General features: G+C 38.3%; 1 protein-coding gene across 2 annotated transcripts; it reads left to right on the top strand.

Annotated features, from left to right (window-relative positions):
* Positions 1-30,763: 30,763 nt before the first annotated feature.
* On the top strand, positions 30,764-138,366 carry LOC124153969 (spore wall protein 2). Of its 2 annotated transcripts, none has more exons than XM_046527408.1 (6): positions 30,764-31,077; positions 118,261-118,478; positions 122,024-124,073; positions 125,770-125,986; positions 131,436-131,566; positions 136,691-138,366. In XM_046527408.1, the coding sequence occupies exons 2-6, from the start codon at positions 118,261-118,263 to the stop codon at positions 136,928-136,930; spliced, it is 2,856 nt and encodes a 951-aa protein (XP_046383364.1). In that variant the 5' UTR covers positions 30,764-31,077; the 3' UTR covers positions 136,931-138,366. The 2 variants fall into 2 exon arrangements, with proteins under 2 accessions (XP_046383364.1, XP_046383365.1); XM_046527409.1 differs by having other exon boundaries at positions 30,766-31,077; positions 125,788-125,986.
* The last annotated feature ends 3,680 nt before the right edge of the window (positions 138,367-142,046 follow it).

Below are 142,046 nucleotides of genomic sequence, written 5' to 3'. Positions count from 1 at the left end.
GAAGAGAGGTAGATGTGTAGATGGGAGTGGAGCGATGCTTCTTGAGGAAAAAATATTCTGGTGCCATAAATGGAATCAGAAACCGTGAAAAACTTGTTGGCCAAAAAAGTTTGAGCAAAAGTTAAGTTTGAGGAAAAATTCGAAAGTCTTCCAAAATGTTTCTCACAATTGGATGAGGTTTGAAAATACTTTATATTCATAATAGGAAATATGTTTTTTATGGGTGTATTTATACTTATCGTGGAAACTTATTTGCGCGAAATGAAAGCAAGAATAGTGGCGAAAGCTTTCGAAGAGGTGTAATCTAATCATTTGTGTAATCCACAAGTTACAGATTTGTTTATCGTGTTACATGATGCTGGAGTGAGACGGAACTCTCTGAAGTCGGGGGTACATATTCCATGAAACTAAAGAGAGAGTAAAATTGATGTTGATTTTATCCTCTTGTTTTATACGAAAGCAATAATCAGGGTCATCCCTGTTATCGCTACCATCATATACAGTATGTAATGAAACAGAAAGACATTATTCCATTTTTAGTTGGAATTTTTGCATTTCACGGGTATAAGCCAGTCATTACCAGTCGTTATAGATGACATGTTTGATATGAGGGCCAGAATTTCTTATTTACTGTCATGCAAACAAAATCCAAAATCTCCGAAGCTTGAATTTAGAATTACTTAAAAGTGATTGCTAGTAAAAGAACAGCAAACTTCTATTCGACAAGATTGACACAAAAACGTATGTTTTCACCCTACTTCGATCAGTTTATTAGGTAAATTTCTATTCAATTTATCTGATATTTGATCATATAGCCATGAAAACAAAAGAAAACACTAGTAGGATAATGAATAGGGTAGTTTCCTTCATCAAAGAAAACGAAAGGCATTGATTGCGATTCATTACCCACCATTACTGTATTCATAATATACAAATTATTTTGTTTTAGAAATACCGGTTTAGACGAATGGCAATAGTCTATTTTTATCCTCAGTTGAACAGGGCCAGATTGGCGCCCATGCGATGCCACTCCACGTGACGTCACAGGGACATAGTTTCTATACGAGAAGATAGGAGTTATACATCGTCTGAGATTACCAATGCATGCATGAGGCGCAGAGCTCAGGAAAACATGTCTTAATAATCACTTATTAAAACTGGCTAAGGTCGGAAAGTTTTCTTCGTTTGATAAGGTATTAATAATCCTTATTTAAGCCAAGCGCTACCAGCCAGCAGGGTACTCAGCTACCCGCTAGCAGCCTGCGTCGTATCAGCGCTAAGCCTCGCCTCAAGGTCACCTCACAGATGGGCAGCAGGAACCAGAAATAAGTCTCACGGAGAGATTTCCCGGCATTCATACCTACGCGTCGCGTTTTCGCGCGCTATAAAATTTTCACTTTTCATTTAATCGCGAAAAATAGATATCGTCATTTAAAAATCTAAATGCGTCAAATACGTACTCCAGGAGTAATAATCTTTCGATTTAGGCACTAAAAAAATAATAGGAAACCACCCTATTATTACACCTTTTTGCATAGGAAAATGTTAAAATCCTCGGACAATTCACGAAAGCGAATTAAAGACTGAGGTGTTAGAACCCATCATGAAATTGCTAAATTGACAAAATTGGCCCAAATGTGGAAAAATTTTTACTCAATCAGGGTCCGATGCAAAAAATAATATATAATGATTGATTGAAAGAATTTACATAGTTGCGTTGTAACGCGCTATATAACGTGGTCGTATTTGAATGTCAATTTAAAAGTCAAGCCTTTTGAGTCCTCTGAATCTGAGTAGAGTTAAGGGATTTTGTTAATCCATTTATTCGGTTGATAGCTCATGTAATGTTGTTGATAATCCGAGGCCACGAAAATCAATGCTTCTAATATGATTTGGGGTCGTTAATTTGTTCTTTGCGTCATAGAATGATTTCGAACAAGTAAATCATTCGTAAGCCCATTTAGGTATAAAGTAATGTACGTGGTATTTTGAATGAATTCGGAAACCATCTTCGGAATGAATGGTTGCCAATTTTTCTTTTCCTTACCTTCCAGCAAAGTTTAAAATGTAAATGAATAAATTTAATAAATATAAGAGCGCTCAACATTGCTGCTCAATGAGCAAAAGCTTAGATCAATAATAAAATCCTAAATTTATTATTACTGCGCGAAATGGAAAAATTAAGAGAATAAAAATACTTATAAATAAATGTCATCAAAACCAGGACCTTCCTATTTCTTTGAGAAGATTACATTTTATGGGAGTTTATTTTCCTCCAACTTTGGAGAGGATGGTTGCCTTAAAAAAAAGAAAAACCTGTGCTGAAGATTTTATTTGCCACGTTAATTGAGGGGTAGAGAAACCCAGAGGTACTCGTGGTTATTTCTTAAAACACAGGTAGGCACGGAAATTACGTAAATAAAACGAATGAAATGAATTATATATTTAGATATGCATTTAATTTTCCACTCTGCATCAGTACAAAACAGAGAATCACTCGTATCCCTTGGCCACCACCTTTTGTTATGTTCCTTCTATCATTTTCTGCACCAAACTATGTTTTGAAAAAACTCACTTGTACCGCTTATCTTCACATTCCCTTATTTAGCTTTGCAGGTTCCGATTCGATTGCTACCGAAAAATAGCTTTATTTAAACCAATTCACTGCTTCATTCATCGAAGTAGAGATGTTAAACTTTGCCCTCTGCGCACATTTTCACGCGAAAGTCTGAAGAAAGCGAAGCAAATGTCGTGGGCGTCAAGAATTGAGTCACGCATAGATGGCTGTCGCTGCAGGAGTTCCGTGGCTGGAAATATCGCGGGTTAAAAATGCGCCCTCGATCGCGGAAAAGCTTTTATGAGTTTCTCTCTCTTAAAGTATTTGCGCCGCACTGGAATTCTGTACAAACGGGTGGGGGGGAGGGGTTGGAGAAATGGCGATGGAGAGGCGTTTCCTCCGAGTTTGTCATTCTACGAATTCGCACGTGGAAAGTAAGCAACCGAGGCAGAAGGCTGGTTCGTAAAAAATAAGCATCCGTGCAGGGTCAAGAGGGAAATAAATGAATGAAAAATCCACGTGAATTAACGAGACGAAATGTTCGAGTGCGCATCTTTTGTACTGAGGGACAGAGGGACGTTTTATTGTGACTTTTTACAGGAATTAAAGAGAATATGTCACTATCACAATTATCAGGAAACAATCTGAGAATAGAAAAATGACTCCCAGTGTATAATTTCATGTAGTTATTATCAAATATTTCTACCGATTATGGTGTCTTTACATGAAGTATTTTGCGATTTATTGAGTCACCCCAGATTGGACTTATCTACTTACACCCTTACATTCAAGCTAAAAATCCTATTCTCTTTCATCTCCTTCCTCCTATGCTCGAATGATGCGTTACCTTAACCCTTTAAAGCCCGAGATAACCTCTCAACTGATTTTTATTATTTTTTCCACTTCCTATTAATATTACAACTAATTAAGAGATATTTTGAAATAAAACCCGAACAAAAATTTTAAACAGTGTTTTCAAGCATGTTCCCAAAACGGGACACGCCACAAAATTTTGCTATTGCTTGAAAAATAAATATACTACGGACCAAAAAAACTATGTTTAACAATGAAATATATATTGATCTTTTGAATAATGGGCATTTGTTACTGGAGAGCGAGTGTGGGGGAAAATATCGAATAAACCGCATACTCACTACAGAGATGATGGAAATAACCAATTTTGAAAAGGTATAATTAACGACCAGTGTACACGCAAGTCATGCAATTCACTTAAAAAAATACTTCTATTCTTTATTTACATAAAAAGCTATTAAAGTAATCACAGATATGAAATATACTTTTCATGAATTTTTTAAAATCTGTTTCCAAACAGGAGCATTGAGCTGTAAACCATTAATCAGATTTAGGTAGTATTTTTGCAAGAAGCCGCACACTTACTGTTGTAGACGAGAGTAGCTAATTCGTGAAAACCGATTTTTTGGTACATTTCTTGCGGGTTTTCCACCATGTCGGTACTTGTGTGCCAACGTTTCGATGATCAACTTCGCCATCTACCTCAGGAATTCGATGCCGGCTTAAAACCACAATATAAAACCGGGTAAAACTTCAACGCCGGGGGATGATGACGAAGAAACGTCGGCAGCAGAAGACCCGATCCGATTTGAATCCCGCAAAAAAATGACCGCATTTGTCTTCCGGGAAGAAAGGAATCTTATTTTAAAAAAAACTTGTTCCTATTCCTTCAAATCTGCAGAGGGAGACTGAACTTATAGTTCACTCTTTGAGAATAGAGGGTCATCCCTTGTCTGCATCGTCTGGAAAACATTTTGCTAGTGTTTCTTCTTCTTTGTTTCTTTGTTTTAAAATATAGTTACCTATTTATATAAGTGCGATCGCTAGAAGCGTTTTCTTCGTCTTATTCCAATAGTCGTGGGAGGGGAAGGATCAGAAGGAATAATGGGGGAATATGTGAGGAAGGGGAGGGAGGAAGCACAGTATCATTTTTAAGAAGAATTACTTCATACACACCAATAAAACAAAATTCCGGACTTGCCTCATGTCACAAGTTAAAAAGTTTTTTTGGGGAAGGGAGTGTGCTCATAAAGCAGTTAGGGGATTACATCGTAGATAGGGGACTGACGAACATACTTATTTTCGTTCAGTCAACGTCAAAAAGGTGAAAAATTCAACATTTTCATGAGCGTTTCGCCTCGCTCTTCAATCACAGTTAATCAATCCTTATTGATGTCGATAACTTCTGAGAATATCCCTTCGTCAACCTATTCCAAGAGTGGCAGACAACTTGCTGCTCCTCATCTTTCAACGGGGTGATTTTGACTGAAATATCACGTCACAAAATCCCAACTCTGTACGAGTATCTCACTCGCTCTAATTCATTTTCCTCATTTTCCTAATTTCTCTGAGTGGAACTAATCATCGCGACGACCGACTTTCCGAGAAGAAGGTCAACTTCCCACGCTCAATCGTAATTGAATTAGAGCTTGCTCCCGCTTTGGTTATCATCTTGGCTGAGGGTTTTGCGATATCGCGTCACTGAGGAATGGTATTTAATTTGAGCGCGACGAAGTATCTCGTTATGCTCAATACTAGGATGTCTGCCGACACAAAAAAACAGAAAAGTTCTGGAATTTTCTTCGCAACGGAAAGTCTAGGGAGTATCGTTGAGACTCTAGGAAAAGTCAATGATTATAAGGATATTGCTCGACGACACGAAATCATACAGTCTGCTCTTCATTCAATTGGATATTTAAAATTTATACTTTTATACAATTTTAAAATCTATATAATATGAGTGGATTGGAAGCCAAGGGATACAAGTGATTTCTTTTTTTTTGTACACAGCTAGGTACAGAAATTAGGTATAGAAAACAAACGAGATGTATTAGACATTTGATATTAGTGCATTTGATTTTTCACTCGATGTCAGCAAAGAACTGAGACTCACTCGTATCCCTTGGCAACCAATTTTTGTGTGTTTTATCTAAAAATTAACTTTACCTTACTCTGTTTAGAAAAAAATCACTTGTACCCCTTGGCTTCTCACCATCTTATACATAAAATTCTCGTATCACAGTTTTTTTGTAGCCAAACTCCTCCGAAATGGCTGGACCGATTCCTATGAAATTGTGTGTGTATATTCAGTACTTATGCCTGAGAACAGAATGTGCACTATTTTTCATTATTCTACTGGACCCATGAAACCCTGGATTGGACGCTGAATCATTTCCATAAGAAATACATGTAAAGTTCGTTATTAATGCCTCCAGACCTTTTTTAATTTCCATATTTAAATTAGTGGTAATGGTCACATATAGTTGAAACATATACCATTTCAAAGAAAAATAAATTCACAATCTTATGCATTCAAATTTCGTTTTCCTTGCATATTTATGGTGAATTTTGATAAAATCTATCATATATATGCTGAAATTTCAGTATTTTTGGCTTACTGTCCCCTTGATGATCGTCGATATTGTTTGCGTTGTATGACATCTCTTTAGCACCCGATTAATCACTTATAAAATGATGAAAAACGTTGTCGAAGGCATTTTGAATGGCAAGTTCCAATGAGAAGATATATTACTACCACGGTCCCTATTATTCCGAAAGATGTGCCAATTGAATTCAAACAGGTTCAATTTCCAATTACATTGACATTCAAAATGACAGTCAAAAGGTCTCAAGGAAAACGATGTCTGGCTTAGATTTGAGCACGCCGTATTTTTCACTTGGACTCATCATATAATCTAATCATGTCTTGCTCATATATTTTAAGGGGATAGTTTTATAATCCACGAGGCTTACCAGAATTATTAGCTGGATAGGGAAAACATAATACAAGTAAAAACAGAGTAAATAATAAGATGAGAAAAAACAAGCTTTCATGATACGTTCTAGCGTCGGTAAACCGTCCACTATGTTTGTGTTTGCTAAAGATGGACCCACCAAAAATATCGTACACTCCATTGCACTAGGAGACTGATAATTTTTCTCTTTTCATGTTCATAATTTGTGATAGAGATGCATTGGAAATTATTGGATTAAGATAATAAAAGTGCAATGAATTCAAAAAATGAATGTTTGGTGTTTTGTTATTTTTATAGGTCGTCTCCGTTCGCAGCGCGCCATTCCTCTTAAAGTCATATACTACATCCCCACACTCTAACAACAAGTTAGTTATTTTTACTTAACTACCAAAATATTCTCTATAAATAATTTATTTATATGGCAAAAAAATTGGCTGGGTCAGCTAGTAAATTATAAAATACTATAATTTCATAAAGCGCAAAATTATACCATGAGCTACGTATATACTATTGGACCCCCTAAATTTATACCCATCCGTACAAATAACTTCTTCTGCCCATCTATACCAATAAATGGGTGGCACATAGGTTCTGATAACTAATACGGTAAAACCACCCATGTTAATTGATACATCGAGGCAAATTAGATAAGTATTCAATCCTTACAATTTTCAGGAAATCCGTATAAAATTGTCACTTGCACGAAGCATATGAAGTAAGCCTATTTAAATGCGATGTATTTAGTATTTTTTTGCCTGGAAAATATGTAAACTCTGTGGACTTCTCTACGATATACAAAATTAAGGGAATATATTTCAAACTACTGGAAAGGGCTAAGAGTATGAAATTATACTGCCTAGTACACACGGTGTTGAGGGTGCTGAAATTACACCCGAACGTAACTTGCAGAGAGATAAATTAAATGAACTCATGGCCATATCTCATTTTAACTGCGCTATTGGAGCAAATACCTTACCACTGTCTTTTTTGATTTTCGACGCTGGTGATAGCAGTAGTCACTTATTTTGTTTGATCAGTTATGATTAGCCAAGAGTTAGAAATCTATACTATACCTATAATCCAGAACTAATATTTGCGTGCGTGTCATTCTGAGTAGATCCTAAGAGTAGCCTTCCTATTCAAGATATTTTTTGTCTGCTTATACTCCGTTTTTAACAGTCTTTAAGTCCAACTTTTAGGCCAGGCCGTTGTTTTTGCATGTAAATAAATTTAGTAATTAATTATCAAATTAAATTAATTTATATTAATTTATTCAAATTAATTTCATTGAATAATGAGGCACTAAAATTAAAACAAAATAGAATGTTAATTAAGTTGCATAAATAAAATTAATTTTAATTTGTATACATTTATGTAAATTAAAATAATTATTAATTTTATTTTTTTAACTATTCATACTCAGTGAGTGGATCAAATGTTAAAGTTTGCAAAACATATAGCGTGGTGGGAGCAGTAGTTACCATTAAAAATGTTCTGTTTAATTCATAGCTTCGCCACTCGTAATCGTTTAATTCAGGCCCCTGCTGGGCCGCTGGGACACCGCGGCGAATCCCGGTGCGCCCTCCGGCCTGGAAATCTTTGGCGCCCTCCTGTTCCGAAGCTGATAAAAAATTTTCCAGTCAGAATACGACATTGAGCAGTCAACTTGATTTCAATGATGTCTCATTTAGCAGCATAATAAACACCGTCTTGAGTAAACAAAATAACAATTTAATTAATATAATTCAATCTGGTGAGATTCAATTCAATCTCATGAGGGCAAGGATAAAAATGTCAAAATGTATTTATTATACTCCACACCTAAACATCCGAGGTGGTCTTCCCCCTACACAGTGCTGGCGCCCTCTGGCCATGGACGTGCATTGTCCTAAAGGCCGTTTTACACGAGGCACGGAATTGCGCAGGTTAGAGCTGCATTTATTTCTAAAATGGCGTGGATTTGCGCGAATGCATGAACGAAATTAGAACAGGAGCTATTACGCCGTCTCGCATCCACGCATTCTCGCATGTGTTCTAGCAATTCACCGCTTTACGCGACGCAATTTTGATTGCGCCCTCGCACGTGCGTCAGATTCCACAATTCTGTGTACCGTGTAATACGGCCTTAAGAAGGGGTCCAGCGCGGGCCTGATCGTTATAAATACTACTTGTACTCTTACAGAACTGCCTTCAATTATTTAGTTTTAACACTCCCTTACCGTACGGATAGTGTTTTTGCGTATACCATCAATCATCATCATAATCGGTGATTCTGTCCGTAGACAGACTTCAACAGTAATGTTGTCTCCACATCACTCTTTCCCGTGCCTCTCTATTTATTTATTTATTTTATTCTCAAACCACCGAATGCAGCTCATATTGGCCATTTTATATAGGGGTTTTCTACAAATTTACCAATTGAACGTACACAAACAACCATGCCCTGGAAAGGGGAAATTTACTCAGGCGAGACTCGAACACTCGACCTCTTGTTTGGCAGTCGAGGACGTTACCCCGCCACCAAGGCCGGCAAAGGCGGCAATGCAGGCATTCATCTGTATATAGTGTTTCTCTTCTTTGATATCCGTCAGCATTACGTGCCAACTCCTCCCTCTTCCTCTTTTCCCTTCAACTTTTTCTTCTATTATTAACTTCTGTGCGAAGTCACTCCTTAAAGCATGTCCTACCTCTCTCTTTTGCCTCTTTATTAATTTCTCTCAGCATAGTACTTCTTTCTTCTCCTATTCTCCTCAGTACTTCTTCAGTCTCGTAAAGAGGCGTAGATAAATTGGCGGAATCCTCCATTCATTTGTTTCGAAAAGAAAGCCTTTCAACCTCTTTAAAAAGGTTACGCACAGCGGCGCATATGTTTTCCCTCACGCATTCAGAGAGCCAAAGAGACGGGAACAATCGCGACCCTTAAAAAAATATATATATGATCCCTCTCCTTTCCCGCACAGACCGTTCGTGCCGTCACCATGAGGAGGAGAGAGATGAATATCATCTCTACGGTTCCACTTTTCTTTCGGTCCCCATTAGATCCCATCTCGCGAGGCGGTAAATCATTCTTGGTTCTGGAATAAGTGAGAGGAAGGAGGAGAGCGAAGGCGAAAGAGAAAGAGGAGAAGAATAGAATAGACGCGCGAGAAGAATGTGGAGTTGAAGATTTACATCTTTAAAAAAATGAACGGGAGAAGGCGCTTGACTCTGAGCCTGCGATGTCCAGACTTTTTTCCGGACTATTTTCTTTCTTTGACTATTTATCCATTCCTCCCTTTTCTAGAAGAATCCTCCAGAACTTCACACTTGACCTCTGAATTTGTCATACAAACGCTTAAATTTCTTCGAGAGGACAAATCACTATTCTCCTTAGTTCATAACCATCATTATATTTACATATATTTTATTTCTCCGAGTTGAAAAACCACTACTGTCCTTAGTATATAAATTGATTTTTTTACATGAGTTTTACGTATAGCCTATATTTTGGAGGAACTTTTGAATTTTTCAGGCGCGAAAATGCATTGGGCAGAGAGATGCATACTGTTATGTGAAAAATGACAACCAAAGTTACATCTTACTTTGGAAGATTTTCCTACCATTTTCAAGTTCTTTTCAAGCTCAACCTTGAAATCAAACAATGGTTTTGTAACGTAATTCATCCAAAGTCGACATTTGCTGCAGAGGCTCGTATGTAGCGTCTACAGCAGCGTTGTAGAGGAAGTAATATAGGGTATAGTATACTAAATATGCTAATGCAACGTGGAAAATCGTTTCAGGCTTACGTGATGGAAATGCAATGTATCCATAGTAAAATATAAACTACAAATGGTAACTTCCACATTTTAATTTATAACTTCACTACCGACCATGATTTCGACATTATCAAAATCACGGTCGGTAGTGTAGAAACTATGGTCGGTGGTGCAGTTCATAGGGTGGATGGTACATAAACAGGTATTGAGAAAGATTAATAAATTCTATATTAACAGCACTAATTTATTGAAAGGAATATCATGCATACAGTTTTTTTACACACGAATCTTAATGCATTCTTTAAAAATTCAATGTCAGCTATCGCCTATGGCATCGGCCATTCCTCTCCAGCAGCTACTTATCGTATCGTAGGTATATATCGATGGCAAATTTCTAACAACACCTATCTCAAAATTTGGCCAGTTTGAGACAGTTATCTTAAACAAAGCGTAATGACATTCAAAAATAATAATATTCAAGAAAAAACAATACTTTGTTTGCAAATGCATGCTTCTTTTTCAGTTTTACGAATGTTTGGAATTTGATTTCAGTGTACAGTTAAAAATATAAATCGTTCCTTTTGCTCTTCTTAAAAGTTGCTATTTTTGAGATATGTGTCGTTAGAACTTAGCCATCGATATTTTATAATGCCTAGTTAAATACCAGCCACCCTGTATTTTAAAGTGTGGAAATTACCACTTGTTTAATATATATTTTATCATGGATTCAATATATCGATCGCTAAGTTCTAACAACACGTATCTAAAAAATAGCAACGTTTCAGGAGAGCATAAAACGATTAAAGTTTTTTCATTGTTAATAATTTCAATTGAAATGAAAAACCAAAAATACTAAAAACTGAAAAAGAAGCATAAATTTGCAAACAAAGATTTGTTTTTTGCTTGAATTTTATTTTTAGTTGAAAGTATTAGCAATATTAACTCAGATCCGCTAAATTTTGAGATAAGTGTTTTTAGAACTTTGCCATCGATCTATATATTTGCGTGAGCATTTAAAATATAGGTAAAATCTCACGGTATATAGTCCGTGTTCACGAATCTATGCATGAAAAGAGTGGGGAGCGTGGTTGTGGAAGGATGGGGTCGAGACGAGTGAATAGGGCGATATGGGATGAAAGGCCCGTCAGTCTGTCTGCTCCCTGGAGTCGGGGTGGGATGCGTGGTAGGGCAGGGTAGCGAGAGTGGAATATCCCGTGGTGGGTGGCGAAGGCGGAGGAAGAAGTGAGCGCGATCCAGGATCGAGAGAGCATGCTTTTAAAAGTGTGGGGGGAAGGGGGGCTATGAGGAGAAAGGAGAGAGTGTGGGGGAAGGGAGGTTGGGAGGATGGAGAGTGGGATCGCGCACAGTCTTTGCATCGCGTGGCAGTAACGAGAGGCAAGGGGATCGCGTTGGTGTGGTGCAGGGATGCCGACTTAACAAAAAATATCGGGGGGCCCAAACCGGGGATCTTGCCGCGGGAAATTTTATAAGCAGTAAGTCTTAAGTTTTTTAAGCATTTTAGAAGAGTCATATGATCAACATTAAAACCCTGATAACTCGAATCTTGGTATATGGACACACCGGGGAAAATCGAAAAGCCTGACACATTTTCTTCTCACTCCCATAACGAATTTTTGAGGGGGCTCGGGCCCCCTCTGGCCCCATGGAGTCGGAGCCACTAGTGTGGTGGCTAGAATTTTGGCTTCCCACCCCGTCGGCTCGGGCTCAAATCCCGGAGGTGGCAAAGAATTTTCAGAGACCCGATCCCTCTTTATTAATTAATAATGAAAGGCACTCTTTTTCTTCCACAAGTTTATAAAAATTTCTATTTTATTACCGGCTTCGGGTATTGCACCATTATCAAAAATACTTGATCAAGTCTTTGATGATTAGATTTTCTTTTTTCTCTTGTCTTGACCTCTTTTAAGTAATGATCAAAAATTCCTGGAGTATAGGTCATATAATGCAAACAAATATGTGTAAAACTAAGCCCTGAGGAAGGTTTTAAAATAAACCGAAACGTCGGCAAAAAGCTTTTTGCATTATATGACTTATACTCCAGGAGTCTTTGATAATGGTGTAACAGCCGAAACAGGTAATAAAATAGAAATTTTTATAAACTTGTGGAAGAAACAAAGTGTCATTCATTATTAATATGGAGCCCTTCCACCACGTACGTGCTTCAAGTTTCGATTTAACCCCATCCCTCCTTGAATGCTATATGCAGGACACGCAACACTCCGTCCGTCGGATGGGACGTGATTGGACCCTTTGTCGCCTTTCCTTAATAACAGGCTAATGCCGACGCCGGGTTTCTCTCCACCCTTCCTTCCATACCCTTCCCTCATGGCGCAAATGACCTCAGCTGTCGGTCGCCTCCTCCAAATACCATACCATCCAAAGAGAGGCACAATCTTCAGACGAAGGGATGGAATGCCTGAATGCATTTTTAGGTGTATCTATTAACCCTTCCTAACCCAGAGCTGCTTTTGGGATAAATTAAATTTCAACACTACTCTATTGAATTCCATTTTTCGAGTGTACGTCTTCGTGCTTAATATTTAACTCGGCATTTCGTTCCTCCTGCTGGATCGCTAATCGTGCATCTAATCGCTGCGGAAACCTTAAGACTTCTCATTTTAAAAACGAGAAAAATTTCCTCTCAATCGTAATTGAAGGGGTGAGAATCCAAGGGTTACAAGTGATTTTGTTTCCTGAACAGATTGAGATACAGAAATGTGGCAAGGAAAACAAACGAGATCAACTAAATTTTCAGCAGAGTTTCCACTTAATGTCAGCCCAGAACAGAGAATCACAACTATCTCTTGGCAACCAAGTTTTTGTATATTTTTTTTATCAATTTCTGTACCTAACTCTGATTAGAAAGAAAATCACTGGTTAAGATGCGTTTGGTGGGGCCATGGAGCAGGTAGTCCCTAGATGGGCGTGGTGCACCCTCCGAAGGGTTCCTAATCCTCAACCCTTTCCCCATTGTATGTCACACCATCAAATACGCTTAGGCATGATAACATTATTTTCCTTAGAGCAGGGCTTCTTATTACTTTTGCAGTAATCGTTACTAACTCATAATTGTAACCACAGACCCTGGGACAGTACTCCCATTTCTGAATGACATTGTTATGCGGAGCTAAAATAAATTTTTTTCGGCCCACATTGAGCATAGATGGCAGTGCACTTGTTGAGCACGAAAGGTCGATCCATAAGGGGGAATTGTTCCTCACTGTGAAATGAGTTGCCTCCATACAGCCCACCATGGCAGGAGCAAAGTTTATTGTGTCTCCAACATCACCAAAAAATACATTTATGGTGTTAATCACTGCAATCAGGTTCATTTGTGTCTTATTAATCACAATCTCATTTAATGCAACATTCCAACGTCTGATGTAGGTCCCTCCTTGGTTCGGAGTAAGATGAAAGTGAGTGTCTTGGTTTATGCCAGAAAAGCCATCCATCGATAGTTGCAGACACAGCCATATCACCAATATCACCATACAGCTCCTGTTGAGGACCAACTTCTTGATAGCTGTTGAATGCGGTAATATTATTGCAGCTTTCCATAAACAGCAACATTTTTGATTGCCTTGAATTTGACGGTCTCTTTAGGGTATAGGTAACAAGCCCTTGGGCTGATACTGAATATTCGTTGAGCATCTTCCGACCACATTAGAGTGAAAGAGTCATATTTTTTTATTAAAAAAACTTGGCTTATGTGAAAATTCTGTTGAAGGAGAGGGAAAGTCCTGCCAATCATATCCCAGATTCTCAGCGCACTCAATCGTCGAGTCAGTGGAATAACTCGAATGGGCCAGTCTGCCCCTGATTCCAAAGTGCCCTGGTCTTCCCTGTATATCCCACTTTCTAAATTTTGCCATTTCGCATAATTCATGTCTTCACGATGCATTTACCCGCGCTGATAGGTGCGCGCATATATGCATTCACCATCAGAATTACTCCGTGTACACACCAAAAATTGCGCAAATGCACGAAATCATGTATCATACACTGTACAGGAAATAGCCCATGAATTCAATTTTGTGAATATATCCGAGCATTTATCCCCTGCGTACTTTCGCGGGTAAATGTATTATGTAAAAACGGCTTTAATGGGTGTTCTACCATTTCTCTAGGAATAGGAAATTCTATTTCACTGGTGGTAGCTCGCGTCGTCCAAGTGACGGCGGGGTATGTATGTTCATGATCAAAACAATCATAAAGCAGCGTGCGGAGAGAGCTTAAACCATAATATCAAGAGCTAATAAATAGAAATTTTATTTTCAAACCCCCGTACGGTGTATATCTCGGCTTCCTCGTCCGTAAGATCTAGAACTGAAGAATACTGCTTGACGACGTAACTTAAGGTGTTCATAATGTACCTAAGTATTACGAGTCAGGTTTGATTCTCGACTTTCATTCAGCGGACTCGTATTGCGTCACTTCCAAGCCATTTTCTATCGAATATGCTACAAGAGAACTGAATATTATTTTATACACAATGTGCCGCTTCAGTACATGGACCCAAAAACCATTTCAGGCAGTTTTCGTGTTGTGTTTGTGCGCCACAGCCGTCTGCTTCACTGATATAGATTGCTGTGTTCACTTACATTATTATCTTATTTCCGGATATGAAATGAACTAAATAGTTATGTGATGTGATTTACCATGGGGAAATGAAATTCTTTAGTATGATTTAAAAATTTAGGGACGACTTAAGGATCTTTACTGTATTGTTGATTAATTTTACTGTTCTTTTGTAAAATCATGGAGACGATAGTTCTTAATCCTTTATCCCCCATGATGAAGTACATACTAGTTACCGAACAGCAAGGTTTCGGATAAATAATGTCTAATACTACTAATTTAGCCATATTTAACAATTTTATAAAAAATTGCTGAGATGAAAATATGCAAGCTGGTGAAATTTATGGGGACTTTGCAAAAGGCTCTGAAACTTTTGATTTGTTGCTTAATAAGTTGCGCCTCATTGGCATACGTGGTCCAATATTGCATCGGATACAAAGCTATATTAATTGCTATGGCATGAAAAGCCAACGTATCTCCATTAACATCGTCCTAAACAAGAGCTTTCTGCTCTTACCTACGTACGGGAAACGACAGCCATCGCCTCGTTTTGAAACGATTCCATTTGTGCTGCAGTTATTACCATAGGGTAGTAGAATAAAAAAAATATTTAACCTCAAGTAATGTAAATAATTGCTTTGAAACCAATAAGTAGGTATCCCCCATAACTAGTCAAAAAGGGTCTCAAACACACTATTCCTCATAGCACTGCCGCGCAATGACCATCGTTCCTCTGTTTCGAGCGTTCTCCGCCAGGTGGTGTCTCCCTTGGCTGGAATCGCGAATAATAAAAAGATAAATACATAGATTTGCTTCTTAAACATAATAGAGGTATAAAAAGTGTAATCTACTCCGATTTATTCTAATTTTCCCTGATAAGCAAGATTAATCTTTGATTGAAATTTGAAGAAAAGAAGTTAACTATTGCGTGCCGAACTCAGTCAAAAATTTTACCACATTTGACGTCATCGGAGTCGCAGGATAACACGGAGGCTCGTTATTGTTTGAACTTATTCTTCAAGGCAGTATTATTAGGGAGTGTATTGCATTCACCTTTGTGATTAACTTCAAAGGCTTCGGACATTTAACATTCAGTCTCTGCGCGGCCTTCTTACGCAACGAGGAAATCTGGGCGAATCCTTGAGTGAAATCATTGATCAGACAAGACCAACCCTTTCCCAAACTCCACCCTAGAAGGCTGTGTCCCACAGGCGAATTCAAGATTGCTTTTGCGCATCATTTTCAGAAATTTCTTCGTGAAAAGTACAATCACGTACTCACTCACTGCTTCAACTCGGGGTTTGTTTAGATGTTCTATTGCAGCCAGTTTTAATGGGTAGGAGCGTGAATTCTTTTTTATTTAAGCCCCCCGTTTTTTAAGGAAGAAGAAGTCTTTTCAACACTATATTCTACGAATTCTGTTCTCTTATGGTTACTTTTTCTCGAAAAATCTGAAATTTTCAATTAATTTTAGGATTAAAGAGGCGATTTATAGAATGAAGTCCTGTCGTATTTTGCATGGGGTTAGAGACTTCGTCTAGCGACTTTTTTATCACTGAATTAGGAGAAATTTTGTCCATAAAGGGTAATAAATAGAGATATTAATGACGAAATTAATAAAAAGAGAATGCCTTAGGTATTTATTTGCATGTTACTTGAAAAAATTATCAGTAATTGAATATGTTTCTGATATAGAATTTATATGTGTGTTTTTGAGGAATATATACGTATTCAGTCTGTTAACCAGGGAACAGGTAAAACAAATTCTGCTCTATGCGGTCCTACAGAGATGAGAAGCGTGAATTGTCTTCATCATTATTCATCAGTTGTGTAACCATCGATTACACGAAGGAACTCTTTCCGGGATATCACTACGCGTTGGTATTCACGAATCCGCTTACGCGGTAGGTAATCCAAGATATATTCATTCAACTGACACACTGAGAAGCCATAAAATCATTCAATAGGTGTTCCGTAAATAGTGATCTTATTCTGCTGCCGCACTTAAGCGGGTTGTCAAGGAAATAGATTTCGTTTCCGAGGCACTACATGTGCAGTGAAGCGGAAGAAAGCGATACTCCCGGGAACATTTGGATTGATAATGCAGGAGGAGAGTTTAAGTCTGGTGAACGACCTGTGATTTGACAACCACACCGCCTGGAAGTCAACGATCTCTACCGAGAACGTTTTGACGTCATAATTGACACCTTTCCTTACCACCCTCCACCTCCCGTGTTGAAAGAGGAAAACCGAGGGGACTACAGGAAAGTAGCAGGAAGGTGAACGAGGCGTCTATGAAAAACACGTTGGGTTGGCGAATGACGAAGACGTGGCAATTGAATATATATCGGGGCGTCTATTAATTACGTAAGGCGATTTTGGACATTTGTGGACCCCCCTTAGTGAGATATCGTGAGATTTGGCTCGACCATCTACCACCTCCCTCTAAACTCACATGAGATGATTCAAAATGCGTATTTTCAGTGTAAATACGTTAATCCATGCTTCATTGCAGGGGATTTATAATTAAAAAACAATGTTTTAATTATTTTTCTTTAATATTAGTTAGGGAGCACTACTTTTTAAGATTGCTAATATCGCAATTTTACACTGTTTCTTTCGGAAGAAAACTTACATGATACTTGCCTTGACTCCCTCTCACCCCTACGTGAGATTGGGTGAGAATGGGCTTAACCCCCTCCCCCGCTCTTATCTCCTCACGTAATTCATTGATCAATTAATCAATTCTTATTCACTATATAGATACTCCTCCTCCCTCATTTACCTGAACTCTCGTCGTGATATCACTGTTGATGCAAATGAATAATATATATTTAAAGTCCCAATTCACATTGAAAACACGCCATTCACTTTCTAGTGTCCTTCCAAGGGAGGACCAACTAGTTTTGCGTGGTAATCAACAATGGATGTACAAGGGTACCATGTTAAGTGCCGGGAATAGAACGTTTCTTATCACCTAGCAACTCTAAATGATGTTTATAAACAACTTTTTGAGTTGATTAATGCTCAGGCAAAGTTTCATTAAAATCGGCCTGATAGTTTTAAAACGGTGGCTTGTCAAAGTTCCCAAGTCGTTAAACGTTAAAAAAATTGCCTCATTGTACCTCTTATAGTTTTATTAATTCCCGAAACTTAGAAGGCTACCCTCGCAAATCTCTGGATCTGCAAGCCGGAGAATAGGGCCGACGTTTAGTTATGCATAGCTTATAACAAGTCCTTACGTTAATTTTGGGTGAGTTTTACCTGAACCCATCCAAACTATCAAACTCCCCAAAATTTATTTTCCCTTTGGAGCAAACCTTCCCCGAAAAAGTTTCCCAACTGCGGACATCGTAATGACATGGGCGACAACTATAGGGATCGCTGACAAATTCATTGGAGGGATGCTGCAAAGTGATCTTATGATTGCTGACTATAGAGACTGAAGTATAAAGTAAAATATATTTGTAATTTATTTACTTAATCCTTGCTGAATATCTAGAGGGTTAAAAGGTGGAATCGGGAGCACCCTTGAGGATATGGATGAAATGGATTTCCGTTATAGCGAAAGATAGATAGGGACGTGACGATGGATGGGGAATAGCATCAGGTATAAGGTTCAAGGTTGAGGAGAAAGGAGGTTGGAGTTGGAGCTGCCGTGGGCGAATGGTGGATGAGGGACGGAAATAAACCTCTTAATGGTCCGCCCCCGGACTTGAATCCTGCCTTTATTCTACCTCCTCCCCTCCACTCCTCTGCACTCCCTTTATCCTTAAACTCACACCACCCCTCTAAGCTGTAGAGAGGGTTGCCGACCATTAGGAGCTTCATTATGGCAACACGACGAAATCCGATACAGAGGGTTAAAACGACCAGAAAGCTCGGGTTGATGCGGCGGCACCACCCTCTTTCTTTCCTCCAGACGCTTCTTCTTCTTCTTATTCTTCCTCTTCCTCCCTCGGAATGGGCTCAACTGCTTCCCAAGAACATCTTCCGTTCACGGGGGGAAAGAAACCAGGGCGACCATAAAGGTGGTTGAGGCGAAAATTTACTTACGCTTGCTCAGACCCTTTTCTGCGAAGCAGTGTTAAGAAGTGGTCTCTCTCCCTATAGGCCTGTCATGCTTTGTCTTTAATCAATGAGGCATTACCCCTTTAAGAGTTGCGTCATCATCTTGAAATTTTCGGTGCAAATAGTGAGAACTTTGTTTGCATTTTCCCGGATCTCAAGTACGGGAAAATGCAAAATAGTGCTCATATTCTGGACATGTTTCTAGTTAACCATCTTGATGGTCATCTTGGTTACACCCCGTGAATGGAAGATGTTTTTGAGCTGCATTTTCTCGTACTTGAGAACGGCATAATGCAGCCCAAGAACATCTTTCATGGAGTGTAACTAAGGTGACCATCAAAGTTGTTTATAAGATACCAAACTAGAATTTGTTTCGAAGGGAGCTTGGGTGGCATGTACGTTGACTGTCTTGATATTTTGTTCCCAATTTTCGCGTATCGGAAAAGCATCCATTTCATTGAATCAAAAACATGTTTCTTTTTTATAATGCTGAAAGTTAAATTCATCGTTGTCTATTGGCGGACACAATGAAATGTAACTTCAACGAAAAATAGTGTGAGATTATAGGTGCCCCTAGGTTGGTGGTCTCTTCAGCAGATGTATCGCGGATAGTCGCGGGCAAAAGCCCCCCCTAAACCTCCCCTGGCTATGTGCCTGGTTGAGGGGAATATTTTCTCTTTTCTCACGGTTTTCGAACCAACCAGGTGGTGTTAAGAAGAAGCGTCACTCCCTTTATATCCGTTGTATTTTGCCTTTTATTCATTAATGCCGCCTTCGTTTAACTCACTTCAAAAATTTCATTGCATTGTTATCAGACCTATGTAAGGTTATTGCCGTATCTCGAATATGGAAAAATCACATTATGTTCATCACTGTTCAACTCTTCTTATATATGTTTGACGCAGCTCTCTGATAAATAACCCAATCAGATAATCACTTTATGCCTACGTATTTCTTTCTCTCACATCCTTCTTTACCTGCTCCATATATTTTATTCGAGGTCTTCCTTCCCATTTTTACCATCCAATTGTCCCTCAACGATTGTCTTCATTACGCCATTATGTCTGAAGACATTGCCGATTAAGTCGTTCCACCTTTTCATGAAGGCTTCTCTTCTCACCAACTCTTCTTAGGACATTTTAAATGCTTATGGTTACTATGAAATGTGGGCAGGTTGGCCCACATGACCAGCGTGCCCCGATTATCATTTTGAATGATATTAATTACTATTTCAACATTTGCTATACATTGAAAATCCCAATTATAAACCCTGTTCATCGATTTATAATTGTTTTTACACATCATACCATTTATATGTCCAATTCATACCACAAATTGCTTTGTAGGCCAATCCTTGGGCCAATATAACCCGGAGATGGGGAATATTGGCCCAAGTTAGATTTATATTTAAAGAACTGTCGTTGACATGACGTTTTCATTGTTTTAAAAATGCATTGTTTTAAGGTGACATTCTAATTGTTTTAAAAATTTATTATTTTAAGGTGAAGTAATTGTCTAGTGACGTCGTAGTTAGGTCTCCTGACGATACACAATATAATGAAACCGATAGTGAGAGGAAAAATTATATTATTTGTGGAAAATTTCGAGTAAGCTTTAATTTACTTTTGACGTGTGATTTTGAACTGGGAAAGACGTTAAAGAGGAGAAGAAGGGGAATAGAGAGAGAGAATCACAGCTGTATGGCGGAGGGGAGTATCAGCCGGGAGTCCATTTACACTGCCGTGAACGGGTGGCGTAACAGGTCGTTTTTGACTGGTACGAGGGGGTTGTGTCGCTGCCGGAGAGGAAAATGTGGGCTGAATAGGGGTGTGTATGTATGTTTGTTGAGGGAGACGGGCTGAGGGTGGAGGCAGGGAGATGGGAAGGAGGGAGAGAGGGGGGGTTGTCAGAGAGGCGTGGCGATAGGTGAATCGAAACGAATTGATCGGAAAGGTAGGGGAGGGAGGGATGAGGAAGGGCGAATACGGGTGGCGGATGTTCGGGTGTGCTCGGACGTATCCAAGAGTTGCAGACGCAGCTGGGAGCCGGCGGACGAAATAGAGCAAACCACTTGCCAGCAATAGCCGTAGAACATAGCTGGGACCACATATATCACAATAGAGAATTGTAAAACAAGCCAGTGTTGGTGTCATGACATACAAAGCATCAAAATTTCGAGACTCGGAGGCTGCGCGCTAGGCTTAGATTGCTTGAACAATTGAGAATGGATATCTTTAAGAGCGACACAGAGAGCATAAATTTGGATCCACACTATATTTCCAGGTCCGATAGAAGCGATAAATTAAGAGAGATGTTTTGCCGAACGGATAGATATGGGAATCCGTTTTTCCCCCGAACCATAAAGGACTTTAATAAACGCTAGTCCCAACTTCGTTAGAGCACTTCATTTATTTTTAGGTATTAACGGCTGGTGTCCTAACACCCCAAGCCACACGCCTTATAGGCGGCTTGCGGGGTATTATGTAGATGTAGATGAAAATAGGCTTACAACAGTCGCCAATCGCGTCGCTGAAAGCAGAGCTATAATTTGGGCTGCTAACCCTTGTATTTGTAGGTGTTATCATCCACCTTGCATTTAAATAGGCTTACGAAACTCGCCAGTCGCGTCGCTGACCGCACAGCGGTCCGAATTCCGTGGAAAAATAAGCTGTAATTAGCGCTGTTAACAGAAATTTTTCGACGGAACCATCCACGTTGCATTGGAAAAGGCTTAAAAAAGTCGCCAATCGCGTCGCTGACGGCAGAAGGATCCGAATTCTGCGAAGAAATAAGATGTAATTAGGGCTGTTAACAGAAATTAATATTCGTGATGATATGATCTATCAAATTCATAACTTTCTTACGCTTTCCTTGCCATTTAGAAAAGCCTGTTTACATAGTACATTAACACGCAATAGTTAATGTTAATTCACTAACTGATTTGGTGGACTGGAACGGAACATGTGCGAATTCGTGAACCAAATTAGAACAGGTTCCATTTTCTATTCATGCATTTGCACAAGTTGGATGGTTAAACGATGCATTTTGGCGTTCATTATCGCGTACATACATGTTCGCATTAACTTGTGCGAGCTAATGTACCGTGAAAAAAGGCTGTTAGGCTCCATGACGAATACCGTGAATAAATGGAATGCTCTGCACTAATCTCCGCGCTGCTGACATTTTTGGAAACTTATTTAAACGAGTATTATCCGACAACATAAATCAAGCTTTATGTGGGAACATTATGTATCCCCGCGAAAAATTGCCGATCGTAATGCAATCTTTGAAAAGAGTCAATTATCAACCCACTGCAAATAAAACAGTGTTTTTAGAGCATATTATCAGAAAAAAAATACAGCCAGGCTTAGTCTGCATGTCTTGGGGCTCATCTCTTTGCAAAAAATTACATTCTCTGCTTTGGAATTGGGTCAGAGGGTATGACTTCTCAGAATAAGACAGATAGATAGAAAAATATTTATTGCTCAATAAAAATCCATAAGAACAAAACTAGCAATAATAAAGTTTGCAGGCATATCGATAGTTACAAAAATAGAAAAAAATTTCAATTTTTAAAATGTCTACATATGAAGTTTTTCCATTTCATAACATAAAAAATGAATGTACCAACGGAAAAAGAAAGAATGGAGTTATACAGCAAGACGAATAATGTAAGACACAAAAAAGTCATGAATTCTTCTCTTAATAAATAACAAAATGATTCCATAAATAAGGAAACATAATGAAATAGACACAAATTTGACGAAAATTAGAGCAACTAATGACACTTCCGAGAAAGTAAATAATCATAATATTTTATTTTAAAAAGTTTAACACATACTATGCAATTTTTTTATCACAATTGGCATCATATACTATATGTTATAAGCTGTTACAGAGTAACTTATGTTATTCTCGGGAAATAAAATAATCAAAACATTTTATTTTAAAATATTTATACAGATACGCAGTTTTTTTAATCCCAGTTGGCATCTTATTCTACATGTGACAAGCTGTTACAAGAATTGATTTACTATACACAGTGGTGCGGTGCCCTGAGAAATACGGTTGATTGGACTAAATCCTAGTGGAACATTGTAGAGAATAAGAAATGGGAGAGGAGGAAAAGAAGAGGAAGTGAAGGTTTTGCAGAATAAATCACGGCGGAAATAAAAAGAAAGAGTCCGAGGAGGAAGAAATGGGAATAAAATTCAACGGTTTGAGGAGCTGGAAGAAATAAAAAAAACGAAAGCCTTGTTGAGCTGAGTGTCGAGGGAACGGTTGAGTAGTTTTCGGCGGCGAACACCGGGAAGAAATGCGTTTCCACTCTCGCGAGGAACTATTGAACAGAAAGGTGAATAAATAATAATATTAAGAGAAGGTTGAAACATCAATTCCGTCTCACTCTGCTCAGTTAGTCGACGGAATATGGAATTTAAGGCATTGATATTCGTTTTTCGGAATCGTATCACGTTCCATGAGATGTCGACAAAGAATTTTTCAACGTTTTGTGGGAAGACTTGTCACATTTGACATTTAATTGCATAAAACTGTTTTGGAAAAATAATTAATTTAGGAAAATATATTGACTGGTTCTTTATGAGCATGCTGTTTGTGTTGTGTAAATATCATTATTATTCCGAGAGAAGTACATTTATATTTTTAATCTTTTTCCATTTCTCCACATGCATGAAAATTATAATTTAATGTTATTTTTCTACATTTACATGGGTAAGGGATACTTTCGCACGTGGAAAGTTTTGCTATCCTTAAAGCAGAGAAATTAATTCAGTCAGTGAAGGCTAATATTCTTAAATTAGATAGACATCGTCATAATTTCAAGCGTACTCTAATATGCCTTCATTCATGAATTTGGACGCGTACTACCAATGTGCATTAAAGCTTGGCCTATCGCTCATTATTTCCGACAGCAGTGATTTCAAAAACATTATCTTGCTTAATGTACGCCATTAACGCTCAAGCATTTACGCCAGCACTCATTTATGAATTAATTCGCACCGAATCATAGATTCTATTCGTGGTGAACGGCGGTAGTTCCTCACCTGGTCCACCAGCGATTAAGCACAAAGCTCTGAATAGCGGGAATCATAAATGCTAGGATTTCATGGTGTGTCTGTCCAGGGACTTCATCCGGTTTTAAACGTGCGGAATTTTTACAGAAAATATGTTGGACGTAAATTGCGAAACGTTTGCGCATTTAATAATAGCAGTAAACATTTCTCTGATCCACACTGCGAAAAGATTGTAAACCAAGCCAAAGCCTTAGTCATATCGATACCTCCACTCTACAATCGCTCAACAATCACCCACCGAACCAAATCCGCTCATCTAGTAGCCTTAGTATTACTAGATGAGCGGATTTGAATCGGTGGGCGATTGTTGAGCGATTGTAGAGTGGAGGTATCGATATAAATTTATGCGATTTGTTTGGGGTGGGGGAGCTCTCTCTTCGTTTTTAGCCACTACACCGTATGATAAAGGATGAAACCATTATAATCCTGAAGCTGAGAAATTAATACAAATTATACTTATCGAAAAATTTCCTTATTCTGCCTCTGAAGACCTAGGAATAGTTTAAGAATGCCTTGCCATCCAGTTTCTGATGTGTACTGAAAATTGTACTGAAACAAGCCGATCCGACAACGAAGAGTGGGCTTTAAATGAAATACAAGATTCCATCGATGAAACAGATAAACAGACAAAGCAAGTTAAGAAAAAGCGTGTAAAAATACCTTGCAGTGCGATGTGGACGAGGGAAAGAAACTGGCCTTCCTCTGATATTCACACGCCCATGGCTAAGTCGAGGTGAGCTCTACCCTCACCAATCCTAACCGAACGTACGGGTGGAATCACTGAAAGGGTAATATATATTATCGTGATTTCAGTCGTTTCTTTCCCAACCCGTTTTCTCCCTCGCTTCCAACGTACTCACTCGAATAAGCACGGAAATAAATTTGTGAAAGAGGGCGGAAGAGAGTGGAGGTGGTCTGATCGGGAAAGCATAGCGAGTGAAAGGAGGAAACGGTGGCAAAATGCGAAGGAAACAAGGAGAGAAGAGGAGGAGTGAAGGAGGAAAGGAGGAAAAGGTTCTATTGGAGCGGAGGAAGTGGCGTAATGGGGAAGAGGAGAAAAATGGGAGGGAGGAAGGATTGAAGAATAATGGAACGGGAAATCTCGCTGGTGTGGAGGAAGGTTGTAGAATGGTTAAAGGGGTTCCACTCTAAGACTGCGTGAATCAATTCAAATACCGATTTCACGTAATTTATTTCTATTTCTTGAAACGAAAATTGTAGAATCCATTGATGGCGAGTTCTCGAGTCTTTGAAAGACCGAATCAATATCTGAATCATGCAGATGTATCCACAGTAAAATTTTTAATAATATATCTCCTTATAGCCAAATTAGCGCACAAAATATATTAATTTTCGTAAACTTCTATCGCTGATTTCTTCATTGACATCAGAGGAAAGATCTACAATCTTTTCTTAATAACATATCATGGTGAATAAATTTCAAGGTGCGACGCGACGTTTCTTCACCTTGTAGGAATGGAAAGATTATGAGAATTAATTCAAATACCATCCATTGATGGCGACTTTTCGAATCTTTGAAAGAATGAAGATTCGAACTATAGAGCTGTATACACAGATATATTTTAAATGCTTTATCTCCATGCCGCCGAATTAACTCATAAATTATCTTAATAAAAAAAAAATATATCACTGATTCTTCAGTGTCCACGAAGGAAACACTTGTAATTTTATTGATGTTATATTTAGGCATTTTAAACCATTCCTGCATTAAAAGAAACATCTGATTTGCTATCATTAAGTTAATATGTTACCATATGTTCGTTTATTGGTGCTACAATTGAAATAAAATTGTCCCGTTGTCACTTGTTCCGTTTTTTTAATTGATCATTTTCGGCTTAATTTGAAAGGTAAATATAAAGTACATAGTACAAACCATTATTCACGAAGCTGATAAATTGATACATGGTGACCATATCTTAGACTTATTCAGTAGCCTATGGTTAGTAGTGCTACTCTAGCTGAGAAATTTGATGCTTTTTGTTTTATGGCTTTAGAATACAAATAATTACTTTCATTTTCTAATAAGATTAACAGCTAATCAATTTTTAATGGATGTCGAAATCATTCTTGATTAACTCACCGCTACCTTTGATTGTATTTCCAGTTGCCAGTAAATGTATTAGATATCAGAGATATCAATGGTTCTTCAACTTGGGGATGTATGTAAGCTAATTTAGTGAGCCCTAGAAGTTTAATCGGTCAATTCGTTAGCTTTGTATTCACAGCATCTTGGTGTAGCCGGAAAATCAGAGATCAACATCAATTCCCGAAATTCGTGAAGGGACCGAATCTAAGAGATTGTATCAAGTCAAGGTAAGAACCAAAGTTCATTAGTATAAACTGTTTATCTCTATTTCTTGCAAAAAAAACAACATGATCATTTTTTTCTGGTCTGCAATACTGTGATTGGTTTTATCTTTGAACCTAAACGTTAATATTTACTCCCCTTTATACAAATTATCATCGAGACAGTTGGTCCGATCAGCATTCATTGATTCATGATAAGGTTTTGGTTGCGCATGCTCTCATGGTGACCCCAGTTGTCCTTGGCAGGCTCCTCATGAATCCTTATGAGAAAACTTTGGGTTTGTAAGCTACATTTTGCCTTGTCAATGCATCTACGGTTAACGTGATCTGTTTTGTCACTGCTTACCAATCAGTTTCCTCACTTTCATACCTTTTCTATCTCACATTCATCATTACCTATTTCGGACATTTTTATCTAAGGCCTTCCTTTATTGTTCTTGCATCCACTTTTCCAATTTCCATCCATCGTTCAACAGACCATCATATTTCAGAATGTTTCCGATGAAGTCGTTATATCCTCTTATTTATGATGTTAACTTTTCGTCAAACTTCTTCGCACTTCCTAGTTACTCCTTTTCCTTTGATGATTGTGAATTCCTAAGATAATTGTGAATTTAAAATTAGCTCATTGCTATACTTGGACTGTTAAGTACAGAAAAACGCTCTCTCATGAGGACAGTATGGTTATCATTAAAAGATATACCATTTTGTCAAATCCATTTGGAGTTTAAATCTATTTGATTAATATCAATCTTTCTTGATACTTGTGGGATAACAAAATTATGGAGATTCCGTTTTGGCGAATTCTGCACAGACTCATTCATAGGTGGCGATAATGAGCCGTTATACATTTAGCCTAAGTTCTCTTTTTCGAGGCTGTCAATTATTTTGAGTGCCAAGTGCCACTTCGTTCAGTTTAAATTCTCGATCTTGTTATTTTTTGGTGGCGGTTCGAACAACGTCAATTTATCACTTCGAATCAGACTCCATTACCAGGGTATATGTCTAGTAGGAGGGGGCGTGAAGATTATTGATAACAAACACCAATTCCCTGAACACTTATTTCCAACTCGGTTGGGCATGAACTCGTGACCTAAGGATTTAGCAGACAGGGACACTACCCCGCTGCCATTCTGGCCGGCAGATGGGGCTTTCAAGTTTAGAAATAAATACAAAATGTTACGTATTGAGTTATCAATTATTGTGAGTGTTGTACATCATTGAACGTTAAAACCGTATGTGCTGCTTTTTTTGTGGGAATCCAGGCGAGTAAGAGCCATTGCCATCGCAAATTTTGATTAATGTAGTCCATAAATTTTACTTTGGGAACTACCAATTGCATAGAGTGCTTGTTGTTAATGATCTTTCTTTCACTCCTTATATCCTTTTTTTGTGAGGGTTTGGTCAACCTCGTGCAATACTCCATAGTCGTTGCAAAGTTAGCAGTAAATAGTACATAAAGTTACCATAGTAGCAATAAATAATAATAAGTGCTGCTTTTTAGGAGTGATTCGTTCACTCATTTTTTGGTTTTGATTTTGGCGAAGTGGACTTCTTCCTTCGAGTCTGCCCTCTTTTCCCGAGTTTGTTACTTGCAATGGGAGGAGGTATTGGTAACAGTTCCATTCGCGCCCTAACTAGTTACTTTCGACCCATAGGCGGGACGCGAACCCGTGACCTGTTGATTGACGTAAGAAAACTTTCCCTCGCAGTCACTGAGGTTAGCTAAATGGTGAAATCACACAGTAAGAAAAAAATATTCAATTTTAATTTAGAAACTATCAATTCGCAGGAGTATTGAGTGCCTCAGTATTACGTTGAAATCAACGACGTTTTTCTTCGGGAACGATGTGAATAACGTAGAGTTCTTCCTCGGAGTCCAATACAATTCCCATTTCAAAATTGTAAATTTGAATTTTTTTCAAATGAATACTTTCTTAATAGTATAAAGTGCTAAGAATGCTTCTTCGTTCACATCCCCTTTTTATTGTGTTGGTAATGACGAGGAGAAGAAAGACCCACTAACAACGGGAAATTTAAACTTAGAAGTAAGGAAAAAATTCATCATAATATTTTGGACTATAATTTGGAGTATAATTACCTACGGAAGTGTGCCATGGGAAAAGATAGTAGCGGAAAAATCAAGGGTCTAGGCCTTTGAATTGTGCTACAGAACAATGACGAGGGTCAAATGGATCGACCGAGTTAATAATGAGGAAATTCTCAAAATATTTGGGGGAAAGCCTCATCAAAACCTTGATAAGAAGACGGAAAAACCTTATAGGCCATATCTTGAGACATGATAGCCTAATGAGGAAAATCGCGGAGGGACAAGTACATGGTACCAGTGGCGCAGCGAGGGGGGATTTTGGGGGATAAAACCCCCCCAGAGCTCAGAGAAATTTTTTTATAGTTAAATCCATTTTACTTAATTACAATAATATTACTTACAGAATATTCGAAGGATTTATAAAATATCCCTCAGAAAGCTGCAAAACTCACTATTTTTCCAAAAACATTTTCTGGGGAGGGCCCCCGCACCATCGATTACCCTGGCGGGTATGCCAAACCCCCAGACACCCCAGTATTAGTTGCGCCTAAAATCCCTCCCAGCCTTAATTCCTAGGTGCACCCCTGCATGGTACAACTACAATAGGTAAGCCATTGCATATTTTAGTAGTACCATGGACAAGTAGATGGCGAGAACGGAAAAGGAAGACCTTGAATGCCATAAATGAACCAGGTAGTGAAGGATGTAAAGCAAAAGCAGGAGATGTTGGAGTTAAAGAAGCCTGAAGAAGCCTGCTGCAATGCCGGCGAAACTCTCGTCTGCAGAGATGAATCTACGCGGTAGTAACCCCTAAAACCAGCCTGCTGAAGCCGTGACAGGTTAATTGTCATGGGAAAGCTTTTCTTCGCTCGTACTGAGACCAGCTAAGTGTTTCTATCACATTTTTAGAGATAAATTTTAAATTTTACTTTGAAAACCTTGCTACGTGTCTTATTGTTAGTTTTACGTATTTTTCAACGGTTACTTTATTCAGGAGGGATTCTGATAACGTGGGGTTCATCCTCCGAGTCAGATACCATTAATTTTTTTAAATTTATAAATACGCAATCCATGATTTTTTTACTGTGTTACCCTCACAACACCTTTGTTTGTTATTGGTGATGGTTGTGACGAATTGCTACAATGTGGGGTCAGTCCCCATCGCCAATATAAATTTGAAAATTCAATAATTATACGATGAAAACGATCAGTTATTTTTAGTGATACTTTTTAAGATTTCTACAATAACAAATTAACATTTATAACTTTTTTTTGGAGACGGCTTGGACAATGCGGAGTCAGAACCTAAAGTCAATGCACATTTACCGTAGGTGTATATAGTTCATAAATTTTACTTCGGAAGTTATCTATTACTTTGAGTAGATACTACTTGTTCAGAGTGCTAAGTTCACACCCCAAATGTGTTTTTTTGCTAATAATTGGGAAAATTTGGAGTCAGAGCAGGGGTGGATTCAGCACCAAATTGTTGAGGGGGGGAGGATCATGACCTGGGTTTGGGGAGAATGTAATATCCTCCGCCGGAAGAGAGAGGGGTACATATTAGGGAGCGCCACGCTCTACGATAAATACAACTAATAATTCTCTCACGATTGGGACTTTCAGTCATACATTCGCATATAAAATCCCTTTTTCCCTTACCAAGAATACAAAAACTGTTAAACTAATAAGAATTAAGTAATTTTTGATAAAATTGAGAGATTAAATCCACCCCTGAGTCAGTCCCCATTGCCATAGTACATGAGGAGTACTTTATTAGTAAATTTTACGACGGAAACTATTAATTCCTTTGAGTGCTACTTGTTAATAGTGATAAGTTCACACCCCCAATGTTTTTTTGCTGACATTGGAGACAGTTAGGAATCAGACCCCATTGCCATTGTATACTCGGAGTATATAATTCTTAAATTCCACCCCCCCGAAACTATCAATGCTTTTGCTTGCCTACCTGTTAAGAGTGCTACTAAGTTCATCCCCAAATGTTTTTTTTTGCTGACTGCTGGTTAAATTTGGAATCGGAACCCATCGCCATTGCATATCAGGAGTACATAATTCACAATTTTTGCATCGTAAATTGTCAACGATTTTGATTGCCTACCTGTTAAGAGTGCTACTAAGTTCATCCCCAAATGTTTTTTTTTGCTGACTGCTGGTTAAATTTGGAATCGGAACCCATCGCCATTGCATATCAGGAGTACATAATTCACAATTTTTGCATCGTAAATTGTCAACGATTTTGATTGCCTACCTGTTAAGAGTGCTACGTTCGCACCTCCTCAATTCTTTTGTCGGTGGTCCGGACGACGTGAAGTCCTTCACTATCAGTCAGACCCCATTTCCCCGGGTGTGTTAGGGGTATCGTTGGCGCCCAAGGCGCAGGCGCCTCTCCCGGAGACTACCGCCCTCCACTCCCGCGCCCCCTACTGGCATCCCCGTATCGATCCTCAACAAGACAAGCCCTTTATGTTTCCCTCTCTCTCCACATCCTATATCACCCCCTCTCATCCCCCCGCTACGCTATAAAAGCCCCCTGTAGCTCCTCGGGCCGTCGGCACTTTGGGAAACATCGCAGACTTGGAGACCGACGTCGTCTTCGCACGACGAGATTTCGAGAGACAAGAGGCCATCGTCAGGGGGTAACTCCCTCTTTCGCGACGGTCTTATTACGCCACGGTAGGGACGAGCGCTGTATCTTCAGCGACCTCTACCCGAAGACAACGCAACACTTCCCCGGGAGAGGAGTTGAAGGCCACCGGGGGCAGACGGACGATAAAGTCCGGAAAATCCCCCTCCCGTGAACGCCGAGGAAGTCGTCAAGGTGGGTGCCCGTGTTTTGTTCTCTTAGACCCGTGTGTGTCTGCTACTTATAAATGGCCTGGATCGTTCCGGCTTGAACGTCCGATTTTCATCTCCGTGGTATAGAAAGGTATTGCTTTGCCTCGATAAATTGTCGTTGGAGCGTTGCGGTATAGTTTAGTGGAAATAACGATGTGATCATTTTTATAATAATGTGTAATAATAGTCATAATAATGTGATAATCAGATGATCATTAGGTAATGTCTAATTCGTCACTTTGGGGAAATATTTCATTCAATTTATAATTAGAAATGGGGCAAATCCGATTTTGACTGCCAAAAATATCTAAGAGTTCTCGAGCAATGGCTAATTAACCTAAATTAGCGATATCTCCTTTCCAAACATGTACAAAAATAAATAATGCTAATGATATGTTATATTAATATTACTCCGCAGCTGTATAATAAAGAAATACGCTCCGTCCCGGACTATTAATTATACCAAAAGCCAAAATCTGGAGAAATTTAATTTAAAAAAAGAGTGTGGAACGTACGAAACCGTTATTTATCGAGAATTATGTCATACATTGGTTTAATTTTTGTTCTCTAATATCCATCGATATATTCAGTGGTTTCCGGGGTGAATTAGTAATTTTTAGGGTTGTTTAAACCACTTATTTTGATCTAACTTAAGATCTAACTACCATTAAATACCAAATTTGCTCAAAATTCGTCATAATTCACATCTTATTTATCCTCCTTCACTTGTTCCATGATGTTTCATTTTCATATTTATCGGTCGGAAACCTCGATTACCATGGATACAACCAGTAGAGCGTCTGAACTTTTTGCCTTGCAATTTGCGTTCATCAGTATCTATGACGGTTTATTTTCAAGATATAGATTGATGTTTGATGTCCATTACGTTAAAAGGTAATACTTTTCGTTAGGTTTAGTTTCCTACAAGCGTACGCACTCAATGACCGGAAAAGGAATTAAATACTAGTTCTTTTGGTTCAGCACCATTCATAAGTTGTACAAGAGCCTTCTCTATAAAATTCACTTTTCTCTTTTTACCTTCAACTTTTAGTTTATCTCATTGCCCCGGAGTTATCCTCTCATTTCTTTAGTCGACTAATTCGAGGCGACATGAATATTGAAAATTAGTGCCTACTGGATTAAGCGTCGTTCTTTTGGGAATTTTTAGGGCAAGATTGTTCACACATCCCTTCTGTTGATTTAAATATTCTCATCACATCCAAGAAAGCGATCGACCCACATGATTCATGATCATAGTGACCAACTTCTTTTTTGTTCTAAAATTACGCCATTTTCTAAAAAAATCTGGGAATGCTCGACTTAACAGATTCTGTAAGCCCTATTATTAGTATATTTTCTCGTGAATTTGTTAATAATTGATTATTTTGAACCATTAAAAAAACGAATCCGATTGTATGCTGAGGTTGGGCATGGTGTTTTCAGCATTTAACAGTCAGTGAGCATCATAATTTCTTCATTGAAAAAGTCACTAACTTTCTGTTATTATCATCAGCGAAAACCAGCACATTGGCGCAGAATACAAATATTATACATAAAACCATACTTGCAATTTAACATGATCACTTATTTGTTTTCGGGATAGGTGAATTTCCGATTGCGTCAAGTATCTGGGTAGAAAAGGAATCGGTTTACTGCGTTCTGTACATCACCTGAGGTCAATGAAGAGTAGAAAAATTTCACGCTCTCAGTGATCAATGATCTGATTGCTTCATTCATGTTTCTTTTTGCAGTGATCTACCTATCTCTCTATTCCTCGGTTATGCTCTCGGATTGGTTTCCCTCTTTCCTTCTGTAGCCTCCTATTTCCCAGGCCGATCCATTTCAAATTTCCTTCATTTATTTCCGTCTTTGGTCGTGCGTCACTACGAATTTCCCTGTCGACATATTGAAGTGCTACCCACCCGAGTATCTGCAACGCCACCCTACTGACTCCTTCACCATTCATCAGAATCAGTTTCTAAATCAGCGATGCGGCACACTTCTAACCCACTACACCCAGTGACTCGTTGGTATGAACATATGATAAGTTTTTCTATAGTAGTGTAGTGTGAAGGATTAGATGCGGATAGAAACTTAGCTGTAATCTTTTGCGTTTTAAAGCTGATTCAAACTCTGTGGTTTGCAAAACTTTATGTATTTTTGACTGACGGATTCTCAATTTTACTTGAGAACAAGTAATTCCATCTTTTAAAATCACTTTTACAAGTCCCTGAATGCATTAATTACTATTTACCGACGTCTCATACTAACAATAACGCGGCAATAATTAATGGTCAGTAGTGAGGGTAAAAACAGTATCTAAGCATTTTTTGGTGCAATCAATCAGAAAATTTTGTCGATAATACTTTATCAAACTTTACGTATTTTGTCGTATTTACCATTTTCTTCGTAATGGCTGAATACAACTCCAAGAGTAAGATTTTCTCTCTAATTAAAATAGACGTAATTTAAATTGTTCACCATAATGATACCTATTACATTTTTTATTTGGATAAAAAATAAATCATTAAAAATGTCAATGCTCAAAAAACACTTATTATGGCTCCCCTGCACACTAATTTCCGCGTTTACAACAGATATCGTCACGAAAACCTCCAAATCCGTCGCTTATGCTTGAATTATGAGATTTATCTCTTTTTCGCTCTCTTAATTGAGTATTTTTCCCCCTTTCCGTGATCGTCAATGGTGGAACACCTGCATTTGACTCCCGGGCGCCTCTCATTCGTCTTTTGTTCTCGAGGGATCGAAAAAACAAACCGCTCGCCTCCAATGGCGCTGTGGCTCCTCTGCTTTTGTTCCCATCGTGACGCGGGCGTCTCTTCCTTTCCTGGAAACGCTCAATCGAATGCGACGTCCGCCGCTGCCGATATTGGGATCAGATACCGCAGCGTCATAAATGAACGGACGGCCACGGCGGCGTCAGTATTTTTCCGAGGGTGTTATTGACACCAAAGCTTGCTCTCAGTCAAGTTGCGCCAGGTTGAGTTGTTGTGAACGGTTTACAAGCGGATTGAAACCCTCAGGTTCGCAAAAGTGTATGTATTTTAATCCAAAAATAATTAGGATTCTCATTCTAACATGAGAGCAAGACCTCATATTTTATGATCACATTTACAATGAATGTTTAACAACACGATTTTCTGACGTCACATACAAGTAGTAACGCAAAAACTTTCGGATACTATACCTCACGAAAAAAGACAAGGGAAGACTAGTTGAGATAGAATGAAATGGTTCTGATGGTTGGTGAATATCAGTATTCTCAGAAAGTCCGGATTAATAGTTACGTTAAGAAAGTTCTAGACCTGTATTGCATAACAGATTAGATATATATCCGGTCTGAATATGAACTCTGTATTCTCATAGAAGTGGGAGGAAGAAAGGGATAGCACATTCTATTTTTATCTTCGTGGAAACATGATTTGAATTAACTATTGACTTTTAACTAATTTATTTATTTCAATCCAACAATAATTAAGATTCTCATTCTAACATGAGAAAAAGACATCTCATCTTTTATGATCGCTTTTACAATAATGTTTAACAACACGATCTTCTGACGTAACATACAAGTAGTAACGCAATCATTTTCGGATGTATTACCTCAAAAAAGACACAAGGGAAGAGACTAGTTGAGATAGAATGATATGGTTCTTATGGTTGGTGAATATCAGTATTCTGTGAAAGTCATGATTAATCGTTACGTTAAGAAACTTCTAGACCTGTATTGCATAATAGATTAGATATTCATATATATTCATCCGGTCTGAATATGGACTCTGTATTGTAATAGCTCTAATATTTTAATGTTATTTCCATGGAAACATGATTTGAATTAACTATTGTCTGTTGCATCAGTAACGAATGCCATTTAAACGTATTGTTTTGAGACTTTAATCGGTTGATTTCGTCGATTTTTCATGGAAGCCTTATAAATCTTATTTTACGTATTAATTGTATTTTGAGTTAAACTTTGATTTAGTCACTTTTCATTCAACAGTGCACCAATGTATGTCATGCTCTAATTTACTACCAATTAAAAATACATTTAACAATATCTATTACAGTGTGTAAATTGTGTTTTTCCCTCATATCTTCGGCTATCACTGGATAAAATACGTTGGCAAAGTTAAATACAAATCCGAACATTTCATTAATATGTTCCAGCTATATCCCTAAAACGGACCCAAGATTAGCTCTGTCCCTCTAACCTCCATTATTCTGTGCACTATTTGTCTCATGATATTTTTTTATTTGCCATCACGTAACGTCCGAGAGCATATCGTTCCTATTTCTTCACCCTCCTCAGTTTCCATCCACCATCCCATGAGTAATTATTTCCTCCTTGCTAATAATTCCTTCTGATAACCAACCCAAACCTTGTATTTTTCGAATTGGATGGATGAGGCAGATACTTTGTGGAGATCCATTATGAGATATTAAGTAAAACACTTTGCACTTTCCACATAAAAATTTATTAAACTACAGCCGACATGTTTCGCTGCACTGCAGCGCAATGAGTCTTGATAATGCTGCAGTGCAGCGAAACATGTCGCCTGTAGTATAATATATTTTTATGTGGGAAGTGCAAAATATTTTACTTCATATCTCTTGTATTTTTCCTTCTTGTATCTTTTTTAAAAAGATTTATGTTCCTATCCTTAACATTTCCTCATTCTTACGACAAAAAAACTGCTGACCTATCTAATTTAATATAATTATTAAGTAATTCCTGGAGTATAGGTCATATTATACTGTAGGACCTAGACTCCAGGAAGAATTTAATCATTAATTAAATGAGGTTAAGATAATATAAAAAAGAAAATTTAATATAATGAAATATACCTGTTAATTTTCACCCTTATTTATTCCAAGCGACCCGGGTTTAGGCACACAATGCCTTGAAAATGGCATTATGTGCCGAACCATGGGACAGTTGGAATAAATAAGTGTGGAAATATATAAGTAATTTTCATAATGTTGAATATCAAAGATTTCCTCCGAAATACACCGGGAACTGTATCTTATGTCCTGAACTAGCGCTTGCAAAACTGCAGTAGCAAACAAAAATATTAGCATAAAATGGACATGTCATGAGTGGCATTCTTCTACATCAGGCACACACACTTCATTAATCTGGCTTATTAGATATCTTAATTAGTATGATTCACTCCTAATAAATTTATCTGCATTTTCTGACAAGCCCTTTCTCCCAAGAGAGTGGGAAATATAAGACGATTTGCGGATTTATATGTGCCTTTTCAATTGATGTATCTGGGGATTTGGTAAAAATAGCTACCCCTTCGTGAAGTAGACACACGTTTTCGAGTTCAACCACCTTGCCAAATTCGTTTTTTCTCGTTTCATTTTCCGTGAAGAGGAAGTTAATTTTGGTGTATGCGCGAATACATTTTAATCTATAGGGAACATCATTTTATTTTCCTTTGTGTGGTTACTACATTTAGTAATTCTTTGAACTTAGATCGTTCAGAGATTTATGAAAAGGAGGGCTTTTGCATTTCCATGGAGAGAATTTGAGAATGACCTAACGGTCAAAAGGCGTAGTACATTGCCATATATATTTGTGGAAACATTGTCATCTCTCTTTTTCATTACATCAGGATGTAATTCCACTACATCTCGCCTGCCTCAGTTGCTTTTAACCGGCGAGAGAAGAGAAGACGATTTAAATTATTTTTCGAACCAACTTATTCTTATCAAAATTTGTTTAAATTAAATGATAATTTCAATAAAAATAAGTCTGCTTTGACGTTAAATCTTATGCGCTTTATTTCACTCACTTTTCGGAGTGATAAAATAAATAACTATGTCAAAATACCTTTGAATCAAGTGATAACACACTATTTTAGCGATATTTTTTATATCAATGGTATGCAATCGGTGAAGTTATTTTCATCTAAGTGTCACCCATTTTCTGATGTAATAAATAATTCAGGAGATAAAAATATACCTTTCTGCTATTTTTAACATTTCCCCACCATTTTAAACTATTTCTAAACATGCTTATCAGCCAATGGAAATCCGTGTTCTTTATTCCAAAGTTTGTGCGTTAATTAAAATTAAATTTGTTAGTTCTTTAAAGTAGGATTGCTGGCTGTGTTTAAGGTCTTAAATAAATTATGGTGCTTGTGAGTCTATGTATTTTTTCTGAGATAACTCCTGGCCGTTGGTCGCGTATTTCATACACGTTTATCCACCTTTCAGAGCACACTTTGTGCTTAGAATATGTCCGCATTATCGTTTCTACCCATATATATATATAACGAAGCCAACGGGAATACTTATCGGACTCTAAATCAGATCCGCGATTCGGCCACGCGAACTTCAGTCCGTGTTTTCTTCCCGTGTAAGGCCGGTGGAAGCGTCTGGAAGACCGTGCAGTTCCCCTTGTAACACTCCTCATTACCTTTTCCCATCAGCCATTTCGGTCACTCTCCATATCGTGACCCGCAAAGAATGTTAACCTCGCCTAGTTTTTCTCGCGTGTTAGCACCCTCAGAAGGGTTTGGGGAAATGTTCCCTGATATTTGGTACTCCTTCAACCTTCAATGATGAATGGAGTATCATATAATATTAGAGAAAAACATCGAAAAGGTTTGGCTGCGTTGTTTTCTGTTTTTTTTTCACTGCCTGTCAGTGGGATATAATATTTTTCAAGTCATACTATCGCAAAAAATAATATAAATCCCAATTTTCACCAAAATTTTACGAATTTGTTAATTTTCACCAATCAAAAAAGTTACGCCCAAAATTTTCCATAGAAGCGTTTTGTGTCCCTAACGGTTACAGGTAATTTCTGTACAAGTTGTTCGCTTTATCCGGGTGTCTACGTACAAACGTCAAATAAAGGGAAAGGATTCAAGGGATTCATTGCAAAACTTAGCGGGAGTGCCTCGGAACCGTCATCAGAGTAAATAATGTATCTGAATATAATATGGACGTAGTATTTCGAATGATAATCATACTAAAGTAGCAGAAATCGATTGAATTTGCCTGGAAAAGTGAGAATACGTCATACCATTGTTGACGAACAATGAATTCAGAATTCAATTTTATTCAAAGCTTGGTTTAATAACATATCTGCTATCATTTTCACTATAGCTAGAGTGTTTTCCTATAAAAATTCTCTTTTCTTTTTAATCCCCTGTGTGATATAAAAATCTCGATTGTAATTAATATAGGGGTAGATAAATCATTTTTTTCAGGATTTACAATTCGCTTAGGAAAAGGACTGACGAAAAGTGACACCAAACGGTGGAATTACTGTCATCATTTATTACGTTTGAAGCGCTATGAAAAGAAGAATTCTCTCATACAATGCAGTTTGTTAGATCTGAGTGGTAAAATATATACCTGCGCAGGTATGTATTTTATGGCTCAAAAGATTTGGATTAGCCAGCTAGGAATCATCCTCACATCTACATAGGCGAACTATTTATAGAATATAAGATGTTAGTCATGTTCCGAGGTGAACTGAGGAAATATTTTTAAAATGGTGAATATAATTCTGCCACCATATATCTTACTGCCTTCCATCAATAACAATAATAGCGGAAATGACAAACGACAACTTTTCCGAGTGCCTCAGGAGGGCATACGGAGAGTGGATCAATTTTCTACTTTCTTCTTGGTCGAAGAAGGTCTTGAGTGTCTCCGTTAAATTAGCTTTACGGGTCAAGAGACTCTTTTGAGAGCGGAGTTTTAGCTTCCTTTGATTTTTAACTAGCTTGCCGTTCAAATTGAAGTAAGACAAACGGATTTTTTATAGTAATGTAAACATTTTATGTATTAATAACAACCATATTTGTAACCAATCGGTCCTTTTTTAAAATGATTTTGTGATCCAGAAGAGAAAATATGTCTCTGACTTTCCACAAAATTTTTTATTAGTTGGCAAAACCCGAAATCATAGAGCTGACCCCGTTACTTAGTCACGTGGTTAAACCCGAAAAAATCATATGTATTAATAAGATAGTCAGACGTACGCATGTATTCATTCTTTTAATGGTTAAATCCCACCCAAGGTAGGGCTCGAACTCACGGCCTCCTGGGTAGCAAAGCGAACAATTATGCACATGGTCATTGAGGCCGGCCTGTAATGGAAAAGACAGTACGTGTTATGATATGAAATGGAAATCATCATAGAGACATTGAAAATGATTTCCTCTCTCCATATCTCTCACCTAACTATATATGTAACTATTACTGAGAAGGAAATTAACAAGTACCAGGGGCCTCGAGAGACCAAATCGCGAATCGTAATTTTTTTATACTTCAGATGGAATATGCCTGTCAATAGCTCTGGGAATTACAAATACGTAGACAAACATGTTTTTTTGTTAAGAAAATCGAAAATATGTTGTAGGAATTATTTATTCTATATTGATCAAAACTTTGTTGAAACAAGCGGCATATTTTGAATTGCTAATCGCTCCTCAAATTTATTTTAACTTATCAGATTGACAAATTTATTCATTCCCAGAGTGACCTGACATAGCCTAAAATGCTGAATCCAACCCTGGCATGTTTTGATCCGCGGACTACGGATTAGCCAGCGTGGAATCATCCTGAACATGAAATAAATAATTCTTTCTGAAGAAGCCGGTCGATGTTCCGCCTTTCTTGTATCTCACATGTATATCTTATCACTGCTAAAAACAATAAAGATAATGAGTGTTCACAATTTTTCGTTTGCCTAGAGTGAACGAATCCTTGCTCATTTTCATAGCATTTTTATAAAACTCGCGCTTCCCTTAGTTATTTGTCATCTTGTCCGTGTGAACTCTTGCAACGCAGTTTCAACCCAATTTTCGACTATCCACCACGCTGAAGTTTTCAGGATAACTCAGAACCAGATGGCAGTGCAATATTCTAACATTTTTTTATGATCCTAACTTTATCTCGATTGCTTTTCAGTATTCAAAATAAAATATGGACATTAGTTCAAAAATGGCCACCAAATTCCGAGGACACAGCTGCGATCATTTAAAGAAACGAGAATTATAGTGGAAACAACAAATTTGTTTGCATCAAAGTTCATTGCAAAGTCGATTGAATAAAAATTTAATTGTATTCTTTTTATTTCGCGATAAAACGTCTCTTATAAAAATTTATTTCAATTTTGTGTTATAATTTAAAATAATTTTCGTTTGAATGTGCCCGCGTCTGTCTGTTGCAATTAGTCACACGGGGGTGAGGTGGATGGAGGAGAAGTAGTTTGGAGAGCAAATCGTTAACCCGGGGTCCGCGACACGCTGCTCCTGAATACGAATCCTCCTGCTGCTGTCTGCTCCATCCTCACCCCACCCCCCAACGCGGGAGTCTGGACGAGTCCATTTGAGGTGGCCACGGGGGGGTCGGGGAGGTGGTCCATGGGATGTGGGACACTTAACTCACTCGAATGCGGGGAGGTGGGCGGATGGAATCGAGGAGTTTTGAGATCCGCAGGGACAGAGAGAGATACTGCCGACTGTTTTGGCGTAAATTATCGGCATCATGCTAATTGTTAAGGATGATATGAGGTAAGCATTTGCTGACAGAGTAGATGAAAGGGAAGGAAATACCTTCTTTCATTCATAGTGATGGAGTGCACACATCCCCACATTCATCACTATGTGGGGATAGAACCCACCTTGTCTTAGGATACTTTCCCCATTCAGAGCCCTAATAATACAAAAAATAAATGCGAGGTACATTCGGAAAGTAAATTCCGTTTTGAAATTAAAAAAAAATAAGTACAGATATTTCAAAGAAATGTAAAGCACACATCTCTACAACTCTTACACTCTTATACCCAGGTTTACGTTAGCTCTTTCTCAGTAGGTTTTCGCAGGTTTTTAGGTTCCTTAGTTCATTCGTAATGGCGCACTGTAGTCACTACGTGGGGGATAGGACTCCCCCATCTAGGGTCCTGAATATAAATATTCATGTTACAGCTCTGAGATATCGAAACATACTCGTTTATATCGAAGGTGAGGCATTCAAATTTTGTTGAAATACAGTAATAAAATTTAGTAGTTTTATATAATGAAATGTGAAAAACTTTGTAATTCCACATACATTTGATACTGTACGACCCAGGTTTCGAAGTGGCACGTAATCACCAGATGACGTGCCACGTCAAGTTTTTTTACATTTGATTATTTAAGTCAATTTCATGAATTCACGCTCGAGATTACGAATTATGTCATAGTTTTAATTTGGTCTCTATAATATATTAACATTTACAATTTAATAATAGCATAAGTAACGATCTCTAACAGGTTTCTTTAACTATTGCACATTGGACTTGCTTTGCTTCGCTTCCCGGTATGGTGTGCCAATCTGATCCATTTCCGAACTCCCTCCCCCAACGCCAAGTTACGGCTGGTTGTTTTGTTGGTTACGGTATGGTTGCTTATTTATCTCTTAATGAAGTTCTAAGCCCCGGGGATGATTAAGTAACTGTCGAAATGTTGGCAAAGAATTAAAGAATTTTATTTACTAACCTCATGATCCACAAAAATGTTCAAATAAATTGTGGTCAAGATAAATATTCATTTAATATCTGCCTTAAACAGTAGGATAGTAAAAATTAAAGTATGCACAAAAATGTGCTGCGAAGAATTTCATTATTTAAGTGAATTCCTTTGCAGGATCCTCCTACAGCTCGTCGGGGGATCGCGCAAATTGTATTATAAAAGGAAAATTCAATACCTAACCTTATCTGTAAGATACTTGGATAGTAAAAATTAAAATATGAACAAAAATGTACTGCGAAGTGTTGTCAGTGTTAACGAATTCAAGCGGAAGTGAGGAGAAGCTGAAAATGACTTAATCCATTGTAGCTCTGCGAAGGAGCTACAATGGATTAAGCCAATTCCCTCGCAGCAAAGGATCCCCTCCGTTTCCGCTCTGGTTATTCTCTGGGGACGGTCGCCGGGGTGAGCGAATGACTGGGACCGGGCGATGGAGTCGTGGATGCCGGCCACGCCCGATTCACCGTCTTCACCTCATCCGTCCCGGATCCAGCATTTCCCGCCACATCATCAATAGGGTAGTTTCCTTCATCAAAGAAAATGAAAGGCATTGATTGCGATTCGTTGCCCACCATTAGTGTATTCATAATGTACAAATTATTTGGTTTTAGAAATCCCAGTTTAGACGAATGGCAATGATCAATTTTAAGGGCATTTGAAAAAGGCCAGATTGGCGCCCATGCAATGCCACTCCACGTGACGTCACAGGGACCTAGTTTCTACACGAGTAGATAGGAGTTATACATCGTCTGAGGTTACCAATGCATGCATGTGGCACAGAACTCAGGGAAACATGTCTTAATTATCACCCATTGAAACTGCCTAAGGTCGGAAAGTTTCCTTCGTTTGATAAGGTATTAATAATCCTTATTTAAGTCAAGTGCTACCTGCTAGCAGGGTACTCTGCTACCTGCTAGCTGCCTGCATCGTATTAGCGCTCAAAGCCTTGCCTCAAGGTCACCTCACACGGCGAGAGCGGGAACCAGAATGACGTCTCACGGAGTTTTCCCAGCATTCATACTTAGCCGTCGCGTTTTCGCGCGCTTGAAAATTTTCACTTTTCATTTAATCGAGAAAAATAGATATCGTCAACTAAAAATGTAAAAGCGTGAAATACCTGCTCCAGGAGTAATAATCTTTCGATTTAGGCAATAAAAAAATTATAGGAAACCACTCTATTAGTTCCCGTCATGGCCGTCGCGTCGCTAAGAATCTCTAAGAAAGGCGGGATAAGTTTTGATGATGACAGAGAACACTTTTTTTTATGACTCGCCCTATGGAACCAAAATCAAATTGTATAAAACAACAATTTTTAAGCACGGTGTTATGGCTTCGAAACGCAGTAATTATCCGAGAAGGCGGACAAAAAAGAACAGCATTGACCGAAGAATTAAGGAGTAGAATGATGGCGAAAAAACAACCGTGACCGTTAAGTTTCACAAGGTATTTGAACCCTCGTATTGTACATTCCAGCTTTTGCTCAAATTTTGTAAGTAGAGTCTGGAATAGCATTAAAGTTCAAAATTTTATATTATTAACTGTTACTGGAATTTTTTGGCAGGAATAGGGTGATTTCCTATTATTTTTTTATTGCCTTAATCGAAAGATTATTACTCCTGGAGTACGTATTTCACGCTTTTAGATTTTTAAATGACGATATCTATTTTTCGCCTTTAAATGAAAAGTGAAAAATTTCAAGCGCGCAAAAACGCGACGCTTAAATATGAATGCCGGGAAATCTCTCCGTGTGACGTATGTCTGGTTCCCGCTGCCGCCTTTCGAGGTGACCTTGAGACGAGTTGAGCGCTGATACGACGCAGGCTGCTAGCGGGTAGATGAGTACCCTGCTGTCTGGTAGCGCTTGGCTTAAATAAGAATTATTAATACCTTATCAAATGAAGAAAACTTTCCGACCTTAGCCAGTTTTAATAAGTGATTATTAAGACATGTTACCCTGAGCTCTGCGCCTCATGCATGCATTGGTAACCTCAGACGATGTATAACTCCTATCTTCTCGTATAGAAACTATGTCCCTGTGACGTCACGTGGAGTGGCATCGCATGGGCGCCAATCTGGCCCTTTTCAAATTAGGATAAAAATGGACCATTGCCATTCGTTTAAACCGGTATTTCTAAAACGAAATAATTTGTATGTTATGAATACAGTAATGGTGGATAACGAATCGCAATCAATGCCTTTCGTTTTCTTTGATGAAGGAAACTACCCTATTGTGTGTTGAAAAACATTAACTGACTTCATCTTTAAATGCTCATTTATTCTAAAGAGTTTGAGGCTAACATTAGTTGAACTAACCCGTTTTCACTCTGCATTTTTTCCATGCTAAAAATACAAAAATTACCAGTTATCGGTGACTGTGACGAGATATTGGTGGTATTGGCGTTTCAGTCAAATGTTGCCTGCTAGTTGGGTATAGTTTTTATCGCCGTAAATGTCAGCATCGATTCGAAAGTGGATAATAGTAGATAGTACGTCATTGTGGCAGAAATTTGAACTATGGTGATATCTAATGAACCATCAGGTGAGCTATAAACAGGTTTTTCGTTTATTCTGCGGAAAAAATCTTGGTATGAGAACCGCCCACGTTCATAATCCCAGCGAATATATTTTTTATCGCGTGGGAGGGAAAAAAAGGCCAAATGATTCTTATCAATGGAAAAAAATGGAAAGCTTTAGAGCACTTTACGACTTAATGTCTAAAGAGCTTTTTTCCTCTCCGCACCGATAAAATGGTGGCAGAAGGTCATTTGTCACATTCACGCAATCGCGCTGAAATTTCCTCCATTAAAGCCTGAATCATACGATCATAGAGTTATAAAGGCACTAGAGATGGGGCTGCTTATGCTCAGCTATCAGAGATGGTGAAGTCGAGTGGGAATAACCCTTGACTGTGGTTTTTCATTGGTGTAATAATCCAGATGCAATCTATTTACATTTCCTCTGTTCATAAAATATCGAATGAAGAGAAATGTGAATATTGTCGGTAAGATAGATTATTTGGCACATTTTAGCATTGTCAGATAAATCGCAGCGGCAAATTAGCGAGTTGGAGCAAAGAGTGATTATTTAGCTATAATCGTGCAATAAAGGATAATTTCGCGCACTATATCCTGTTCTCATTTGCTATTGAAGATCTCTTTATACATAATGTTTGCAATAATGCTGGATAACGACATTTAACTACTGCAAATAGTTAACTACAGAGATAACTGCCAGTTATAAACGAATTTCCACGGACACTCAATATAGCGGAAAGTTTTTCACCCTGGTTTCACTCAGAATACGTCACTCCATCTCTGTTGAACTATATAATCCAGGCACGCGATCTTTTTTCCATCCCTTTGGAGGGACAGCTCCAGCAATGGCGGAAAAATGACCTTTCTCGCGATAACTTTCCAAGATAGCTCGAAGGATGGGATTTCCGTCCCTTTTTCCATCACTCGGCACGTCCCAATTTTTCCGTCGCCAAAACCATAGCTCGCAGCAGGGGACTGCATAGAGGAGACCCAATTGCATCCTACAAAAGGTTGATTCCTATTGCCACTACGATCGCATTTCAATCGGCTTTTTAAAAATGTCCGCGGCGCAGTGATGGGTGCAATGAGATCCATTTTTTTCAATATTTTGTAGTATTGTGATTGTAATTGCGAGGAATAGCATTGAATTGTTATGAATTTGATAAACATCATCATCACGAATGTAAATTTCGATTGACACCCCTAATTATGCCTAATTTCCCCGTGAAACTCGGATCAATTTGTCCGTCAGCGACGCGAGTGGCGACTTTTGTAAACCCATTTTAATGCGCGGTGGTTGAAAACACATTAGAGGCCGATTTGAGGATCCCATATTGTAATATTCGTGGCACGCACCTTCAGCCATTCGGAACGCATGGCCTATAACAGCGATTGTAACGCCACGCTTGGCATTTAATTGAATGAAAATTGTAAACACAGAAAGTGACGGAATTTGCAATGGAAAAAGAGACTTTGGGGATGACCGTGTGATTCAGTAAATGATAGGTCGAGCGACAATTTCTTTCCTTGAAAAGCTATCGCTAGAGCTATCCCTGAGAGGGACGGAAAAATTATCGTGCTATTCAGGCTTAAACTTCACGAGGTAGACAGGTTCAATGTGATCACTGCCACCCTCGCAACTGCCGCTTGATCATAATTGTAAAAGTTTAAATTTAAAAAATAAAATTTATTTATTTTCTTAAATATCAAGGTGAGTCAACAACAAAAATGATTTTTTAAGCACACCCATTGTTATTAAGAGAAACTGACATAATTAGCCTCAGAAGATGCATATTATGCTTTGCATACATTTTTAATTCGCATAGAGAGCCTGGCATTCCTCAGTATACCAGGAAAAATAGGATGGCACTAAAAGGGTTGTACTCCCCTCTAATTAAATCAATTTTTTGCTCATCCTTACTACTCCTTATTCAGCAGCAAATTGAAAAAACGCCTAAAGGTATTCTTTAAATATATAGTTGAATCAACATGCGTCGCTCGCTATATATCCGTAGCCATCGTATCCTACTGCATTCGGAGTTGAATATGAAAAAAAACTATCTGTAATCATTCTTTGCCTAGACAGTTAAACCAACGTATGTCGCTCGCGATCTATCCGTGGCCTTCGTCTCCTTCTGTGTTGGGAGCTTTACTGATTCAACTTAGTTAATAGATCGAATCAAGACCACAATCGATTCGTGCTCTCTATGAAGTGCTTCGCAGTCGCTGTCCACACGTACGAGTCGATCCTAAAGGCCGTTTTACACGGGGCACGCACTTACACAATCTGACGTGTGTACGAAGGCGCAGTCAAAATTGCGTCGTGTAATGTGGTGAATTGCTGGAACACCTGCGAGAATGCTTGGACGTGAGATGGCAAAATAGCCCCTTTTTTATTTTTGTTCACGCATTCGCACAATGCCACGGCATTTTAGAAATTAATGCTGTTCTAACCTGCGCATTTCCGTGCCCCGTGTAAAACGCCCTTAACCCTTTCTAATCCAGAGCTGTTTCTGGGAGAAATCAAAGTTCATGATTTTTCATTATGAAAACTTGATAATTTTACACTTAATGGTAATTATCGTGGCAGCTGAATACTTCGTCATTAAAATTCACACTACAAAATAATATTTAGTAAAGATATCTCATAAATAGAGCTGAAAGTTTAAGCACTTTTGATGGTGCTTAGAAGCAACATTGGGTTATAAAGGGTTAACAGTCGACTGATATATCAGTTAATTTAGGCGTGTGAACCCAGCTTAAATTATCAATCGACGCCTTCTTCGAAGATATCGATCGATACAACGCTCGAAAAGTCTACTTAAGGGAATTAGGGAATGTATTGTCTGCCTTCGGGGGGGTTAGTCTCCATCCCCTTCGGCAATATCTCTTCGCCCACACATTCGCCGTCGGTGGCATTCTCTAGAGGGGACCGAAGAGCCGTGCCAGTTGGGGCGAGCGTGGAGGGTGTTTATTCCGCCGGGACAAACGAGGCGCGAGGGGCGATTTATCTGCGGAGGCGCGAAAGCAGCTGCGGATGTGAAGGGGGCGACCCCCGGCGGTGGCGCCTCGCGTTTGCCGACATCCACCGAACACACCCCCCGGGGCCATTCTGTATTTCCGAATGACAACGAACACATTCGGAGGGTTGGATCGTAAAATGAATCGATCAACGAGTCATTCATGGCTGCAGGAAAAAAACAATGACACGATAGAAATGACCCGTTCCCGTATTTTTTTAAACGAATTGATAACTATATATTCTATGGTGTTGAACGCAAGAATAAATTATCATAGGCAAAATTCCAGTGCTTTAAAAAGCCTTCTCATTTATCTTACGGCAAGGCTAATACCATAAAATATATTACACGATAAAGATAAAACAGTTTTGGATAAAACAGATGGATTTTACTGTCCATGGTTTCAGCAATATAGACGGCCATTATCATGCGATGATAATGACAGTGCATTTTGTCGAAACCTAGGTCAACAAAATCTGTAGAAATAAAACAACTGTTTTATCTTTATCATGATATCGATTCTCGATTTCCACACGGTATCGCCTAAGACGTTAAGCTTAATAAATTATATAAGTTTTAATTGCTTTTGCATCGTAGATTTTGGGTTATTAATAATTTCTGCAATGACAGTTGGAAATGAATGGTTTCATTGAAAAAAAAACATGTATCAAATCTAGGATTATTCGAAGAACGTGAATCTTTACTCGCTATCATTCTAAATCTCGGAATACTTTACAACTCTCGCTACGCCATCCTTGAATACTGTTTAAATCTCTTCCTTCCTCATCCCTACCCAGGGCCAAATTCCCAATGCTATGGAAATGACCGGTAAAAGGTCATTTTTAGAGTTCCATGCCATACTGGACCTCAGTTGCGTGACTCGGAGCGTTACAGGATTAACCCCTAAAATCGATTCTCCCGGATTCTCATTCAGTCGCCCCCGGTGATATTTTGGCAAGACTTCTCACGAGATTGCGTGCTAGACCGACGATACCACACCGAGCATTTCCATTCTTAGAAGGAAGAGGACTCACTCCATAAAAGGTGGTCCAAGAACATGGCGGTTGAGCGTTATTACGGTTGCCGTTTCACGCGCAATATATTCGGCGGCGGCACTAGCTGGCTGTCTATCGCCATTAACCGTAGTGGAAGTGGTCTATTTTAGTTGACAATTGTCTCGCATGCGATAAATGTGTGGTTTATATGATTTATTGTCTCAGTTACGTATTACTGCCGTGTATTTCCTCGTAAAAAGTGGATATCGACGATTGGTAGCGCCGAAAGTGGCGATTTTAAAATCTCATCTCAATGCGCGCAGATTGAACCCCGCAGCAAGTTGGAGGTCGGTAACCACACAGAATAACGAGGGGGAGGTCGCAACTTCGACGAAAAGCTCATTTTATAAAATTACATACAAAATTATGTACTTTTATTTAAGAACAATTCTTTCAAGCACGATAAAATAGGTAAAAAACTAATTTAAGGCTTCCCGAGAAAAGTAGCAGCTCTAAAAATTTGACTGTATTTCAATTTTGATTATTTATTTTTTCTCATAAGTATTTTTTTAGTACTTGAGATTCAATCAAATGTTGAAAAGGATCCAGTCTGCTTACCCTGAAATTTTCATGATGATAGCATGAATTTTACGTGAGTAACCCGTCCCCAAAAGATATGTTGCCAAACAGACCTTTGAACGCGCCGTCCGCGGCATTTAACCGTTTTAATGATTCGTGCCCCGGAGGCATTTCTTCCACAGGCAGGCGATTTGTCGGCCATTGTCTTTCCCGTTGTGGCATTTCGGATCCCGCCATGACTTGCGCACCGCTCTCTGCGCTATGCGCGCAAGGGTTCACCAAAGGCACCTGTTGGGCCTGCAGACCCCCACCCCGCCTCTCAGGTCTACCGATCGGAGGGGAATCCCACCTTTTCCCCCGCGTGTGCATTCCTGACGATACGCAGTGCGATAGGTCGCGTTCGACTTCCCCCCCGTTAGGAGGCGCTAAATTTAAAAAAACAAGAGAAAGAACACGAATATTAGTAGAAAAGATTCTGCAGTTGGTCGCTAGGATTACTATCACCCTCCGTGCACTTTTTTAGGCTTACAATAGTCGCCGCTTGCTTGCTCTCGGCCGCTGAATTCGAATTTACGCCGTGGATTTTATCAAATTTATCGCTTGTCTTCGTATTTTCTCTTCTCTCAAACCTTCGCGTCGATATTTTGGTCTCTCGTACTCTCCGCCATCTTGTCAAATGAATGATACTAAGCGGTTGGCTGTCAGATGTCCTGCAAATAGTCAAGCGTAAAACGTATCATTCGACGGAGTAGTTGCAGTAATTCTCCTCCGGTGACAGAATTACTAGGGAAAAACTTATTTAAGTGTACCGGGACTAGCCACGGCGATAACTTTTTACGGAGTCACCCGCAATGCACAAATACATTCCCGGTCAAGGCGAGGGAAAAACTGACTAAGTGGAGAACCCAAAGGTATAAACGAGAGCCATGTCGGGAGAGCGATCCAGATTGCAAAGGGAAGTTAAGTTCAACTAGGGCTGTTAAGCTAAGTGTGTATTTGAGATGATAAAATCGATAAAACTCATGACTTTTCAATGTTATACCTCGCGAAAGGAAGTACTCGATTGCAAATTTTGAGAATAAGTGGATCACCCTCCGCGCACAGCCGCGCTGAGAACATTTTTGAAAACCGAGTAAAATGCCCTCAAAGACGCTTCTTGTATCAAGCTTCTTCGGGACTGACTGGGGCCATAAATAGAAGCGCTCAAGGTGGGTACACAGTAGCCGTGAGCAGACATTGAAACATCCAACTAAAATATAACCTGGGAAAACGAAAATTTTGGTATATCAAGTTCTCATGAATAGATTTATTAATATGATGATAATTCTCCTTTGTGAGTGGTAAATTGGATGGCAGTAAACTGTTAAATTGGAAAGCAAAGTATTACTTTTCGTCCCAGCTATAGGTAAATGAGACAATTGATAATTAAGCGAATACAAGTTGCTGACTGCCTATGTTTCCATGGTTTTAAAATGAATTGCCGAAATGAGGTGGTGATAATAATCAAACGATTGGTCGCCGAGCAAAAGTGAAAATTAAAGCTATCTGTCTTATAAGCATCAATTGTTGGATGTGGATTGACAAGATAATACATTTTCAGGATATATTTTATAAAAAGGACTTACGCTCTGTTTCCAACATTATCCCCTTGAAACCCTCGTAAAAATGTCTGAAATCGATTTCTTGCCACTGCATCCGGATTATCGGTAATCGATTCTCGCCTCTCGTAAGTAAGTTCATGGCTGACTCATCAGTTGAATGCGACGGATATACTTCACCCAGTTTCGTGTTTCGCGGTCCAGTGGTCCTTCACAGTCGCTTGGGTTTACCTGCTTGCCTCTCTTTTACTTCCTCTAGCTCCGCACCGCCCACCCAATCTTTATAAGCCCTTATCTTTCCTGTGTTGAGCAGGGTATCACTCCACTGAGTACAGCCTGCCCTCATTGCTTCCCTCTCCCTTGTTCCCTCAGATGAAACCACAGCCCTGATTACACTGGAGAGCTTTATCAACTGGAGATTATATATCGCGATCCATTTGTGTGCAACACTTACCTCTGAGAGGTCGATTCCCTTGTTTTGGCATTGGTTGATGGATTTAATCGATTTTCTGTGAATGATCCTCCTTGTTCCGTTGCGTCCGTATATACTCTTTAGTGTTTTCTTGGAAGGTCAGCCGTGTAAAAGGAGTGGATTCGGTGGCCAATGAGTAAACTAAGCGATCGCGTCGGGCTTTGAAAACTGAAATGTCTCGTCATTATGATTGAGGAGGAGGCAAAAATGGATGGAAAAGTCCCCTGAGGAAGGCAAAGAGACTCGTCATAAGGGAAGATGAAGTAGGGCATAAAAAAGAATTGAATTAGATATCTGAGAAACTGGATCGGTGAGGGAGAAATGAAGGGTTTGCAGTGTACCAAACTTTGGATTGCAATACTATGAATGGCTCGGGAAAAATTAGTTCCATAGAGTATATAAGGTTCTAACGATTGTATTGGCACCAGATACTGTATTTCCTCTTAAAAATACCAGATTAGTCAATGAACTATGAATTGAGGCAAAGTTAATGGATTAAATCTGTAATTTGAAGGGTAGAAATGAAGGGTTTGCAGTGTACCAAACTTTGGATTGCAATACTATGAATGGCTCGGGAAAAATTAGTTCCATAGAGTATATAAGGTTCTAACGATTGTATTGGCACCAGATACTGTATTTCCTCTTAAAAATACCAGATTAGTCAATGAACTATGAATTGAGGCAAAGTTAATGGATTAAATCTGTAATTTTATATCTCTAACAGCTCCTCTTCCCTCAATGAGGTTAAGGCCGATGTGTACAAACTCATTCAGTCAGCAAAGCCCAGTGATGGTTGGATATTGCACGTCCCAATAATCAGTATCATAATAGAATTTAGAGCAAAATACAAAAGTAAATGAAGAATAGGCTGAATAATTTTAATAAAAATATTTTTTTTAATCTTTAATTTTATTTCTTTCTTCGTTGATTATACTTAAACGTACAATCGTTAGATGTGACTTAATCTCTGAACTGTATTTTATATAATCAAAGTTTTTACTACTTCTGCTTAATCTATCTGACTCGATAAACCAATACTCGTGCCATTTTACTCATAAAAAAATAAATGTGATGCTAATAGTGAAAACGCTCAGCTGTTCAATAATACAAAATGTTAATGAAAATATCACTCAATATGGAAGTCCACAACTATAGTAGTGCTCTTCGCGTTGAGCATCTTATGTTTTCTTGTGAGATTTTGTCGGAGGTCTCAAATGTAAGGGATAGCCTTGGTTTGGTTGCATTATCTGACTTGAGTCCCCATGTTTCTCCTGTGTGGATCGCTTTCTATTTTCCATATTTTTCTCCACTCCTTTCTCTTTCACATTGCGTGTATTCCCTTTTCTCCAATGTTTGCTCCGTCCTCTCTCAACTCCGTCAATGTTTTTTTTTTCAGAAATATTTCTTTTTCCAATATATCTACGAGGAGTACATGAATTTTGAGTTTGGATAAGGAATAGCCTCAAAAATGGAAAACCAAACCACAAGATCACTCGCGATATAGATAAAGCCCGAGACGTTTGCCAGATTGATGGAAGGATAGAAGACTGACGAAAGGTAGTCCACGAGATGATGTCACTTAAAAAAACACTGCTGGAATGGAATTGATGAATCCCAACAAACATTCATGGCCTTACACTTCCCTGAAAGCATTGAGTATAATTAAGTACTAATACGTATCTTTTTTAAAATACTGCGAATTATAATCTATAAGCATAAAAACAATATTACAGATTATATTAGCTGATAGTCATCAAAAATGAACTTAAGGTACATAATACATTTTTATATATAACATTGGAGGAAGGTGTTACCCCAATCATACAATGTCTTCAGGGACTGACAAGGTATGATTGGGTTACCCTTCTTATATTCAGAAGAAATGTGCTCGGTATCATGAAAGCCATAGAGGAGAGTAAGGTGCAATCAATTTGATTTGAAATTATCCTTGTAAGGAAACTGTTTGAGAATGATCGCTGTCTTCTCAAAAGATGTTTTGTCGTTAGCTGTTTCCATGATATCGTACTCATTGTATTTGTATTGAGGAGTACCTAGCCGTGTTTCTAATGACACTGAAAAGTTCAGCGAAAGATATTTTTATGTTGCTGTGAATTCCACCTTAATATAAACCCTAATCCGTCTTATACACCCGCAATCCGACAGGGTTGCAAGCTAAGCCTTATCAATCGAATGATGGTCCAGAATTTCTCGTCCACCATCACTGCTTTCTCTATGGAACTCGTTTTTGTCCTTGCTCGATTCAATAGTCATCGTACCCTTCGTGTTTGTTTTGAAGTGTAGTCTAATTTATAATCCTATGAAAACGCTTGGTATATAATAAATTTTTATTTGTCACAAATAAACATAAAAAGTATTTGAATGCCACCTATAAATATAAAAATCTTACTCACCTTTCACACCCGCGGCAATGCACTGAGGGAGGTTTGGCTTTCATCATGCTCGGCCGAGCGGCGCGACGCGATATATTCTGCTTCTGCATGGATCGATGGCAGCGATGATTGATGAGTGGAATGGCGACAAGGGAACTTCCTTCTCATGAGCACTCGCGACAGAGGCGGCTCGTTAACGACTTCTGCCCTCATTACCTCGACGATGCTAATTTTGTGCGAGGATTATGTATATCATAATAATGTGGATATTATATTGCTAATATCTTCAATACCCAGTGGCCGAACTCCAATTTTGAACCTTAGGTGTAAAGGATCATCGAGAACAACGTTGGTAGCTGAAACTAATTTTAAAATAAAAAATTGAAGTTTTATAGATTAAAAGATTTTCCCGGCATTTTTCTACCACAACCCGCTTCATAAAATTCTCATTTTGGTCGTAAAAAATTCGTTCTATTCGCTTGATCATATCATTTTTATGTAGACAAGTATATTGGTGATGGCTTTCGGGCGTTCCTTCGCGTTATGCGGTTCATAGGTGACTACAGTTTCTCCAGCCATCTTGTTGGCGTCTTCAGGTCAGAAGTAGCGATACATAAGTTTGACCGTCTTGTACAGGCACTTGGGGGATCGGAGGTCGGTTCTGATTGGTTGGTTCTCAGGTGGGCACTGATTGGTCATTGATGCTTAGAACTGCAACGGAAAAGACGGCTGAATATTAGCCAATATGGAAAGGGATCTTCGAAATTAATGAAAAACGTCAGCATATTGCTTTTAATTATCGATAAAATGACATTTTATCGTGTCCCCGAAAGCAGTTTTGTTGATTATGCAACCCGCAACACACACTCATTTTACGCTTTGCATGCGATAAATGACGCCAAATAGAGACATTTTCAATCAAAAACGTGGAAATCGTGTCTGACAATGTCAAGGATAGACACTAAGATGGGAGCACGCTCTTTTATGCCATCGCCGTCTATGTTGACTTTATTTTCGTGTTAGAAGATATCACTGAAGTTTCTGCCAAGGTATGTGCCATTTGGAAAACCGATTTTGAAAAAAATCATATTATTTTGTAATACTCATCCGGGTACACAACTTTTTCCGGATATTACGATTCACTCCCAAAAAAAGAGGCAAAACGAGGCACCCTAGTGGCCAATACACCGTGTTAATCTGTGGCTTACTGTGATCCATAGTGTCCTTACTTCTATATACCTCCTCAAATATTCCTTCGATAATTCCATCCAAATACCAATTCACGTGAATTTAGCGGCAGAACATAAATGCATTCTTTTTCTGACTTTTTACATATGTTTTTTTGTTTCCATACGACTTTGATCAAAACAAGATACACAATTCATTTCAAAAGTATTAAACGTGTAAAAATCACTGCCGTTTATACATTTAGATGATATCAAAATTGAAGATGCAGTTTTTAGAACAAAAAAATGGAAATCCCTGTATTTTGAATCAAATCCGAACAAGATTAATAGGGTGGTTTCCTATTATTTTTTTTTGCCTAAATCGAAAGATTATTACTACTGGAGTACGCATTTCACGCTCTTAGATTTTCGTATGACGATATCTATTTTTCGCGATTAAACAAAAAGTGAAAATTTTCAAGCGCGCGAAAACGCGACGGCTAAGTAGGAATGATAGGAAAAGTCCGTGTGACGTATTTCTGGTTCCCGCTGCCACCCTGTGAGGTGACCGTGAGGCGAGGCTTGAGCGCTGATACGACGCCGGCTGCTAGCAGGTAGCTGAGTACCCTGCTAGCAGGTAGCGCTTGGCTTAAATATAGATTATTACTACCTTATCAAACGAAGGAAACTTTCCGACCTTAGACAATTTTAATAAGTGATTATTAAGAGATGTTTCCCTGAGCTCTGTGTCTCATGCATGCATTGGTAATCTCTGGCGATGTAAAACTCCTATCCTCTCGTGTAGAAACTAGGTCCCTGTGACGTCACGTGGAGTGGAATCGCATGGGCGCCAATCTGGCCTTTTTCAAATGAGGTTAAAATTGACCATTGCCATTCGCCTATACTGGGATTTCTAAAACCAAATAATATGTATATTATGAAAACCCTAATGGTGGGTAACGAATAGCAATCAATGCATTTCGTTTTCTGTAATGAAGGAAACTACCCTATTGAGAGAGTATATTTTAGCACTTAAACGAAAATAAAATTTCCTTGGAAGCCTCCTTAACCCTATTTTCTCTCGTGCAAGCCAGAGTGACGTCAAAAAGTTGCTGAAACCGGGCGGCCTTCCCTTCCTTTGACACGCTCGTGGAAACAAAGCGAGCCCACGAGATTATTTTTTCATAATCCCATGACGAAGAGCGTGAGAGCGGCCTAGACTTTACATCGTCATCAGCTTATCCCCAGTAGCCTTGCCTAATGAAGTAGCTGCGGATGACTATGGCACAAAAAATGAACGGGTCAAAAAAATAACGCTCCCTCCTACGCGTCATGTGCTATCGTTTTTTCTTCGACGAACTCTGTAGCGTTTTATCGCGTATTGAAATCCATATTTACATTTGCTTCTTTGGCGTCTAAGCAATATTCATAATTTATTTTGAATTTATTCGACGCGTAAAAAATCTGTCCTTTATGCATTATGATACTTTGAAAATTGAAGATGCAGTTCACAGAATTGCTAAGAAAAAATTCCAGGGTTTTTAAAAAATGCAGTCGATAGGGTATAATTTAAGGGAAGCATATCAGGGCTTTAACGAAAATGATATTTACTTAGAAATCTTCTTAAGCCTATCCTACTTAGCCCATCCCTCCTTTTATTACATAGAAATGTAAAATGTTTTCATTCACTCCACATCTAAGAATTTACAACGATTGATATTGATCAATACATCACATAATATACCCACATTATAATGACACGCATTATACCGATAGACTGTCTCTCCGAATCCAGCTCTCAACCCTATATCTTATCAACAACCTCTTTACAACCAAAAACAAAAAAGTACCAAGATTGACCCAGAATCTCTACAAAAATTAATATAAATTATAATAATAATAAACCGCTATGTCTCCGTTTAATTTCAAGATTTACAGGTGCTGCGTCTAAAGATATTTGAATGGATTTCAATTAATCATTTATTTCTGTTTAATGTACATACTGTCTAATTTTTTTAGTGCCTTGTATTTATAAAATTTCACATTTATTTAAAATGCCGTAACACTTGCATAGCACAGCTATGGAAGATAGTATCCAATAGTGAGACATAATTTTTTGAAGAATTTTTTTGAGAGAACAACCGGATTTCGGGGTGTAATCTGAAGTTCTTTTTTCTCTACTGTTGATCTTTACGACCTCTTGAGTTGAAATTTAAACCTGAAGCTACCCCATGATTTTGGAAATATAGTTTTGATAATCTATTCACCGAATGACAAGTCAAGATATGTATATCAGTCACACATTAAAATCTTTTTTTGCAATGAGAATGGATGAAGAGGAGCTCAACTACTTTATAATAATAATGCCGGCCTCGGTGGCGGTGGGGTAAAGTCTTCGCCTGCCAATCCGTAGGTCGTGAGTTCGAATCCCGCCTGGGTAGGTGGTCCCCATCCAGGGCATGGATGTTTGTGATGTTTTATTATTAATGTTGCAAACCCCGCTGCAAAGGCCATTCTGTGCTGTTTGCGGTGAAGTGAGAAATAAATAAATGCAAGAGCTCAAGAGAATGGGCCCCGAGTCGGAGCTTGACACGTTGGCCTTTATGGAAAAATTAACCCGGTCGGAATCCCGAGGAGAGTTTACCCACCTCATTCGTCCGGAAAGCATCAAATCGTATTTCAACAATGCAAGAGACGAGGCTTTTGGCTGAGTAATTAGCAAGTAACTTGTAGGCAGCATCAAATTTGGGGAAGGGGTCATGACCTGGGTTCGGGTAGTATGGAATACCTATTTTGTTTTACGTATTTTGAAGCCTAAAATTTTATTTTTATTCTTAACAACAGATGAAATGGAATAATTTTTAGGCATTAAAGTATACGAAAGCTACGAAACTGATAAAAATGAAAAATATTTGATAAAATTTAGTGGAGGGGATTCATGACCCCTTTGACCTCTCCGCCCCTGGTTATAGGACTGCGGTCAGGAACGTATATCACGATTAATCACTGTTATTGACGAAGATTTATGTGCTTTTAAGTAAGGATCAGCAAAGTTCATGGCGGTTTTTTTCCTCTAAGGTTTCGCTTGAAACAGTGTTGGGTCAGCGATGGTAGAACCCATACGTTATCCTCCTTTACGGCCTGGCCGAAAATTTTATCATTCTCACGCTCATCGATAATAAGCAATAGCGGCAAAAACATGTTGATGGTGAATTAGCGGAGCACAGAGTCATTAGGGCCACATTAATAACCCATGCGTCTAGAAAATATCGGAAAATAACCGTCGGACGTGTTCGCTCCGCCTCGTTCACGTATGGTGAGTAGCGAGATGGTTACGACATATGATTTCATGACGGTTCCTCAGCGATTTCATTTGTATGCCCAGCCAACCTAATGGCGTCAAAATCTAGCATTATGCTAAGGAAAATTCTTCATTGTCGTATGAAAAATTAATCCTAATAACGCACTCTACTCCGCGTCGTTTGATATCGCATTTTCTTCGCCAAAAACTGCAGCGATTTATCGCGCATTGAAATCCACATTTTTACTTGCTCCTACATTTGGTGACTAAACAACATTCATTATTAATTTTGAGTTTATTCAACGAGAAAACAAGATCCAACGAAAATGATATTTACTTGGAAACTTTCTTAACCCTAGCCTCATCAGCCAATTCCACTTTTTATTACATTCACAGTGTAAAATAATTTCATTCGCTCAACATCATTGTCGTATCGTGTCATCATTATTTTCGCATAAAATACCCATGGTGTTAGTATATTTCGGCCAAACCTTTTACTCAGAAATTAAAAAAAAACCGACTCTTTTTGGCATACGAGTCGGTTTTTTTAGTCGCAAACCCTGAATCAGATGGTCGGTACTCCAATTTCAATCCATCACCCGATGCTGCTGCTTTTTCAGCTGGATAAGCTTGTTTTTTTGCGTATTGGAGGATCTCACCTGCTCCGATCGCCGGAGAGTAAACACCCGCATCCCAGTTGGAAGAAGATGGGCGATGGGGTTGCTTTCCTCTCGCATTCCTGGAAGAAGGTTGGATCAAACATGATCGGATTTAGTCTGGGGCCTCGAATAAGGGCCTCGGGCATTTTCCTATTCTCCTCTTTCCTTCTTCGAACGGGAAAATTACCCTTTTCTTCTCCGTCCAGTGCGCACCCAAAATATATAAAGTATTTGATACATATTATATGCGTATAAATTGTATAAAATTTATATGTATTTTATGTATTAATATTTATTTTATATATTTTATGTCTATATACACGCTACGTCGGGCTTATTATGCTTTTCATCTTAGTTATTTTCATCAAACTGATACTTAACGTATTGATAGAATTTATCTAACTGCATTTATCAAACTTATTTGGTCAAAGTTACCGAAATTTTCAATGTTTCATATGAACGCAAAAGAAGACTGATTTCGTCATAAACTGGTATTTATAGCTATACTTCTTTCATTGTTCACTCAATTTATGCAATGCTGTATGAATTAAAATTTATATAATTAAGTTAGCTTTCCATTTAAAGAATGGATTGGATAAAACATATCGGAAAAATCAGTCGAGTCTCTTCCCTTCCGTGGGTGAAATTAATAAACGCATATTTTAGAGAATCAGAAATTGAAAATTTAAATTAGAACCCAAGAGGACCCATAGCACATAGTATAGCCTTGATGAAGGTGTATAAATATACAAAAACGTTGGCAAATATGTGCAATAAAATTCTTCAAGACCTATACTCCAAGAGGCCATAGAGGCCAAGAGAAATAAGAGGCCAAGAGAAAGGAAAAAATCAATTTATGGAATTAACCAAGGAGGAAAATAAATCATCACTTTAATATCGTCATCATTTTACTCAAAAATAAAGAGGTAAAAGAAAAAGGATCAGAGGAAGACAGCCGTGCAACAATGTCAACAACGGCGAATCCTTTGATCATCGGAAATGGAAAATTTAAGCAATGAACCAAAAGAACCTTCAGCACGTATTAAGGTCCTGATGAGGGTGTATGAATATACCGCAACGTTAGAAAAAAAATGCAGTTAAATTAATCAAAGATTATACTCCTAGGCATTGATCAACGTTAAACATATAGGTCAATAGAATACTGAAATTAATTAAACTAAAATTACGTTACCTGTGATCGATCAATCATACATATAATGTTCAGAAAGTCAATTTTCAATAGAAATGTAATAACCTTATCATCAAACACGTTTCTGAGTCTTTGAAACGGATTTAATATCGATTTAATTTGAAAATTTCAATATGAACTACCAACGGCATAACTTCCATTTAATTTGAGCAGATCATTTACTCACGAATGGCTCTCCGCGTGGAAGTTAACACATTATTCATTCGGAAAAGTAAAAACAATACTGCAATAATTCGCTAAAAATGTATTTCTCTAGTATTTCCATCAATTTTCATCACAGAATTGAAAATTACTAATTATTCACGGTTTTAACGGTTGGTTAACTTGAAAAATAGAAAACGCCGCACACTTATTTTTATCCATGATTACGAAATGGTGAGCTATTGCTTCGTAATATACAGTTATGAGAAATGATCGACGAAAATATTTGGTAATAATTGTTTATGTGTGAAGGGATAGATATTTTTCATATCTTTCTTTTATCGCTGTGATAATTTATCTCTTGTATGTTCAAGGTTTACATCCTTTATTTTACGTAAATTAGGATGAGAACATGACGAAGAAAAAAAATGCGGCAAAAGTTTGAAAAAGAACTTTCTCATCTTTTGGCGGATAATCCTGGCCTGCAGCGTAAAATTCAATTAAAGTTCCTCCCATCCGAAAAGGCTTCCTTATCTGATAGGTACCTCGTCGTAGTAAACAACACGATATTAATTTAGTTCCTCGAGCGGGGAATAATATCCTGAAGGCTATCAGGCTCTTAAAGCGGCGTTGGAAGATATCTTGTCTAAAAATTCTAAAGGCTTTTCATAGAATTTTCGCATTCCTCAATCTATGCATATCACGTATTCTTTTCTCAGCTTTAAATTCGCCCTCAATATGGAGGAAGGCGCCGTAGTTGATCAAATTATTTTGTTTGGCATACAATTTTCTTTTTATTTCATTTAATATAGATCCTGAACACAAAAATTCATCGCATGCCTTCCAGCCATCGTTGATCAAACAAGGAGGCGGATATAGGAAAAAAAAACTCAAATGGGGGGTGCAAAATATATCTTTAGCTACCTTTACTTTTATCGTAACGAAAAAAGATTTAAGTCACATGCAAATTTTCTAGAGAGTTTTTAATTTAAACGTATATATACAAGATAAAGTCTGATTGAAACTTATACATACAAGACAATGCTATCTTATGATATAAAAAAGTTACAATTTAGGTTCTGTAATGCTCAGTACTGCGGGTGGCCCCGCAATGTGGCCTCGTGCCCCCTTGTCATAATATGTATCCGCCACTAATCAAACATCACCTCCATCAGAAAACGCTCCTATATAAAAGGAACTATGATTAAGGATAATATTTGCAAACGTAACGACTGGGGAAGAATGAGCTTCAGCAGGTTATCTAGCCTGTTGAATATTCCTCCCTCACATGTTTATTGAGGAAGTGGGGATGTACCGAATGATTTAAGTAGAGGTACTGTAGAGCACCATACATCAGAGAAGAACCCGGTGGATAGGGATAGAAAAATTGAAGGGACCTTCTGCCAAGGTAGTCCTAGAGATAAGTAATTTAGACGGATAGTGAAGGAGAGGGAAGTATCACAAGGTAACTGAAGGGACTAATTTGAAAAAGGGAGAAATGGACTGCAGGACTGCAATACAACAATCTTAGGATTGCTATTATATGAATTTGTTGCACTCACGCCATCGCGTTTAAATTTTCTTTAATAAGCTTCACGAGGTAGACGAGTTCAATGTGATAACTGACTAAACAATTGAATTCTGATACCCCCCTTCCCAAGTGAAGCCGAGACCACGAATATTACAATAGAGGATCCTCAATACGGCCTCGTAATGTGTTGTCACACACAGCGCATTTAAATAGGTTTGCATAAGCCGCCACTCGCGTCGCTAACGGACAAATTGATCCGCGTTTCACGGAGAAATAAGGTGTAATTACGTGAGTCCTCCGAAATTTACATTCATGATGATGCATGTCTATCACATGCATATCTATCACATGCATAACTTTTCAATGTTATTCTTCCCAATTACAAACATTATACTGCAAAATGTTGGAAGAAATGGATCGCATTGCACTCATCACCGCGCTGCGAACATTTTTGAAAACTGATTAAAATGCGACCGAGGTGGCAACAGAAATCAGCCTACTGTGGGATGGAATTGGGCCTTCTATTTGCAGTCCCCTTGGCCAAGACATTGCGCATCTGGCGTTCTTGAAAAAGTACCCTGGAATTACGCTCCGTTTAAAATCTTGGAAAATCGCGTGACTTCGATTATTTTTTTCTCAATTCCCGCATTTCGGATGAGCTTGCGACTTGAAATATAAATTACTTGAATCCTAGACGATGATTTTTCACCTTAAAGAGGTAGCGCTAAACCAAACTCAATCTTAGGATTGTAATTATATGAATGAATCCATTTTTATAAATGTGGGCTTTGTCTTCCTACGAATGATCTATATGATATGTTCATGTCAGTTCCAGGTAATTTACACTCGTCTATTAACAGGCACGGATTCAGTTTGAGGGTATCGAATACCGCATTGGTCAACGAGAGTACCCAGAGGGGTGGCCCGGAAAATCTTTTTATCCTTTACCTGAAAGATTAAAAAAGAACAAAACATTCAAGATTTTCTTAATTTTAAAATACAGTGGAACAGGGAGAATTCGAACTTCTGTTATTCGAAATATTCTTTAATTCGAATATTTATCTTTAAGCCTACCATTTTGTATTCAAATAATGCTATAAAAATCGTGGATAATTCGAATGTTTGGTGTGTCAAATTAAGGTATAAATTATAATCTGCGACTCAAAATTATTGTGAATCCATCGGAAAATATGCTTTACTAACGTTATTGTCAAAAGACAGTTTGTGTTAGACAAAATGCGTGCAAGCGTAATGTCTGATGACTCATTATAGTGTAAAGTACAGTGTAGAGTAACGTTTAGTGACAGTAGCGATCATGTCATCAATCTCGTCGACAAACACCCGGATCCATAAAACTTTGACTTAAGCTGAAAAAGTTGCCGTGAATAAAGAAGTGGAAAAAGGCGTCAAGAAAAAATCAGAAATCGCGAAGGACTTCGGGATTCCGCCGAACAGCATATCGAGTTTAACGGTTAGATTGGAAATATGAATTTTAATTGTTTTTGACCTATTTATTAAGGACTTCTTTAATTATAATTTATGGATAACTTGAAGTTTCTAACTGGTCCCATGTTGTTCAAAGTTCCACTGAAATAGCAAATTCTCTCTAGTGTTTTCTCACACGATAGGACAATGAAATGAAATTTAATAAAAGTAAATAGTGCTGTTGTTTGCACAATGGTAATGCAGCGTGTTATGAATTTGAATTCGTTCCATTTATCAGTAAATTCAATTCTTTGTTTTTTTTTGGGACGAGAGCCGCTATAGCCACGCGCCTGCGTAGTTTGTATTTCCATCTACCCCTGCTTTGTGCTTAAGCTTGTAACCTGTCATGGGGATCCTCATCACAATGCAAGCCTTCATAATTCTGATTATTCTTCATCATCTCTTGAAAAATGAACCACAGTGAGAGTAAATTTTTGACGTAAGTTAGCATGCTTTTAAATCCTTTTCACGGCCATGCATTAAGCTTCTTGGTGGAATATTAATTGTGAAACATTGAGCTCCGGGTCGTTTCGTGTAATTCCGGCAGCAACATACTTGGTGGAGTCCATTAAATCATTCAAGACCACTCCCCTGTTGTGATCTCCCTTTTTATTTGCACCCTTCCTCCTTCAGGTTAGGCAGACTGTTTAACCTTTAGTATATGCCCAATTTGATTCCCTTATTTTTTCTCCTCTGCGCATAGTAAGGGCTTCTCAGCTCACTAATACTTTCTAAGGCTTCCTGTCACTAGAACTGCCCCACAGGTTTCTTTTGTTCTTCCATTAAATGTTACACGATTCGAAAGTACTTGGCTATTTTTCGTAGCTACATTTGGTATTCAACGTGAGGAACGAATACAGAGAAATAAACTGATTATTAGTACAATATAGTGTTAAAATTAAATTCTTGGCATCCATTTTTTGTAAATATTAGTTGCAGGACTCTCCGGATGGTAAACATTTTCCTCATATCGGGGGGATAGTGTGGGCTCCTTCTCTAGTAGGCCTTGACCAATGTGTTTAACCTTGATTATATCACTATCCTTAAGGGTCAGTAGGGTCCTATGGCACAATAAATTGTTGCTTGACTTAGAATAAATATAAAAACCTCATGAGTTTTATTTGCTGTGAGGCTAGTTTTCTTATCAGATAATCTCAACTTTACCTTTCAATCTATTTAAGAATTTTCTCTGATTTTTTCTTGTTCATACCATATGGCATGTATCATATACAATCAATTAATATTAGACTTAAAAGAAAAATTTATGGGTACCCCATGAGTTACAGTTTTTGAGAGGTTAGTATTCTCATAAGATTAGCTCATCTTCACATTTCAATCTATTTCAATTTTTTTTACGTATTCCTTCTTGCTATTATCGTATCTCATCTATCGCATCAAATAATTCGGGCGTCTATCTTTTCCGAACTATTTAATGTTTCTGCTGAGTTTATATCCATAGACACTACAGTTTATTTTAAATACAAGTTTAAAATTATGTGAGGTAGGACTTTGGGAGATGAATTTCCATCTCATACAAGTATGTTTTGTCATGTATTTTCATTTACGCTTCCTTCAGTTCCCTCGTTCCCACGAGCGCTAGTTTGAGAATTCAGTTAAAAATATATTGTCATCGATTTTATGTTCCGTTGTTGATTGTACCACGGCGTGCTCGCGATGCGGTCGTCTCTCATTTTTCGCTGTCATGCCCTCCACAAGAGGTCACGGTTTTTCCTTGACTACTGGTATCATTATCTTTTTAAATTTATTTTGGATGCATTCCTCACTGGGAAATTTCGTAGCCGACATACGCAATTGAGATAATGTGATCGCGGAAAAGTTTTTACGGTCCACTAACTTTTATTAACCGACCTAGGTTTAGACAAACCATTCCATTATCTAGGTGAAGTAACATCTCCCTTCAAGTTGACCCTTTTTTTGACTCTCCTCTGCCGATAAAAATTGTATAAATTAGCTCGTATCGTGTCTTTTCTCCTTGTCGAAACGTGGGTGAGTTAATAAAAATATGTGTACCATACAAAAGTTTTTTCGTCAATATTTTGCCTGTCACACGATGTCACATTTTATCGCCATGAACTCTTTAGATGATCCGGGGAACTCTTGGAGAATGGGGATCGGGTTGGTGTGGTGGCTAGAGTGTTGGCTTCCCACCCGGTGGGCCCGGGTTCAAATCCCGGCAGCGGCAGAGAATTTTCAGAGACCGCCCGATCCCTGCTTGAATGATGTGTGGAGGAAATTTCAAGCGCAAAACTCCGTCCGTCGGATGGGACGTTAAGCCGTGTTCCCCTTGGCGCCTTTCGTTAAGAGCAGGCTAATGCCGACGCCGGGTTTCTCTCCACCCTTCCTCACCTACCCTTCCCTCATGGCGCAAATGACCTCAGTTGTCGGTCGCCTCCTCCAAATACCATACCATTCCATCTTTGGATAATGCCGGAAATTTTAGGTGTGGCAATGCCGAGTATGCAAATTGTCAAAATCGGAAATGCGAAATTCTCGGGGAATAAAGCCTAATTCAGAGCAGGCAGTGGTTAATCAAGGTTAACCCCACTGACAACGTAAAAAAGTATGAATTTCCAACGAAATCAATGGAAGGTTATGGGGGAGGAGCTATTTTCTTCCCCATCAAAATTTCCAAGGGAAAAAAAAACTTTCTGCTGAACCTTTTAGTTTGATGCCAAAAATGTAAAAAAAAAACTGAATCATCCTCCATGAATTAATGCAAGTATCAGGCTCTGAAAGTAAAAGTTAACATTTAATCCGAAGTATAATTCGTCAAATTACGAAAACATTCGTAGTCCAAGTTTGTTTATTTAAATAGATTTTGGGGATGACTCTAATGAAAACTATAAAATAGACATTTTAGAGTCTTTACACGCGAAAACCACAAAATCTATTAATATTGACAGAGCATATTACACTCTTCCGGTCACATGATGCATTGCTACATATGGTCACTATGGTACTATAAGTTCCTTTTTTGCGATGCTTAAATGACTACTGTCCCAAAGGTAGAATTTCTTGTGGAAAATTTCTCAATGTACCAACTTCGGCTACTTTTGGTGCGTCAATTGTTTGTGTTTTGTGTCTGAATGAATATTCTGGTCTGTTTGCAAATGAAAATCGCGTTTTCGGTCGAGACTATGGTGAAATGTGAAAGCAGTGAAGTGAGTCTCGGAGATGAAATATGGAATCTGTGATATGGCGCGAATGTCTCTGAAATCCCTTTCCTTGAACGAGAGCCCTTACCATTGAGAAGGCGCGGTGCTTGAAGAAGGGCAAGCCATGACCTTTACAAAAAGCGATATCGCTTCATGGAAGAAATGCCGAATATGCAAATGTCGAAATCGGAAGATACGATCATGAAATTGCTTGTGAGTTGTCTCCAGAGTAGTAGAAAAAATTGTTACTTAATAATTTTTTACCGTATTTCACCGAGTAACAATTGCTGTATAGTATAAAAACAAAATCACTCCGGTATTTTCGTTCTTTTTAGCCAAACTATTGGAGTTCTTTTGTCCTATGATCGATACAATGATGAAACCGTCAGGGTTTGCGGAAGATTCTAGCACATTCTGATTATTGTTTGCCACTCGCGTTGAATCAGGTATTAATTCGAGATTGTATACACTGGGGTAAAATGATGAAAAATATCACCGTCTTTAGTTTAATTGATCCTGTAGTTAAAACATTACCGGATTCATTATCCCATAATCCATTTAGTTTACTTGTTTTCAAAACAAAGCGCATGGATCTATTCCCGTTCTCATTAACTATTTCTAAATTAAGATAGAGAATATATGAGCGACCATCGCCACCATTGTTATTATTATCTTCTTGGTGATAGCTAATGATAGTTGTACCTAAGACTTACTGGGATAAGAACTAGAATAAACGCCCGAAATTACAGTATTCTCATGATAGCACTCACGAAATCTGAATTACGCTGTTAATCAGGGGCCAAGTCGGTCGTATTAGTGGTGCCGATCACCGTTCTTATGGGGAAAATTTGGTTACGCACGTAAGTGCAAAATATGATAATTCGAAAGTTTCTACCCTCTTTCCCGTATTGGTTTCAGGTAAAAGGATTGATTTCATCAGTCAGAAAGACATGGTAAAAAAGGGAAAGAATCGCTCAAAAGCGGGAGAACAATAGCGAACCAGGGGAGATGCAATCACAAGTACGAGGACGAACGCAGAAGTGGAGGCACTTTCGGAATGAGCTTGTGACGTCATCAACACATCGGTGAAAGGGTTAAGACCGTTAATTTTTTTCGGGAATCATTCGAGAAGTCGGGCGATGATTCCAAGAAAGGGAAAATACGGGTTTATGGGGTAATTCAGGATGATTCTGCAATACTTGAAGAGGTGAAAGGGGAAACGATTTGAAGCATTTTATGTCATTAAAATGGGGTCGCATCTCCTCAGTTCCCTCAAGGTGGGTGAGATTACGCAATCGTATTGTTGATACTCGTTCAAGGCTATCGTTTAATTATACTCAAAGGCTAATTATTGTCATAATTTATGTTCTACTTAGTAACTAAAAAGTTGTGACCCAATTTTTATGAACAAAATATATAATTAAAATTTGCTCCCCTACCACTTCCTGAAGTATTACAAATTCCTCCTTAACACCCTGTATTTCTATGATAAAAACACAAATGGTAATTTCAAAATTTAAATTCAAAACTGATATCACCTTGAAAATGACATAATATGTTGAAATCATGGTCGATAGATGAGTTTTGAATCAAAGTGCGGAAATAACCATTTGTGTTTTAAACATGGATATATCTAACTTCCATCAAATCAAGCCTGAAAAGACCCTGTATTTATTTTTCAAACACCTTAACAAGCGATGGTGAAATAAAATTAGGGAGCGAGCCATTTGTCACCTCGATTGTTGAATGCGTCAGGGTAACCCAAATTTTCTAATCCGATTTATGATGCGATCAGCACAGGAAGAATTGTATTGAGGGCAATATCAACCATGCGAACAGCTCGTTCAACCCGTGGTGCTCAAACTCAAAGGCATTATTGAGTCTTGAGGCAAGAATTTTGACACGGGTATGGCGAAGAAAGGGACGATGAGATGCGAGCGATTCGCGGGCTAATTGGGTTTCCTGACTGCTTCCCGTCGACTTTGATCCCTTGAGGGTCTCTCCCAGAGCAGGAAACAGGGATGATAATGGAGCTAATTACTATCGACTTACATTCTATTCCCACCGAAGTGAATCGCTTTGTGCCATCGAAATAGAATAGGACGTCCTCTATCACTCTGTGATCTATCATATCTTTTTATCATAGCTTTCTCGTGACGTTGGAAATTTTCATGCCTTTTAACTTGTTAAGAGAGAAGAATGGAATATCTATTCCATTTCTCTGTGAAATCCTTTTAACCGTAGCGATGTAGCAGCCTACGTTAACTGTGAAATGTTCAACGATAAATCTACTGGTAGAGTCGTGCGAAAGATCCACAGAGAAAAAATCATTCGCCTTGACCGGGATCACCGCGGCTAGTCCCGGTATACTTTAAACTACTGGTAGAGGTTTTTCGTAGGTATTTGGGTTTGCAATTATCAGTGGATAATTGAATCTTACACTTCGAAGACTTGCGTTGAGTTAACATCAGAAATAATCGAGGAAGTATGGGAAGATTTGGATCGTGGGGAACTTTTTTTACTTTCGGATTTTTCTAAATTTGGCTTTTTGGGGAAATATCATATTAGTACTTAAAGTTCACTCTCGTAAATACTTCGTTCACCTCGAAATCGAATCCAAAGAGCACGATGTAATTATCATTATACTTATAATGATTGGGTGGATTTTATTATGACGAATACGAAAGACGGTATGATTTTCTTAAATCGTAATCCTTATTTACGGATAAAACGTTGTATTTGAAGTTATGAATTCAAAAACAGCACAAGTGCTGAGTTTAGAGACCTACTACTTCCTTAGTACTTATCAAAACTACCAAAGCCATCACTAAGACTTTTTACCGTAAATGGATAGGTTACCACATGGAAAAAAGTCGAATCAATCGTTCTGATAACCTCAAAAATAAACATGAAAACCGTTCATCCCAAATTCTTGCTATCCGCATCCAAGCCAACCGTTATGGAATTCATGACTCCATTTGGTTCAGTTTAAAGCTTCAGAAAGGTTATGGAAGTTTGATCGTAGGTAATATAACAAAAAATTCTAATTATCACCCTACACCAACATGTAGCTAATTAATGTGTAAATTATTTTGTTTTTTTGTTAATCATCAGAGACCAAAATCCAATAAAAATTCTGAAACATTGAAAAAAGTGGTCAAGAACAAGGTAGTAGTTAAATTTAAAGTATAAATGATAATATCCGCAAAAGAGTATTGCTTGTCTTAAACTCACGTCCTCCGATCGTGGCTCCTATTTTTATTAAGCCATAAGGGATAGGTACAATTTCGATATTACGAGTCCTAAGTAATAGACGTATCCAGCCAGGAGTCTCAATGGCTGTTTAGTGTCCGAATACATTGCGTGTCATGTGAAGAGGTTGGGCCTGAGCACCATAATCGTCCCGCCAATTCCTTCTTGAATTATTGACCTCCCACAATACCGCCTAATTCAACTTTCCAGCGCAATCAGCAAACTCATTAGAATCAATAAGGATTGCGAGGAATTTTATTTTGTGCATCATTGGCCTTATTCAGTAAAAAGTTAGCGTGGTCGAGCTGCTTTATTGGCATTATGTGGCTATCCCGAGTTAGGCAAGTTTTTATTACTTAAATGTTTTTTAAGTGCTGACATTTAAATTAAGCCCTCTTGCTTGTGCCGAAAATTTTGGAAGCCTTTCCAAAAATCCCTATTTTCTCGTGTTCCTGTAAATTAAGGTAGGTGAAATAAAATTTTTCACCGAGAAGCCAAGCTGTCGAATAAATGATAAATTTTTGTCAGCTCGTCACTCATCTTAGAATTTTTTTTCGTTAACTCTCCTGCTAAGTAATTTAAGAGTATGTTAGGCAGTGGCACAGCGAAGGGGGGGGGGGTTTGGGGTTAAACCCCCCCCCCTGAGCTCAGAGAAATGCTCAATTTTAATCCATTTTACTTCATTGGATTGATATTACTAATAGAATAGTGTAAGGATTAAAAAAATATATCCCTCAGAAAGCCGCAAAACTCACCATTTTGAACAATTTATCTTAAAATTCCGCAATTTATTAATCTCGCACCTACCGCTTATCCTGGTGGGTATTCCATATCCCCACACACCCCGGTATTGGTTGCACCTAAGCTCCCCCCATCCTTAATTCCTGGCTGCGCCCCTGATGTTAGGTATTCATGAAACTCTGTAGACAGTGGTAATAAAAATTCATGTTCAAAACAATATAACTATAGTGCTATTCTTTAGAATATGTGGTAGCAAAGAGTCGTTCTCAGTTGCTATTCTGGCCGTCAGTGTTAGAAACAACATTTTTGAGTGAACACACGATTGATAGCGTTGGGGGCTTGTTCCAGTATTTTTCACAGAGCCATAACTATCTAGCCAGTCAATACACAATCCTTGCGAGAAAGGAGATGGGATATACGCACTCACATTGGCCAGTATCCTCCATGTCGCCTGAATTATATGGCGTCCCCTGTGGCCTATTGCCAAGGTTAGATCCCTTCGCAGAGAATTGCAGTACCCTGTGGATGCGATGCACGAGTTGGTAATCCGCTGGAAATCGAAAGAAAGGATGATTCTTTTTTTTTAGTTGCCTGCAGCCTTCGATGTATGTGCTCTTGGGGGGCATAAAGTAAAGACTCCTTTTTTGTTACTGCTGGGTAAGGCCACGCGGGACTTGAGCGGACTCCCCTGGGACTTTGCCAACCTCCGTGGCGGTCATACTTCCAGTAGGATCTCCCGAGGGAGTTCTTCATCTCATCGAAGGGAGTGGGAGAAGGGCGATATTTAGAAAAGTGCCCGGCGCCGGTTCTTCCACAAGCAGGAAACATTTCACCTATTTTTCTTTCGAATGCTAGAAATGCGTATCCGAAAGCAAGCTGAAATAGGAAATAAAATACTCGACAAAAGTTAAAAGTCAGGCTAAGAGTTTCCATTATTCCCCTGAACCAAATCCTCAGCTCAGCTTATGTCTCTTTTATGCTGCTGTGATTGTTGGTCGAAATTTTTATGTTACATCAAGATTTTGGAGACAAATTTTCAATTTATTCTAACAACATCGCCAGGACTATGAGTTGATATTAGCACGATTGTAGGGAATAGAAAAAAAACATTCATTGCCTCTCTACGTGTTTCCATCTTTGGTTCAACGTTTTACGTGGTAATTTTATTGTCTGACTTGTTTTTACATCAACTTATTTCCCTGACAGTGACGTATAAATCGCCCATAAGTTAACCTAAACTTAGCTTTTGGAATCCACAGAAAATTAACTATTTTGGCCTAAAAACTAGACCACGAAAAATAATGAGATTTTTATTTTCTAGCGTGACGGTGTGTGGTAAAAACTTAATTTAATTATGATCGAAATGAAATGCTAAATTTCCAATAATTTAAGCGAAAATAAAGGGAACCATTAATGCATTAATCTTAAAATTTGACTAAATTTAATAATTTATAAATTAAGAGTAAAAGGTCATTTTTCTCAACAAAAAAAACATATATGGTTGCGGTTAGAACCTTTCCAATCCTATGCATGTATTAGGCAGTATATGAATTTATCGAACGAGAATTTTATACTTGGCTAAAGCCACCAGGGAAGTGTTAAATTGGTGGCCAATTGTTCAGATACAGGATTCCTTTCTTATTCTCCCAATAAATTTTCATAGAATATATATTTTGAGAACCATCACAGTATTTCATGAGTGTTTCTAGAACTATTTTCTGTAGCGGGGGTACGGTTCCGGACAAAAGACGCGGTATCCATAAAATTGGAGCGGCCAACTACTGTAAAGTGGTTTGCGGATTGCCTTTTCACAGCATTTATCGCATTGGCGTAGTATAGAGAGACGTGACCAAGTCTGCGCCCTGCTTTTGGACTCTGGGAAACACGTAGGCGTCGTAAAACGTGCTGCGGAAAATAAGCTCGAATTGAAACGAGTCTGCAGTGCAACTGTTCCTTTATGCGCTCCGGGAAACTTTTATGTTATGGAATTCCTAGTGGGATGAAGAGGGTCGAGTCTCCGTGGTCATCGTGGACTTTTTGGATATTTCCGCATTTCCCGTGTTGTTAAACGGCTGTAAAATTTAAGCTTTTATGGATTTAAAAAAATCAAGAGTTACTTGCATGCGTTTGGATTACAGCCATTCTCGTTTATCGCTATGCAACTTAAATGCCAGGTTGCATATTATGTGACGGAAGATGTGCCGTCCATAATAGATAAAGTCATCGAGTTGTGATTCTATCCATTCAAATTTGAGTTCGGTGAATTTTTCATAACGCCAATCGTCGCCTCGTTGCTTTTATGGCTCGTGCATTCAATGCCACCGTGGAAAAACTGAAATTCACAACGCTGTTCACATGTTCTGCATTACATGTCCTAATAAGTCGATTTTTTTCTGAAAAAAAAACTGCACAGTTGCAGAGATGAGGAATAGGATGTGATATCAGCGTCTATACATCTATAGTGATGTATTAACAGCTGCGGTAATTCTCCACGCTATTTTATTTGATCATCCGGTTTCATCATTATCAAGAGCTCTGAGTAGCATTGAGTATAAATTGAAACCGGTTGAGAAAATAATATAGCGTGGAAAATTACTGTAGCTGTTTGTACGATTATTATCAATGAATTTCCACTATGTGAACTCGTCAACAACTCGACAACAACAAAAAAGTAAGATGGAGCACGTAAAAAACCAAAACAAATCTGTTATCTTTGCTGTTATACGAACTGTCAGAGAGTCGGTAAATTACAATTCAAACATCTCGTAATTATCGATGTTATTGGCTATAAACACTCTTCCACTTAATAAAGAATTCCATTTAAAATATTTAAAAGTACCAATTTTCCATGAGGATAAATTCCTCTGGACCGGGAATCAAGCCACGGACATTTGGCTTTCCGGACCACTGCGCAGACCACTACACTATGCTCGTTCCTGAATTCACATGGTAATTGTACCGAGGCTCATGGTACTGGATATTACTCAGGAGCCAAAGGTCCGGATATGAACCCGGGACCTTACGATGAAAGAAAAACCAGCACTCTTCAGACTACCTCACTCCTTGCGAGGCATTAATTTTTTCCAGTCCAGCCCTCTCTCATGACTTCAAGCTGTCCCCCAAAATGGAAAGAGAGAAATTAACCGCTGCGGGAGAGGGAAATACCGACCCTCAGCATGCCAGGCATTTATACATAGAGCTTATTCTCTAATCGTCTTTAATTTTAATTAAATTGCGTATTGATGTCCTTTCGGTCCATTTAGAATGGTAACGCGAGCAAGGTATGGCCTTGCGGAACCACAGTCGATGTAGAAATGAATGCTAAGTCGAGAGTTAGGCGAAGATAATTCTACATAATACCCTGCGAACCACCTTAAGGGTGTTAAGCAGGTGGTGATCAACTAACATCATGCAGCATGCAATATTATTCCCATATGCACACCACACGGTCCAAAAAACGTTAGGCATATCAACAAATTATACTCCCACATTCATGGGAAGGCTAAAATTGCCAACTAATCAGTAAGGCAATTTGCCAATTATACCAGAACACACAGAAAATGCTGTTCGAAATAGAAGTGTTGTGTTTTATCATCACACAACACTAGATACGTTCTTTTCGAATGTCCGCTACAATTAAAAAAAAAGTTATTTTCCCCCAATGTTAACATTTAAAAATAATAAAATTGAAGGAGAAATTGTGTCTAAGAGCAAAATTTATTGCGTAATATAGGTATTTTAATTATTTTACCTCAAGGTTTTTTGTTCGATCATCGTAATATTAGAAATATTTCGCTTATACTTCTTCTCTCTCACGCTCTTCACTCGGGGAAATGGAGTTTGGCGAGCATTTAGATATTGCCGTGAGGGCGTTTTCCTGAGTGTCTGTTGGAGAAAAAGTAGAAATGGCGAAGAGTTAAGGAGGAAAGGGAAGGAATCGTGGAGAAAAAAAGATAAGACACTGCTGAAATTCAATCATCAGTCACGTTTCCAATCAGGTGGAGTGCGAAGGACTCGAGTTGGGTCGGCGTCTTCGTGTATGTGTGTTCTTTGGAAAGATATATAAATAGGGGAAAAAACAACATCGCGTCGAACGAGGAAAGGATAGCCGTGTGGGCGGAGTTTGTAGTCGGAGGAAAGTGGGAGGGGTATCTTGGGAGGGGGTAGAGGGACAATCTGGTGAAGAGTGAGGCAGGAAACGAAGTCGGACGAAGGCTTGGAGGAAAGACCCGGGAGCAAGGGTAACAGTTTTTTTTCGGCGTGAAAGGGAGCAGGAACCCTACCTATTATACCCTTTTGCCTCCACTATACTCCCCCACAGGAAGACGCACCCGCGGCAATAGCTCCATGCTTACCAAACTCCATTTCCTCGAGTGAAGAGCGTGAGAGAGAAGAAGTATGAGCGAAATATTTCTAATGTTACGATGATCGATACAAAAACCTTGACGAAAAGTAATGAAAATACCTATATTACACACTTTATTTTGTTTTTAAACTCAATTTATCTTTCAATTTTACTATATTTAAATGTTAACATTTGGGGGAAAAATAACTTTTTTTTAATTGCAGCTGATATTCGAAAAGAACGTATCTAGTGATGTGTGATGATAAAATACAACACTTCTATTTCTAACAGCATTTTTTGTGTGTTCTGGCTTTATTAGCATATTGTATTACTGATTAGTTGGCAATTTTAGCCTTCCCATAAATGTGGGAGTATACTTTGTTGATATGCGTAACGTTTTTTGGACCGTGTGGTGTGCATGTGGGAATCATATTGCATGTTGCATGATATTAGTTGATCATCCCCTGCTGTACACCCTTGAGGTGGCTCGCAGGGTATTATGTAGAATTATCTTCGCCTAACTCTCGCCTTGGGATTCATTTCTACATCGACTGCGGTTCCGCAAGGTCCCCATACCTTGCTCGCGTTACCATTCTAAATGGACCGAAAGGACACCAATACGCAATTTAATTAAAATTAAAGACGATTAGAGGATAAAATGTATGCTTAACAACAGTACTGGATTAGGGAATCGTCTTTCCTTCTCAGCTCGTAGATCGGCATCTCTCCTCCAGTTTTGGAGCAAATGTGCCCTAGATTAAATCACAGCTCTAAAGTATTTTTTTAATGAAATTGCATTGACTATTTAGACTAAGGCAGAAAAAAATTGACTCAATATTTTTGCCGTTTTCATAGGGATTGCACAATATAAATTTTAATCCAAAAGTTATTATTGTATTTCTCTAGTATCATTATAATCAGGACTACGAATGTTCGTTAGGACACAGGTACCACGATCAGAAACCCCATAACTTGCACGGCAATTCCTAATGGAGTCGATATCCAATGCGGGTAAATGAAGAAATCCATCTATAAAGATAAATGAAGAAATTATAAGTAAAACCAGTGTGCTTTTCAAATGGATGAATATAAGAGATCAATAACTTCTGCAAGATCATAATCGCAATCCCTCCGCATTTAAAAAATAGTTTAAACCCACCTTCACAGTAAATCGCAATATCTATACTGATAAAAATTAATGTGGTTTTCACATTTAGGACGAGAAACAGTAATGTGATCCTTTTTTCATCAAGATCTCAGCCCTTTTGTTTCCTCAGTCGTTATCTGGATGCATTAAGGAAAGGTAAAAGGTCAAAGCCGATTCAAAATAACCTCTACTTGGCGAAACTTATTTTGAACCTTAGCGATAGCCGAAAAAAAAAAGGAGATAATACCGAGTATCAATCGTGAAATCGAACGAATTTTGAATCGTGGAATTAAATATCTTGTCTGATATGTGGTACGATGTAATTATTAATATTAATTGCATAGGAAATTGATATATTTCCACTGAATTAATTTTCGCATGACGTGTTTCGTTGTTACAACAATATTTCCAAGCGCATCACGTGCACCCAAATTCTTCCTTAAATATGTCCCACTGCAAAAAGGAGAGGGAGTAAAAGGTAGGATGGGGTTTGGATGTCGCGATAGAGGAATTCAGAAGATAGGAATCAGTGGCGTAGCCAGGAATTTTGTACGAGGGAGGGGGGGGTTCAAAAACAGGGGGAGGAGAAATTTTAGAAAAACAGGTTACTTAGTAAAGGGTTTTAAACTAATTTTAACACGAAGTTTTTGCGTAGTTTTCCGCGGCGTTGTCTAGATGATGTATCCATACTTCTGGGTTTCACCGCTTGGATTTTCTTTGCGACGACAGTTTCTCCGGTATTCCAACCGGCGTCTTCATGATTCATCGACCTGAAGACGCTGGTTGGAATACCGGAGAAGCTGTCGTCGCAAAGAAAATCCACGCGGTGAAACCCAGAAGCATGGAGATATCATCTAATTTCAAAACTTTTATAATCGAAAAAACTTCATTTTTCAAAAAAATATAGTATATTCATGATTTTTCAATATCTGTTTTTTTATGCAAACTTTGAGTTCTTTTATATTTCGGGGGAGGGGGGCTCAGGACCCCCGTACCTTCAACCACACTACGCCACTGATAGGAATATCGAACGTTGAATATTTCCTATTCCCGACATTACGGAAGGACTTGGTCGCACATGATGCACTTGTAATTATTGTTTTAGTGTTACGCGTCGTCCGTAGGTGTATTAAGTAGAAATATTGCAGATATTCCTTATTTTTTATGATTCTCATTTGACAACTGTCTGTTTTTCTGCAGACTAATTTTAATGTTTTTTCAACGAATGCCTGTGTCAAGTTGAATTAAACAGTTAAAAGTTGCTGTAGGCCATCACGCATTGTAGAAAGTTTTACGCTAAGTTCGATTGTGGCGAATAAGGCTTAGGGGGCATCTTTTCGGAGCTAGAGCGACCGATATAGCTTCACAACAGACCATTAACCTTCGTCGAAGAAATTCGTTTTAACTCTCAAGTGCTAAGATGTACCTGGACAATAATCAATATTTTTCAATGCCTCATACACTAAATTTACTGAACTAAAAAAAAAATACTATCCCGGCGTAATCTCCTTCTATTAGATTCACTCTTTCTCCTTCTCACAGGAAAATGGTTCTGGGATGAAATTTTAGTGTAGGTAATATTCTCTCGGGATTCCCACCGAGTTAGAAACTCTGTTTATGCGAAATGGGTGGTAATCCCGTAGAAATTCCGAGAGAAGTTTAACCTACCCCAAAATCCAATCACAGAACCAATTCCCTGTGAAAAGGGGAAAGAGAAAGTCGAATAGAGGAAGATTTTCTATGGTCTATGAAGATACTGTCAAGCTTTCTATTTTCATGGCCTCCATGTTTATTAAAATGTTCTAAAAATTAAGAATTGACCCAGTAACTTTGAGTTGGCCGTCATCGTTAGACACTGGAGAGCCATCCAATATTTTAAAAGCAATTGCGCAATAGATTGCGCATTATCACCCATTTTGAGATTAATTGTTTCAGGCAATAATAATAGCACATTTTCGTCCAGCCTTAATTATTGAATGTCCTTAAAAATCCAGAGTATTAAATAAAATGTCGGAAAGGCTGGGTACCCAAGAAAATCGTTTTCATGGCAACTGCGAAGTAAATAAAAAAAGTTTTCTTCGCCATAGCTCAGTAACTAAGGAGTTGCGTAACCATGCCTCTGAAGAACATATACTTAAAAATTTCTCTCCTGCCACCTCCTGAAGTATTACAGGTTCCTCCTGAAACAATCTCTATTTATCTTCATTGTGATGTTAGTATTAATGAGCAATATTACTCTGCTTGATGCCTCGTTCATTCGAGAGTGCAACGCACGCTTTGACGATAGCATGCATAGCACAGTCCTTCGGATCACTTCATCGCATCTCGCTTGCTCAGCCGTCGTCGCCGCTGCATTGATTTCCCGGTGTGCCCCACATTCGACCCCCCACCACTTCCTCCGGCACCCTCTCCCCCCACCCCCACCACCTCCACTCCCCCATCCCCCTCGGAGCGACATAGGTCCATCATCCCCCACTCCACGTCCCCAACTTATTCCCACGGGGTCGAATACTATGGTGATGAGCGAGAGATATGCAGCTGTGTATCTTATCTTAAATGTCCGGGCATATGTAACTAATGTGAAATGGGTAAATGCCCAAAATTGCAAAGTACCTGGGTCCTTATAACTCAAGAGAACGTACCTATAAATCCCTCCCAAATGGTCCTATTTTTTTATTTTTTGTAACGTAATACTCATTAAAAACTTACTGCATTCCATTGCCTCATACTCATATACTCATGCTTGAGATTCTTATCGGAAGGTCTTGTAAGAGAAGAAATGGAGGCAACTTTCTTCAAAAGACAGCCAGAAAAAGTGATGATAATCAACCCCTAGAACGTACCTATAAATCCCTCCCAAATGGACGTATTTTTTATTTTTTGTAACGTATTACTCATTAAAAACTTACTTTATTGTATCGAAATAATCAGAATGCAGAATTTCAGCGTTTGGCTGTATGAAAATGTTAATAGGGTTTATTCTATAATGCCAGGGTTTATTAATATTGCCTTGAAAATTTGAAGGTGTTATCATACGTTTTTAACGAGTAATTCGTCAGGAACAAAGATTTACAGAATAATAATCAGGTAAAAGATAAAGTTTCCGGTTCAATTCGGTGGAAATCGTAGATATTTAACATAATGAAAGCATTTTTCTATTTACATACTTCTTAATTACTGTCGACCCAGGTTTCAGCGCATAATTCCATTCTCAAGGTCAATGCCTTTATTCATCATGCTAAGGTTTATTCATATTGCCTTGAAAACGGCATTATTTCCCCAAACCTGGGTCGGCAGAAATAAAGAAGTATACAAATAGACAAGTACTTTCATGATGTTAAATAATCGCCTAACTCCATAGAATTCTCAGCAATATACGATTTTCCTATTTTGATCGAGGAAAAAATGGAAAGATTTTGGCATTAAAACTTTTGGAATAAGTAGGTGTAATGGATGTTTAGAGTAGGCAAAAATGTAGAGGCACGATTTGGTTCAGTGGTGACTTCCGATTCGAAGAGAAAAAAATTGGAGAAATTTATTTACCGGTTGATTTAAAAATTGCATTGGTTAGGAGGGTGCCAAAATTACTTCTTTGACACGATTTCAGTGATATACTCCCCACTGTATTCCATTGCCTCATGCTCATATACTCATGCTTGAGATTCTTATCGGAAGGTCTTGCAAGAGAAGAAATTGAGGCAACTTACTTCATAGACAGCCAGAAAAAGTGATGAAGATCAACCCCTAGAATATGGCAGACACCCTGACACAGCAATGTAATTCATTTCTGTTGCAATATCTTTAATTACAGTGGGTGTAATATAGAAGAAAACTTTTTTTACACACCCTTAGTCTTGATAAAACCCCTCCAGAGGTGGCTACACTGATAAGTCAAATATAATATCACATTTCCATTCATCCCATGTATTCGCGAAATATGTTTTTTCTCGAGGACTCCGCCTCCGCCGTTTTTGCCTCTCTATCTTTATGCTGCTAATCCCCGGCGAAGACTGTCGAGGGCCCACCTGGGGAACAGACGTCGTTGTCATGGATACGAGGGGAATTCCCGGGGCGGGAAGGAAGCTAAGTCGAGACAAGGGTTGGCATTGAGAGAGAGAGTGTGACCCTTGGCCTGGTGGAGAATAATAGCGGTAATCCCAACCTATTGGAGGAGAGCGAAGTGTGTTTTGTTCGAACGCGGCGAGGATTCGAGACGTCCATGTAATAGTAAGTGGAGATGAGAGAAAGTGGAGATGGTCCAGTGGATGAGAATAGCCCTCGCTCCGTTCGACCACCATCAATTATTAATTGGAGGAGTAGAGTGTACAGTTATCCTTTTCAGGGGCGCAGCTAGGTGAATCAAGGCTGGGGGGGGGGGGTTTAGGTGCAACTAATACTTACGAGTGTGGGGGTATTGCATGCCCACCAGGGTAAGTGGGAGTTGCGGGGGCCCTCCTCCAGAAAATTTTAAGATTAATGGTTCAAAATTACTAGTTCTACCGCTTTATGAGAGATATTTGATTAATCCTAACACTATTCTATAAGTAATACTAATCCAATTAAGTAAAATGGATTAAACTTAAAAATTTCTCTGAGCTCTGGGGGGGGGGGTTTATCCCCCAAAACCCCCTCTCGCTGCGCCACTGATACTTTCAACTCGAATCAGAGCAGAAGTTACCCATGTTTTATCACAGGTCAAATAATAATACTGGTTTCCCACTTGTTATATATATTTTACCCCCAGAATCTATAAAACTATGATATGCAATAGTAAATTATTTGATAGGTTTTAAGAAACTCGAATTTTGACAGCTTTTTTTAAAAATTTTGTAACACCTTAAAATATCTGACATTTAAATAACCGTTGGCGCTTTTGTTATTGGAATAAAATTGATGTTGTTTACAATTTTAGAATAAAAATAATAATTATCATAATAATTCAGCATCAGTTTGTTAAATTTTAAAAGCTATGAAGAAAATTTCGATGATACGATTGATAACCTGGTATTACTCGTTCTAGGGTTGAGTGTCATGTTTAAGTCATTAGATCATTCTTGATATGGGTTTTCTGAATATATCCACTAGATTTTAAGATTGCAGTGCACGTTTTAGACAAGTAATACGACAGGAAATCAAGATGACACATTTTTTGGATTTTCGTAGCAATCAGATACACTATAGCGTATTATGAGGTAGGTGGTCATATATAACGTGTTTGATCTTTCTTGATAATGGTTTTTAGTATGAATTTACAAGGTTTCAAGATTTTAGAGTACGTTTTAAACGAGCAATACGACAGGAAATCAAGATAACACATTTTTTGGATTTTTGCCGCAATTAGATGTACTCATATCCAATGCTGAGCCATTTTCGGGTGTACTTCTGCGTGGTTAAAAATTTGAATGTTCAACGTTTCGTCCCTCCTGACGACGTTCACAGCAAGAAGAACGAAAAGGAAATTCCAAGTACATTCCACGTAACTGTACACCCGAAAATGGTGTATTCTTAGACCAGGGGCGCAGCTAGGAATTAAGGCTGGGGGGTTTAGGTGCAACTAACACCGGGGTGTTTGGGGGTATGGTATACCCACCAGGATAAGCGGTAGGTGCGAGATTAATAAATTGCGGAATTTTAAAGATAAATGGTTCAAAATGGTGATTTTTACTGCTTTCTGAGGGATATTTTATTAATCCTTACACTATTCTGTTATTAATATCAATCCAATTAAGTAAAATGGGTTACCCTTAAACATTTCTCTGAGCTCTGGGGGGGTTTTCATCCCCCAAAACCCCCCCCTCGCTGCGCTACTATCTTAGACAACGTATGACCGATAGAACGGGGGTGATGCGTTTGCTTTCATCGTACAGGAGCTGGCTGGAAACTTGAGCATCGTTATAGCGGTCATCAAAGGTGGCCCTCATCTACAAGTATGTGCAGGGCAGCCTATCCCATGCACCTCGCTGGAGCTCTGTTCATTGCCAAAGTGGTCACTTGACACACATCAGCGCCGCTTGCCTCAAGTCACTCTCCCACGGAGATCGCTCCTTTGTTCTTTTCCTCATAGACGTAGCTACCCCTTTAGATACTATTTTCAGCTGACGGTGTCCGCACATTACTAGCTACACAATGTTTGCCTCACATATTCATGGAGACAGGATGACCACAAATTACGTAGTCAGCAACAGTGGCGCAGTGAGGGTGGGTTTTGGGGGATAAAACCCCCCCTCAGAGCTCAGAGAAATTTTTAATTTTAATCCATTTCACTTAATTAGATTAATATTACTTATAGAATAATGTAAGGATTATAAAAATATCCCTCTGAAGGCCGTAAAACTCACCAATTTGAACCGTTTATCTTAAAAATTTTCTGGGGGAGGGCCCCGCACCTTCCAGCTTCCCCTGGCGGGTATTCCATACCCCTCTAACTCCTAAGTATTAGTTGTGCCTAAAACCCCTTCTACCCTTAATTCCTAGCTGCGCCCCTGGTCAGCAATGCCATCCCATGTAGCATGGGTTTTACACCCTCTGAAACAGCAAACGATGGAAATGTTGTAAGTGCAATAAAAATTGATGGCGAATTTCTCATCAAGATTTTCATTCCACTTGGGGATGGACAATCGTGCTGAAACTAATTTGGAGTGAGAATCAATGATATTGCACTCTTGATCAATCACGCTTCCTATGAAACAATCGCTCTAACTATGGCATGTAGTAGTTATAATTATGATTTATAAATAACATAATTGTATTTATTAAAATTGACGATGTGCCTAAATGAAGGTTGCTGTGTCAATATAGTAAAATTTCACGTGAATTTTAGTCATTCAGTTCACCTGTAGTGAATAATTAATTCACAGTCACTCCAAAATCAAATCATCGCTAGTTTTTTTCAATATTTTTGGCAGTGAAATTGAAATATATTCCTAAAATACAGGTCGGCATATTGTTAAATACCAACAAATGGAGATATTGTGTGTCAAATAAAGTACCTGTATTTTACACACTTACAAAATTTGGCGCATGGAATGTAAAAACAATCTTCTCTTCTAAGTTTTGGACATAAAACCAAATACTAGCTACCCCATAAGCATGCAACGCTTACTTCAAATATGTATTTATATAGACCTTTAATCCAAATAATTTCATGTATTTTTTATTGTCCCGTTTGTTTCAATGTAGACACATGGGAGATAATTCACTATGAGATAAAAACGCTGGGAAAAGCAAGAAGCCATTGAATGATCCCTACATATTCTCCAGTAGTTTTAGATTGATTGAACAATTGAGAATGGATATCTTTAAGAGCGACACAGAGGACATAATATTAGAGCCACACTATATTTCTAGGTACGATAGAAGCGACACATTAAGAGAGGTGTTTTTCCGAACGGATAAATATGGGAATTCGTTTTTCCCCCGAACCAATAAGAACTTTAATAATTGCTATTCCCAACTTCGTTAGAGCACTTCATTTTTTTTAGCTGTAAATGGCTGGTGTCCTAACACCCCTTGCCACACGCCTTTTAGGCGGCTTGCGGGGTATTAAGGCTGTTTTACACGGGGCACGGAATTGCGCTGGATAGAGCTGCATTAATTTCTAAAACGGCGTGGAATTGCGCGAATGCATGAACGAAATTAGAACAGGGCGTCTCGCGTCCACGCATCCTCGCATGTGTTCTAGCAATTCACCGCTTTGCACGACGCAATTTTTGATTGCGCCTTCGCACGTACGTCAGATTGCGCAATTCCGTGTACCGTGTAAAACGGCCTTTATGTAGATGTAGATGTGTTCCAATAAAACCATTTCTTTTGTATCTTACCCTTTCAAAAACGTCCTGAGAGCGCATTTAAGTTTAAAATGTTTGAGATTCGATGGTAACACTGCGATAAAATTAAAGCAGCGAAGCACCTCATGAATATCTTAGTAACTCGAAGTCGGAAGGACCATGAGGTAGCAGCCCGTTACTCAAAGAGGGAAGAAGCACTTGGGATGGAACGATTGGGATGAGAGACATCTAGCGAGTGGACGGGGAAACGACCCGTGCAGCGGGAATCCCTTAAGGGTTGCGCCATTCCTTAAACGGTCGTTTCCATGCGACTATTTCTTCTATGTGTGTTCTCTCCAGTGGGATAAGCAAGGGAAGCGTTTCTCGTTTCCCGCCTACGACGCCCGGGTCGACTTCTATAAACGAGGCGCTTCCCTCGTTTGTCTGCTCGAAGGCTTCCGTTACACGACTCCGCGAATGTCCCTTGGGCCTTTTACTTCCAGCCGTCCTTGAGGGAAAGCGTTAGTTGCCATGTTACGCATACACAAGGACGCGAATGGCGTCCATTTGTTTAATTTAGGTGGTCACTTAACTCGACCGATCATATATCAAGAATTGTCACTTACTTATTTCTCGCACTATCCTGTTCAAATTTTGAAAGCATACAAATTACCCTTTCGTGACTTGTATGCCCTTATCACTTACGCATTCATCTTGAAATTTCAAAAGTATATACAGATCCCTTTCCAGCATGTGTTAATATCCATAGTTTGGAAAAACCTCATATGTTGTATTTTTATGTTGAAACTAAAGAAAATTGTTGAAAAGGGTCTTTCAGGGCATTTCAAGATTATGGTTCAAGGTTTAGACTGCCAATATGAAATTAAAAGAGAAATGGAACGTATGACCGTTCCAGAGAGATGAATGTTCCTCTGTAGACTTTTTTCACCACGATTACGTCCACTTCGAAAAATTTTCTTGAAAATTTATCTCAGCACTTTTGTCAATATAATTTGCTTGTATTTGGGATGAAAGTGAATGATGAAAATAATATACTCTATGTATCCAGAAACTTCCAATCTGATAGCGTAATACATGCATCGATGTCCTTCTTGAGTAGCTGCGTCTAAACTGCGAATAGTGATCTGAAAAAGGATTAAAATGTGACTTTTGTTTGAATGTGATTGCCATTCGATTATGAGTTTCAATTGTGTTATATTATTCTTATAATATGTTATAATTTCAATGAAGACATTAACTACGAGATAAAAACGTTAGGCGAGGCAACAATGCTTTTCGTGAAAGTATAAAATCTACGAAGTCTCGTTGTCTTAATTTCCATGCGGAGGTCATAATCTGAAATGTAAAGACATTCTAAATCATTATGTATCACTTAGAATTTGACAGAGGGTATTGGATGTATTTATAAACTTGCCTAAATAATAGATAAATTCTAAAAAAGAATGACTGAGATAGGTGTCATAGTGTCCACTCATGACTACGGAATGCCCCATTCACATCATCTTTAATCCTCGGAACCTGTTACGCGGCAGTGTTGTAGAGGATACTTGGGTTTGATTTGAGCAGCGTTTGCTATTCATCTAAGCGGTTACAATTCACTGTGAAATTATTTAGTACTTAAACGACTTTTCGCTGCTATTTTTGGCAATACATTCAGGGTTGGTACTTGAGGGTGCAGCCATTAAAGAAGATTTTTGCTCTTTTTAAAATCATCTTAATGCATCTCCGAGGTACAGAAAAAATCCCGGGACGTAAAAATTACATAGTTTATAAGTGACTTATAAACTTTTTAAAGAAAACCCATGTTTTGTTATGGCTACTTGCCTACTTCCGAATATGATGTCTTCCGAGGCTGCAAGATCATGACTGCTAATTTTTACTTCTACCTTTTTGTACAACTAATTAGCTACCGATACATAATTTGTTTAAAATAAGATTTCTGAAGTAACTATTTGGCTTTAGAAATATAATACAGTCGTTTCAGCAAATAAAGGTAAACGTTATTCACTTCAACTGCACACCGTCGACAGATGTTCCAATTTAGGATATTATTATCTCAATTGGGGGCTGTATCCTCTGATGGAAAGCCGAGCGAGTTTTTAAGAGGCGAACATTTTTTTCAGATTTGGCGCTGAATAGACTGTGGTGCCAGAGAATATATATTTTCTAAACTCGCCATTGATTTTCCTATTATTCGGCATTTGCCATTTTCATTTCGTTACATGATAAAAGATAAAAATATATCTCAAAGCTTTAGTAATATTGACGTTGTTTACCAACTCTAATGTTTTATTGGGACCGAACATTATGATGGCTAAACTCCACTCCACGTATCATCAGCGTGTTTCATTTAGTGAAATTGAAAGGCTCATTCGGATCTGAAAGCGCGTAGGTAATATTCAAAGAGTTCGGTAAATGAAACCGAAAGATAAGTCAGAATAAAAATTCATTAAAAAAACAACATTCACCATTTTGCCTTTTCCTCATAATTTTAAAATGAAAAAAAAAACGTGTATTTGTATTCCATTTTTCACAAGTTGGTGACGTAATTGGGGTTTTGCTAGTTACATCTTTCAGTGAGAACCACTTCGCATGAGTGACAAGGAACCATATGATACGGATGTGCGAGGCAGAGTAGTAACGAAGACTCGGATGGCCGCTCGGAATGAGTGCGTGACGTTATCAACTTATCTTCGGGAGGGGTTAAACCCGTGGATCAATAATTGGCTCGAAAGGTGGGCGGCTGATCACAAAACGGAAAAAAATACGCGTTTTTTAATATTTCAGTCTCTCTCAATCGACAGTGGTAAAAATTTAGCGAACGAGCTTATTATAAGTCTGCAAAACTGTGTTCCCGAACCTCTCTTCCGAAAAAAAACTTTTCTATCCTCACGGTTACTTACATTGCTGCATGCGAGAGTAAACTAGATTATCCGAATACCCTACCTTGGGAGTTGGGCTGAACTTCCTCTCAGTAGTGGCCAAACCACGGATGTCCAATAATGCAGATTCTCTCGCCCTCTGCTCACTTCAGAACTGACTGAGGAAGTTGAATGCGGTTTCCTGGGGTGGGAACGGTGCGCTGAAGGGAGTAATTTGAAGTCGATTTCGTGATTTGGGAAAGGAAATGAGGTCGGGATGGATGGATGCAATTGGGTCTCGCGGAAAACGGATGAATTGCAAAGAGAGAGAGAGTTGCATTTGGGAAATGAGAGATGGATTCCAATGTTGTGTGTTCATCCGCCGAGGGAATTAGGACGTGGATTATGGCGGGTGAAATTAGTCTCCGATCATTGCGCGGAAGGATTTATGGCACTCGTGAGATTGACGTGGAGGCAGTGTGCTCCAAAGGCTACACGTTAATTGAACACTCGTCGGTACTCAAACTGTGGCTAGCCACAATTAATAAGTCTCCCCACTCCAGTGGTTCTTATTTGAAAAACTCTTGCAACCAGTGATAAATAGAGTGACATTTGGTGGTTAATTATGGAACCACAATTAGTACCTACTAGTGGCGCAGCGAGGGGCGGTTTTGGGGGATAATCCCCCCCCCCATAGCTCAGAGAAATTTTAAGTTTAATCCATTTTACTTAATGGATTAGTGTTACTTATAGAATAGTGTTAGGATTAATCAAATATCTCTGATAAAGCGGTAAAAATAGTCATTTTGAACCATTAATCTTAAAATTTTATGGAGGAGGGACCCCGCAACTCCCTCTTACCCTGGTGAGTATGCAATACCCCCACACCCCAAAGTATTAGTTACGCCTAAAACCCCCCCTAGCCTTAATTCTTAGCTGCACCCCTGCCCACTACTGAATATTTTATGATACTAAGATCGATGTGGTAGAAGTTTCCTATCATCTGTTGGTGAATTAAATTCAAATATCCGCTTTTTATTATAATTATATGCGGCAGCCGGTTTTGGATGAACAGTATTATATTAACGTTTGTACCTAATCCATTATGAAAGAACATAAATGGTGATTTCAGCACTTTTTAATTCCAAAACACAACAGCCGACCATGGTTTCAGCACAATGTGTCACTTTCACGGTCTTTCAAGAAAATGACACAATGTGTTGAAACCATGGTCAGTCGTTGAGTTTTGGAATTAAAGAGTGTGGAAATTACCATTTGTGTTCTTCTTTCATGGATATACCAAACTTCCACCAAATTAAACCGGATATGATTATATACGTTTTTGCCTATCAGTAGTACCTAATAATTCTTCCTTTCGCTAACCAGTGAAAGTCTATTTTTAAGGTGGAATTAGGATGTTTAATTAATACTCTGGCATTTGGGAAATGGGAGATGGGTTCTAATGCTGTGCGTTCATCCGTAGAGCGAATTAGGACGTGGATTATGGTGAGTGAAATTAGCCTCCGATCATTATGCGGAAGGATTAACGGCACTCATGATATTGGCCCGGTGCTCCTAAGGCTGCAAATTAATTGAACGCTCCTAGATACTGAAATGGATTGAGTGACATTTGGTGAGAAATTATAGAACCGCAATTACTACCTACCACTGCATATTTTATGGAACTAAGGTCGATTCATCAATGATAGAACTGTTCTATCACCTATTGGCGAATGAAAAACAAATGTCCACTTTTTATTATAATCTAATGAAGCAGCCAATTGAGGATAAAACTGTATCATCTTAGAGTTTGGCCTTCTTAAAAGTAGTACTTACTAATTCGTTCTTTGGGTAACCTGTGAAATCTTAGTTTTAGTAGAAATTAGGATGCTTAATTAATAATCGGGCATTTGTGAAATGGGAGATGGATTTCAATGGTGTGTGTTCATACGTCGAGCAACTTAGGGCGTGGATTATGGGGGGTGAAATTAGTATCCGATCACTATGCGGAAGGATTAATGGCACTAATGATATTAACGCGGAGGTCAACGTGGTCCCAAAGGCTGCAAGTTAATCGAACACTCGTCGGTACTGCAATGGATAGAGTGATATTTGGTGAGGAATTATAGAACCATAATTAGTACCCACTACTATACATTATATGGTACTGTGGTTGATGAGGAAGAACTATTTCATCTATCAATGAATGAAATCCAAATTTACACTTTTTATTATAATTTGCCGTTTGAAGAAGCCGGTTTGGTATGGATCGCATTATCTTAGAGTTGGTGCCTCCCAGTAGTATCTACTAATTCGTTATTTCTGCAACCTGTCAAATATTAGTTTTAAGAAATATTATGTTGATTAATGGCTAGGGTCCACAAAAAATTTTATCTTGTGAACTCTTTCCAAGTAGCATAAACTTTTCTTGATGAAAATATTTATTTATTTAATTAATTGCGTTATTTATTGTTCCAGCAGAGTAAAATAAATGTTCAAGTTATGTTATAGTTTGCTTATTTTCTATGCTACACGTGCACCCATGTGCACATTGAATTGTTTTGTACATTCCTGTGAATCTCAAGTAAAACTCATGGCATATGGAACTCAGCTCCATGCCGAAAATATCAAAAATGTATTTGCAAAACTTTGTTGATTATCTTAATTGAGCCTTTGGTGATTATTTATTATAAATATTTGTCGTTCTAATGGCATGATTTCTTCCTTTCAGGTAAGATTACGGAATCTCACCAATGCTGGTCGTTGCTTACCGGAGACAAATGTACTGCATTCAACCATAGTGTTCTTTGGACGGATATCATTGGATGCAGCCACATCAGTTCTCAAACAAAGTAGGTTGGATTGATTCGGTTGGGTGATTGGATAAAAATGAGATAGATCGATATCCACGAGCTGATCATCGGAACGTTGGCTTCAAACTCTGATACGTCTGCCACATACCTACATACTCGTAGCATTCGATGGGAAACCTCCTTACCCGACATATTTTTTTGTACGGGACTTACTATTGTAATATTTATCGCATTAAGTGCCTTGAAGCAGGTTGTTATCACTACGCCTGCATTATGCTTCGGGCATTACTAACAACTACGTTTTTTTTAACGAAACAGAGATTCGAGTTACGTGGTGCGCCATGGAATTTCCTACAGCGTTACAACCCGATGATCGAGGCATTTTTAATTTTTTGCAGCAATGAAGGACTGACCAATGGAAAAAACAACTAAACGACAATCTTTAAATTTGCAAGTATTATTATTGAGCATTTACATCGAGAAGGCAGAGAAAGGAGTTGATGCATAAGAGTAAATACTGATTGGTAACACTGGATGGCTAAAAAATATTTTTCCCCGAGCCCCGATACCTGCTTCTTATTCTGATTGTACTGGTGATTCCTATGTAAAATAACCTCCTGAGTCCGAATATGACATCCGTTTTTCCCTATCACCCACCATTTTTGGGGGATACCCCCCTTCAATTTAAAAAATCACTTTTCGATAATTTGGAGGGACGACAAGGATCGCATTTACATTTCTTCTAAGGGTTTAGAGAGGTGAAAATTTCTAAAATATAAATATTTATGCTAAGTAGGTATATTTGGGGGGATAAGTGTACGTAAATTAAAAAAAAACGGTTTAAAAATTATCCAAAAATTTATAGTTTATAATCTGCCGAAATGAAGGAAGAGAAACTGTGCGAGTGGGTCTTGCGGGTATGAGGAGTTATAAAGGATATTAATTTTTCATAAAAACTTGCGTTAATCAGTAAAATACTACCAATAATATGAATTATTTTTTATTGAATCTAGTAATATAGGAATTTCAAATTTCATAGAAAATTACATCAATTAATAAAATAACAGCGATAATGTAAACTATCATTTATGGGCTATGTTTTATAATACATTTGTATGCACTAATTAAATTGAGCTTGATCTATGGATTTCATTGAGGGTAGGAAAAAAATTATTCTTTATTGAATCTAGTAGCATAGGAATTTCAAATTTCATAGAAAATTACATCAATTAATAAAATAACAGCGATAATGTAAACTATCATTTATGGGCTATGTTTTATAATACATTTGTATGCACTAATTAAATTGAGCTTGATCTATGGATTTTATTGAGGGTAGGAAAAAAAAATATTTTTTATTGAATCTAGTAGCATATGAATTTCAAATTTCATAGAAAATTACATCAATTAATAAAATAACAGCGATAATGTAAACTATCATTTATGGGCTATGTTTTATATCACATTTGCATGCACTAATTAAATTGAGCTTGATCTATGGATTTTATTGAGGGTAGGAAAAAAAATTATTTTTTATTGAATCTAGTAGCATAGGAATTTTCAAATTTCATAGAAAATTACATCAATTAATAAAATAACAGCGATAATGTAAACTATCATTTATGGGCTATGTTTTATATTACATTTGTATGCACTAATTAAATTGAGCTTGATCTATGGATTTTATTGAGGGTAGGAAAAAAATTATTTTTTATTGAATCTAGTAGTATAGGAATTTCAAATTTCATAGAAAATTACATCAATTAATAAAATAACAGCGATAATGTAAACTATCATTTATGGGCTATGTTTTATATTACATTTGTATGCACTAATTAAATTGAGCTTGGTCTAAGGATTTTATTGAGGGTAGGAAAAAAATTCTGAAGCCCTGATGACAGTTTTAATTAAGACCGAAACTTTGACTGAAAGTAATGACAATTACGACAACGACGAATGTTTTCATTAAAAATAACGACCAACCTCTGGTTCTGCTAATTTGAATCTTATAGAATAGGCATCCTCTTATATAGAGCAATGACGCTTGAACAGTGAGACTTTTTTTTCCTTTCCATGGTTTAAATGCATAAAGTAATCGTTCTACTTTAATTTCCGCTCTGCCAAAGCAATACCTCTATTTGCTTTCCTGTCATGCGCAAACATTCGTCGTGCATTAATGCATAAACTATGACATTCGACTGCAAAGAGAGGAGCATGTTTCGAAGCAGACGTATATATGACGCATTTTTCTTGTTTCTTTTTTTAAACTTGCTTTTATGAGAGCTCCGGTTATGAAACGTCGGCCTAATGAAATTGTCGCAGTGATTTATTGCCCTCATATCTGAAATTCGGTTATGAAACACTGGCTTTAGTTACGGCGCGATGGGAAATTCCGAAATATATTGTCGTATCCCTTCCGTTCCCTTGACCCTTTCAACAGCACGTCCTAACTTGTACGTCCCTAGTAACCATGGTTACGAGTAAACAATGGGGTAGGGGACCTCTCCTCATTGCTCTTGTCAGTGCTTAACCTTGTTTCTGAATTTCTCCGCTATTACTTTTTTAGGCTATGTCAAGAGGTAAATTTTCATTTAGAGTAAGTTCAAACATTGAGACCAAGACCAATTTAGTTTAGTCTGTTTTTTTTTTAAGATCTTATAAATGACTGCAATTCCTTTGGTACAACCATTATATGAGTCTGAAATATTTCTGTTGTTTTTTGAAAGAGTACTTCTATCACGATCATTAGGTTCTGTTCATAAACCCATATTGTGTGAAAAATAGTTTATTTAAATGAAAATTTTTGATATCATTTTTATTTAAATTTTAATACCAACCTTGTAGTTTTCCCGATAAAGCCTTGAAAAGAATAAAAAAAAAACACCAAAGAGCAAAGACATTGTCAGATGAACTTAGACTGAAATTCATGAAAGAAAATGATTTGGCAGGGTAAATTGTGGCATACCCGTAGTCGTATGCAAATTTACAATTAATATGCCGAGCTTCGAAGTTAAACAGTTTAGCATACGTCATTTCTCGGTCCATCTGAGAGTCAAACACACAGAAAAAGTTGAAAGCCGATATTTTTTGCTTATGAATGAGAGCATTCAATGAAACTTTCCTGAAGCGGTGGATTCCATTGAATGTTTTTGCCGCGGTGTGTACCTTTGAGGTCACACGAACAAAATAGAGATTCCACATTACTGTATAGTAATCTCACTAGTTCTCCGAGTAATAACTCTGATACCATATTTTCCACTCGTTTCCGAATGGAATGTAACCTTTAATACGTCAAACTTCAAGTGACATGCGGACGTCAAGTTTGGTTCATCACCAAGGTCGTGTCACGCGGTGGTAGAATGGATAGGGAAATACAGGTTGACGTGATGGAAAATCATCCGTGGAAAAGCGAACGAGGAAAAGTAATTTCGCTGCTCGCGGGAAATCTGCGAACAGGAGTTTATACAGCACTTCTTGGCAGTGAGGAAACTTGTCCGCTCAGCTTTGGAGCAGGTGATGAGAGCGTGGCATGAGACCCATGTGTGCTATGCGCTCCACAAATCTCAGTCTCTTCCTTAACTTGTCCCTTCTCGTCTCCATGAAAAGAAAACAAGATGGCGACATAAGATCTGGAATAGCAAAGTAATCAATCAGCTCTACGTCAAATTCCCAGTTTACGTCGAAGATGCGAATGTTTAGGAGTGGGTTCAATCGAAACAACGTCACCAGATTTTCGTGTTAAACGTACCTAATTCAAATTTGAAATGAACCGATATAAATAAGAGCCTACCGAAATTAAAAAAGAAACAGATTTTATGTAAATTAAAACTTATATACTTTTTCATTCTTTGTGAGTTATTATACTCCTTTTAATTTCATCACGATCGAATACCACGCAATACTATCTAATTTATACTATCGAAATTCAAACTCAGAAAAATTTGTTCTACTCAAAGTTCTCACTCTATCAACATTCTATTGTCTGAATAGGAAATAGAAAAAATATAACTCCAATGCCTCATTGAATAAATATCTGTAAGTTTATTTTGAAATAATATCAAGTTGATTTGAATGAACTTTAAAATGTACTTAATTTATGCTGAATGTAATCATTGAGATGATTAGGACTTCAAAATGGTGCTCAGGAAAAATATCTGCTTTACATATAACGCTCTTTTTTCGAACTCAAGTCGCAGTCTCAGTGAAAATAAGCTTTGAATACATGAACATTACTTGCACGCGGAAGCATTTAATTTTAGGAACAGATATTTTTATTAACGATGAAAAATAAAGTTATTATATTGAAATTTTCACGGTATAAGAGTAAGCCCAACCTACCGACCTTTTGCTTGTCTCTCTTATTTAAATATTTTACCTCACTATTTTTTTCAAATGAAAAATTCTTACACATACGGGTAAATATAACCAAGGATATAAACTAATTTTTTCTAAAGTATTTACGACGATAGCTTCATTTTTGAGCAAATCATACGCCATGAAAATATGTTAAATACCACGATCAGGTGGACTTGATGTGTCCTACTTAATTAAAACGTGTTTTCAAACTTTTTCTGTTGTTAGTCACATTATCTAGGTCAAATCTTGCGACTCAATTTCAACCCCTTTTTCCGATTACCTATCAAGCTGACATTTTAAGGATAACTCAGAACTAGATTATGTTGGAATATTCTAACACTTTCTTATAATTTGAATTTTATCTAAATTTTTATTCAGAATTTAAAATTAATTGTGTAGATTAGTTCAAAAAATGGCCACCAAAATCCGATGACGGCGCTGCGTTCATTAAAAGAAACGAGAATGATAGAAAACCATAGCAACAAATTTTTTTACATTACAGTTTACTGAAAAATTGTCGCGAGGATTACGTTTTTATAAAAATTTCTTTTATTTTGCAAAATTATTGTTGGGATTAACTTTCGTGGTTGGCTTGAAGTAGAGATATGGAAGTTATCACCTCCCACGAGCTGTTTGTATTGTCATGACGGGAAAGCCGTAGGTTGGGAATCACTTTGATGTCAAGGATGTAGTTCCCAATTTTCAGGAGTCAACAGGAGAAAAAATGCGCCCGAGTTTTAGGTGTGGGAGTTAACCCAACGACCGGAGGCACTTGTGGGCGAAATTATTGAGGGCGTCGGAGATGGAAATCAATGGAGTCGTTTGAGAGTAGTCGCGTCGGGAAGGAAATGTAATTAGTGAGCTCGATAAAAGACGATTTCAGGGCTGAGAAGGCTTGCCCAGATGAAGGGCGTGGTGGATGAAAGGATATATGCATACATACTTATATTTGAATGTTCCCTCGAGACTTCCATTCAAAACAAACGCACCTGCACATGTAATAGTACGCGAGACCTCTTCGGAAACCTTTTCCATGCGGTATATCCGCGAGGTGTGCATTTGGAATCGTGTGCGTGAATTTACTATTTTAATTATAATTTCACGTTTTGAGCGTCCAGAATCTCTAGGTTCGGTAGCCACGTTGGTATTACGATACCTTACTCTAGTCCCGACTCATATTTAGTCGCCAAGTTCCAAGTTGTCTGACGACATCACCTCACGTTTTTGAAATGAAATATCTCTCTTAAGATACCTTCCACGAGTGATGTTGTACTCTATTCACGCTAGTTTTCGATGAGCAGAAAACTAGGAATGAAAATAGTTTAGGCAAATGCATTATTTTGCATACTTTGCCACAATAACTCTGGCTGTGAAATTGCGCACTTACTCCCTTTCAAAACGCCTTAAAAATTGGAATTGAATGATAAAAATCTAAAACAAGAATGTAACGATAGTATAAAATGAGATGATAATAGCAAATCAGTAAAATGATATAAACATAGCATTGAATAACAACCATGAGGGAAATGGTAATCGCGTAAAGGGTGATGATAAATCCTTCAAAGGACTTGAAAACTTGAAAGGTTCGACCTGGATGAGGGAGCGGCTCAATGCATTTATATCGCTAGTGTTGGTTGACTTTATCGACCTTCAGCAAGCTACGCCTTAAGATATACGATTTTTCGGCTTTCCACCGAACTTGATCTTCAGAAAACTGTGTTATAAGTAAATAAGAATCTGTACAGGATAAAAACTTTTTCGATCAAGTCGTCGGCATAGATTGAGACTCGATTTTCCCCTCTCAACTAGCGGTATTTCGAGGATTCTGGAAGTCGAAGGCGAGAGAAATATCCTAAAGTACGTTCACTGGTGTTATCACTTCCGAGCGCGAACTTATAATTATGGTGGGCTCTAGTGATTATGAAAAAGAGTAATAATTATTATCAAAAAATTAATGGATCCATGACACAAAGTTGACCCTCGCGGATCGTATGCCACTCACTAACTGTGGGCCCATGCTGCAGGTTATCTGATGATTTCGTTTTCGCGCTGGCGTTGCGAGGTATTCGCTACGTTCAAAGAGCAGCTGAAACACACCCAAATTCGCTCCGGTCCCGAAAGGAAACACAGACGAAACACGAAAACCAAAAGTTTAGTGGCATCGCCATTAGTCTCAGCCTCGAAAAATCAAAACCACAACCAAACAGGTGAGCAAAAATATGATGAGTGCTTATTTCATTTCCCTTTTCAACTGCGCATGTTCACTTAATGCATTAATTTGTCCTTTGGCCACATCCTTATCATATTACTGGCGATTTTGCTCGGACTGTGTCTTGGAGAACTACCGAATTTTGTTTTCACATTCCCTTTGCGATTTGAATCTCTAAGCGTTTGAAACTTTGAGTTATTCTGCGACTACTCTGCTTATTTTCCTTCTCTACGCCGAAATCGAATCATTACAGGAAAAAACATACATTTTGGGTCTTTGATTTTTCATTCTAATCGCATTATTTGAAACGGAATGTAAATATTCCCAAAATATCAATATATGGTTAGTTGTGAGTGCATAGTTGCAATACAGTCAATATACTGATCCCCATAACGATTTTGATTTATGATTTCAAATGCTTGGTGTCTATATATGGTAGAAATGAACTCACCGACGTTTTATAACGTTTTTATGCAGTAGAGTTGAAAGGACTGAAATGGGGTATCTATATTATAAGTTGGAAATGTTAGGTTTATGTGGAAGTCTATTTAAATTGAATATAAATATTTCTATTAGGTTAATGATTTTTGGCCTTTTTTGCTGAATGTTAGCATGGATATGTTAGACGTTTGTCAAAAAGTACTTGCACTGAAATGAAAGCAATGAGTTTGTAGGTAATTAAATTGTATCATTCAATGTTGCGTCTCACAGCAGGTTAGAAGATGTGTATGTACATCGGTTTAGAGCGTATGGAACCTTTAAACTGTATTTTTATGCATGTGGCAGATTATGACCGATGAATTTTTATTGTAAGCGCGTCAATGTCAAGCTCTTTCAATGGAAACCGGAAGAGCTTGTCTCAGTATCGACTCGTGAGTTACAGTATGCGATTATAAAAAAATAAAGTTCCAACAGTGTTCATTTATTTAGCTAATCCATCTTTCATCGTCAACACATCTATGAGAAAAAAAATATGCTCCATTATTTTTTCGCTAAGTGACACTTCATGTTTTCCAATTTTCTCCCGTCGTCACCTCAACTTCCTCTGTCCATTTTATTCGAATAAAAAAATTGTGACGGAAGTCTTTTGAGCCATTCACTGCCACTCATCAAACTGGTATACTGTCTGAATTAAACGCTTGTGATCCCTCATGAACTTTACGCTGTTAGGTTTTGACATGGCTCACCAATGGGAGCGTATGAATCCCCTCCAGTTTATCAGCTTCAGTAACGATTCCGTGCGACGTTCTTTTTTTTTTCTTTTAAGAATTCTTTCCACGCCGTCGCGCGCTAATAAAAAGCAATTTTTCTGACGTCATAGCATAGGAGAAAAAAATTACGTATTTTATTTTCATCGCCATGTCACCTAAGATCTCAAGAAAAAAATTGGAAGAGCCCCGCTTCTTTCTTCCCCGCTTGAAGAGGTCGGTGACGTAATTTATGCTTGAACTCTCCTGCCCTTTCCTTCGCTTGATAATGTTCACCCGTCTAGAATCATCTCTTCCTGCCTATCCCCATATTCTTTATCCCTCCCAGCATGAACTGACCCTGAAGACATGCCCAAAGATGTCCATCCGGAATCTTCGCTTCAAGTGCACACTAAGTTCCCCTTAGGTTTTTTTGCTAAGGATCCACGCATGCATGAGAAATTTTCCCGAAAGATACGCAAAAAGTGGCATGATTTTTACAAAACTTTGTGCTGCATGGTATAAAAACAAGGAATGGAGAATCTTTGAGAGGGCATAAAGGAAGAGGGAAAAAATACGTGTTAGACACTGTTGGTGAAGATAATAAGCTTTGGTTGAGAGCGAAGGAGATGGGGATAGGTATACTAGATGCATTAGCTGTAAAAGGACGATGGATTCAGTGAAAATAGGCGGAATGATGGGTTATATTAACCCTTTTGCTGCCAGCTCATTTCAGGTGGGATGTACGAAGACTGCCAAGGCTATTTTCCGGAATTAGCAACATTTCAGACTTAAAGATTTTTCAGCTACTTAATTTTATTTAATACGTCTAGATTTTTTTCCCAATTCTTAAGATATATTTATATCTTATAACCATAGATAGATTATGGGGATTTACATAAATTACAGTCGTTGAAAAGGCCACAATCATGAAAGAAAGTGAAATAATTCAAGCCGATAAATCGGCCCCTGGCGGTTTTCGCTCAACCAGCGACCATGATATATCGGCCCGGTGGCATTAAAAGTGAGAAAGTAGAAAGTAGAAAAATATTAGAATGGCTAAAATAGAAAGCGGTGGGCTCGATTTAGAGAAAGAAATTATATATGGTGTTAATGGATTGCAGCCGTAATCTTTTAAAATGTGCTACTTTCATTTAAACTTACAATGGAACAGCTTTTTTCTATACCTCATTGAAGTAATGATATTTATGGAAATGAGAAAACTTGAAGCACTGATGCCCTTGTAAATAATATTGAGATAATCCTGAGTCTAAGACCTGGAAATTTATGCGGTGTAGGCAGTGGCGTAACTAGAAATATGCTTTGGGGGCGGGGTGGATGGGATGGCCTGAGGTGGCAACCCCCCCCCTCCCCAAAGGCAAAGGGGGGACCGAGGAAAATATTTGAAAAATGACATGCCTGAAGTACATTTTACATCAGATGGTTTTCCGGGTTTACACCGCGTTGATACATGTTTTGCGGACGACAGTTTCAGGCGCGTTCCAGCTCCCGTCTACGGGTCCAAAACCTATCAACCAATCAACTAACCGCGGAAGCCTCCGTAATAATTTACATTTTACATCATTTTGTCACTTAATTTAACTGAAAGCAGATGCAGTTATTATGCGTCAAAACTAACTATATTATATCTTTAAATATTTTTTTGTTTCTCTGAGGTTTTGGGAGGGATCTATACCCCTCATCCCCCCCCCCCCCATAGTTACGCCACTGGGTGTAGGTATCCGGTAGGATAGGTTTGCGTGGAGTTTTTCCACGAATTTTCTAGTTTTTGTGTTTTAACTTAATAAATTTTCGACATTGTGATTTTATAAAGCAGTGAAAATTTTTGTGTTAAATTGTTGGCCTATTTGTGAGTTTCAACGTAAAAAATGTTTTTACGTCCCCATTACCGGGGAAAGTTTATGCAACACGGTTCTTTTTTCCAGCGTCTACCAAGTTTTTCACTTTTGCAACTTTTTGTTTCATACATGTATTCTTGCTCTGCTTCCACAGAGAAAACTAAATTTAAATGGGATTTCTTGTATTTGTTTTGTTGTGTCATCATTTTTTCTTTTTCTTTGTTACTCGATTAAACATAAAAGAATTATTTTCAAAACTAAATAGTCTGAAAATACTAAAAAAGATTTTTCATACAGAACAAGGCAAATTAGTCTCAGGGACACGTTAACGCAGTAAGAACGTGCATAAAGGTTCCATGATGCCAATGCGCAAACTAACCCGGTCTTCATTTTTTGATTCATTCTTTTAACGCGCAACGAACATTAATAACACATCTGTTCATACAAAAACAGTTCTCAAAAAGGATGGAATTCTACTGCTGTTCATATAATTGTTTATCCTTAACTAAGTACTATTAGTTCGTAATAAGTTTCAATAAGTTCCCACACATAATTTACTCATTTTGAAAGTAAACAGGTTATCCTTTTTGTATGCTAGACCGAGGCTCGATTGACGCTCAAAAATTTGTGAGAATACCGGCTAGGAAATGGCATCAATGCGTCTTGATTGATGGCGCGCTTGACGCAGACCCGATATCGGAATTGTTTTGATGAATTAGGTTAATCAAAATTTGTGCCCCATATTGGAAAACTGAAAGTAAATTTCTTGAATATTTCTTCATTAAGGTAAATTCAAGTCTACATCTAAACTCAATTAAAATTATATTGCATAATTGCTTAAATGTTTCATTGGGAACCATCTTCGATGTATTTTGCAACAGCACTCCAATTGCATGAAAGCTATGCTATCATATCAGAGACTGGACTGCTAGTTTAATTGAATAATTTTAATTATTAAATTAATGTATTCAAATGAGGGATTTATTAATATAATTTGGTATCGGAAACATGAACAGGACGTTTGCCTTTTTGATAAGCTGCTCACAAGCACGACAGATAGAAATTTTGTTTAAGGTTTCTGACCAGCTCTTTCGCCCATTTTTCAGCACATTGTACGTCGACGCCAATGCACGAAATAGACCTCGATGTCGGCGGCGCATACCACTAGTATGGACGAGATGATAAAGAAGGAGGCGAAAACAGGACTTGTCTAGTCGTGTGCCATCAGTTTCCTTCACTTCACCGCGGCTTATCTTAAAAGGACCCTAGGCCTAGGCCTGATGGTATATTAATTTCGCGCGATTAATTTCCGGTGGAAAGTTGACGTGTCTCGTGCACTCCGCGGGTTTTGGGGGATTTGTGAAATGAGAATAAAGGTGGTATATGGGAGGAGGAGTGGGGAAGGAAGGATTACTCAAAGAAGAGCTGCGACCTCGTGTCAAGAGAGGCCCGAGGGGGGGTCGCCCTTTACAAGACGGGAGGTTGATGGCGTTCATTAGGGCTTCCTCAAGGAGTCCTCGGTGTAATGATGTCACTCTTGTGTGGCTAGAACTCGGCAGGACACCTGTGGATGAATGAGGGAAGTGAACGTCCTTTCGGCACTTATATTTCGACCTTGAGGTCTTCAAATTCTCCCGAAACTTCTACGCGGTGAGATACCTGCCCAATGTCCACCCTACGTACTCTTAAACAAGGTTTTCATTTAAAACCTCAAAGCCATAAGGTAGTCGGTACTTGAGATTAGAGCAACGTGTGATGTAATTGAGGATGTGAAAAGCCAAGGTATACAAGTGATTTTGTTTCTAAACAGAGTTAGGTACAGAAATTGATAGAATAATTGGGAAGTTTCCTTCACCAAAGAAAACGAAAGGCATTGATTGCGATTCGTTACCCAACATTAGTGTATTCATGATATACAAATTATTTGTTTTTAGAAATCCCAGAAAAAATAATCTTTCGATTTAGGCAATAAAAAAATAATAGGAAACCACCCAATTATAGAAAAACTTGAGATACCTAACAGGAGAGTCTCTGTTCTATGCTGACGCCGAGTGCAAAATCTAATGCTCTACTAAGTATCTAGTTAATCTCGTTCGTTTTCGTTACAAATTTCTGTACCTCACTCTGCTTAGAAAAAGAAATCACTTTGCACTCCTTGGCTTCCCACCCCCTAAATTGAAGTCGAAAAAAGGTTTTACACAGCGGAAGACATTTCTATAGCAACTAATTTAGAAATTTATTGCCTCCATAGGATAAAGTGAAAGTTCTATCGACGTAACCAAAAAAAGAGAGGGACCTTTGACTGCATTTCTCCTTCCTCCAAACTTTTCCGATTGCTTTTTCTCTTGAATATCACCCTGATTCCATACAGCAGTAAGGAGATATTATGCCGCGGAAAAATATGAAATACACGATAGTGTAGATTTCATAGCTGAGTATCTTTTCTTATGGAGAAATGGACAGCGATTAATACTTTAGCAGGCGTCACCATTCAGCTATATAATTAGGAAAGTAAAAGTTTCTCATTTACCATGAGACATTTTTAATGCTAAAATCGAACTCAAAAAAGAGCTAAAAAGTCTATGTGATGTTTATTGACCTGGAAACAATGCTATGGTAACCACCCGTGCGATTGCCTTAATCACAGCAGCCAACCCAAGCTATGACGCCCCAGGAGTGTCACGCTCTGTGCAATCGATTATCTGGCATTCGCTTTTAAGATCGGCTTTGTGGAACGGTTGACCATTTAAATTGATTTTAAAAATATACGTCCTGCAGATTTTAAATTTCGCGTCATTAAATTGGTAATGTTTAGCGTGAAAGCATTTCCAAAGCGTAAAATTTAATCTTCTCGTCCATGTATGGAATAGGGGAGAAAAAATAGGCTGACTACGCTAAAGAGTTGTTACACCCTTGTTGAGAAAGCAATTTTCGAGCTTTTGAGTTTTTTCAATGTGCACATAAGCACCAAATTAGAAATTCAGATTAGAAGCGTCGAGGCTGCATCAATATTCGCGGGCGTGTTCGGCAAATGAAAATTACAAATAAAACTGGCCGACGGCTCACGCAAAGGACAAGGTAATCGTTAGCTGTAGATAAGGCATAGCGAACTAAGCCGCGACCAAACGCTCTTGCTCCATCTGTTCTTAAAAAAAAAAAGAAATTTTAAATGGGTGTATCTCGTTCAAACTCACTAAAATACTTCAATCGTTGGATCTCCCGCCATAACGTATATAAGTATTTCAATTGGTGCTTGCATCCAACTTCCAGTGCAGTAAAAGTTTATCTTAACCGTGTTTCTTGCTTATATTTATCGGTGGATTATTTTCAATCCCATTTCAAGTCCAAAAAGGTGGGATATTCAGTATGGAATTATAGTTATCATCAATTTACTCCATAAAACTAAATGGTAGCGATAGTTAATTGAATTGAATTGTGGAAAATAAAGTTACAGAGGATTTTCAATAAATAGTTGTCTTCTTGACCTTTCAAAAATTGAATTAGCAGACAATTTCTTAAGGTACAGTTCAGGAAACTGTCTGCCAGTTACACGAACTGTTTCTTTATATACTCGCATGACTCAAGTTTCACCGCATTGAATCAACATTAGGTTATACGAGTACTACAGTAGTTTATCGTTATTTTTACGGCCATGAAAGCCATACGTATCTATAATGCGCAACAGATGATTTTGACGTTTAAGTAGAAACTCGGCGGTAATGACAGCTTTAAAAGTGGTATAAAATTCACCGAAAGCTCTACTGTCATAGCATGATATGGTAATAACGGAATGGCCATACATGTGATTCGTAAGACGAATATCACCCCCATTACCAAATTCCTTTTAGAGAGGCTAAAATTAGTTTACTGGCATTTTTTCCATCAGCTCCTCCGTAGAAATGAATTCAAATTCACTGTAGGTATCATGACCATCAATTTGTATTTCCTCCACGGCTGGAAATACAACGCGAATCAACATTGCCAAACCGTCATAACGTTAAACCTTTACAACCCAATGTTGCTCCTACGGAACATCACAATTGTACACTGTCAGCTATATTTACGATGTATCTAAACTACGCATTATTTTGTAGAGTAAATTTTAATGAAAAAATATTTAGCTCCCACGATAATTATGATTGCGCGCAAAGTTCTCAAGTTTTCAAAATGAAAAATCTTGAAATTTGATTTCTCCTAGAGGCAGCTCTGGGTTAGTAAGGGTTAAAGGTTGCCATAAATGCTTTTTCATAATTACAGTATACTTTCCGGGTTTAGTCTTCATTAATATTTAGTCTTCATTAATACCAGCAATCAGATGAGGCGATAATGAGGTCTGGACGAAGAGAGGAAGCTCTACCTCAATGCGCCTCCCGTTCCTTTCAGTCAAAACTAGGCATATAAAATTAGAGTATTTCTCCGGCTCCTTGAATGTGTTTAATTTATGTTTGAATGTCCATTTCATTGACTAAGGACCAATGCTCCAGCTATGTTCCCAAACCACAATTCACAAAGAGCTTAAATTCTCAGCTAGAACCTGAATCACAAAGGTAAAATGATTCCAACAAACTATATTCCGTGGACTATTAATAACTTGCCGACTTAGATTTACACTTTACTAGAGCCATTGCTACCCTTGTCCTCATTACTTGACCGTATTCAACAAATCATTCACATTGATCCATTACGGGGATTTTCACTTATAACAGAGACATTTTTTCACCACGTGCTGAATGGAAACCCATACTCGTAATAATTGAAATTTACAAATAAAACGCATGTGACCAATGGGACATGAAATCATTGTAGATACAAATCCGATAATTAGAGACTTCCAACATAATAACAATGCAACAAGAAGAGGCAGTATCTTTCAGACCAAAAGCGGTCAATTTGGATTGTTTCTTGTCATTTTAAAACTACTAGGCATTTTCATGAAGTTAGATCCGTTTGGTTGCGGGAAAAAAATACACCTATATGAAACACATTTTATTGGCACTTTTAGTTGGCTATAAACCTACTTCACCTCTCTACATAATTTCCGTTCACTTGTAAGCATTTTTTGTATCGCTGCACCAGCTTCTTTAACCCCTCTACATTGAATCACACCGCCTGAGAGTTTTGCCAAACAATTGACAATTCCGTTCATGAGTTCCTCTTCGGTTTTGAAATGTTGTCCACCGTTTCAAATTGTGAGCCACCGTTTCAAGTTGATTTCACGGCACCATTGCCTAACCTTTCCTTCACTCATAACGGTAAGTCCATAAACTTGGCAATCTCCCAATGTATTTCAGCAGCTGACAATCCTTTCCAGTCAAGAATGGTATGACAATAAACGCACGATCACCGCTGACAAGATCGACGATTGTCGCAGACGTAGATAGTTGTTTACGTGCACGGACAAGCAAACGACTTCTGAAACAAATAAAGTGCTACTATAACTTCTCACTGAATCAGTGGATGGCTCTGCAGGAGAAAAACTGTATTTTGGAAGTTTAAATATAAGCAAACGTTTAAATATAAGCCAATGTTTAAATATAAGCAAATGGACCTTCCTTAATGAATATACCTCGTATTATGAGAAACGAAAGAACATAAATAAGTGCCGTTAGTCGTTCCTCTTCTTGGATATGGAGTGAAAAAGTCATGCAACTTTCTTTACCACAGTATTCATCTTATTTATGGGAAAAAGCATTATTGATGGAGCATAGGTGGAAAAATATTACATCAATGTCTCACACCGTTACTGCATTTCTCTCCTTAATATTAGCAACATTGATTATACCAAGCAGCTCATGCTAATGGCTTCCAGAATTTCTTACTGAATTATTAATTGGCCTATAAAGCCCCTAAGTATAAAATAATTAATGATTGATGGCGATAAAATAATAATAATTTGGAAAAATAAATGTTATCCTTATTCATTAGATAAAAATTTAATAAGGATAAAAATTTAACAATTTAAAAAGACATAATTAATAAAAGCTAATAATAAAAATAACAGCAAGATATAACAAAAAATAATAATAATAAAATTAAATTAAATAACAAACAGTTAATTAGTTATATTAATTTTTGGCGGATTACTTCTCGCATAGGATGTTGAACATTAGACTGCTTTAGAAATTAGAATATCGTAGTGACAGTAAGATCCGGGGTTACTCCGCTTTGATTTTGACCCTGCAGCATGGGAATTAGGCACGGTAGCAGGCAATGCACAACACGCCTCACTTAAGCCGAAACTCATGTGAGCAAACCACAAAACTGCCTCGGTGTTCCAGAGCCCCTCTGTAGACGTCATTTCCGCTGGAAGCCGACCTCGGAGCTACCGCGCATACGGCCCAATTTCCTTCGCCAGCCAAAGGGAGGACAGCAGCGCTGGGAACGACAAGGGAGGGAATAGACCCTTCCCTAAAGACCGTCCCGACAAACACCCTTATCATCCCCCACAAAGGCGCCTTACCCTTCCCTTCTAGCCTTTCTCTCTCGAGCTCCACGCCCACATCCTTGGCGTCGTGAAGAATGCTTCCTCGCCTCAGAAGAAAGATTTCTGGGGAACACTTTATGAGATGAACTCATCAAGGCCTTTCTTCTCTCTTCCTATTATTTACGGCCCTCGTCTTAGAAGTTTGCCTATAATTTCATCATTCAATGTTTGTCTTTTAACGTGTTAATGGTTTCATTTTACATCACTAATTGCATTCTCTTTCTCGCTCAATGTCTTTTTTTTTTCAAGTTCCACCTTCTCTGGCAAAGAATGTTTCTTCGCCTAACACATTCATGAATTGTTTTTATTTTTATCCGGACATATAGTTCTGGGTGAAGTGCAAATCCAAAGCATGAGGGTATGACGAGCTTTATCGCAAAGTAACATTGTGCAAAGATTGAGACTGTACAATTATCACAAAACGAATTTAGATTTTTATCAAAAGGATTTTTTCTGATTTTATAGATGCATGTAGGTATCTCCTAAAAATATTCTCAGACACAACCTAAATGCTTCATCTTGATGGTGAACACTAGGTATCCGTCAATTAAGAGTAATGATTATCACACTAGTCAGGGTAACCGGGTATTTATTTTTCCAGCGAGAACCTAGACTATTCACCCAGGGTTGCAATATAACAGATATTTTAAATAAGCACCATCTCTCACTTTTCTTTCATGAGTTCCTCATCCACTCCATTGGCGCAGTGAAGAATGTTCCTGTGCTTTATAGGGAGTCCTGCATCAGGAGAACTTCTCCTTGTATCATCTCCCGTTCTTTATGACTCTTAAACCATGATCATTTTTTAAATTTCGTATAATTTGATCATAATAATAAGGACTTGATGGACTGTTAGTCATCATACAATATGAAACCCCCATTTATACGAGTGGCACGTAACTGAGCGTTTATCCAGGAGATGGGTAAACACCCAAAATGCAAATCGTGGTATTTTTTTTAGCTCTAATTTAAAAATTATCAATGGAAAATTGGTCAAAAAAGGAGTTGAAATTGCCATGGGTTTTTTAAAGTACTTAGTTTTTGATTTTAAAATGAATAATGTTATTCATGAATGCACTCATGAAAGCATTCATGCAACGAGCTTTGTTTCTTCTCTTGGACTTATGTACACTCGGGCTTTTTACATCTCTAATTAAACTTGCTCTCTCGCTCAAGATCTTTTTCCCTAGTTCCAAGCTCAAAATCTTGGCTGGTGAAGAATGCTTCTTTGCCTCAAAAGAAGGGTCTCTGGATCACCCTTTATGAGTCGCCCTTAACACGGCCCTCCCTCTTTCCTTATTCTTTATGGTCCATCTACCCACACCATTTGTAGTTCGCGTAAGATTAAATTTCATTACACTGATGTGGGTTGGGTGGATGAATGCTGAGCACGTCGTATTTGTAAGTGAGGATATACCCAGGGCTTGGATAAATACCATTTGGGAGGCTATCATTGTATAACCTTTACCACAATGTATAAACAAATTATAGGCTTAACATCTTTTAAATATTTAAGTAACATCACGTTTTCAGGAAATAATTTATATTTTCATAATTTTTCACAAAATAACTCATTCAACTTAAAACATGTCCATTAATTTTTATTAACAACTGTCTACCGTAATAATCTCTACTTATGCTACCTGTTAATATGGATTTGTAGAGGGATGCTTTTATTCACGAATTGAGTTTTTTTTATTCCTAATAAGTCGGGTAACAGTCTTTTTTTGAAGACAAATGATTGTAACAGAAGTATATCCCTTTGTGAGCAAAGTGTCACCTTTCCCTTTAAAAGATTTTAGCAAGTGCTAAAGCTGAAAATATCAAAAGTATCCTTACCTTATCTGGCCGATATATTTGTTAAATACATGTTAACATTGCACAAGGGTTTCATTGGACCAATCATCGTCAACACGTACATGACATTATATCTAATCTCTATTTCGCATTATTGATTACGCATCAAATATATATTAATAAGTCAAAGTTATTATTTAGTTTATCCTAATAAAATCTACTTTACCTTAGATTTAATTCTACCCCACTTCGTACAGAGAAATCGCTATTTTTTCACAAATAAATATTTGTCACCCTTTCTGACATTATTTTAACCGGAATGTTGCTAATTGTGGTCAACAAAACTCATCCATAGCAAAAGCCATGGAGAGATGAAAATCAGCCTTTCAGGTTGTGGTCTACGTTTGCTTCTATATCATTGATCTAGATCTTGTATTTTTTGCGATTTCGTGCAAAGTTGCAATAGAATAGAAAATGAAATTTATTATTCCGGGACAAGTTTGTCCCTTAGGAACATATATGGTTATAAATATAATAGAGTCAGATATATTACAAGAATAAGTAGATTTACATTATACATCGATTTCACAGAATGAGACTAAATATATGACAGAGTAGATAAAAAAATATATATGTATATATATATATATATATATATATATTATCAGCACGACAAACGTATGAACTCATAAATACATCTGATTTTATTGACTTTAGCATCAGCACAATAATCAGTTAAGTTACAATATTCAATTTACATGTAGCAATATTTCATAATATTTCTAAAGTTACGGTAAGCAGAAAGCTCCAATAAATGTACAGCTTTAATTTTTAGGTGGAATGAAGTTTTTTTTTAAACGGATTTCTCCCTGACAGTTCTTGCAATTTCGTATACTCTTGGCTTGTTGGGATGTAAATACAATGAGCACATGAGAAAAGTTCTGGGAACCATATCTTTGCCGACCTCATTTCGGGATCATCCCTTCCATTTGTGATATCTCCTCTCTCCCTGCATTGTGACCCCGACTTTTATCTCTAAAGCCCCTTTCCTCGACTGGCTCATATCTTCACAGCCATCTCTGCCCCTTTTTCTCTCTCCAATCCCAGAATTCCTCTTCTCACTTCATATTCCTCCTTTTCTCTCAAATACCTTCCTCCATCTTTGGCCTCTCCGATTCGTCGCAATAATCCGAAGGGGTTCATTCCGGCTGGTCGACCTCGGGCAAGAATTCGAATCCATAAGGTACCCAGGGAAGCGCGATGAATGAATACCAATCGAAAGATTACGATTAATCATCTAGAGGAAATTATTAAAGGCATCTTCCTTTCCAGCTGCACCACTAAAATACAGTAAAACTCAATTAAAACTATCACGGATATAACGAAATCCCGCCCATAACGAGGTGAATTTTCCGTTCCACTGTACTTTCCTATATTTACCAATGTCAATTTCTCCGTATGTAACAAGTTTGGATGACACAAAGTCCCCGCTATTACGAACCATTCTTTGGTCACCTGGGGAATTACTTCCCCTTTATAAAGAAATTAAGGCCATCTTCGCCAATTAACCTTATAATCAGTTGTTCTCACGAGCAGCCATCACCTTATAATTCTACCATTAATCTTAAAATCGTTCTCTTTATTGCCATTTTATGGAAAGGGTGGGGCGATGTTTAATGTTACGGATACGTTGCGGATAAATACGATGTACGGAATATTAGCCGGCAATCCTGTGATGTATAGAGCAAAATATTTTACTAAGGATATAACGAAATCCCCTTCACAACAAAATAGAACGATAGTTCCCTGAAATTCGATATAAACGAGTTTTACTGAGCATCATTAATAAGTGTCACCTATTGGCGTGGTGCATCGGTAGTCGTGCTTTCTGTCTACTTTTATTAGGCTTTGTAGGAAAAAGGGCTCGTTGATTAGCACACGAAGGTGTCAATCACGTTGAAAATAGACCCCACTGTTAATGGTATACGGTTCTTGAAAATGATCCCCTCTACTTTCCCAAGGGTGCAATGATGGAAAGTAATAGTGCAAGCTTTGAGTTAAGAGGGTTGCAGCCAATTAGGATATATTGGTTAAGAATGCTGCGTACACTGCAGGATATGTTAGTTTTTAGCCAGCTTCTGAACACTGGCAAATATTTTCATCGTCCATCGCTATTAATGGTGAATTGAATAAATACTACGGATAACCAATCATATATTGGTGAATATTATTTATTTTCTTTAAAATACTATAAATTGTTCCCTTTCACTTTCTCTTTTGTAAAAGGGAGATATTAAAAAAATATATCCTTTTTAAGGGGTGTACCTTAAATGGTAGTTTTTGAAACTATAGATTAGTTAATAACGAAGACATATAAAATAAAGTAGAGGTTAAATTCAATAAAAATCCCCAATTATGCAGATTAACAATAAAATCAGTAAAAACAATAGGGAAAGATGTTCCCAATGAAAGAAATTACATCATTGCAATGGAATAACTTTTGACATAGTAATATGTGGTAATGACACATAAAATATTTTGTAATTGGCCACACTTTCAGTTACTACCAGAACCTAACTGAAAATGGATGCAGGGGTAAAATTATCCATTTATTTGCAGCCATAAATTTTAAGGTTCATTCATTAATTGAAGATTCGATTACTTCGAGCTGTACCTGAAACCAAAAGAGAGCGCATTGCATTCTATAATTTATTTTGCTCTAATAGAAAATTTTTGTATATTTAAAATAAATTAGTATATTTATTGCATAGGATTATTTAAGTTCATTAAGCATTCATCATTATTTTAGGCTTTGAAAATGAACTTTTGAAAAATGAAAATGAACTTCATAAGGTTATATTAATATAATGCTTATCCATAAGATTATGGATTTCCACCAAGTTACGCCCGCTACGATTAATAAATTAACTATAGGAAAAAAATAAATTCATTAAGTACAAAATGATAGAATGTTAATTGAATTTGGAGGTGTGGCATCTTATCTAACTTATTGAATAAAACGAATTGTTTGAAATATCTTTAAACATTTAGAAATTTAGCCCTCATTTGGTAATTCCAAAAATTCATGATTTAATATTACCGGAGCGAACACTTCAATCATATGAAAATAATGATGAAAATGATATTTGATGCACGAAATAAATACACATGTCTGTGCATCGAGCAAAGTGCCAGTAGAGCAAGAGACGTGGGCGTAGGAAGGCCGGAGGGACTGCCAACATCGTCGGCCGCGTCGCCATTATCGATCCGTCCAATTGAATGGCTTGGTCCGAGAGGAAAGTGCGAGGGCGGAAAGAGTGCTTCAATTGTTCCACGGGACAAGACCAAGAGCCACCGCTCCACCTCCCCCCATACCACCGCTCCGCGCAACTTCAATGGCATGCCGAGGACGCCATGGGCGGGGAATCTGCCGGGCGAGACTCGGGAATGTGATAGTCACAGGTATTCCGCCAAATAAAGCCTTGTCCTTGGACTCTTGGCGGCTATATTAGACGGGCGAAATTTCTGGAAAGTGCCATCAAATTACGTCCTTCGCCTATGAGTGATATAGTGAAACATCATTTTATTCAGTGATTCCAAATAAAGTTTCTTTTTCAATGCTCCGAGTTATCCTTTATGCGATAACCGCAGACTAACTATAGTTTATCGTACGCGGAGTTAACCGAAATTAAAACATATTGCCAATACTCCACATTGAAAAGGCAAAATATAGCATTTTTCGAATTCAGATTATTTTACTTATTAAATTTCGTGGAATGGAATAGGTATAAAAAATGTTCAAGTACCTACTACTTGTCCTATGAACATGAGCTGATGACTGACCCACTCCAATTTAGCGGCGAGAGGTGAAGTGATACAAGCTGCATAAGAAGAAACTTAGAGCCTGTACTTCATGATTACTTTTCTAAAGGAAATTGAAGAAAACATAGTGATAGAAAAATATTTATGTGATCTTTGTCTTAATAAGACTTGCTAAAAGCACATTTATGGTAATAAATATTACAACGTTGAATAACCTCCTTCGGGATTTAAAACCAAGTCATAAATATTACCAAAGTAAACGCTTCCATCATATCTAACTAATGACCATTTATCAATTCATCATTTACAAGTGAGGGTAAATCTTTTCAACTAACGCTATTCTACCTCCTAATTTTTGTTTTCTTCTGCTACTCCTACCATCTAATGCTATCATATACCATATTCAAACGTGCGTAAATAATGATGTAAATGATATTTTATATATATTTGAATATATTGATACTTATATCTGACATATATTCTTCAGCTATTCTTGCCACCAGGTTTCTCTAGAATTCATCTTAGCCACTAGTCTACAGTATATTTGTGAGAACACTGCGCATAATTCTTACCTCGGTTCTTGTTAAGAGTTGATTGAACCATTTTTTCGATTGTGTGTTCCCAATAAGAAATTAGATATCGTATTAACGAAATGAGATTAAAATCTAGGCACGGAAAATGACAGCCAATTCATAAAATTTTCCATTCTACTCTGGAATGCCGTTTAATGTGGGAAGTTGGAATATCTGAAGCTTGTAGAATCGAAGTTATGGGTATATTGAAAGGATTTTCTGTACACTTTTCCCATGTTTAAAATTCATAATGGAGCTCTCTGCTGTGGGATGAATGCTATTCACGAGTTTCCCCTTACTCAGCAATTCATGGCTGGTGCTGGCAGAATTTGTTGCCTATTCATACGTATCGACTTATTCCCGTCACTGCGTCTATTGAATCGAAGCCTCTGAGGATGCTAAAGAATATTCTGGATTGCCTTATGAATTGGATGTATCCTCTTCGAAGTGACTGGAGGAGTCACTACCGTATCGTTATTTTTTTATAACTACTGTAACACGAAAGTACTTGTGAAATAGCTACGTATTATACACAACCTTTTTATACAGTCAGTTGAATTAAAATGATGACTGAGTAATTCTCACTCGAATTCAAAAGAAAAAAGAAGTTAAAATAAATTGTGTGTGGAAAATATATTTTGATATTTTTTGAGGCATCATTTGAAAATGATATTTGACATTTACAAGATAGTTCTCATACCGTAATGTGAAAATTTTCATGTAAACATCAAAAGAAAGGTAAAAGAATCATCTTTATTTGAAACACAGTCCTGTTTGGAGTCATTAAAATAAATACATATGTACACAGAACTTTCAGGGTTATGACAAAAAAATAGAAAAATAAGGCCCATTGCAGTCATAGAGTTTGATTGTGTTTATATTTGAATGGAAATTAGGAAAAAAAATAGAAGTCGGACGCCCATAAAGTCGTTTCAATGCAAATAATAACATTTATTTGAAATGATTGTCAGTTGTTCCATGGATGTCTCTCACTCCACGTTCTCTCTATGGAATCTGCGTCTATGCTTATAATGACACCACACTCCATAGTAACCTCTTCCCATACCTTTCCCGTGATGCTATCGTTCGTCTCAATTTTCAATATCCTTCCTACTTTATTCAGTTAGATTGGAATGGAAATATTTATTTATTTATAGGGATTTATTTCTGAGGGAAAGAAAACTTCTTATGAGACGAAATTTTTTTATAAACTTTGTTATTGAGACGAAATTAGCCAATATACCTAAGAGTTTTGGTTGTGTCGAACCGAATTGTGAAAGTCAATAACGAACACTCCTCAGTCTAAAATTCACTAACTCTTGGTTTACTTTGTGGTATTCCATTAAAAGGTTTTCCTGGATATACACAATTACTTATACCACTTATTTTTTATCAGAGCGCGACCCGGGTTTCAATGAATTATCATCATCTTCATAATAATATAAAGTACTTGTGATAAATAATATAATTTGAGTAAAAAAAAAAATCCACAGAGAAAAAATCATTCGCCTTGACCGGGATCCCGGTCAAGGCGAATGATTTTTTCTCTGTGGATTTTTCGCACAATTGTGCATTGCGGGTGACTCCCGTAAAGTTATCACCGTGGCTAGTCCCGGTATACTTAAATAATTTGAGTACTTGTGATTTTCATTATAATTTTCGCCTGAAGATGATGATAATTTATTGACACCCAGGTCGCGCGCTGATAAAAAATAAGTGGTATAAATAATTTTGTATATCGAAGAAAAACTCCTCAGTCTACCTTAGTAAGTCAATAGAACGCCTTGAGAAAAGAGGACTACGCAATATTTTCATGTCTTTTTTTAATTTCACATCGCAAGAAAACATGGACGTGACCACTAAAATATTAAGAATTGAAAAGAGTAAGGTGTGGATTAGGGCGGATCGCAAAAATCGATTTTTTTCAAATCCATCTGGCCCAATGAAAAAAAGTTGTGGGACCGATCAAAAATAAGGCCTGAAAAATTTGAGACCTCTACGTGAACCCCTGACCCTCGCTCAAATGCAATTTAGGGGGGGAGGGTCAAAATTCGAAAAATACAATATTTTATGGCCATTCCCTATAGATTTTGCCGAGTTACTGCCCTTCTAGAGCAAAAATGTCGTGCATTTGGACGTATCTGCCACCGTTTAGCCACAAAATGCCTAATTTGAGTCCGCGTCCGCGAAGAAAATATTCCAACGCCCACGCAGCGTCGCGGATACCAGAGCCGTAGGCCGATACCTTCCCCTCCACGCTCGCTTCTCCCCCTCCCACGCCTCTAATACAGCTAAATTCATCCCGCGCATGCTGCTAGGAGGTCGTTTATCTTTGCGAATATAAATCAGAAGATGGTAGAAGGTAAAAAACGACGCGTAGTGAGACGACTTGTCCCTTATTTGGCGCCTCGTCGGCGTAAAAACAAATCGATGTTACCAACTTTTAGAGAAGTGATGAAATATTTTTAGATCTGCGCACGCAGGAAAGGAGACTACGGTCTATGAAGACGCCTCTCGAGTGGCTATGAAGGTGTGCGAACTATGGTGACGCGCTTCTCTTCCATTATGAATGTGACTAAATGGATTTAGCGGTACCACAGGAAGTACTAAAACTTACGGAAAATCGTAATAGGCCAAAAGTAGGGTTTTATTGAAGTATAAGACTCAAAAAATTTTAAAGGAACATTTTAAAGTATGCGATATTTTTGCGTGTAAGTGCATGGAGGAGCATAAGGTTACCCCAATGAAGAAGTATTTTGAGAGACAAGCTGACGAAAAGAAAGATGATGGCTGCTGGATTGAACCCTGAAGAAACCAACAACTGAGGAGAAAGGGAATCGTAGGAGAGCGTTGAGTCATCATCGTCAATTCTTGTACGGGAAAATAGTATCAAAAAATTTCTTCATCAATTCATCCGAAGAAAATTAAACTGGCGAGAAATTAGCCGATTTGTATCCCTACTTTCCTCGTAAAATAAACAATAAGGACTATAAACTCAAATTGGACCTTCTTCGGGGAAAATGCGTCTGCCAACTGTGATAGAGGTATATGCAAGAACCAAGCAACAGCAATGATCGTTCCCGCAACTTTAGCTGACGCAAAAGTCATAACTTCGTAAGATACATTCAAGCTAGTGTACCAGAGTTACTTACGTAGACAGAAAAAGATGCTAATTACTGTGAATAAGAAAAGAGAGGTGTCATCAAAGGGCCTTATTTTATTGGAATGAAAGACTATACTCTTGACTGATGAAAAAAGGGAACAGGACTTATCAATACAAGTTTAGAGGGGAATGTGTGGTGTTAGTTGAAGAGAAAGGTTCCCACTTTTGGAGGTTTGCCTCCCCCGTCGGAGGATTAGCAAAAGTTACAAAATCTGCGATTATCGATTCCTTTCCGAGTGAAAATTAGGTACACAGAATTAAAAAGGATTTGATTATGGTGGTACCAAGGGAATACCGCCCAAAAAGGAGGCATCATCCCTTTGCTATTAGCATAATTCCAACATCCCTTGCAGTGTGGGTAGACTCTTCTCGGGATTCCCACCGAGTTAATTTTTTCCATAATGGCCAGCATTTCAAGCTCCGACTGGGGGCTCATCCTAAGAGATAAATTTTGTTGAACCCCAAAAAGAGTTTACCCACATCATTCGCCAGGAAAGCATCAAATCGTATTTCATCCCTTACAGTGGTCTATTTGCAAATTGCACTATGTTGACTTGGATTTGCGACATAAACGTTGGGAGGGTAATTTAGGGACCCAATTTGCGTTTCTGCAAGGATGCGTTTGGCGATCAATCCGAGACTTTTTAATTGCTGGATTTTAATATCGACGTAAAGTACTACCCGCTGATGATATATTGGAGAGAGACTCCGGTTCCTTCGGCTATATCTGAGCTTAGCGCTGTGGAATTTAAAAATCTATTGATGAAAGTTCAAATTTGGATTTAAATATTCCTTTTATTATACATACGGACGAGAGATTCGCGAAAAAATGTACCAAGACTTTGTTGACAGCAGCAAAAGACGAGGAATGACACTAACATAAGAAATACAGACTGAAAGCAGGTAATTGAGTAATTCTTTCGTGATTGTTCCTCACCGGACGATGCTGATACATCAAATAATAGTAAGACTAACGAAGAAAGACGCACTTGGTGTGAATTTTGGTGCATCTGGGGCGATGGGGGAGCGGGGAGGGGACGCCGGCGGCCTTCACCCAAAATCCATTCAGTCACAGCTGTCGGACAATACCGGAATAGAAGTGCATAACCTAAGTTCCCAAACCTTCATAGGCACTCGTGAGGAGTCTTCATAGACCGTAGTCTCCTTTCCTGCGTGCGCAGATCTAAAAATATTTCATCACTTCTCTACAAGTTGGTAACATCGATTTGTTTAACGCCGACGAGGCGTCAAATAAGGGACAAGTCGTCTCACTACGCATCGCTTTTTACCTTCTACCATCTTCTGATTTATATTATCAAAGATAAACGACCTCCTAGCAGCATGCGCGGGATGAATTTAGCTGTATTAGAGGCGTGGGAGGGGGAGAAGCGAGCGTGGAGGGGAAGGGATCGGCCTGCGGCACTGGTATCCGCGACGCTGCGTGGGCGTTGGAATATTTTCTTCGCGGACGCGGACTCGAATTAGGCATTTTGTGGCTAAACGGTGGCAGATACGTCCAAATGCACGACATTTTTGCTCTAGAAGGGCAGTAACTCGGCAAAATCTATAGGGAATGGCCATAAAATATTGTATTTTTCGAATTTTGACCCTCCCCCCCTAAATTGCATTTGAGCGAGGGTCAGGGGTTCACGTAGAGGTCTCAAATTTTTCAGGCCTTATTTTTGATCGGTCCCACAACTTTTTTTCATTGGGCCAGATGGATTTGAAAAAAATCGATTTTTGCGATCCGCCCTAGTGTGGATGGAACAAAATGGATTTCATCTCCAGTTATTCTGAATTACGCCGTCATAATGCTCGACTGTTTGTTTCGCTCCTTTTTGATTTGTTATGTAACAGATGTTTTTAATGGCCTTCTGTGATTTTTTCGTTTATTTTATATCCCACCACGTGAATCAGGGAAAGAAGCGAGATGAGGTGAATTCGGAATGGTAATCACGTGACCAATATTGCCGTTTTGTCCGCCATGCAAATGTTTTATTTATTTGCGGCGGTCCGACACGAACTTTTCACTCGAGGCGACTCGGCGCTTTCTATTCAAATTGCCCGAGGCAGACACTAATTGGGTTGGAGCAAAAAGCAAAGCCCCGAATACGCACTCCGTCCTCCCATTATAACATCCGATTCATCCTCTCCAGTAATATAAAGGACATGAAGTAATTTGTAGGGGAGAAGTTGTTTAAAATTAGGCTCCAGTGCTCTCAAAAACTGAGAAAATGCTGGAAAGAATTTCAGCTTGGTAAATAGAGGAGGAAAAGTGAGGAATTTAAAGTGACAACCTTGCGCCACTATTTACGTGGCCATAGTCCACCGATTTATTTCCTAGACGAGCACTTCTTTTCAACCACAAAAAAATATGTATCTTGATAAATTTTTCTTCTCAAGATGTCAAGACTGAAGTGAGCTCACGATAAGACAGATATAATGCTGCGATAAGCATTTTAAAATAAGATTTGTATTGCATTGACATCTAAACCATGCACTTAAAACTGGAGAAAAATATGGCGCCAGTGAAGAAAGGTAAATAAAACTTTCGTAGTTCTAACTACCTATCATGGATAGTGGGGGCGTGAAATAAACGTTAAAAAAGAAAAAAATGCTATTTTTTCTACTTAATCTCAAGTATGAACTTATTTGTTGGTGACATATTCCATTCAAACTATTATTTGGGATTTTCCGGGTCATTATTCAATGATAGTAAGACATTTTCATTGGAAAGAGATCGCAGAAATTAGTTGTCTTTTAACGAAAAGGCTTTAAAATAAAACTTCCTAGAGCCTCAGCCCAAGAAAATCATTAAGAACCTCATATAGGGTATTTTCGCGTTAAGGAGTGTAATCCCGTGGCTCTTTTCCAATAAATACCCAGCCCAGTGGGCAGTTACCCATCCAAAATAGCTGTTAAAGCCAAAGATTGTGTATTATAGATTGAATCCCCTACTGATTTTGATAGAGGGAAATGAATTTTTATTTGCGCTCTTATTTCAATAGTAATAAATTGGCGATGAAAGTTTAATTAACATATAAATGATTAAAAATACTATTTTTCCATTGAAATCTAACTTCTATCGTAAATGTTATGATATGAAATGTATGTTTCCGTCATAAATCCACCTCTGAGACAATAGGGTAGTTTCCTTCATCAAAGAAAGCGAAATGCATTGAATGCGATTCGTTACCCACCATTAGTGTATTCATAATATACAAATTATTTGGTTTTAGAAATCCCAGTTTAGGCGAATGGCAATGGTCAATTTTAACCGCATTTGAAAAAGGCCAGATTGGCGCCCATGCGATACCACTCCACGTGAGGTCACAGGGACCTAGTTTCTATACGAGTAGATAGGAGTTTTACATCGTCTGAGATTACCAATGCATGCATGAGGCACGGAGCTTAGGGAAACATGTCTTAATAATCACCTATTAAAACTGGCTTTGGTCGGAAAGTTTTCTTCGTTTGATAAGGTATTAATAATCCTTATTTAAGCCAAGCGCTACCTACTAGCAGGGTGCTCTGCTACCTGCTATCAGACTGCATCGTATTAGCGCTCAAAGCCTCGCCCCAAGGTCACCTCACACGTCGACAGCGGGGACCAGAAATACGTCACACGGGCTTTTCCCGGCATTCATACTTAGCCGTCTCGTTTTCGCGCGCTTGAAAATTTTCACTTTTCATTCAATCGCGAAAAATAGATATCGTCATTTAAAAATCTAAAATCGTGAAATGCGTACCCCAGGAGTAATAATCTTTCGATTTAGGCTATAAAAAAAATAAAAGGAAACCACCCTGTTGATGCTTGAGATCCTTATGCGCTGGTGTTATTTTACTATTTTTGAACATGCTTAAAATTAGACGAAGTAGTTCTTAGATCAAAAAAATATTTTGATAGATTATCGGAATATCGTTTGACGTAATCCCTTTCTCCTGTCTTTTCCAGATGACCAAGGCGTGCCTATGGCTAGCATTCAGCCTTGTTCTCGTGGCCTGGCCCCCCAGGGTCACAGCGGAAAACCTCCTCGCCGAAGAGGAGGGCCCTGAAGGAGCCACGGGTGACGAAGACAGCCTTAGACCAGCTATAGAAGTCCTCTCGAGGAGACAAAGGGACCTTGCCGGACGCCAACAACCCTACGGGAACTACGGAGCCGGTCTACTCAGGTGAATGAATACACATTATATCCTTTTCGGCAGAAAAAATATCCTTCTCCTTCCTATAACCCCGAACAACCGTAATCCTCTTCGATTTCCGAGAACAAAGGCTCTCTCGAACGTGTTCAATTGGGTGGAAAATCATTTTGTGTAATCACCCGAGCTACCAAAAGGGGCCAATCGAAAGCAGCATTGGAAGATATGGAGTGTCTACTGAAGAAACATATTATGGATACCTAATTCCAAAGCCGGATTTACACTTGATGATATTGCACTTTTATGCTTTTATGGAGCTATATTGTGACCGTTTGCTAAAAAAATAATTTCAATATTTCCTCATTCCTTCAACTGCCAATTTCTTTTTAACAATTACCTAAAGGCTAAACATTATAAAAAACTATATTGACAAAAACTAAGTGGCACAATTTTTTATGTGGAAGATTACTTCAAAATATACAATAACAAATAAGGTTCAAAGCCATTTGTGATATAAAGCCCGATACATGACTAGATATTCTACTTCTGTACCATGCATGATTTTCGGATGCTTTGAGGATGAACCTGAAATTAAGAATTAGGTAGTAAAAGAATTTTTTATCTTTAACTTTAAATAAATTTTATTCATAATAAATTTAATAATCCTAATTCGAGCAATTACTTTGGGATTCCTAAGGAACTGGGAGTCTCAAGCTATTGCTTTTTTTAGCTTATACATTGTACTCAAGCACTGACAGGTTTCCAAGGTCAAAAGAAAAGTACAACAAAATTGGTCACCACATCCACAGTCCTCCGTATTTCATGATGACAGGCGATGATTATTGATCCTCTTCTGCTTCTTTTTCCTCGTGCTTGCAATGTGCCACGTATTCCCCACGCTTGACGGAATAATGGTGGAATGGATATTGGAGACGAATCTCTTTCTTCGCTGCTTCGGAAGCGCATCAGTGCCGCAGTTTTTTGTCATTCGATCCTTTTGTTAGGCACCATGGTGTTTTGAAATCGCACATCGATCTGAAATAAAATATCCTCTATCGTTACATTCCTGTTCGCTGCGTGCTTTTTATCTCTTTGGAGAACATCCAATTTTTAAACTGAGAAATATATATTCGCTTTCTACCGGCTGCACTTTAATTTAGCCCACTTTAACGTATAAGCTTTTACCCGAATACTAGGAAAAATGAGAGAATTCCAAGAATTCTTTTGCCAAAAAAGTAATTCAAGGTTACATCCTTCATAAATGAACCTATACATCTGGGGTTTATTTGTATTGCACATCTTTTCTGCCAGAGAGGAGAAAATTTTAGTCAAATATACAAAAGTCGAGCTCTTGAGCTTTGAGGCCCCCATTAATTTCACTGTTATTTCTAGTCCATCCTTAGACTGTTTACAATACATTCAAATTATCATTACTCTAAAGCCTTTGAATAATACTTCAAAAAATTCTAAAATATATGGAAATATCCTCTCAAAGCAAGTTCGGAAACCGCTGTATCAGGTTTAAAAGCATTTCTTCATTTACTCATCATTTATAGTACTTCGAATTGTTTGTACAATCACAGCCAAAAAAATATACTGCTAGAATGTCAAACACAAACCAGAGCCTAGATTATTGCTGCTAGCCAATCGTCGTAAAAAAATTATTTATCGTTCGTGTAGAAAGGGCCGCATCAATATTTATCTGCTCTAAAACCCTTTCAAATCCTAACACACTTTTTTAGCAAATAATATTTTTGCCTAATCAGATTAAAAAAGATCTTCAGCCTTTTGGTACATAAGTATTTAGATAGTATTAAGTATTCTAGGATCCTTGGGAGGAAAATTTATCTGGTTTTTTACTTTAGGATTTGAGGTATGGCAAAGAGCCAAATTATACCCTTTTTACCTTGATTTTACAGGTTAATTTTGGCACAAAGGAATATGGTCGCGATTTGCTGATAAAGTTATTCAACTCTGAACCCGGTATTCTTTGGCATTAAATATTGCGTATAAATTCTACTAACAGATTATAGTTTACATGCATAATTCTTTCAAAGTTAGGACGCAGATAATTTTCTAAAAACGCCGTTGTGACTTCAAACCCCGTATTCATTTTTAAAATTTGATTAAGAATTACTTTCAGTCGATAAATGTAAAATTATTATTTTAAGGCGCCTGGAAACCTTTCAACCATGGCTGCTGTTCTCAGCTTAGCCTTTTTTAAATTTATATGGGAATAAAATTTTTGACAGTGAATAATTTACTACACATTGAATGTATTAAAGATGGGTAAGGAAATGGATTACACGGCACCGGTAATAAGTCAGAGTTAATTTCATCGTCATGGTCATCATTAGTCAACGATCCGAGTTAAGGTTTAAACATCACTTCTTTCCGCTCTCCTATTAGCCGACCATTCCATATTTATGTAGCTCTTCTCTTTTACAATCTTAGTAACTTATCTTAACTCATTAGTGGATTCCTCTGTCTGGTCTGTAACTTACATACAAATATGTCTATCATGTGAATGTCACCAAGACGACTGAGATTATCAGCAAACATCGGTAGTTAATAAAGCTTAGCAACCTGAAGATGTATTCTTATTAATTAACTAAATATACTTGGACATAAATTATTACTCTGTCTATCTGTCGTTTGACAATTCTTTTCAAAGACTTTGCATCCATAGAGTGGCGCCACCGGAGTTGGAGCCCCTTATTCGCCAATTGGCGGATTGGCGGCGGTTTCTAGAACTATTTTCCCCGCGCGTTATGGTTACTAAATTTTTATCAAGAAATGATAAATTTTATCAAATTTTAATTGCTATTACAGCAAAAATTAATAATTAATAAGAAATTTTACAGATAAAAGTAATTAATTTGATTTTGGACGACTGTCGTCATCCACCTCACAATCTCTGACCCAAGGGGTATAAACTTTCATAATTTCGTTTTTGAAGGCTTCAAAGCCCTAACCATTGACAAGTCAATTTTAAAATTTGACATATACTTAGATGACTATTGAAAAACCAAGAACCCTTTCTTACAGATCGTGAACATTCATGCGGATTATTTTGAGTTTGATTTTTACATACCCATTCATACCCATCTTTGGTCTCTTAGTTAATTTCATTTGCCATTCACACTTAGGACATTCATAACTTGACGCATCAAACCTTCATTCATACACCAATTTAACACACATTTTTGTCCGTAAACAGGCAATAAAGCGAAATATCCGCTATAATATTTAACCTCTCTTGAAAAACATTCATCCGAATTCTTTTTGTAATCCACTGCCATCAAAGTCATGCTCGAACGTTTTATGAAATGGTAACTTCGATAAAATTTTCGATTTGTTGATAAAAATTTAGTAATCATAGCGCGCGGGGAAAATAGGTCTATAAACCGCCGCCAATCCGCCAATTGGCGAATAAGGGGCTCCAATTCCGGGTCACCCTATAGAGTTTATATGCAGCAACAAATTCGCAAGGCACGATAGTAAACGAATGATACAGCAAACGAAATGGTTTCCCAATACGTAAGATAACTTTTAACCCATTTTCACACCCTTTTCAGATACCACTATGAGCCTAGCAGGAGGAGCGGTGGCGACTCGGACAACCTCGAGTTCCTCTCCGGCGTAGAGGAAGAAGGCGCCGGACAGCCCGAGGACATCGGCTACGGCTACCAGCGCGGCTACGGCGGCGGTGGCCTCGGCCGGGACGAAGGGAGCCTCCGCGAACAACAGGCGGCCGCTGGGGCCAGGGTCCTCGAGAACCTTCTGAGGGAATACCTGGAGAGGGGGCGGCAGGCCGAGGAAGAGGGGGGCGGGCCGGGGGCGGGTGGCGAGGAGGATGACGAAGGCGAGGAGGCCGAGAAGCGATCCGCCTTCCGGGAGAGGGGCGGAGAAGCAAGCAAGCGGGGCGGGGGGCGGTTCGTAGGCCCCCCTTTGGCCTCCAGCCCCTTCCGGGAGAGGTTGATCCAGGAGCTGGAAGGCGGTGAGGAAGCCGGAGGCGAAGAGGACGCTGCTGAAGACGAGGATGACGATCGCAGGAAGAGGCTTCTAGCCGTGATCAAGAGGTTGGAGGAAGAAGGCGAGGATGGGGGCGAGGACGAAGGTGAGGAGGAAGGCGAGGAGGAGGGCGAGGAAGACCGCAGGAGGAAGAGGGTCCGCGGAAGGGTCGGTGAGGATGACGACTCCGGACCGGGGGCGAACTCCAAGCTGGCCGCCTACATGGACCTCCTGGAGAACCTCTGGGAGAAGTACGAGGCGGAGAAGGCCGCTGAAGAGTACAACGAGGAGAAGGGACTGGAGGTGAAGCGAGGCAGGGGCCGGGGGAGGAAGTACTCGGACGGTGGACCCACCTTTGACCACTTCAACTCGCCGATGGGCTGGATGGGCGGCGGTGGCGGCGGAGGATTCGACGGCGGTTTCGGCCGCAGGAGGAGAACTGGCGGTCGGCTCAGGGCATACTCCTCCCCATTCGGCCACGAGCGAGGCTGGTTCTCCGACGTCGAGGGACCGGAGGGTCCCCAGGAGGCCCACCGGAAGCGCCAGTTCCTCCGCAGGTCGGACGAGAGGTGGGACGGAGAGGGAGCGGAGGAGGACGAGATGGGGCTGAGCCCAGAAGAGTGGGGCGCCGCGTTGGAAGCCGGGGGCGGGGGGGGCCTGATCCTGCCCTCCCGGCAGCGGAGGTTCCCGGTCGCGAAGCGGTCTTCCAAGAGGGTGCTGATGCCCGCCGGCGTGGAGGGGGAGCGGAGGAAGAGGAGGGAGAGCGGCAAAGAGGCCAAGACTGACCCAAAGGTGGCCCAGGCACTGAGCCAGATCTTCGAGAACGGAGGAGGGGACAAGAACAACGAGACAAAGGAGGCCGCGAGCAACAACGACGAGAAGAACAAGATGAAGAAGAAGGCTCTGCCGGTTGAGAAAAAGGACGAGGAGAAGAGGAAACGGAAGAAGGCGTCGGAGGATGCCGCCAGGGCGAAAGAGGATGGATCAGAGGGCAAGGAGGACAAGAAGAAGGCGATCCTGAAGGCGAAGAAGAGGCGAGAGGGCGAAGGGGAGGTGGCCGCTGTGGTGGGAGAGCCGGAGACCGTGAAACGGGAGAAGACCGAGGTGAAGAAGTCCGTGGACTGGTCCCAGTACTTCGGGATAGACAGGAGGAGGAAGAAGAGCGGGAGCGACCAGGGAGAGAAGGAGAAGGAACAGGCAGAAGGAGAGGAGGATAAGAAGAAGAAGAGGGACGAAGGCGATGGAAAGGAGAAAGGTAAGGCGGGAGAGGAAGAAAAGTTGGACGATTGGCTGCTGAACCAGTACTACAAGACGCTCGCCATGTCCACGAACATCGTGAAGAGAGGAGGCGGGGGTGGGTTGAGGTCGAGGCAGCCCCACGCAGGGTTGGTGGTGGAGGCGGAGGAGGTGTCTGGAGACGAGGGAGGGTTGGACGCCATGGACGGGAAGTTGAGGCGTGTGGAGGACGCGATCGTGGAGGAGGCGATCAAGGACACGGGGGCCCACATGGGAGGGCCCCAGGGGACCGCGGAAGAGGTCCGGGAGAGGGTGCTGTCGCGCCTCGCCGCGGCGTACAGCCTCGAGAAGATGAGGAAGGCCCTCGGGGAGTTCAAGGTGAGTCCCGATAAATGGCTATTGCTTGTATCTGTAATGCAAACTTCGCACGGTAGGCGTAGTGTAATCATGGAGGACTTGACCCGGTGCGAAACCCAAGAAAACTTTACTTCAATTGTTCGCCGGGAAAAACCAAAAATTATATCACAAAATAAGTATTTGAAATCTTTCCTAAATAGAGCTCAAAATTTATGCTTTTTTTGGTCACTTAGAGGCAACATTGGGTTATAATGGGTTAGGATATCGCCGGCAAGGGATAAGAAACATCGGTTATTTTAATGCCAAGACGCGGGTATTCCCAACTACATTAGCATTTCTTACATATGCCTCGAAATTTTGACGATTTGTCATCATTCCATTGCTAAATAAACGTATTGATAAGTTTGTCTATTTCTTGCAACTTTATCTAGTACAACCTCGATAGGTTTCAAAACTCCCGTGGAATTACAAATAAAAAAATGCGGTGATTACAAATAACCGGTAGACCAAACAGTCATTCGTTAAATATCCTTTTTAGTTAAGTGTAAACTTTTAATACCATTTAAATGCATGCAGTAATTTCTCTTGATATTGACTCTGGAGTGTTGAAACCGGTCGAGATTGTACCGAATTAAGATGCATATAACTAGCAAAATTATCAATATATTTATTTACAAATGAGCAATTTCCACAAATAAAGTCAAATTTTTCGGGTGGGGTATCGTGGAACATCATATTAAATGAAATTCAAAGATAACGAACTATACATTTAATTATAATTTCACGAACTCTAACGCACGTGTTTCGATTGACTTGCAATCATCATCAGTACCTGAGTACGTGTAATCTAGCTTTGAGATAAAATTAATCCATTATAACCCAAAACTGCTTCTAAGTAACATCAAAACTGTATTAATTTTCAGCTCTTTTTAGGAAAGATATAAACTACGTGTTCTTTTTTGACGTAAAGTTTAATGGTGAAATATGTAGCCACATTAATTATGATTGAGTAGAATATGCTCGATTTTTGAAAGTTGGATGTCTTTCTTTATTTAAAATTTTATTTAAATTTATTTATATTTATAAGTAAAGAAGATTTTTAATAAATTATCATGTTCGATCAAAGAGTAAAAGAGTATAAATTAATTTAGTAGAAAGGCCAAAGATTGGTTGTTATCTCATGATAATATAAATGTTCTTTTTTGATGTGTTTGTGAATACACACATATTATTATTTATTATTTTATATATTATTTTTATATTTTTGTGAAAGGAGAAAAAAGAAATTTATTTTGTTCTGTCCATGTATTATACTTTGTTCTTGTTTATTGTAAGTTATTGTCACACATATGTTTCATCAGGATAATGTTTCAAAAAATTATAAAAACTTTCTTTTTTTCTGGCCGGCCTTGAATTTAAATTTTAAGATGGTAGCTACATGCTGGCTTTTTTAATTTTAACCATTGAAGCTACCTAAAGCTCCATTAATTTTGTGTTGTTAAAAAAAGTGTACATTCAAGGTTGGAGTAATAAATTCATTCATTCATTCTTGAAAAGTAATTTTTCCGAGAAGTAGCTCTGGGTTAGGAAGAGTTAAGTGGGCAGTAAGATATCTTTGTTTGTCATTTAAGTTCCACAAAGTTATATCACAAACAACTGAAGATGCATGATTCGAGTGCTTTGACTTTAGTGCTATTGCTTATGTTACACTAAATAGTCCCCTCACGCTGTGCAGGCGAGTCTCCACGAGGACGAAGTGGACGATGAGGATGGCAAGGACCACCCGATGATGCCATCGGAGGCGGAGGTGGAGCAGCGGGAGCGGAGGGGGCGCGGGGATGGGGGCGCCGAAGGGGCCTTCATGGGGCCGCCCCTCGCCCCTGAACAGCCCCCGCTCAGCGAGGGATACATGGGAGGACCCCTCCAGTCCAACGGTGAGTCTCATCCGGGACTTATAATACGTAAGCGCACCTCTGTTCTATCGCTTCAGCCTTATCTACACCTGAAAGGTAGAGGCACCGAATTTTCGAATCTCCGAGTTCAGTGAAACGATTTTGCTTTACATTTACTTTTATTTTTTATGCCTAGTGCTCTCACGAGTGGGGGGGGGGGTGTTTCTATACACTTGATCCCCTTATAATAATAATAATAATAATAGCGCCAATATTCTACATTATGGCACCTATTGTACTTGTTTTTTTTACCATATTAGTCAATGTACAGTTACAATAGCAAAATATGAAATATTCATGCCATTTCGCACAAAATCAATGTAAAAGTAAATAAAGCCTACTGTGTATTTATAAATTATTCAAAACAAGATATCACATCACTAAAAAAGAGCCAAGGTGTTGAATTACAGGAAAGACAACGCATGAATTTAAATGTTTATGAATTAAAAATGGGTTACCTGAGATACCCCACTCAGTCGTTCGCGTAAGTTTTCTTGGCACAAGCACGGAAGGGATATTAAATACATGTAGTAAGATATTTATCCTCGGATAAAAGTCGAAGGTAAGACTTCGGTAACTTAGGTCGCTGATTCAGCTTGCATATAAATCATAGCTGTAGCCAGTGAGAGGGTGGCAAAGAGGGCTGAATTAGAAAAATACTCGCCAGTTTTCTTATAATGAATTTCTTTAAAAAAAACTGTCCGAATTACTTATTTTGTACCGGAAATGGAAATTTTACATTTTAGAAAGTTCATGCGTTTTAATTTGAAGTTTTTTTTTCGAAATACTATGTTCAAGTATCACACCCTGAAAAAATTCAATGAAAATCGAAGAAATATTACCATTTTTAGCCGTCAATAAGCAAAACAAAATATATGTTTACTGCAGTTTTCTTTATTGTTACACTCCAATGGCTAATTTTTTCACCCCTTAACAACGTTAAATCTTTGTCTAACTTAATAGCAGGTATTTAAAAGCTATAATGTTTTTCACTACAATCTTCCCTTTTCTTATTGATCTCTAATTCATTTTAAATGTTTCTTTCCTTCCACGCATCCATGCATGTTGTTTGTTTAATTCAAACTCATTGACCTTTTTTACACTATCTTAAAGTGACTTTTTTTCTAACCCTGAAGTAAGCAAGGCCCTTCGATTCTCATCTATGTTTGTATGGCGTTGTCAGGACCGTTTACTTTTTATTTACCAATTTTATCAATCAAAGCAATTTGTACTGACAAGCTGACAATGAGTAAAATACCAGCTGCATAATCCTTTAATGCATGGCGGAAAAATCTTGATAACTATCTATAAAAATTTACCTGCCCATAGCGCTATTAATACCAAGTGCTACATTTGAACACGAATTGTCCGACTTTAAGGCTCTCATACGACTGAAATCTGAGTCTTGCCTCGGGTAGAATTCCGCAATGTCCTAGGAATGATACCGGCAGGCACTTCTGCGGACAAGGGGCACAAATCGAACGTCACTACTGATTAATCAAGGAGTGTAGTCAAAGCCATGCACGATTGCGCCGCAGGGTCAAGTCCATATCAAACCGCTCACTCATCCCTGAACCATAAGCGCTTGACATTAGACCTTGGATATCAAACATGGTCAAACGCGACATACGGTAGCAGTTTGAGCTTAATTGATATAATCCGGTAAACAGCATTGAAGCCATTAATTCCGAAACGACACCAGTACACTCGGCAGGAAATTGGAAGTAGTCTTTTTTAGCTAAAATTTGGACTGTTCGAGTGGTTTCTTTGATTATTTCAATGCATTTATGTTAAATGCACGTAGTAAGGTATTTATTCTCGAAAAAAAGTCGAAGGTAAAGGCTTTGCAAACTTTTGAGATGCACAGAAAAAGTGGTTCGTCACAATATATTGAATGGACTTAATTGGAAGGTTCAATTTACAAACGGAAAAAATGAAAATATTTTTCTGTCTCAATTAAATGAAGCTAGTTACAAAAAATAATACAAAAATGGTGAAAAAATGCTAAATTTTATTATTCTCATATTTTTGGCGCCATCAGTTGGATTTATTTATTGAATAAATTCTAATTATAGCTTCTAGAATAAACTAAAATGTTTCGCCAAACGCAAGAAAAGAATATAGTAAGCATTGCAGAATGGCTGTATGAATAAAAAAATATAACCATAGATACACTTAATATTTTTTTCAATACTTCGCAATTCAACATTTAGTCGACATTCTACAGTTCATTTCGGCTTTTGGGCTGAGGGTTTATACCCAAGCCGTATCCCAATTACGCATGAAACATATACAATCCTGAAAAACCACATTCGAAGTTAATGCTCCTGCCGATTGAGCAGTGTGATTTACGGTTCCGGCAGATCCTTGAAGCTATCGACGTGCTATTCTCCTAGCAGCGAGAAGGAAATGACGCACATTCAGAGAAACGGACTGGGATGGAAGCACAAGCGAGTCTTTCTGTCAGAGACGGAATCAACAGCCTCTTTATCTTTTTTTTCACCGATTTTCGATGAGACACAGCTGGAAATGGATTACCGATGGAACGGCGTATCGTTTTCTCCGAATGTCGACGAGGAAAGGCTTTGACGGGGGAAATGAAATGCCCGGGTCGTAAATACAGGGAAAAGTCGTACATACACATGTCCCTGTGTCTCTCTCAGCTCATCATTGTGTTGTGGTCTTCTCGGGAAAGAAGAGGGCTGTGGCCCCTGGGGATTTTCACGTTAAGCTCCGAAGATTGTGAAGCAGCGAGGACAGGTGGAGAATCTCTTCGATTTATTATCAAAGGCTAGGCGTGGTGAATCATTGGCCCAAGGCTGAGAGCAGCTCAACCGTAGTCCTGATGTTATTCCTCGCGAACAATATTGCATGTATGTATTAAGGAGTTTTCATCTTAAAAGAATGGTTGAAAACAAATACAATTGAAATACATTATTAATAAAAAGTTTTACCGCCCTCATGACGTCCTTGGAGTGAGGCTACATCTTTATACTATTCTTATAAATAGCATTACTTAATTCTAGCAATCTGTTTCAAGTGTCAGTTCTAGATAATGTGTTAAAATATATGTAAGATCATGGGAAAATTCGAAATTAGTATGATTCTGGGATATGAAAAATTTCTCATGAAACGGATGTCTTGTTGACATAAATGTATAATGTATATCCTTCGAAACTGATATAGGTTAGAATAATATCGGCTGCCTCCCTAACCACGCAAAAATATGATTTCTACTTAAAAATACAGAAAGATGGGCTGCGTTCCATCGAAAATTCTAAGTAACTATTCCTCGCAAGTTCCCTCCTTTTATTTTTTGTTTATTTTTCCTATATAACTACGTGTTTCTGTGTCCCCACCCTAGGGCAAGAAGAAGTTTAATTTATCTATTTATGATGCACGTGTGAGTCTATTTCAAACGTATATATACATTTAATAGGAGAAGGCGGATATAGATTATTCTATTATTAATAATGAAGTGTTTTATTGTGTAACCTTCAAACCATATTATGATGTATTTAAAACTATCATAGACCCTGGGAAATGACGCTTAGTAATGATAATGGGTAAAGTTAGCGAGAGCACAGTGTTTCCCAAAAGAGACGCGTGGTGATGTTCGAACCAAATGCCATTAAGGCGAAGGATATATGGGTGTGTAAATATATTACATATCTAGACCATTGGTTATCAAAGAATAATTGATTGATTTTGGGGGAATCTGCTGGAAGTATAAGAAGAGCTTATTCGCCCCCAAAGAAGCATTTATTTTCTTGATTCGATTTCAAATCGAGTCTGGGCCTCCTTAATGCTCCGTGAGAATTCTCCTGGGGAAGCCGGAGGGAGGCTTAGGAAACGGGAAATAGGAGCAAGAGATTTAGTTGGAAGAAGTTCTATAAGATTGAGCAGCGATTTCTGAAATATGTCCTCAGACCTCTTCCCCTGGGGGAATCATAGGTAAAATTTGACCGTAGAGGTCATAGCTTCTTCGCCGGGCATATTAATTACGCCGTAATCTTAAGAACCTCCCGATACGAAATAACTTGGTATTTTCTCTAAGAAAAGTCCGTAGCGAGCTGTAGGGGATCGATTGCCCCGAGAAGTTTATATGATAGGGACTTAAGCGTACTCCTGCCAACTGAGCCTCTCCGAAAGATATACCCTCTACAGATGAACCACCCCGTAGATTTTTTTGGTCACAGCCTTGCACTAAGATCAGGAGTTGGATGCAATTTCACGGAAATTAATTAGAAAAAAGACATCAAGCGTACGACGAAAGACATAAGTGGTTACATAAGAAGTAGTTAGGCGCAAATCATGCGATAAATTAAAAACGCATTATTTCTTGTGGATGTGAAGTAGTGTGGGGCCTAAAAAATTAGTAGAAATTAATTACTTACCTTCTCAATATTCATGAGACAGAACTTTCATAATATGTAAAATCGGAAGTGAAATAAGCCTTGTACTAATTAACTTTTCGGAAGTTTTGTAGCAATTAACACGAAACTGCGGCCGTTATCTTTAATTTCATTATTGCTTCTTCTTCCCAAAACGAGAATGGGTTCCTGAAAGTGCCGCATGTAATATTAATGCTATCAGAGGGCATCTGATGGTTGAATGGGTGGGTAATAAGAGACGAAAAAGTAAGAAAAAATGGAGCGGCTGAAACTTCGGCCGGTGTTAGGCCTGTTTTTTCATGTTTCACAAGATTTTTAGTTGGTTTTTGAAGAGACGTTTTTCATTACTATATTGAAATTGATTATTATTCCACAAAAACTTTCGTATCCACCTATAAAAGCAATATCTCATTGAAAAACGAATTTCTATTTAATTAAGATCCACCTTCACATCTTAATCTGACAGTCACTGTATGCTGGAGGAAAATATATAGATATTTACGCAACAAATTGGCAAAAATCGGGATCTCCCTCACTTCCCCGAAAGTACGATTTAGCACGTATTTTTTAGAAAGATCCGAGGCTTTCCCGGCGTATGATGACGTTGAAGTTGTTTCGGGTTTGCCACCGGGTGAGGCTCTCCATCTCTGCCGACGTTGCGATGGCCGTATCATCCATCATCATCAGCCCTGATGACGATGGACGACGCGGCCATCAAAACGTCGGCAAAAATGGAGAGCCTCACCCGGTGGGAAACCCGAAACAACTTCAGCATCACGAATTTTTCATTTGACTCGTTGGTCTTTCTAATAATTCTAGAACATATACTATTTGAAAATATCCAAGATGGTGACCCCGCGCCACCTGCATGACTCAAAATGGAAATGCCTCGTTATCTCCCTTTAGTTATCAGTTCGGTTACCCTATCATGATCGAATAAGATGTCGAAAGAATTGAATACGTTGGAGACCATTGTGAAATTTTTCGCTATCGTGAAAGCTTGTAATCATATTTTCATTTGTTTCTTTCTTTTGCAGATGTGTCCGGTGGGGAGTGTCCAGCATTGGAGAGATTGGCGACGAATTGCCAAGGGATTGGAGATTTAGCGGGCGACTACCAGCATTTGTTCCTCGATCTGTGCAACTGGCATGAAGTCTGCTATATTTGCGTAAGTTAAAACTTTTAGGAAAATATGTATATTTACACCTTCCAAATGCTGGCTAATCTTCGAAGTTTATTAACATCGAAAAATCATATTTCATGCGTACTCAATGGGTTTCTTTTAAACCATCAGAATCCTTTCACAATTGACGTAAGTTTAGTAAACGAGTATGAAAAGATAATTATGGCTAAATTTATTTCTCGATTTGATTCATCTCACTGATAAAAATTTATTGGCTAGTATAATTAAGTTACGAGTAAAATTTATCATTTATAATTTTTATTTTCTTGATAAATGCCGATGCATTGGTCGGAACAGGCAGAATCTTATATGGTTTTCTAATGTTTCAACCACATTTCCGGGTAAGAAAAAGATTTTTCAATCAAATAGTTTATCGTTCTCAGTTTTTAGGCTCAACTTGAATTTATACTTAATTTTAGATAGCCTTAAAAATGAGCTAATTATCATAAATACGGAGAATATAAATTACCAATGACCGACTTACTGTGGTTTAACACCGTTTTTTGATAGTGAAATGAATTGTCGGCTTTAATTTTTTCCCGATCTAAAGAACATTTCTATCGTTTCTTTCAAGAACAGCTCTATGGTCATAAGAAGAATAATTATTCTGAAAGATCATTTTATATTATTCTCGCTTGATACCAGTCAATTTCTATTTAATATGTAATAACATGTGTAAGACCATGGGACAAATCAAAATTAGTGTGATGCTGGGATACGCCGTAGTTTATCATGAAACTGTGTCTGATTGTGATAAATGCGATAAACATTCGCAAATGATGTAGCTTAGAAAAATATCAATGGTTGGCTGACACCTTGGTATCAAACCAAGCAACAATAAAATATATTTTATGTTGATTTCGGTACTTAATTAATTATTTATATATTTATTTTACGCCCTCAAAAGCACAAACTCTCCTCCTTCAGCATACTTTAAATCACATCCCATGATGAGCATGAAAAATTGCGAAAGTAAGCGTAGGAATATCACAGAAACGTCATTTGTACTCTGTGCAAGTGATGGCGCATAAGCACAACGCGTTCCTAAAATATGGAAGCCATTATCATCACTGGTTTCGGAAGTTTTCCCTTCCACGAAATGTATCCAAAGAAGATAATATTTTTGTCGGGGTGATTGACATAAAAACTGTGTTATTTTCTATAAAAATTCTCGGATGATAAGTTCACAAGTCCATTCTCGACGTTTGCGTGGTTGTGACGCCTGGTATCGTTTCCCAGATAAGGTCACCATCGGGTTTCAGTCAATTTATTTTTACTTTGACAGCTCCTGCCCCTGAGTTCCGCGTGATCCGCAATCCACGGAGCTACATTTTATCTCTCATCCAATATGCCAGCCTACGCCATGAGAACACACAGTTCCCGTAGGTAGAAATGCTATGACCATAGTCCAACAAAAATAAGAGGACGCACTTCTGCTTAACTAGTTTATTTTGTGGCGTACCTAATATTCGTTCAAAAAATTTGTCTTCCTTTTAATATTTTCAGAGTATATAAAGTAAACCCTGGATATCATTTATCTAAATCTTAATTTTGAAAAAACATAACTCGGTATTATTTCTGACGACTTTTTCCATACTTGATCGAAACATTCTGACTAAGGTCTACACTCTATGCCGCAAAAAAGACAATATACGATCGATCAAGGGGGATTGATGCATCCTCATAAAGTATTTCCCGCGATACATAGGCACGTAAAAGTTAATATGTGCATAACATATCGCAAGTCTCGTTTGCAGAGGGGTAAAATCTTCGCCGTCCAATCCGGAGTCACAGGTTTGAGTCCCACCTGGCTGAGTCAACTCTATTCAGAGCATGAGTGTTTATGATCAAACTGTTTATTACTGCTAAAATTCCCGATATAAAGGCCAATTTGTACTGATATAGGTTCACTCAGTCAAAAACAAATATTGCGAGAATGAATGCGAATATTTTTTGTGTAATCGTATCTTCTCTTACTCATTCATGAATAAAGTAATAGAACCTTTTCAATAGCGTGGTTTCCTTTTATTTTTTTATTGCCTAAATCGAAAGAGTATTACTCCTGGAGTACGTATTTTACGCTTTTCCATTTTTTAATGACGATATCTATTTTTCGCGATGAATGAAAAGTGAAAATTTTCAAGCGCGAAAATGCGACGGCTAAGTATGAATGCTGGGAAAACACCGTGCGACGTCATTATGGTTCCCGCTACAGCCGTGTGAGGTGACCTTGGGGCGAGAATTTGAGCGCTGATACGATGCAGGCTGCTAGCAAGTAGCATAGTACACTGCTAGCAGGTAGCGCTTGGCTTAATTTTGGATTATTAATACCTTATCAAACGAAGGAAACTTTCCGACCATAGGCAACTTTAATAGGTGATTGTTAAGAGATGTTTCCCTGAGCTCTGTGCCTCATGCATGCATTGGTAATCTCAGACGATGTAAAACTCCTATCTACTCGTATAGAAACGAATTCCCTGTGACGTTACGTTGAGTGGAATCACATGGGTACCAATCTGGCCTTTTTCAAATGCGGTTAAAATTGACCATTGCCATTCGCCTAAACTGGGATTTCTAAAACCAATTAATTTGTATATTATGAATACACTAATGGTGGGTAACGAATCCCAATCAATGCCTTTCGTTTTCTTTGATGAATGAAACTACCCTATTACGGGCTAATACATTCATACGAATTCAGTCACGCCAATACAGTTCACACAAACGTCCATTAACTCGTACTAGTGAATGTCACGTTTATCCGGACTCTTAGAGTACGTATTTCATGAAGGTGATTTAATTTTTTGATCAGAGAAATATCTCCTGGTGTTCCGACGGAGAAAAAAATCTTTCCGATCGTATACAAGATCATGACCCATGAATACAAACTGCGTCCCCATAGTGAGAGATATCCCCAATATTGATGATATCAGAGGAGAATATTCGCCTATTCGAAGTGCATGCTCTTAAGGTTTCGGCTATCGAGAACAAGATTTATTAAAAAGCGTCATACCAACTGCGAATGATGAATTCCAGTATCCAGAATTCCAGTTTGAAAGGGAGATCCATAGAAATGTACCATTTTGTTGTAATTCGGCAGCCATTATGGAAATTACTTTTATATTACTAGAAGTAAGCGGTCCGGTGTTCCACGGAGTAAGGAACTTTTTCCTTTCTCTTCCCATCAATGCTAGAGAAAGTTACGGTTCAATGTGTATTTTATACGAAAACTTCATTTTTCGATTTTTTTTTATTAGGAGGCCCCCTACCCAGATGGCACAGAATCCTCCGTATCTAATTCGTATGCAGATACTATCAATTGACTACCGCTTCGTCGCTTTTCGTCAATGGATACTATCTGCATACGAATTAGATACGGAGGATTCTGTGCCATCTGGGTACTCCTGCTTTTAATAAAATATACAGGCTTCACGTAATACTTGTATAACTTTATATGGAATCGTTAATTACATAACGTTAGGTCATATCAGCAGCTCGATTTGGCTTTCTATTTTCAATTAGATGAAAACCCTCCAAAAAAAGTTGGGCTAACTCGCGAGCTGTAAATATGGGCGAATGGTAGGCAACCGGCAATACATACATGTTTCGAGGCATAGCCTATACTGGCTCATCTTTGCTAACACATCGAAATAGCTGAGGCGGTTCCGTCGCGATTGAAGAAAGCATTGCCAATCATTTCGTTACACAGTGAAACCTGATAAAATGGCCACGTCTATTTGGTGGCAAATTTTTTCTAGAGTGGAACTAATTTCCCGGATGAGCAATATAAAGTCCACCTCTTTTCGGCAACCACGTCATTCTTACGACCAGGGGCCAAACTTATTTCTATTGTTCCAAAATTTATCTTGTACATTCATATTTAATCTGTGTGTGTGTGTTAATAAGTTTGGGAATCAGTTAACCTCCCAATGATGATGGATTCTCCCCCAAAAGCAAACAAATATTTTCCTCCCATGCCCGTATATCTCAAGGAACACCATGGGTAAATTTTTATAGTCTTAACGCCTGGTTACACGATACTTTAACACGTAAAATTTAATGTCTGTTTACGTGAATGATTTTGGTGGACCGGAACGGAGCATGTACGAATGCATGAACGAAATTAGAACAGGTTCTATTTTCTGTTCACGCGTCCATGCATTTGTACATTTTGTGGTGGTTACATGGTAACTTTTCCCGCTAATTCTCACGTTCATGTATTCTCAGAGGAGCGGCGAGGGGGGTTTTGGGGGTAAAACCCCCCCAGAGCTCAGAGAATTTTTTTAGTTTAATCCATTTTAATTAATTGTATTAGTATTACTTACAGAATAGTTTGAAGGTCAATAAAATAATCCTCAGAAAACCGTAAAACTCACCTATTTGAACCATTCATCTAAAATATTTCTAGGGGAGGGCCACAACACCTCCTGATTACCCTGGTGGGTACTCCATAGCCGCTAACCCTCCAGTATTAGTTGCGCCTAAAACCCCACCTAGCCTTAATTCCTAGCTATTAAATTGTACCGCGTAGCCAGGCCTTAACAGATATCAATTTTATATCTCCATCCCTAAGTTGATATAAGAGTAATGACATTTCTACATCACTTTGGATATCAAAATTTGACAACACTACAAATAATGAAAATGTGATGTCAAAAAAAAACCATGTTCATCAAAATTAGATCTCTCCGCGTTTGACGAAAAAGCAAATTCCACTGACCCAAATTTGGTCAGTTGATATTTTTCATAGCAGCATACCGATACAGTTTTGCCGAAATGCAAAAATAGCCTTTATGGTGTTTATGTGGTACCTAAATTTTTACTTTAAACAGCTGAGTAATGCCTATTTAAGTTCAAAATAACATAGCTGGTTATAGGATGAAAACGTCCGATTATAATTGTCTGAAGCAATTAATTGCAAAATGGGTGATATTGCGCAATTGTTTTGTCAATACTCACTCAAAGCTCTAGTTTAATGAATCTCAAATACAATATTTTTATAGATAGATCTACATACATATATGCCCGTCGTATGCATGTTGGTTAACGACATAGTTTTTTCATTTGTTCAATACATGACATGTTCTCTTCCCGACTTGATCCAAACAGGGCTCGTCTGCCTCGTCCAGCGGTGTCTCCTCCTGCGACATTACCTTCCTGCGAGAGGTAGATTCGCTCTGTCACGGTCACGAAGGCTGTCGCCAGAGCGGTCGCAGGATGGCCGTCGCCCTGCGCGCCCTCCGCGGCAGGGGCGGCAAGCACCTGCACCAGCACCAGTCCAAGTCTGCCAGCGTCTGTTGGCAGCACCCATGCCTCGCTGATTACCTGGCGCGCAGGCGCAGACGATAATCAAGCTGCTGTGGAACGCGGTGGGGAGAAAAAAATACCAAAAAACGGTTTAATGCTCATAAATAATTGAAAACATAAAAATATGGCTTATGGCGTAACATGGCTCTATAACTAATAAAGAAGGTTTTTTGAGTCCTGTGTTAGCTGTAAAACTTCACTGCTAACTATTTGGGGGGGGGTAATTTTGGTGAGGTCACTGCATGTGACATTTTTCGGGGCATTATATATCTGTCATACAAATAATCGATGGAATGGAATAAAGAAAAAAATATTGGGACTTAATGGATTAGTTATCAACATACTCAAGTCAGAAAAAAATATGTAATTTCGTACATTACTTATTAAATGCTTTAAAAATGAGCATGTATATTGTTGTTTGATGTACACTTATGAATCGCGGCAGAGTGGTTCGCAGTTTTTTCCTGTTTACAACAATGGTTAATGTGTAATGTTGTTATGTTAATGGAATTCAACAAGATCCCATGTATGTATGTACGCATACCATTACACACTTATATATCTATCGTGGTTATGATTTATGGATGTAAGAAGTATCTAAATGTGAAATATCAGGGTCTTGCTGTTGTAATGATGTAACGATTCAACAGTCATGTTGCCATTTGCTTGATGTCCACATTTGAGAACACACAGTCCATTAAGTTAATCGTGTACTCGCAAAATATTTTCGTCAAATTAATTTTTGAAATCTCTTGAAATAGATTGGTTGTTTCATCAATAGTTAAATCGGAATGTGTCTCTAGTAATTGGCACAAAATCCTCTATTTTGTATCTTCACACAGTTTATAATTTATCACCAGATATTGAAAATAAAATTATTATAAAATCTCATAAGTATTTATGGGAACAGTAGAGCAGTCTATTTTCAAATGGGATTAATGGCCTGTAGAGTCAAATCTGTGATTAATTATGTTTTAGCGACAATAATTACTGACTGTAAATATTTTGAATCTGTACTTGATGCAAGAAAATTAATTACCACAAAAGAGGCATCTAAGGTCTGGGCAAAAAAAGCATTGAATTGCAACTTTTGAAAGTACAAATTCAAAATATTAATCCAAATTTCAATTTGGAATACCTCAATGCCCAAATATAACAATAAAAGCCTGTTTTCGGTATAAGCCTACAAAAATATTTACCAAAAATATAAAGAGGTTGAGTGTAACTGTTCAAAAAATGAAACAAAAGAAAAAATTATGCAAATGGAATTATATTTTAAGTCTTGGTGATTAAACACTTTCAAAGGCTCATCCGTTTCAGTTATTCTCACGAAAGTAGTATTTTCTGTCAGACAAGTGTAAAAAGTCAAGAAAATTTTTACTTTACTGTGAATCACCATCCAAAATAATTTATCCTTCCTGTTAACATTATTTCAATTAGAATAGTTTACCACTTAGTCAATAAAACTGGGCAATCAACTTACTTATTTGATTCCTAAAATAATTTAGTCCGTAGTCTAGGTAAGTTGGTGAAATATTTGGCTCCTGAATGTCCACTAAAAGAAATCAGTGTGTCCTTCTACTCGCTCATCTCAGCTGAAAACCAAATCGATTTCTCTACAAATTGGCTGAATTTTTGAGAGCCCAAATACCTTCTGGTCGATCGGTCATTCTTGGTGACGGATTACTTGCCTCAAACTTACACAATCATGAAATTATTAGTATTTCCTTCGACAGTGTGGCATTCAATGCCATCATCAGCCCTGAAGAACTTGCGAACATCTCCAAACGAAACGTCGGTCTACAACATGCAGACCCCGATCCAGTTGGAAACCCGAGAATAATTATTTCAAGTCATTCATCGGGGAAAACTCAGATTCTTCAAGTAGACTGTCTCAAATTTTATAATTTTATCTTCTTATTATTTTCTTCTATGTATTTTTTTAACACTAAATGTATGAATATACCGTCTAGTGTTAATGATGGTCTACATACCTTAAGTTTTACGCGAGAAATCCGTAATCATAAAAGACCAGGGGAGAGGGAATAATGCGCTTTCCCATCTTAAAGATAAGTGACTATGATATGAGGGTGTGGCGAAGATACCCGAAAAGAGATTTTCAAGTGCCCATAGGAGTGGGGAGGGGGTTCTAGCTCTCCCCGAAACTTTAATGAGAATTGGAACCTTATGTAAGTATACCTTCACCAAATGGACCCCCTAAAATGTACTCTTTCCTTAAATTATTCCCACCGATATTTTTTTCTAGCTAAGGCCTTACTAAATAAGCTCTTATAAAAAAAAATTTTTTTTAAACCAGCCTTTATATTTAGATTACAGGGGATGAGCAACGTTTATATATGACACAAAGCAAAAAAACTCAGTGACCCCGAAAAACCAAAAGTGACGTATTAAAAAAGTCACTATATTTATTAAATTTTCAGTGAATGGTAAGCCCCCTATGTTTCAAAATGCCACCCCTATGCTTTTAAATGCCTACTATGTGGATATGCCTAAAGTGGATAACTTTTACTGTGGTCGCCAAACACGAAAATCGACCATTTGGAACTTCTTAGATCAAAAACATGTTTTGGGGGGCTATAGGTTGACTGGGGGGTGGTTAAAGGGGGGTTGGAGAGAAAAAGTTATATTTTCATGTATTGTCATCGGAAATGAAGACGTGTGCAAAATTTCAGCGTTTTTGCTTCACAGGAAGTGAGTCAAATTTGAGTTACAAGATTTGTACCAGACAAACAGACAAACAAACAGACAAACAGACAGGTTGGTGAGTTGATATAAAGGCTGGAAAAACTTACGAGTGACACTGAATGTGTTTGGATTCCCAGACGACTGACTTCAAACTATATCAGCCCTCTCAACGATTTCCTTGTTGGAAGTTGTTCATTATGAAGAGAAATTTTGGGCAACCGGTTGCGCGCGCAGCTGTAAAATTAACGTTCTAGAGATGGAAGCGGTAAATGTAGAAATGTATTGGATTCAAGATGGCTAATGGAATTAGAGAATTGATAGTTGTTCACATAAAATGGACTTCAATGAATAGGAATACTTATTTATGGATTGCAATGGAGTTGAGAAAAATAATTAAACAGAGGAAACACAATTAAATATGCTAGATAGCATAGGTGGATTTAGGGGGGGATTTAATACAAATATTGGTAAATGTTATATTTTACTATAAAAGTTAAAATATTTACATATTAATTACTTTTATATTAAAATGAAGGGTACATTTCGCAGAGTAATGGTCGTATGTAGATTTTAATCCCAAATATGAGAAGACCGTTTGCCTGTAAGACCCTGGTGCCCCCCCAGAAAAAATTCCTGGATCCGCCCTTTCTACATAGCCATCAGAAGTAAGAATAATTAACAAAATTAACAGCCAAATAGAATGCTCATAGATAACACATTTCAAAGTATATCTCAAGGTGAAAGAACGTAAAAAAATATCAAATACATGCGAATAGTATGTAAAAATATATACTTTGACCGTAAAACGATTTTTTATTGCCACTTTATATCTCCTGGGTCATAAATAGTTTATATATCTCAAGTTATATTTCAACTTCATCTCAATTCTCCAGACATCACTGTTATCACTCAAGAAAATGCTCCAGCAGGGATGCATATATCATATAGCATGCATTGCAGTAGACGAGTAGTAGTAGTAATAGCATAGACAGTATGCTTATAGCATATAGAGTTATTTCAGATTGTCAGTAACCTTCAATTTACTAATATATGACAGTGTAGTACATGGATTTCAATTCATTCAGTTCTGAGATTTTTGCACTAACAATCCATTTTGTAAACCGTGAGAAATATAGTATGATTGGATTTTTTTTTCTACAGACAGCGGCCACAGTTACATAATGGGCCTGTTGGAAGAAGGTAATTGGGACGTTTGATCCTAATCCTTTTGGTTTCTCTATAAAGAACTATGCTGTCCGATGCTGTGTTCCATTTATCTGGTGATAAAATCAAATCTCTTCTCAGGAATTTTAGCAGCGGGGGGGATTTTGGGGGAGCCCCCCCCAGAGCTAAGAGAAATTTTTAAGTTTAATCCATTTTACTTAATTGGATCGACATTACCAATAGAATAGTGTAAAGATTAATAAAATATCCCTTATAAAGCCGTAAAACTCACCATTTTTTAACAATTTATCTTAAAATTCCGTAATTTATTAATCTCGCACCTACCGCTTATCCTGGTGGGTATTCCATGCCCCCACACACGCCGGTATTAGTTGCACCTAATCCCCCCCCCCCCCAGCCTTAATTCCCAGCTACGCCCCTGCGTACATCCACATAAGATATGATCGATAGAAATAGCATTTACTAATTATTTTCTCATGTGTATTTTTTTAATACTACCTGTATGAAAATACAGTCAAATGTTAATGAGGGTCCTCATCTTGTTGAATCGCTGTGGTTTGAGGATCCGCGTTCAAATCGGCGGGAAACCTGCACCTTCATCAGTCATTTGTTTCACTGCAATGCCGCCGCGCCGGGCGTTATGCACCCATAAGCAGTGCCCTACAGTAATGGCCATCAAAAATTGATCAGAGCGGTCAGCTTCAAAACTGGAATTTATGATCCGATGGCATTTTTTGAATAATTAGGATCAACAGGGAAATGATCCGTTCTGACGTAGTCTTCCATATATTCAGAAATTGCTCTAAGTTAAAGTCATGAACATACATATGTATGTTCATGGTTAAAGTAGTGATGAAAAAATCGATGTCCATTAAAATAAAAAATCGAGTTTAAAATGCCAAATATCGAGGAAATCGAGATCAAGTCTTGATCTTCGAGTTTCGATCAAAACTCGAGTTTTCGACTTCGATCTTACCGTTTTGTTTGATCTCAACAGCATCACTATTGGTGTATGGTAACGCCATCCGTCCTAAGTAAAAGACTTTTTTCGAAGGCCGGTAAAATTGGAAATTACTCAAGGGATCATCAATATAGCATTGAAATCCGTTGTTTGTCTAAAAACCGAATTGTTCCAATCGGCGATCCCAAAACTTTAATGTGCACGCATTTTTAAATATTTACTACAGTAATTCACGCATATATTCTAATTAGATTTTTTTGGATTCTTTTCAACGCTCAAATGTGTATCTTGAATGTTTTTCAAATG

Source organism: Ischnura elegans, chromosome 2, assembly GCF_921293095.1.
Source record: "Ischnura elegans chromosome 2, ioIscEleg1.1, whole genome shotgun sequence".
NCBI classification, from domain to species: Eukaryota; Metazoa; Arthropoda; class Insecta; order Odonata; family Coenagrionidae; genus Ischnura; species Ischnura elegans.
The sequence above is the reverse complement of the archived record's forward strand: the minus strand, read 5'-3'. Positions and strand labels throughout refer to the sequence as shown.

Excerpts from the sequence above, each read along its gene's own strand:
- LOC124153969 (XM_046527408.1), top strand. The coding sequence starts at position 118,261 with ATGACCAAGGCGTGCCTATGGCTAGCATTCAGCCTTGTTCTCGTGGCC. Across the intron at positions 118,479-122,023 it reads TACGGAGCCGGTCTACTCAG|ATACCACTATGAGCCTAGCA; the intron begins GTGAATGAATAC and ends CACCCTTTTCAG. Across the intron at positions 131,567-136,690 it reads ATGAAGTCTGCTATATTTGC|GGCTCGTCTGCCTCGTCCAG; the intron begins GTAAGTTAAAAC and ends TGATCCAAACAG.